We start from the raw sequence: 144,179 nt of genomic DNA, 5'->3' as shown, positions 1-144,179 counted from the left end.
CAAATCTGCGGAAGCCATTGGAAGGTCCACGTCCCTTTCCAGTTTCCACAGCTGCATTGTTACTATTTTTGGGTGAAATGCGTGCACTCTGAATGTGACATGTTAGGAACAGGAAAGCTCGAAGAAGAAAAAGCCTATTCATTTCTCACATAACTTTCCACATGCTGACGGGATGTGGTAGCTCGTTTGGTAAGAGCTTTGGGGGCCAATTGTCATGTTTCCGGGTTCGACGCCAGGCGGAGGGGAACTGCCCATCCTGTCATCAAATGCGGTACTGGGTGTTGGGCCTTGTCCCCAGCCCAGGTAAAGCCCTCCCGGGTGAAGTGGACCGCTGTCTAACCGGGTCCAGGGGAATGACCCACGTAAGTGGGGAACCCCTGGATTATCAAAAAAAAAAAAAAAAAAAAAAAAAAAAAAACTTTCCACATGCTGATCCCCTTGCTCTTCATCTTTTAGAGAATTTGTTTTCTTTAAAACCCAAGGACCTACCTACAGCTGAAAAGGAGCATCACACATTTCTTTTTTACATTCGTTGTGATCCAAGTGGGTTGTATTCAAAAGCTATATTTACGTGAAAATCCAGAAAGACTGCAAACTCTATACATGATGCTTACTAAGATTACTAACGGTATGGAGTGTAAGATAACCTAGAGTACATTGTCTTTTTTTCTGCTTAGGCCTATGGAGCTTAAGCTTCAAGCTTTGTTTTCATAACCGATTGACGTTGTACATATCATGTATGATGTAGGTCTTTCATGTAATCAACCGGTTTTATGGATTACTCCAGGCGATCACAAAGTTGGGTAGAGAAGCGATTAGACATATATTTGGCGAGGAAATTGGAGGCTTACACAGGCCATTAGAGCTTCTTCTCATATCATAGTATCTCAGCTAGATTTGATTACTAGCCAGAAATTTGTGAGGATTACAAAGAAAACGGAAAGTATGGATATGGTGATAGATGTAAATATGAATATTTTTAATATTATATATAAATAATTAATTTGAAGTAAAATAAAGGTATTGAGATGTTCCATCAATTTTCATATTAATATTGTCACCACAATCCAGCAACTTTAAGTTTAATTTTAAATTACAAACTCATTAATTTGATAAATAATTTTATTTATCTCAAATATAATTTATTAAATGTATAGTTAATAAGAACATAAATGTATAGTTTCTCATCAAAGTTGAGATTTTTCTTTTTCGAAAATTATGCAAAGGCCTTACGGATGGCGCAAACCTCAAAAATAATCATTTACAATAGTTGTTAGATACAAATTCAACTGAGAATAACATAACAACTCAATCATGGTGGTATCATAGAAGCAAAAAAACAAAACAAAAATTACTTACATATAAACTAACCAACAACTTAAATTAAGAAAATAATATATCTCATACATACCTCTAGCAAATATGAACCTAAAACACAAAACACAAAATTATATAAAAAATAATAGCCTAAATTACAAATAAAATATATCCCATCTGTAGGGCGGGTCGACCCTAGTTTACTATATTTAGATATCAAAATAAATATAGCATTTAAATGTAATGTAATTGTTATTTTTTAGAAGATACAAATTAAAATATTATTGAAATTCAACTAAATCTAAATAAATATACATTGAGATAGTTAAATCAAACTAAATATAATTGTTTTTATAGTTTTAATTTTTAAACAAAAAACTTAAAATCTAAAAATTAATTAAATTGAATATATATTAAAATAAAACTATTATTTAAAAAGTTATCGTAACTGCACGATGCGCATGAAGCCTCCTAGTACCACATATTATTCTAGTATTCAAGTTAAAACATGTTTAATTATGAAATTTTTGACAAATAAAAGAAAAGATAAATCGTTTTTTGGAAATATATATATATATATATATAACTAAATCAACTTTTATATTATTCTACATCCATTTTGAATGAGTTAGTTCACTAAAAATGACAATAATGATAAAATATAGACAATAAAAGTCATTTTTATATAAAACAGCAGCATGGGAGCCTCTCGATTCATATCGCAAAGTTTTGGTGGAAATCATTGGACAAACTGTGTCTGCCGAAGAATCTTGGTGGTATGGGTTTTCGAATCTAGAGAGTTTCAACTAGGCTCTGTTGGTGAAACAAGGATAGAGAATCCTGAACCAGCCAGAAGGGTTGATGGCAAGTTTCCTGACAAGTCGGTACTACCTCAGTCAGATTTTCTAGACGCTGCTTTAGGTGATCGATCTTCCCACACCTGGTGCAGTATTCTTTTCGGTAGGGAATTGTTACAAAAGGGGTCGAATCGGTGCATAGGAAATGGAAAAAACACTAAGGTATGGAGTGACAAATAGTTAAACGATCCAGTGGAAGGATGGAGAGCTCCTTGGATTAAAAACTACTCTTTTAATGTTTGCCTTAGAGTCTCTGATCTAATAAATGGGCAGTCGAGAAGATGGAATCCTCAAATGCTACAGGAGGGGATGTAAAGCTGATTGATTCTAAAGAACCAACATGTAGTATCCAGAAAAGAATTTTATGTATGGAAACATAATAAAAGTGGTAGTTTGACATTTCGATCAACCTTCTGGCTTGCGTGAGATATGAAAACTAAATCTGTGCATCCAGAAGTGCTTGAGCTGCCCTCGGTTAATGGTTTCAAGGAGAAAATATGAAAAATTCCAATAGTGCCTAAAATTAAGATTTTCTTGTGGAAAGGCCTGAGTAGTGCTTTGCTAGTGGCGGATCAGATAATTGCAAGAGGATGAAAACAGATATTAGATGTCAAGTCTGTGGCTTAGATGGAGAATCTATTAATCACTAACTCTTTGAGTGTACGTTTGCTAGGCAGGTCTGGGACTTATCAGGGATCCCTCACCAGAGAAATGGATGCTCGAACTCTGTTTTTGCTAACATGAATCGGTTGCTTGAACTAAGAAGTGCAGGGGGCGATAGGCAGGATGCTTAAGAGCGTGGTCTTGGATGATTTGGGCAATCTTGAAGAGCAGAAATGATCTAATCTTTTCGGGAACTAGATGGTGGGCAGCGGATGTAACTAAGAAAGCTTTACAAAATTCTGAGGAAAGGTTTAAATCCTATCGACATACAGATCTCAAGGGAGAGAGACAATAGTGATGAGCACAGCAGAAACATATGGAGACCTCCACCATTGGATTGGTTGATGTGTAATGTAGCTTTTGTTGGAAATTCATACCGGTTTATAACAATTTATAAATCAACCTATGAATCCAGTTTGCCTAGAATCTCATGTCAATACTGAAACAAATCTAGATCTTAAGATTTTGAATATACCTGGTTATTCGGCAGCGGAATAAAGAACAAGAACAAACCGAGGTTATTTAGCATTCCAAACGTTGTGCCTCTACTTGTATTCATACGCACACAAACTGGATCGATACGGGATGCTAGTGTCGTCGTCGAGATCAGATCTCAAAGCTTTGACAAACGTTTTGTCTCTATTGCTATTAGGGTTTTACGTGAGATGTAATCATCTCAAAACCATCAGCGCACGTGTTTATATAATGAACACAAGTAATTAACCAAATTCATTAAAGGGCCAGGCCCATAAATGCATGTGACAATCACTTTGGTCAAATGATAATTAGTTAATTACTTATCATTATCATGTATATACATCTTTATGTATATCTTATTATATATATATTATTCCTAAAATTCAATATAAATCACTGATCCTGTTTGCTTAGATGTGTAACACTGTAAGATCATATAATATTAGCAATGGATTCTTAATCCATAGATCATAAGCGGTTTCTAGCAAAACATTATAACAACCAAATATTATATGATTGTCAACCTCGACACTACGGCTTTAACAAGTGTAAGTACAAATGATTTTAGGACATTCCCAACAATCTCCCACTTGTACTAGAATCATCTATTCTCATAATCCTTATGTCTCTATATTCCGATCTCAGAATAAGGCAAGAACTAGTGTCATCCTTATAAAGCTAGATCACGTTTATCAAACTCTGATTTATACTGATAAAACAAACGACTGACATTCACCTCGTTTGAGCACGCCCATGCATTTCTCAGTATCAAAGCTTCAATAGGCCCAAAGATATATATTTCCCGTTATATGGGAGGGACAAATCCCATCTTGTTTCATCCATGTTCCATCCATGTTCCTTACAAACTTCATAGAACACCTAATCAATGCATTTATAATCACCAGTAACGGCTGACGTTTGACAAGGTCAAAGTGAACTAATCCACAAGTTTAGAATCATGACGAACTCAGGTCTAAGGACTATACTCTATAGTCGTAATGAGATACTCTTATGACACTCATATAACAATCTTGTAGAGTTCTCATAGCGGGTCAGTCTGATCATGTGTTCTCTAACACATATCCATGTGATTGACTTCAATACCACATATTGAATGACTCCATGAAACTTAGTCATCAGTCACCTCACATACTAGCCATTCACGGTTATTAATGTTCCATGTTAACAACCTTGACTAGGGACCTCAATTTTATTCCATTTTCACTAATAGGGTTTCATGATCAAGTCACATACTTGATGACCTATATGAATGATATAAATTATTTTGGGACTTTTATTTAATTATCCAATAATCAAATAAATCTGAAACAATTTCATTAGTTTAAATACATAACTAAATGTATGTCAATATAAACATCATATCATAAACATAAAGCTTCCCACTAAAATCAAGATCACATCTTAAGATACTTAATACCCATGGCTGCAGTATGACTCTCATACCTAGGCCATGGAAGAGGCTTGGTCAATGGATCAAAAACATTTGCATCCATTGAAACTCTGCTATAGTGATTTTTCTTGGAACTCTTCCAACTCACCGCTCCTCCATTAAGACAAAAGATGAAACCAGATTGTGATCGGAAATCATCTTTGTCCGTCTAAAAGCCGGCATCGCTGTAACCACTTACAAATGCTCATCAATTCCTCCAAACACCAAAAAACTTAACTTTAGTATTTCTTAAATACTTGAGGATAGTCTTGAGTGCTGTCCAGTGACTTTCACCTGGATCACATTGGTATCAACTCGTCATGCTCAAAGCACATGCAACATCTGGACGAGTACAGAGCATAGCATACATGATAGATCCTATAGCAGAAGCATATGGGATTCTATTCATTCGCTCTCGCTCATCGTGTGTCAAAGGACACTGAGTCTTGCAAAGATTTATTCCATGGGACATTGGCAAAAAGCCTTTCTTGGAATCATGCATCTTGAATCTATGTAAGACCTTATCGATATAAGGCGTCTTGACATAATCCAATAGTCTTATTCAATTTATCTCTATAGATTCTCATTCCAAGAATATATACAGCCTTTTCAATATATTTCATTGAGAAACAACCTCAATAAGAAGTATGTCTTCTGCATACAACACCAAGAAAAACTGCGCTCCCACTAGTTTTCTTGTAAACGCAAGGTTCTTCTTTATTTCTAATGAAATCAAACTCTTTGATTTCCTCATTAAAACAAAGATTCCAACTATGAGATGCTTGCTTCAAGCAATATATCGGAGTCAGGACCCATCATAGCTTTCTCAAAGGACGTAGGTTCATCACTCTCTATTATCAATAGATCATGATGATCCGTCACCCAAACCTCATATCTATCAGGTTCATGACGTGTCCTTTCGGACCTACGCACTTCAGATTCCATAGGTGTAGATTCTACGACTCTTCTTAAATCTAATTGATCATCTTTCTGGGATAATGAAACATTATCATGTGTTTCTCGAACTTCTTCGAGTTGTACTTTACTCCCACTGTTCTTCTTAGAAAGAATTTCTCTCTCAAGAAAAACACCACTACGAGCAACAAACACTTTGTTCTCAGTGGGGTTGTAAAAGTAATAACCTTTGGTTTCTTTGGGATAACCAACGAAGAAGCATTTATCAGATTCTGGTCCAAACTTATCTGTAAACATACGTTTGACATAAGCATTAGAATCCCAAGTTTTAAGAAAGACAAATTTGGAACCTTTCCAATCCACATCTCATATGGTTCCTTCTCAACTAATTTTTGATGGACATCTATTCAGCGTAAAGACAAACGTTTCTAGAGCGTATCCCCAAAATGATGGTGGAAGATCTGCATGACTCATCATAGACCGAAACATATCTAATAAAGTTCGATTCCTCCTTTCGGACACAACATTCCACTGTGGTGTTCCTGGAGGAGTGAGTTGTGAAACAAATCCACATTCTCTCAGATGATCACTAAACGCTTGACTCAAATGTTCTCCACGTTGATCAGATCTAAGAGTTTTTATTTTCTTGTCAAGTTGATTTTGTACTTTATTCTGAAATTCTTTGAACTTTTCAAAAGATTCAGACTTATGTTTCATTAGATAAACATAACCATATCTACTGAAGTCGTCAGTAAATGTAATGAAGTACTTGTAGTTTCCTCTAGCATGTATACTCATTGGTCCACATACATCAGTATGTATAAGTTCCAACAAGTCTTTGGCTCTTTCACTGTGTCCAGTAAAAGGAGCCTTAGCCATTTTACCCAATAAACAAGATTCACATTTTCCATATGATTCATAATCAGATGAGCTCAAAAGTTCATCACTTTGAAGTTTTTGAATGTGTTTCTCATTTATGTGGCCCAAACGACAATGCCAAAGAAAAATTTGATTCGTGTCGTTAAACTTGAATCTTTTGGTATTATAGACAGACATGCTTTGGTCTAGAATATAAAGTCCATTCTCTAATGGACGGCTACCATATCATTACGATCAAAAGAACAACACTTGTTTTTGATCGAAAATTGAAATCCTTCCAAATCCAAACAAGGAATGGATAATATTCCTACTTATAGCAGGTACATAGTAGCAATTCTTAAGTTCTAAAACCAAACCTGAAGGTAAGGACAAGTGAAATGTTCCCACGGCAAATGCAGCAACTCTTGCTCCATTTCCACGCGTAGGTCCAGTTGACCTTTCTCCAAAATTCTACTGTTGCTCAGGCCATTCATATTCATACAAATATGAGCACCACAGCCGGTATCCAATACCCATGAAGTAGAACCAGAAGTAGTAACATTTACTTCTATAACATAAATACCCCTAGACGATGTTTCAAAAGTCTTTTTCTTTTTCAGATCTTTCAAGTAGGGTTTAAACTCGTGTTTGAGAACAATTCTCGAGTTTCGATACCAATGGAAGAAATTTGATCCATTCAATTTGTCCTTATTAAGGACATATCGCAATGAAAATGGGTTGTGAGGAGTTAGCATTTCTGGAATAGAAGAATATAAAATATTTATATGATCATGAATTAGAGAAATCTCAACAATTAAGAAAACTCATATTATATTCAAAACATTTTCCTCATATTGAATATAATAATCCGAAATCCATATTTCACTAAAGTCCGAGTGAGCTTTGGCTCATCGCCCGAATATCTAGCTATTTAGGTAAGCAACACTTTGCTAATTATATCAAATATAATTCTTGGTTATGAGACGACATTTTATGTTTTATCCAACCTATGTCTCTAAGCCCAAAAGCCAAAACCGTTTTGATAGCTTAATCAAGTGAACCAATCTTATATTCATATGGTAACCACTACCATCTACCTCACTCATGTAATTGCAGACACCTTGCTTTGGCAAGTCCATCTTACAACGAAACGAGTCTTGATAGTTAATAAGATTGGGTAGACATCAAAAATACTTGAAATTAATTGAGGAACAAATTTTAATTCAATTTAATTTATATTTAAAATTTTATATCTTATATAAAATATAAATATAACTAATACATATCTAATATGTATTTAATCGAATTATAAATAATTTTATTAACTTTAATCTACTTAAAATTACTAATTATCATTTAAATAATCTTAACCTTATTATTAGAATCTAATCAAATTTGATTTCTAATTCAATAAAAGATTAAAGCGATGAACCAAAACAATCTTATAAACCAACTAAACAATTCGTTGGTTTAATTGGTATTTACACATCTCATGTGTATTATGTTAATTTAAAACCAGGCATTCAAGCATTACAATAATACAAGTGCCCCTATAAATTAATTATATGTACACATGTACCATACGTATACAACACGCATGGTCATCACATAATTTCATGACATATATTTTATTAGTCTTAAAATTTAGCAACTATTGTTACAATAATACATGCTTGATTTTAGATTAGTCATGCATGTACTCTACATGCAAATAAGGTATGAAAAGTGTGATTTAGATGATATATATTAATCGCATACCTAACGGGATGATCATATCAGCCGTCTAATATCTCTATTAACGTATATTCTAGACTTTCCAAAAGTCAATAATCTTTAACATATAATTCAGTATGTCGTGATCGTAATATACAATATCAACTTAAGATAATTGACCTTTCCAAAAGACATGTGTATCCAATATACGCAAATCTTTGTTTTGGAAATTGATGAACATGTCCATCAACTTACGATTATCACAGACTCGGTTGATTAACAATTAAAACATGATCAAACAAAATTATTTATCTATATCAATATATAAATTAAATAAGATTCAATTTCAGTATTAAACAAGTAGGCTCTGATACCGCTATTGGAAATTTATACCGGTTTATAATAATTTATAAATCAACCTATGAATTCAGTTTGTCTAGAATCTCATGTCAATACTGAAACAAATCTAGATCTTAAGATTTCGAATATACCTGGTTATTCGGCAGCAGAATAAAGAACAAGAACAAACCGAGGTTATTTAACACTTCAAACGCCGTGCCTCTACTGGTATCCACACACACACAAACTGGATCGATACGGGATGATAGTGCCGTCGTCGAGATCAGATCTCAAAGCTTTGACAAACATTTTGTCTTTATTGCTATTAGGGTTTTACGTGAGATGTAATCATCTCAAAACCATCACCGCACATGTTATATAATTGAACAAGTAATTAACCTAATTCATTAAAGGGCCAGGCCCATACATGCACGTGACAATCACTTTGGTCAAATGATAATTACTTGTCATTATCATGTATATACATCTTTATGTATATCTTATAATATATATCATATATATATATATATATTATTCCTAAAATTGAATATATATCACTGATCCAGTTTGCTTAGGTGTGTGACCATGTAAGATCATATAATATTAGCAATGGATTCACAATCCATATATCATAAGCGGTTTCTAGCAAAACATTATAACCACCTAATATTATACGATTGTCAACCTCGACACTACGACTTTAACAAGAGTAAGTACAAATGATTTTAGGACATTCCCAACAGTTTTTGTGTGGGACAAAGGAAGGAAGCTTCTTGGAGTTGCTTGGGTAGTGCAAAATCACAAGGGGGTGGTGAACTGTCACAGTAGGAGAGCTTTCTCAGAAGTGCTTAACAAGGAGGATGCTAAAGTTGACTACAATCTTATGGGCAGTGGAGATTATGGTTAGCATGGGTTGAATAAAGTGATGCTGGCAGGGGAGTTCAGAGAATTGTTTGATGCTATTTCTAGACCACAAGCGTGGCCGGCCTTTGGATTTCTAATAAATGAATTTGAGAAAAGACTTAGAGGTTTGGAGAAATATAAGCTGATGTGGTGAATAGAGAAGAAAATTGAGGGGTATCTTTCATTTCTGAAAGTGTTTACAAAGTAAGGGAAGGTGCAATTGTATGTTGCAAAAGTTCACCCAACCTGGCCATTTGAACTCTTTGTGAATGAAAGCCGGTACCTTTAACGATTGCGTTTTTTGGAGAGTTTTTTTTTTTTTGCTAATTCTCAAGGTGTTGAGTTATGTCTCTTAGTATACTCTTCTTGTAGAGTAGATTATCCTTGATATACGGGGTTAGTGTTCTAAGGCCTTTTGGGCAAGAAGTTGTAACCAGAAACCTTATTCATAAGGACAACAAAGTTTCTTATTTCAGGACATTACCTTTCTCTCTCTAGCGACAGACTCTCTCGACAAAAACAAAAACAAAACAGCTTGAATCCTTGCTCCGACGGTCGGCAAGCTTCAGCCACCGCCGGAGGCGCTCCCCATCTCCCTTATTTTCTCTTAGCTCCTTCCTCTCTCTTTCTGGGCCTCCGATATGTTGAAGCCTCTGGTGGTTCTTCTAGCCGTCGTCTGTCTAAACCGCTGCAGAGGTCCCTTGATACGGCGGCGAGCTTTCTATCTGGAGATGAGACGAGGTTGTCACAGCGGTGGTGTAGTAAGGGGTCGGCTTTTAAGTGTTTGGTTCCCAGATCTATTTTTTCTTTCGTCAGATCTGGTTTTTGGTTGCAGCCGACGGCGGTGAAGCATGGCTCTGCTTTAGATCGAGGGTTGTTCGTCGATTGGTTATCCTCGTTTCTCTTCTGGGTTCGAGGTGTTTTGGAGGCAGATCTGAAGAGGGTAGCGGTGGTTGTTGTTGTAGGTTCTTGTCTCGAGGCGTCTTGGAACGAGAGCTATCTCCGTCCTCGTTAAAGGTAACGCTGGAGATACCGTTACTCGGTGGCACGTGCAGTTCTCAGTCTCTACTGTGTGGTGGCGATTGTGCTCTGATTTCCGCGTGTGGAGGTTCGTGAAGCTTCTGGACCGCGTAGTCGTCTATGGCTATGGCATGTTGTTTCTTTTATGGCCTTCTTACCTTCTATTGTTACCCTACCCGAGTTTCGTATGTCATCACTCTCTTCCGAAAGCGACGACTTTGTGTCGTGATGTAAGTTAAATTTACATGAACCCTAAGATCTTTAAACATCTAGGTTAATCACATAATAGAATCATATGAATGTTTATAGAGTTATCTGGATTCATTTTGCCTAAGAGATCTTCCTGAATGGATTGAATCCTGAATGGAAAATGAACAGCTCAATCTCTTCTTAGGAACTCTTAGGTTTCTCTCGCCTCGCCTATAACGTTAGTTGTTGCTTTTAGGATATCTTTATGATGGTCTAAAGATATGTATTTATAGGTGGAGAGAGGACATAATTCCTCTTTAAGGTTTCCTTTAGATTAATCTCAACCGTCCATCAAGCTAGAGATAAATTAGGAATTACTCCTTTATTTTCAATTTCATTGGTCACCAAATATATTAAGGAAATATTCCTTACAGTCTCCCACTTGGTCGTTAGTGAGATCCACTAATATTTTCTTTATGGAATCATAAGGCCGGCATAATATGCTATAACTTTATTTTTTTCATTTGGTCATCATAAGTGTCTTGACTAATCTAGTAATCAATGAGAGTCATGGCGGTCTCACATCATTCTGCAACATGATCCCTTCCATGTACTACCGCATTGACCACCTTCATAGTTAGACCATAAACATAAGTAGGAGTATCGTAATGGTCCCTTTAATGTCTTTAACGAGAGACTCATTCTGTTATCATAAATCCAACCAACAATAATGTGTGTGCACATTGGAAATATAATATATAAAAGATGTAAAAGTCATAAAAGAGCTCACATAATTGTCATACATAGGCTAATCGTAAACAAACAACATTAGGCACTATCCTCAAGACCCATACTTTCAGCATGCTTCAAGAAAGTCTTTGGAGGTAAAGCTTTTGTAAATATGTCTGCAACCATAAGTTCAGTGCCTATATGTTCAATGACAAACTTTTTTCTTTTGACATCTTGCTTCAGTGATAGATATTTGAGGTCCATATGCTTGGCTCCCTTAGATATCCTATCATGCTTAGCGAAGAATATTGCAGCTTGATTGTCACAGTAAAGAGTGAGAGTCTTGTCAACAAAACTCAAAGCCTCAAACTCTGACACAAAATTCCGCAACCATGTTCCTTGAATAGAAGCCTCATAACATGCAACATACTCAGCTTCCATAGTGGATGTGTATATCAACTCTGACTTCTGGCTTTTCCATGAGATGGCACCTCCACCAAGGAGATACACATAGCCGAGAGTACAGTGTCTAGAGTCTTTGCATCCACCAAAATCTAAGTCCAAAAATCCAACCATCTGTGGATGTGTTGATTTTCGATATGTCAACATGTAGTTTCTTGTTCCCTTTAAGTATCTCAAAACTTTCTTTGCAGCTTGCCAATGAGAGAGTCATGGGTTACTCTGAAATCTACCCAGCATGCCAACTGCGTGGCTAATATCAGGTCTGGTACAAACCTATGCATACATCAAACTTCCCACAAGAGATGCATAAGAGTATTTTTACATTTCATTACGTTCCATTTCATTCTGCGGGCATTGCTTAAGATTAAGCGTGTCACCTTTATGCATAGGAACAATGCTAGAAGAACATGTCATCATGCCGAATCTCTCAAGAACTTTATCAATATATGCTTTCTGAGACAATCCCAAAATTCCTAGTGATCTGTCACGGAATATCTCAATTCCTATCACATAGGATGCCTCACCCATATCTTTCATTTCAAAGTTCTCAGAGAGATAACTCTTAGTCTCATGTAATAAACCAAGATCACTGCTGGCTAATAATATGTCATCAACATACAGAACCAAAAATATGAACTTACTCCCACTGATCTTGAGGTATATACATGGATCCACAATGTTTTCTTTGAAACCGAATTTCGTAATGGTTTCATCAAACTTTAAGTACCATTGCCTCAAAGATTGTTTCAGTCCATATATTGATTTCTTCAATTTGCAGACCATATCTTCCTGACCTTCGATTATGAAGCCTTCAGGTTGACGCATATAGACTTCTTCTTCTAAGTCTCCATTAAGGAATGCGTTTTTCACATCCATTTGATTTAACTCGAGATCATATTCAGCTACATATGCCATTATAATTCTGAGAGAGTCTTTTCTAGACACAGGTGAAAAAGTCTCACCATAATCAATGCCTTCTTTCTGATTATACCCTTTGGCTACAAGTCTGGATCTACGTCGTTTAACATTGCCATGACAATCGAGCTTGGATTTATAGATCCATTTGCACCCAATTGCTTTGTGTCCTTCAGGCAATGGAACAACATCCCAAACTTCATTCTTAACCATTGAGTCTATTTCATCTTTACTGGCCTCGATCCATTGATCAGAATTAACATCTTTCATGGCTTGTGAATAAGAAACCGGATCTTTTAAATCTCATTCTCCAGATTCTATTTGATAAAGCACATAGTCATCAGAGATAGCTGATCTTCTCTCACGAGTTGATCTTCTTAATGCTGGTTTCTCGTGTGCTTCATGTTCATTATTGGCGATATTTTCATTAAGGCGTGGTGGATCATTCAACTGGTTTTCCTCGTTGTGCAACGGTTCTACAACAGTACTACAAGAAAAATGGGTTTTGATAGCAGTAGAGGATAGCGTTTTTTGTCTTTCTGCTATGGTTGACATACCCGTTAGTTTTAAATAGCGTTTGTATATTTGGAAATGCTATGATAGAATAGTATAATTGGAAACGTTATGATAGCTTATGTTTAATAGCAAAATAATTAAAAACGTTATATTTGGTTTTTTGAATCCCTAATTTGACCTAATGATTTTCACCTTTCTATCTGATTGTCTCTCAACTTCAGTAATGAATACTTGTACAGCATCCACAGATTGAGACTTTGCATGCAATAGATAGAGATAACAATAACGTGAATAATCATCGATAAAAGTAATGAAGTACTTTTCACCTCCAAAAGTTGGAACGTCAAAAGGTCCACAAATATCTGTATGTATGATTTCAAGAAGCTGTGTACTTCTTGTGGCTCCTGTTTTAGTGTGTTTACTTTGCTTACCCTTAATGCAATCTACACACTCTTTACCGTTGGTAAAATCAAGATTCGGTACGACTCCATCTTTTACCAATCTTTTGATTCTTTCACTAGAAATGTGTCCTAGTCTTTTATGCCACAAGAAATATGAATCATTCGCACATGCTTTAGTTTTACGTTTATCTTGCAGGGTGAGATGTGTTTCATAATTTTGATCAGACAAATTTAATTTGTAAAGACCATTAACTAATATTCCAGAACCAATTTTATTAGAGTTCAGAAATAAATTGAAACAACCATCTCCATGAGAAGACTTAAAACCAGCCAAATCAAGTTTGCTTACTGAAACTAAATTACGGGAAATAGATGGAACATAAAGAGTCTGAAATAAATCCAAACAAAATCCACTATCTAAAATGAGACGATAAGTACCAATAGCTTCAACTGGCGCTTTGTCTCGATTCCCCATAAGTATATAGTTTTCACTTGGATTTATGGTCTGGGTTGTAAGGAATCCCTGCAAGGAATTAGTTACATGTACATTAGCACCACTATCAGTCCACCAAGTATCAGAAGAAACATGAGCAAAGTTAGATTCGAAAAAGCTTACTGAACCCTTAGGATTACCTTTCTTTTCAAACCAATCTTTTTTTTTAGGGCAATCTTTCTGACTTTTTGCAAAAGTTGCATCGGTCATCTTTTCTTGTCTTCTTCTCATTGACTTGATTAAAATCATTCATCCTGGGTGGTGCTCTTTTATGACTTGGTTGATGTCTTTTCCCAGCTTTAGGTCCAGCTCCTTGGACATAGTGGGCAACCTTAAAACCTTCACGGCCAAGCCTTGATTCCTCTTGGACCAGTTTGTTAGCGAATTCAATCGACGTCCGCTTTTCAACAATGGCGTTGTAATTGATTTGGAATGGTCCATACTGAGGAGGTAAAGAGTTTAGGATAAACTGGACAAGAAATGAATCATCCACACTCATTCCTAAACCCTTTAGCTTAGCCGCAAGATTGGTCATTTCAATGCAATGTTCATGCATAGACCTTGTGCCATGGTTGTAAGATCTGCCATAAGTTTCCTAGCAAGGGATTTATCTGCAGTCTTAAACCGTTCTTCTATAGCCGCTAGATAAGCCTTAGCTTTTTCTGCAACTGGAAGGGAAGTTTTGATGTTGCTAGCTATTGTCATCCTTAAGAACATGATGCTCAATCTGTTAGCTTTCTCCCACGCTTTATGGAAAGCCTTTTCTTCCTCAGTACTATCATTAGTGAGTTGGCTAGGCTCTTCTTCACGAAGTGCCAAGTCCAAATCTAGTACACCTAATTTGAACTCAACTTTCTCTTTCCATTCGGAAAAGTTGGTTCCTATGAGGATGGGGACAGAAGAGACCATAGATGACAAACTAGCGGAAGAAGTTGCTGCATATTAGAGATAGAACAAGTATTAATTAGGCTTCATAACTTAATCAACACGAAAAATTGAATGTATATGACAAGAAATTATAATGTTCCTGTGGGAATCACATAATCTCATATAAGGTCACAAGTTCATGGAACTTTATTGAATGATGTACCGAATTATTCAAACTAAGTTATCTGTGGATATCCTTAGCTTTCACAATAACAATTATTCCATTATTGAGTGATGTATTGAATTACTCAAACCAAATCATCTGTGGATGTCTTTAGTTTACACAATACATACGCTCTTAAGTAATTAATCAATTCTCATGATTATAGTCTACCTGTGGGTAACTAAATAATTCATAAGAAGATCAAAAACTTGGCTTAAATAATCACTACAAGAAAACATAAGTTTAACGAGGGCGGTTTTCCTCGTGAGTTCGTCGTAAAAGAGGCTTTACGAGGAATTAGCGAGGAAACACGTTTTGTCGTTACTCGTTCGACGTAACACATATTTCCACGCCAATTCGTCGTAACTTAGCGAGGAAAATATTTCGTCGAAAAACGAAGTACATCATTTCGTCATAAAGACCACGTAAATATTCCACGTAAGGAGGTCGCTATATTTCCTCGTAAATACCTCGAAACGTGTTCCTCGTAAACTACACGTAAATATCTCGAAAGTGTTTCCTCGTAAAGTACACGTAACTACCACGAAAGTATTTCCTCGTAAATTACTCGTTTATCTTTCCTCGTCATTTCCTCGTAAACGTTTCCTCGTAAAATACTCGTTTACTTTTTCTCGTCATTTCCTCGTAAAGTTTCCACGTAAATAGGTCGTAAATTAGCTACAAATTTACTTCGTTTTTTTTATTTTACAGAATTTAAAAATATAATTAAAAAAATAATTAAAATTATTTAATTTATTAATAAAATTATAATTTAAAATAAAAATCAATACGAAAATATTTTATATATAAATAAGTTTTGAATTTATAATACAACAACCGGAAAAAAAGAACTAAGGGTCGTTCATCGCCTGGTAGAATTCCTCACTCCTCCTCGCAACATCCGCCTCATTATGTGTGTCGGATGACTCGCCTGGAATTGGATGTTGTTGTCGCAAGTTCCTCAACATGGACTCCCATTCCGGATTTGTGGCCGCTATAACGTCCAAGAAGCCCTCGACTCCACCCATACGAGTTTTTGTCGAGGCCAACTCGTTACGCAGCTCAGTGACTTCATCATCCCGTCGCTGACCATAAGACGATGTCGCTCTCGGAACATCATTGACGGAACCAATCCCCAACGTCCGTCCCTTTTTTTATTTTAGGGATAACCTTAAAAACAAAAAATAAATATTGTTAGTAAAAATTTAAAGTTAAATTAAATGAATAATAAAAAATTAAATTTTAGAAAATTTACCTTCTCGTAAATCTTATCCACTTCAAGTGTGGATAAAGTGACGGGTAATCCGTCGGTCGACTGCTGGGTCAGCTGGGTCTGGCGGTCTTCAACCCGAGCAACCACGTCGTTGTAGATTTGCTCGGACTTGCCATCTTCAAATACGCCCGCCTTGTTCTTGTGGGTCCTCTCGTAAAGTTTCATAAGAGACGGGAGATGTCCCGTCTCTTTGGCCTAAAAAATATTTAAGAAGATTATAATGAAAATATATATATTAAAAAATTTATTTAATAAAATATTTAATTACCATTTTCTTACGGACACCGGCGTGGGTTTTTGGCCCGTAGTGTGAAGCATCGGCCCGTTCCCGTGCTCATCGACCGTGTTACGGGAGTTAGAGCAAGACTGGGCAATTCTAATGGAATCAGGAAGACGCCAATAACGGATGAGGCCATCCCACACATCTGTGGTGAGCTCATCGGGTTTGCCACGCTCATACCCCTTCACGATCCAGTCACCCTTCCAGTTGGAGACCGTGTCCAACAAGCGAACTTTCGCCTTCGCGTAAACCGCTTTCCTCACCCTCTCAGTGACCCCCAAGGCCCAATGATATTTTTGCTGTGGAAAAAATTAAATAAATAATTAGTTTTCTTAAAAGAATTATATATAAATCATGAAAAAATTAAAATATATATAATTAATTAATAGAAACTTACATCATAAATTTTGAACCGCGTCTTTCTGATGTAGTAAGGCGTCTTACTCCAGTTCGGATGTGGCATGGAGAAGTAACCTTTGTTTGTGTCGGTTACGTCCGATGCAAGACATCCGTCAACCCCAAACCTGGAAAAAAATAAATTTAAAATATAAATTATTTTTTAATGTTATAAAATAATTTTAAACGAATTAAAAAAAAAATAATGTAACATACCACAAAGTTTCGTCTGGTCGGTCGGGGTCATGACTGGTAAACCTTTTTTGTCTGGCAGACGGAGAATGTCCTCGACAGTGTACTGCGAGTAAGGAGCACTCGGAGGCACCATCAAATCGGGATGAACATCGGCGGGCATCGGAGGAGCCATCGGAGGAGTCACAGGAGGAGGCATCGTCGGAGGAGCCATCGGAGGGGGCACATGAGGAACCGATGGTGCACTAGAAGAAGGCGACCGAGAGACTCTCTGAGAAGGCTGAGTCTCGGGGACAGTCTCCGGACCCGAAAAACCGGGAGCTGAAGAAGAACCAGGAGCTGAAGAAGACGACGGGTCTAAACGACTACCAGGCTCACCGAACATCTGTCTGTAGTGGGTAGTAAGTCTGTTCTTTCGAATCGTCTGGAAAAAAATTTAATTTTGAAAATTAACATCAACAGTATAATTCCCTACATTATCCACCTAATCAACACTAATTAACATAAAACCCGTAAACCTATCTAAATTCCCTATACTAACCACCTAATCTATCCTAAACTAATCAAATTAGAGAGGAATTAGAGAGACTTACCATTGCTACGAAATAGAAAGGAAGTGGAAAGGAAGTGGAGAGGAAAGAAAGAGTGAGCGCTCGGGAGTATATATAAGATTACTTATCCTCGTTATTTCCTCGTAAAGTTACGAGGAATTACAAAGGCTCGTGTTTAGCTTTACGATGAATTACAAAGGCCCGTTTTTATTGTACAAGAAAGTAGTGATGAATTACAAAGGCCCGAGTTTAGGTTTACGAATTTTTTACGACGATTAAGCTTACGTGGAATTTACGAGTCAACATTTTACGAGGAATTAGCGAGCCCCGCTTTTCTATAAATACCCGCAACTTTCCTTCTCAAACCACACACAAACTCACAAATCACACACAAACTCACAAATCACACCCTATCTCAAATCACACAACTCAGCAAAATGCTTTTCAAATTAGAAATATTTGAAAAACAAAGGAAGAGGAGAAAGATATTGGAACACATGTGGGCTAGACTTACGTAAGTCTCACCACATGTAATTCCGGTATCTTTCTTCTCTTCTCTTTTTTTCTAGTTTTTATTCTACGAGGAATTAGCAAGGCTAGCTTTTTTTTTTTGGTTACGAGGTATTTACGACGATTTGCGCTTACGTGGAATTAACGAGCCATGCGTTCTTTATTTTTATATTTTGTCATTATTTCCTCGTTGGCTTACGAGTGCTTTACGACGATTTCTTCTTACGTGGAATTAACGAGCCCCGCGTTCTTTATTTTTATATTTCGTCGTAATATCCACGTTTATTTACGAGGAAAAAACGAGTATTATGTTTAAATCCCTAAAATCCGAAACCCAAAATCCAATCTTCCTTATCTTCTACTTCATATATTCCAAACCCCAAACCCATCTACCCTTTAAACTCAATATATTCTTTCACCTCAATCTATTCTTTCCATTCCAAACCCCATTCCTTAACTTATTATCTCAATATCTTATTTATAAAACAAACTCCCACATTACCTTACACAAAATCAAATACATCAATCCGATACATCGACATTCTCGTCATCACTAGAAACATAATCATTTTCATTAAACTCGTCATCAACAGCTTCCTCTGTGGCATCGTCGGTAAGATCTTCGTACTCGTGATTATGCGGATCAATGAGAAGGATGCCATCAATTTCTTGTTCAGGTTCCTCGACTTCATTTATCTGTTCTTCTTGCAAAGGTGGTTCTTCTCCACTGATGATTCGTCCACGAGGTGTAACTTTGATCACGGCTAACCAATTTATACCCGAATCTCTCATCCGAGGGTATGGAAGGAAGCTAACTTGGTCTGCTTGTGAAGCTAAGATGAAAGGCTCGAATTTGTTGTACCTTTGTCCACCGTTGACAGCAACTACACCGAATTTATTAAACCGAACACCTCTGTTGACGACGGGGTCAAACCATTCACATTTGAAGAGGACGCATTTCAGCTTCAATATCCCTGGGAATTCGACTTCAATAATCTCCGTCAAGATCTCGTAGAAATCTGTTTCCCCTTTCACACATATTCCATAGTTACTGGTCGCCCGTTGTCTACCATACTCATATGTGTGAAAAAATATAGCCTCGTGTGAAATAAATCTGTGATGTGGTGACCTTTACAAGTGGAGATTGAATTACTTTGTGTAACCACTTAGGATAATCTGCATCGTCGTCATAATCAACCTGCAAAAATAAAGAGAACGTTGAAATACAGATCAAGTATGAAAAAAGAGTTTGAGTTAATTAATACCTGATTCCTCAACCACTTAATAAAGTGTTGATCTTTCCTTTTGTCGACGTCACTTGTGGATATACCAGGAAATGTTTCTTCGACTTGAGAAATAAATAGGCGGTAAAATCACATTTTATATGAATGAATCTCTCGCAATTATATAATTTATACTTATATATGTTTAGAAGTGTCCTTGTTACCTTTCAAAATAACGCATCAATGGATCTTCGCAATTGAGTAGAATATAGGTGTGTGCACTATGAGCGTCTTGTTCACTCGACCACCAAACCTCTTTTGACTTCCCTCCGAGTCGCCCAATCTGGCTAAAGAGATCTGGAACACCAGCAACTGCATATGTTGGCGCAACACCACCATCATCATATCTTCTTGGAGCTCTTCTCCGGGTACATACTTTTGACGCAAAGTAGTACGATGTGAAGTGAGAAACTTCTTCCGTCAAACTTCCAGCAATTATAGAACCTTCAACTTTGGCGAGGTTCCTTGGTTTTCCCTTCAAATATTTCATGGCTCGCTCATACTGATACATCCATCCGTAATGTACAGGTCCACGAAGCAACGCCTCATATGGGAGGTGGACAGCTAGATGCTCCATGACGTCAAAAAATCCGAGAGGAAATATCTTCTCCAAGTTGCACAATAAGATGAGAATGTTCTCCTGAAGCTGTTCCACAACTTCTTCTTTAAGAGTATGTGTGCTTAGATCCCTGAAAAATGCTTCAATGCCTTTTATATTCCAAAAACAATTAAACACATTGTTAGTCATATATTATTTTGCAAACTAAACCGTTATAAAATTATTGCTCTATAAAACACTACCTGCAAGTGCTTCATATACGTTTGTTGGAAGTAGCTCTGCAAATGCAAAGGGCAATAGTCGTTTCATAAAGACATGACAATCATGACTCTTCATCCTAGAGAACTTTTGACCCTTTTCAACACATCTAGAGAGATTTGAAACATACCCATCGGGGAACTTCACTTCTGACGCCACCCAGTTGAACAACACCGACTTTTTTTCCGAAGAAAATCTGAATATCGGAACTGGAACTTGTCCATTGCTTTTTATATGTAACTCGCTTCTTGAGCAAATATCCGGAAAGTCCAACCTTGATTTTATGTTGTCTTTTGTCTTCCCTGGGACATTCAATATTGTATTCATGATATTCTCAAAGAAATTCTTCTCTATATGCATCACATCAAAGTTGTGGCGCAGAAGAAGATCCTTCCAATATGGCAACTCCCAAAATATACTCTTCTTGTGCCAGTTCTGATGAACACAGTAAGAATCAGGCATATTACAAGGGACATGCCAATTACCACCCCAACGAACGGTTTCGTTAGCTCCGTAGTAGTCGATTTGCGCTTCAATTTGTTCTCCAGTTAGATATGGAGGAGGGGTGTCTCTCACAACCCTTTTGTGCCAAAACAAATTCTTGTTTCTTCGGTACGGATGGCCAATGGGAATAAATCGACGGTGACAATCAAACCAACTTGTCTTCCTACCATTCTTCAGTTGAAATGCATCTGTCGTTCCATTACAATATGGACAAGCTAATCTCTCATATGTAGTCCATCCAGACAACATCCCATAGGCAGAAAAGTCACTTATGGTCCACAAAAGCATCGCTCGCATCGTAAAATTCGTCTTCGTTGAACAGTCATACGTCTTCACCCCTGTTGACCACAAATCCTTTAACTCTTTTATCAGTGGTTGTAGGAAAACATCCAGGGACCTTTTTGGATGGTTCGGACCAGGTATTAATATGGTCAAGAATAGCAACTCCCGTTGCATGCACATCTCCGGTGGCAGGTTGTATGGCGTAAGAAAGACTGGCCACAATGAATATTGTCTCCCTGACATTCCGAGCGGACTAAATCCATCTGTGCATAATCCGAGATACACATTTCGGCTATTGCTAGCGAAATCCAGATGTACTTTGTTAAAATATTTCCAGGCTCTTGCATCTAATGGATGAGTCATCTCACCATCCGTCTGAGTATGCTCGGCATGCCATCTCATCTTTCCAGATGTCTGCTCTGATTGGTACAATCTCTTCAATCTGTCTGTAATTGGTACGTACCACATCCTTTGGTACGGTACCCTATTACGTCTCCGTCCTTGCGGCTTGAATCGTGGCTTCTTGCAGAATCGACATTCTTCTAACTTCTCATCATCTCCCCAGTAGATCATGCAGTTGTCGATGCAAACATCTATCATCTCCCAAGGTAACCCAAGACTATAAACCAGTTTCTGAATCTCATAATAAGAATCAGCAGACACATTGTCTTCTGGCAAATACTCTTTAAACAAGACTACCCATTCGTTCATGCAACTTTTAGATAGATTGTGATCAGTTTTAATATTCATCATTCTAGCAGCCAACGACAAATTAGAGAGACCTTCTCTACAACCACTGTAAAGTGGTTGATTTGCCGCGTTTAACATTTCATAAAACTTTTTTGCATCTATATTAGGTTCTTCGTCTTCATCATGAGCTACGAATGCATCATCTACCATATCAAGAGCCCTATCATAATCTACCATCTCCTCCTGATGGTAACTATGTTCATTATGCGAATGATGATCAACCGGTTCTTCCTGAAACTTGCTATCACTACTACTAGCTTCATTCTGATCATAATTATAACCTTCTCCATGTTGAAACCAGATATAGTAATTTGGCGTGAAACCTCTATTTATTAAATGCTTCCAAACATTTTCACGGTTTGCCAATTTCGAATTGTTGCATTTCCGACAAGGACAGAACATCTTACCACTTTATTGGGCGAGCGGTGTTGAATCTGCTTGATGCATAAATGTCTCCAGCCCCACAAGGTATTCTTTCGTCACTCTCCCGTTAGCATCTCTATGCATATACCTCCACTTCCGCAACTCGAAAATATTCCCGGAGCCATCCTTTTTTTTTCTTTCACGTTTTTTTGGTTGGTATGTTTAAAATGATGTTCAAACGTCCCTATTTATAGAAAATTATCGAATCTGGTAGTTGTAATTTTCCTACGAATTTACGACGAAAATTAGTTAGGTGGCCGAAAAAAACGTGTGACAAACAAAGTTGGTAGATTCAAAATTTCGTCGCTAAGTAGACGTAAATTATTTCCTCGTAGAGACCACGCTAAGTTTACGTGGAATGTACGAGGAAATATGATTTCCTCGTAAAAGCCACGTCACTTTACATCGACTTTACGACGAGACTGTTTCGTCGTTACTTTACGAGGAAATAACGCTGATTTTATTTTTCCGCGTAATTTCCTCGTAAAGTCGACGTAAATTAACGAGGAAAAATATTTCTCGTTAATTTTCCTCGTTAAGCTTGTGTTTTCTTGTAGTGAATGATTTTTAGTTGCAACTATTAAGGTAAAGTCACTGTGGTGATATCTAAACCATAATAAGCACTTTATGTGAAATAATGTTTTGTACTAATTGTGTTTTATATGTATATAAATTATTTCTATACGGATTATGAATAGAAAAGTTTATAACTTTAAGTGCAAAATCGTTTTTGTACGAATTCTGTGCAAAACGATTCTGCAGTATATACAAAACACACGTTGTACTAATTATGCACAGACCAATTATTATTATCAATTTTGTACAAAAACTTCACGAATCATTATTTACAGGATAGGTCTTTGGAAACCCTAATTTACATAATCCCGAAATTTGCACGGAAAAGGGTTTGCGAAAAAAAAAACCCCTAATTCGCAGAACACCGTTTTTGCACGGATTTTGTACTGCGAAAATTTTAATTCGGGTATGCACAAACTATGCATGATTCTTTTAAAAAGATAATTATAATCCCTAGATGCACAAACTATGCACGATTCTCTTAAACAGAAAAATAATTATTTCAGATGCACAGAGTTCGCACAATTTTATCAAACAGACCTAATATATTTCTCAGATCGCACTAACTTTGCACACATACGAAAATTAAACCTTTAATCAGATCTAGAAATCACAATACTCAGATCTATCAGTTTCAGTTATCTAGCTCATAGATCTATTATTCTTAATGGATTAAACAGATGTTCATAACCATGCTCTGATACCACATGTAAGTTAAATTTACATGAACCCTAAGATCTTTAAACATCTAGGTTAATCACATAATAGAATCATATGAATGTTTATAGAGTTACCTGGATTCATTTTGCCTGAGAGATCTTTCTGAATGGATTGAATCCTGAATGAAAAATGAACAGCTCAATCTCTTCTTAAGAACTCTTAGGTTTCTCTCGCCTCGCCTATAACGTTAGTTGTTGCTTTTAGGATATCTTTATGATGGTCTAAAGATATGTATTTTTAGGTGGAGAGATGACCTAATTCCTCTTTAGGGTTTCCTTTAGATTAATCTCAACTGTCCATCAAGCTAGAGATAAATTAGGAATTACTCCTTTATTTTCAATTTCATTGGTCACCAAATATATTAAGGAATAGCAATATTCTAATAGAAAACGGATATAAGACAATATAACGAGGAAAGGAAATATTCCTTACAAGTGAGTCAAGGTTCTTGTTTTTCATCATTCGGAGCTTCTCCGTTAAGCCAACGGAGCCGCGTTTCACTGTCACACTTTGGACCCCTCTTCGGTTTTTGGAGGTGGGCATTTCGCGTCGGATATCGGGTGGTTGGGTTGTCTCCGTCTCTTGTGTGCTCGTCGATGGCTCCTTATGTTAGGGTAACATATCCCAGCGCTGGCATTTTTCCCTGATGAATGGTGGTGGTGTTGCTCTTTTCCTTTTTTGTGCAGGTTTTGAACCATCTTTAACATCGAAACAACTGAAATCTCAAATCTGTCTTTTGTAGGTATGATTTATGTGTCATATGCGCTTAAGAGACTGCAATTGCTTCAGTTTTGAGAAGAGTGGGATGTGTGAGCTCCTTCCTGGATTAACCTGGTGCGGTAGTGATGATGGAAGGCTCCAGAGTTGCGCCCACAACTTGGCTGTGCGGCCGATGAGTCAAAGCTGCTAATCTATGGCTGTACCAATTTTTTGCTCGGTTTCAAGCTGAATGTAATTGCAATGATGTTCATTCGGGAAGTTAATATGAATTTTCATTTAAACAAAAAAAAAATAAAAAAAACCTTATTCGTAATGAATTTAGACTGAAAAAATATAAAACGTCAGCACGGGACCAAAGGCCTATAAATAATTTTTATAAAGGTAACAGTTGTTGTTTCGAACATGGAAAATATTAAACTGCCCCAAGAGTATGAGAAAAGGCAGGAGCTGTAGTTTGGTTTGATGAGGTGAAAATTCAAAATTCCCGTGTGCATTACCCACTTACAGCGCTTTCTCCCTCTCACGTTCAATCCAACGGTTCTCCTCGAATCTCCCTTCGCAATCGTCGCTCTCCACTAACGAAAAGAAAAAATATATTTGAAACAAGACTGTGTTGTCCCTCTCAGATCTGAAACAAGACTCCGTCCCTTGAAGCTTTTCGTCTCCAATCTGAGAAGAAAGAAGAGAGAAAATGGCGGCAGCATCATCCTCGGCGAGGGAAGAGTTCGTATACCTAGCGAAGCTCGCGGAGCAAGCGGAGCGATATGAAGAGATGGTTGAATTCATGGAAAAAGTCGTCGAAGGCGTGGAGAAAGACGAACTCAGCGTGGAGGAACGAAACCTCCTCTCCGTGGCTTACAAAAACGTAATCGGCGCTCGTCGAGCCTCGTGGCGCATCATCTCCTCCATCGAACAGAAGGAAGAGAGCCGGGGGAACGATGACCACGTCACCACGATCCGTGACTACAGAAGCAAGATCGAGTCTGAGCTCTCCAAAATCTGCGACGGCATCCTTAAGCTGCTCGATACAAGACTCATTCCGGCTTCTGCAAACGGAGATTCCAAGGTTTTCTACCTTAAGATGAAGGGAGATTACCATAGGTACTTGGCTGAGTTTAAGACCGCTCAGGAGAGGAAAGACGCCGCCGAGCATACCCTCACCGCTTACAAAGCCGCTCAGGTATCTGAAACTGGAATCCATAATTATGTTTCTAGGTCAAGTCTTGAATCTGTTTTTCTTTGTAGGACATTGCTAACTCTGAATTGCCTCCAACACACCCCATCCGTCTGGGTCTGGCTTTGAACTTCTCTGTCTTTTACTACGAGATTCTCAACTCTCCAGACCGTGCTTGCAGTCTCGCTAAGCAGGTGATAAATGTCTATTTTCTCATTCACTATTCTGTTGTTGGGTTCCTCCTATGTGTGATTAACGAGGAGGAGTTTGACAGGCATTTGATGAAGCAATCGCTGAGTTGGATACTCTAGGCGAGGAGTCATACAAGGACAGTACTTTGATCATGCAGCTTCTCCGTGACAACCTTACTCTATGGACTTCTGACATGCAGGTAACAATTGTTGGAACTGCTGAAAATGGGTATGTTTTTGTGTTTTTTCTGAAAATTATTTCAAAAGAAAGTTGCTGGAATTGTTCATTCACATTGTTCATATCTTCTGAAACTAAATGGTAACAACTAATCTGAAAGTTTAAACCTATCTTTGTTCCAACTTTTATGTGTTTAAATCAAATCTGGCAACTGCTTAAAATGGGGGTATGATAAGTAGCTTTTCGTTTTCTGCTTTGTTTCCGTAACAACTCTCAAAAGATAATCAAACTTGAAACTGATGAAAATGGTTTTCGATGTTTAACATTACTGGCTTATGATTGGATTGCATTGTTTCTAATATATTATTCTCAAATGATAATCAAAGATCCTAAATTTCTAAATACCGTCACCCACATCGTTCATAGGTTCTGAATTGTTAACTTTTCATTTTGATACCCTTATCTTCTTTTTTTTGTCCTGACCTGATCGCGTGTTAATTTCAATAATTATGGAGCTTTCGATCCACATAGTTCGTCGTTTTTGGAAATCACATGGTTACGTTTTTCCATGATGATAATGATATCCTCATGTTCTTCCTGTCCTGATATGATTATGTTGTGTTGGTTTTAATGATATTAACTAGGACGAAGGTACAGAGGAGATCAAAGAAGCGGCAGCAACAAAGCCTGCTGAAGAAGAGAAGGAGACTTGAGCCTGTTATTCAGTATTCCAAACTCATCCAACTATTATTATGTTTTTTCGCTTGTGTGTGTTTTTCTAATCTCTTCCCTTTGCCATCCCCGAAGCTTCTAAGGCCGTCTATTCTTGTCCTTTGTTTGCTCTCTTCCTAATCGTGGATGCTGCTGGGTTTATTATCTTGTTTCTTTTTCTTCTTGTTGATTGAATGTTGTCGGGCTTTGTGCCTTGTACTGCTACTGAACTCAGATTGCATTCTTATTAATGCCATATATCAGGTGATGTTTTTTTCGTACACATATTTTTAGTTTTGTTCCCAGTTTGCTTAGGTTTACACAGCTTAGAGATGGGCGTTTGACGATGCTAGAAATGTAGAAAGGTAGGCTGTCATAGTGCTTGTCATTCATTAAGAGAAATACCGACCTACCATTCTGCTAATTAGAAGTGAGTGTTGGCGTTGTATATATTGTATCAAACTGGATTTGCTTAGTTTATTTCGATCTCCATGTTCCCAAGGTTTAATCAAAAGGCCACTTCTAGTACTTTTTTATCATCAGAAGTTCAGAATGATTTACGATGAATCAAACTATGAACTCTCAAATGTAAACAATTCATTCACCAAAGCAAAGTACAAATCGTTATGAACTCTCAAATTACAAACTCAAATCAAAGGAATACTTGAATCTCAAGATCTCATCACGATCTTGACCTCAGACTCATCACGTCTAAGGTTTTACAACAATCAAAAAGCATAAAGACTTCTAACCGCCACTCCTTATTTAATCTTCTGCCCTCATACTTCACTCATTTTCCTATTGCAAACCTTCTGAATCATTCTCAGTCTTTACTTCTTCTTCTTATGACTCTGCCACAACCACGTCCGCTAACCCCTTTGACTTCTTACTGAAATATTACCGTTGATACTTATCAGAGGGATCCGCTTTGATTTTATTGTAAGCAATGACATGATCACCAGAAAGAGCTGTCTTATCTTGAAACTTACCGTCCAAAGAACAGAACCATTACTGATTCCTATTAGAGCATTTTTTAGTACTGGTCCAGTTTCAAATTAGATTATTTTACTTTCCGGTTTACTGATTGTAAACCACATTCCTCTTTGTGACCCCTACCCCCGAATTGTATCATTTCTCAAGATGAATAACAAAGATTTTTCTATGGATGGAACAAACTCCCTTTGATCTCGTTGTTCATCTTGTAGTTCCAAACATGTTTGTTAGTTGAGCTCAAGCTCATCAGAGAAGAAGCTCAAAATGGAAATATCTTTCTGTTATTTTCATTAATGATTCAACGTTTACATTATATAGTATTGAAACCCGGTTTATACATGTACCGAATACAATCTATATTGAACCAACATTAAACCAAACTGAATCAACGCTCATATATTAATATTCCCCCTCAAGATGGCGAGTATATTGAATGGAGAGACATCTTGCCAATGAATGCGTTGAACTGAGTAGGAAAGATAGGTTTGGTGAAAACATCAACTAGTTGACTAGCAGTTCCAACGTGAAGCGTCTTGATCAAACCACTGCAAATCCTGTCACGGACTTGATGACAATCCAGTTCAACATGTTTTGTTCTCTCATGAAAAACCGGATTGTTAGCAATGTGAATGGCAGCTGTTGAATCACAGAAGAAAGCAATGGGCTTATCTTGAGGTGCCTGCAACTCACGGCAAAGGTTAGCAATCCAGACAACCTCCTTAACCGCAACAGACATTGCTCTATACTCAGACTCTGCTGAAGAATGAGAAGCCACATCTTGCTTCTTTGATTTCCAAGCGATAAGAGTTGTACCAAGAAACATACAAAAGCCAGAAGTGGACCTTCGTGTATCAAGGCAAGAACCCCAGTCAGCATCAGTATAAGTCTTCAGTTTCAAATCAGATTCTGCAGAGTAGAACAAACCAAGACCGATAGTCCCTTTAAGGTAATGTAAAACTCTGTAGGCAGCCTTGAGATGAAGACTCTGTGGTGCTGAAGAAAATTGACACAATTTGTTTACTGCAAAGGTGATGTCCGGACGTGTAATAGTAAGATACATTAGTCGTCCAACCATTCTGCGATACACAGTAGGATCATCCAAGATTGGTTGATCTTTATCAGAGAAAAGCTTGACATTTGGATCCATTGGAATAGAAGGCGGCTTGCAAGCCATCAAACCAATTTCTTCTAATAACTCCAGGATGTACTTGCGCTGACAAATAGAAATCCCTTTACTAGATCTGGCAATCTCCAAACCAAGAAAAAACTTCAAAGAACCAAGATCCCTTAGTTTAAACACTTTGCGGAGATTGGCTTTGAGTTGTTCCACTTCATTATCATCATTGCTCGCAATGACAATGTCATCAACATACACCAAAACGGCCACATATTTCCCACCAAAATTCTTGATGAATAATGTGTGATCAGTCTGTGACTTAGCAAAACCCATAGAGATAAGAGTAGAGCTAAACTTGAGAAACCATTGCCTAGAAGCTTGCTTGAGTCCATATAAGGATTTTTGTAACTTACAAACCGCATTTGGAGGCAATATTTCCCCCTGTTTTGGTGTATATCCTGGAGGAAGCTTCATGTAAATTTCTTCATGCAAATTTCCATTGAGAAACGCATTCGAGATATCAAGTTGTGTGAGACTCCAGTTCTTAGCAGCGGAGACAGCCAAGAGTGTCTTCACCGTAGTCATCTTCGCAACGGATGAGAATGTATCAACAAAGTCTACTCCCTCTTGTTGTGTATACCCTTTGGCAACTAATCTCGCTTTATAACGTTCCAAACTACCATCAGCATTCATCTTCACCTTATATACCCACTTGCAGCCAATAGCATGTTTTCCAGGCGGTAAAGAAACAATCTTCCAAGTGTCTGTACTTTCGAGTGCTATTAGCTCTTCATTCATCGCCTTGATCCATTCATCAAACCTCTTAGATTGCGTGAATGAAGCAGACTCAATGTGTTTATATAAAGCAAAAATATAGTTTTCATACCCTTCAGAGAGCTTGGCAAATGAGATATAAGAAGCAAGATGATAAGGAACATCAGTAGCAGTAAGATGACAATAATACTCACTAAGATGTTCAGGTGGTTTGCTGACTCGCTTTGATTTGTAACTTGAAGGAAGAATAGAATCCCCTGTTGCTTGTAACACCTCTTTAGGTAAACCAGACGATGCTGTTAGATGAGACTTCTCAGGAACCATATTCATCCAATCAGTATTTAAGAAATCTTCTGAGTAAACCGGGTTCTCCTCAGCATAGGGAAATATATCTTCATGAAAAGTTACATTCCTGGATATATGAACTTTGTTACTCTCAAGATCAAGTAACTTATAGCCCTTGTAACCAGAGGGATAACCAAGAAATACACTGGGTCTTGAGCGTGGCTGAAACTTATGTCGTCCTTTAGATGAAGTAGACATATATGCTAAACAACCAAACACCCTGAGATCAGAGTAAACAGCTTTCTTTGACGTCAATAACTCGAAAGGTGTTTTGTTCTTGAGACGAGGAGTAGGAAGACGGTTGATCAGAAAGACCGCAGTCAAAACACAATCTCCCCAATGATCCAAAGGAACTTGTGACTGAAACATCAATGACCGAGCTACATTCAGTATGTGTTGATGTTTCCTCTCCACAACTGAGTTCTGCTCTGGTGTTTCTGGACAAGAGTGATAAGCGACAATACCCTTCTTCTTGAATAAAGCCGTGAAACGAAGCTCTGGAGCATTATCTGAACGAACTCCTTTCACTACAGCTTTATATTGAGTTTCAACCATTTGTAAGAACTCTGGAAAAACCGTGATAACCTCATCCTTGCTTCTGAGTAAATACAACCATGTAACTCTGGTGTGATCGTCAACGATGGTGAGGAAATATTTGTAGCCTTCAGGAGTCGGTACAGAGAAAGGTCCCCACACATCTATGTGTAACATTTCAAACGGATGATCACAGATATTGTTATGAGAAATATACGGAAGATGTTTCTGCTTTGCTAGATGGCAAACTGAACAATGATGTATTTTATTTCTCTCCTTTAATCCAAGTACATCATTCAGACAATCAGTTTTAGACAAGGCAGGATGTCCTAGTCTATTGTGCCATAAAGCAGTATCAGCAACAACATTGGAGCAGAAAATTAAATTCCTAGTATCTTCTGTGTTTGATGAATCAGGAAGTGATGTAGTATCCAACACATAGAGGTTTGCAATCTCTTCACCCAGACCAATCATCAGCCCCCTGGTAGGATCCTGTATCATGCAAGAAGATCCATCAAACATAATGCGATAACCCAAGTCCTTTGTGACCTGACTCACACTGATCAAACTGAGACGAAACTCAGGTATGTAGAGCACGTTATTAAGAACGAGATGACGACTGAGTCTAACACTGCCAACTCCCTCAATATTAACACCCATTCCAGTAGGAAGAGTTACAGAGACATTTTGAGTCACAGATAAAGTCTCAAAACGACTCTTGTCACAGGTAACATGATGCGTAGCACCACTGTCTACAATCCATGAAGAAGAACCCAAAACACTACTGGTTGCCTGCAATATGGCTACAAATCTAAGAGTAGATGAGGAATAGGCCATACCAGGCAAAGCAGTAATGGTGGCACCAGATGAGGAAGCAGTAGACTGAATGTTGGAAGGTTGCAGCTTGGAGTTGAAATACGCAATAACACCCTGAATTTGATCCTTTGTCAAACTGTTGACCATATGAGAGATGTTGTTTCCGTTGATCTCGGAGTCCTCGAGAGAAAGTTGAGCGACCACTGGCTTCGTGTAGCTTGTAGGCTTTGCTGAAGTAGTAGTCTTCTCTGACTTATTCTTATGTTTATGCTTGAAATCAATCGGATAGCCGTGTATCTTGTAGCAAGTATCAGTGGTATGTCCAGTGTAACCACAATGAGTACATATCGGCTTTTGTTGTTTCTGATGATGATAGTTTGACTGAGTCGCATAAACCACAGCAGGAACTTGTGAAGTAGATGATACCTGGAATGCAGAAGCATTCTGAAGAGAACTGAGATTCCTCTGGTTGAAATCCTGATCCAGAAGATTATATATCTCAGACAAATGAGGTACATTTTTCTTCATGATAATCTGACTCCTGATGATGGCATAAGACTCGTTCAAGCCTGCTAATAACTTAACAATTTTAGATTGTCCAGCCTTTTTGTTCATAGCTTTGCAACAGTCACAGTTGTGACAAGAATCAACGCAATTAGCACTATCCAGCTCATCCCATAAGGTCTTCAGAGTTGTGTAGTAGGTAGCTAGATCCATAGAGCCCTGCTGCAACGACCAAATTTGTTGAGATAGCTGATATGAACGCGGAAGATTTGTTATGTGGAATCTGGTGGCGAGATCCTTCCAGATTTCCGAAGCATCATTGAATCTGAGAATACTTTTGTAAATCTGTTTCGAAACAGTATTTAGTATCCAAGATTTCACCATAGAGTTGCAACGAGACCAGATCCTGAAGCTAGAATGAGAATCACTTGGCCTAGCTAATGATCCATCGATAAACGCTGATTTGTTCTTCGCATCTAACGTAATGTTCATAGCTATACACCAATTATCGTAATTCGTACCATCAAGCACCTCAGAGATGATCGAAAGACCTGGATTGTCGCCGTTGGTTAGGTGAAAGGGAGAATGGATGCTATCGTACGATTCGGATGGAGCGATCGGGGTATTTGGCGGCGAAGCTTCGGGATCTGCAGATCTCCGCGCCGATGCCGTTGCTCGACCAGAACGACGACCAACTCTCCTTGCGATCACCATTGGTGAGCGAGAAAAAGGAACGTGAGCAGAATCGAGTGAGGTTTGAGCCTCACTGCTCTGATACATGTTAGTTGAGCTCAAGCTCATCAGAGAAGAAGCTCAAAATGGAAATATCTTTATGTTATTTTCATTAATGATTCAACGTTTACATTATATAGTATTGAAACCCGGTTTATACATGTACCGAATACAATCTATATTGAACCAACATTAAACCAAACTGAATCAACGCTCATATATTAATAATGTTGAATAAAGCGAATGTGTCATAGACAAGTTTAATTAGTGCAAACTTTTGTGTATGTATGAGTTTTTATTGGCATACATTTCGTGGTTCAAAATGGTCGACAGACTCAAACAGATATCAATATTTATTAACTTTTTCGTTTATTGTTGGTACACATCAATATTTGGTCAACCAACTTCTCGCTTTGTTAAGTAACTTTTGGCTCACATTCAATGCATTATGATCATTTGAAAATTATATCCGTGAAAAAAATAAATGTAAATCCTGTCAACTTAGAAAAATAGACTATATCCTCAACGTGACCATGACTCTTTCTCTACCTTTCCGACCTGTTTTAGATGTCTGCGTGGTCGAGCCAAGACCCAATAGGTACCTGAGTCATTTCTAATATCCTCAAGGCGCACATCTTCTTCGTTACACACAACTTTAACCTAGGCCTATAGGGTCATATTAAAATAAATAAAAGAGAATCTAATTCTTTCATCGGATAGATCATCTATTAAGGTACGACGGATCCGGATATCAGAAAAATTTAAAGTATCAGGATTCGGATCTGATTTACCTGGATATCCGCGAGTATCCGGATCCAGATTCGATCATAAAAAAATTAATATATATATATATATATATATATATATATATTCAAATACTATTTTTTAAAAAATAATTTATAAATTAAATATTTAAACAAATTTATAAAAATATAAGATTACAAAATTTAAAAAATAATATTATAAGACTATTTTATGCATAAATATTAATATATCAACTATAATTATTAATTAATAGAATTTAAAATTTAATATATTTAAAAATCTGGATCTAACATTTTGCTATCTAGATCTGGATCCGGACACCATAGATATCATATTTTTGGAGCGGATCCGGACTGGATCTTGGATATGATATGGATCCCCGATAATAAGTTTCAGCAATTATCCAATTTCTTTTTGGATTTATGGTATTAGACTTCAACCTAGGCCTATATCATATTAAAATAAATAAAATAAGAATTCTTCCATCCGGTAGATCCTCTTCTTTAGCAATTATTCAATTTCTTTTGGATTTGTGGTATTAGACTCATTAGTCTAAATAATATCACGAGAACCTGAAAACTACGTCTTCGGTTTAACCAAAGTGGATTTTGGAGATTTCTTCCCACTATCATGCGCTAATTTTTACTTATTTGTTGGAACTTTCTGTATGCTTATATCTTTTTGTTTACTTGTGAGTTTGACAAAAACGAACATTGTGAGCATTTATTTTATATTCTATCAGTTTCATTTTAATTGTTTTTTTATATTTGTGCATACAAATTAAGAATTAATTTTGTATATATTTTTTTAAAAAAGCATCAATACCAATACAGCTAACCATATTTCAATCAATAGAAAAATAAATTAAAATATAAAATCAATAAATTTTGCATTGAAATTATAAAACAACATTTATTTTGAAACGAAAAATTTACTTAATGATGACAATTAAACTGAAACGGATAGAGTATATGTCAACCAAGATTACATGTTGAAAGGTTAAAATGTACCGAGTGATCCTTAATCAAAAGATTCATGATAAATGTGACAAAAATTAGGGGAAAAGTGTACACTGTGTCACCTTTTTGGGTCATTAAAGCTGATGACTTAAGTGCAAGTCAATCAATTCTTGAGTTCCTTTCGCGATGACCTTGTCTAATGGATTGTCATGTACTTCTGTTTAATGTTATCTCGGTTAGAATCCTACTCTTGTGATTGATTATACATTCAGTTCGGATTATTAAGTGCTAGTTCGATATAAACGTTTGCGAATTTTGTGTGATGTATTTTTATTTTGGTGCAAGTGATGTAGCAATTTCTGAGTGAAGAACAAGAGATATCACATACCATAGAAGTGTACAACACATGGATTGCTAACTTGGAGCCTAGTTAAAAATAACAATTAAGGCATTAAAAGGAAAAGTGTTAATCATCAAAGTGACGATCTTGAGAGACAAAAAGAATTAAGGCAAAAGTTAATAAAACTTAAAAAAAAATATAAAGTTAATATATATATTTATCAATTTTTGTTTAAGTTTCTTTAAGCTACCTTTAAAGTAACCTAAATGAAATTTTGGAAAAACTCTTACTATTTGTTCATCACATCACATAATTCTCTATAGTTCTTACTTCTTACATTTTAATTTTGAATTCAAAATAAACTGGCAAGAAATTTATTTTTATAAATTTTATTTAGGGAAAATTGCTCACAACTTGATTTCAAACACAAAAGTTAACCCAAATTTGAATCAAATGCAAAAGTAACCTAAAAGGCTATTGAAATTACAACCAACCCCTTGTGAACAAACAAAAAAACCAATTTTTTTTTTACGTTTCTAACCCTCGTAAGTCGTCTGGACTAGTTTTACTTAGAAATAATTTAAAAATTTTGTAAAAAATATTTTGATAAGTGAAAAATTAAAATCATGTAATTAACATATGTTTTAAGAGATATAAATTAAGATATAACAAAAGTTAATTGTTTTCAACATAGATGAGTGAAAGTAGTGAGTCATGATATTCTTTGGTTTAGGTTTTGCCAACATATGTTGTAGTATTGTATGTGTTCTTAGGGTTAGATTTTGGAATGCATAAATATTTTTTTGAAAACTTTAAAATTTGCCTAAGTGTTTTTATTTCTGTGTATAGTAAACACTAGTTAAGTATAACTACGGGTTTATAACGTGGTTAGTTAGTTAATTTAGTCAATTTAGTTTACGGATTAAATTTAGGGTCTGGGACGACTTACTAGTAAGTCGTCTGATGTACAGTATTCAACAGACGACTTACTAGCAAGTCGTCCAAACCGGACCAAACCTTTAATTTTACAATGTACTTTTAAACCTAACCAGATTATTTACCGGCCATATATAAGGCGTTTTTTTTTCACTGTTTATCGAAAATCAGAAAACCCTAAAGCCATTTCTCTCAAAGGCGTTTTCGAAGGCGATTTTCGTCGATTCTCTCGAATCCATCGTTCTCATCGTTCTCACCGCCGGTTATCTCTCCGCCGTTATCACCGTCGTTCTCACCACCGTTCTCACAGCCGCTTCCTCTATTTAAGATCCGAGAGGAAACCCAAGCGCGCATTCTCTCAGAGGCGTCTCGTTGAACTCCGCCGCCGGTAAGTTATATCTCTTACTGTCGAGTGATTGATTGAGGAAAATATGAACATAAAACTGGAAGTCTTGGAAGTCTTATAACTAAGTCGTCTGGAAAGTCTTCCAGCTGGAAGACTTTCCAGACGACTTAATTATAAGTCTTTCAGCTGGAAAACTTGCTAGACGACTTAATTATAAGTCTTTGATTGTTTGAGATGGTTGTCTTTGATTGTTTTGCAGGAAAATAAAATGGAGATGCCAGAACTCCCCGGTAGGATATATACATTAGGAGAAGAGCCCCCCGCAGTGCATAGCATTTCGTATCATACTTGTTGGACGTTGCATGCTGCTTTAAAGAAAGCTCTTCATGATGACGAATATGAAGAGCTGAAGGAGTCGAAGTTGGGAGTTTTCATCAAGTTCCAAGAGCTGGGATTTGATTGGGCTTTAAGGCTGGTTCACTACATGCTCGGTTTCCAGCTGGACATAAAGAAGAAGTATGAGCTGTGGAGTCTCGTTGGTCCAGAACCTGTGAGGTTTTCACTGTTAGAGTTTGAAAACCTCACTGGTCTAAACTGAGAGTACATCGAGGACCTTGAGAGACCTCACTCTGTTGTTACAAAGGAGTTGACTTCTTTTTGGGAGATGCTGGGAGTTCATGTTGAAGCTGGACCATCTACTCAGGAGATAATAGCAGCACTTGAGAGATGCGAAGGGTGGTCTCGGGATGATCGCAAGCGGCTCGCGTACCTTGCCATCTTCATTGGATACATTGAAGGGAGAAAGTATTCAACCCCTACACGGGTTAGTCTGGCAAGGCTAGTGATGGAGCTAGAACGGTTTGAGAATTATCAATGGGGGAGAGTCGCGTTTAAGGTGCTGATGGACTCTGTGAAGAGCAGAGATATTTCGGGTTGTTACACTATTAATGGGTTTGCGCACGCTCTCCAGGTCTGGGTGTACACAGCTCTTCCAGAATTGGGTGCTACTTTTGGTAATCCTCTCCCAAACAATCCGTCTCCACCGATACTGGCTTACAAGGGTCGCAAAGGACGCAGACAGTTTAAAGAGGCTATCCTCAGTAAGGTATTTACTTCAATCTGGACGACTTCGTAGAAAACTTATAATTAAGTCGTCTGATAAGTCTTCCAATTAGACGACTTAGTAGAAGACTTATAATTAAGTCGTCTGGAAAGTCTTCCAGCTGGAAAGTCTTCCAGCTGGAAAGTCTTCCAGCTGGAAAGTCTTCCAGCTGGATGACTTAGTAGAAGCCTTATAATTAAGTCGTCTGGGAAGACTATCCAGACTACTTAATTATAAGTCTTCTACTAAGTTTTCCAGCTGGAAGACTTTCCAGACGACTTAATTATAAGTCGTCTACTAAGTCGTCCAGCTGGTAGACTTTCCAGACGACTTAATTATAAGTCGTCTGTGAAGTCTTTTCTTTTCATCTTTCTTAATCTGTCAAATATCTAAGTTCATATTTTCTATTTACTGCAGACTAGGGTGATCAACTATGTTCAAAAGGACACTGGTGAAATATTTCCAAAATGGGATTTTGATGTTGAGGACACGCTCGCGGAGAACATAATTAAACTCATGTTTGTGAAGAAACCGTGGAAGTGGACCATGGATTGCTGGGAAGTCACCGGTACTTGGGTCAATACAAAGCCGGCGGTTGTGAGTCCAGCGAAGAAAAAGGTAGTGAAGGAAGACAGTCCAAGACCTCGGAAGAAAGCTCGTAAAGAGGCACCTGCTGAAGCTAGTGAAGAGGCAGCTGCAGAGGCTAGTGAAGAGGCAGCTGCAGAGGCTAGTGAAGAGGTGACTACGACTGTTGGTTGGTTGACCAAAGAGGATATTAAAACCATGTTCAAGGACATAGTTGATGCCATGAAGGAAGGGTTTGGGACGTGCCGTAAGGAGATCAAGTATCTATCGGAAAGGGTGGAAGCTGTGGAGAAGAAGGTTGGTATCACCACAAAACGGAAAGGGACATCATCTCAAAACACTACCTCTCCACCTAAACCGACGCTCGAACCCGGGGTTAGTAACGAATCCTCTCCCAACAAGAGATTGACTAGACAAAGTCTTAAGAATAAGAATTGAAAAGTTGCATTTGCTTTGTTTCTTGTATGTCAGAACATGTGTGCTTTGTTTATAGTGTATGGATTTTATATATGTATTTTGTTTCATGTTTGAAGACACTCATTGGTTATTATTGTTTGAAATGGATCTTTGGTTATTATTGTATAAACTCATCTTGTATATTGCAGAGTGAAAGTGTCAATGGGATGAACGCGGGAAGGAAGAGCTTGGCGGAGGATAAAGGTCCAGATGTTCCCGCAGATGTGCCCGCAGATGCTAGTTCCTCGGAAGATAAAGCTCCAGAACCGAGCCTTGTTCTATTGGACCAAAATCAATCCACTGTTTCAGATTTACAGAAGGAGGATGCTTGATATCTAGAAAAGAGGGATGCTGCTTTGGCACTTTGCCGTGCAAAGAGTGATCGAACAAGGAAATTTGCTGCCTCACAGAAATCTCCTTATACGGCAAACAGACGGCCAGAGTGAACATTTCAAACAGAAAGCTTTATCCAGGCTATAATCCTTTTGCACCAATTGACAAGACGAAGTTGAAGGAGCTCGCTGATTGGTTGAAATCTTGTCCGTAAGTGTTTGCTTTTCCCATAATAGCTTGCTTTTCACATAATAGCTTGCTTTTCCCATAAAACCTGATTGCTTTTCAACATTTTGTGTTTGCAGTAATTATAGAACAGCTCTCGATAAAAAACCACGTAAAAGTAGAACTTGGTGGTATCAAATCCTCCGAACCTCCCTAGAGTGGCTGGAGGACTGTGTAAGTCTTCTGCTATGACGTAGACGACTTACTTGTAAGTCATCTGGTAAGTCTTCTACGTAGATGACTTATCAGACGACTTAATTCGTCTACGACTTACTTGTAAGTCTTCTACGTATACGACTTACCAGACGACTTACTTGTAAGTCATCTGGTAAGTCGTCTACGTAGAAGACTTACCACTAAGTCGTCTGATATCTTCTGACTTGTACTCTATTTTATATGCAGCATATTGATGCTTGGATTAATGTGCTGAGGAAGAGGTACGACGCTAACCCACAACATTTCAGGAGCGAGAGAATGTGCTTCTTTGCTCAGCAATGGAGATTCAACTTCAAAGATTTTAAGGACTCGAAGCCCGATCACAACGGTTTAGGAAGAAGACTCCCTGGTGGGGCGTGGAATTATTATGCAGGCACTATACCATCATTTTGCCAATCGAACAAGGTTTGGGGGACGGATATTGATGATATCTATGCGCCAGTAAACTTCGCCGACAGTCATTGGATTGCTATGTGGATATCGATCCCTAAGAGGCACATAGTCGTCTTTGACAACATTTGTTCCAGTATCTCCCCAGAAGAACTCGATGTGGTAATGGAGCCTTTTCTCTACATGGTCCCTTATCTGCTTGTTGAGTGCGCTTCCTCAGACGAACTACGTGCCCAATACAGCCTGGAGCCATTCACATATGAGAGACCGACCAATATACCTCCGGCCCGAGCTGGTGATTGTGGCGTGTACACTCTAAAGTACATTGAATGTCATGCTCTTGGGATAGAGTTTAGTAAAAAAGACTTTGCTAAGCCCAACGGGAAGAGTATGAGGGATAAGATGGTGGTGGATATATTTCAAGAGCTTCCTGACGCGCATGAGTTCGAAAACAAGGACATGGATGACATCCTGGGTACGTATGACGGGTGATAAACAGACCACTTTAGATTATTTTGTATGATAGATTAGGCTGATGTGTGTATTTGAACACTGGACGACTAACTTGAAGGTCTTCTGGAAGAAAAAACCATGGATGACTAACTGGACAACCTTCTGGACGACTTAATTGAAGGTCTTCTGGAAGACTAATCACTGGACGACTAACTTGAAGTTCTTCTGGAAGAAAAAACCCTGGATGACTAACTGAACGACCTTCTGGATGACTTAATTGAAGGTCTTCTGGAAGACTAAACACTGGACAACTAACTTGAAAGTCTTCTGGAAGAAAAAACCCTGGATGACTAGCTGGACGACCTTCTGGACGACTTAATTGAAGGTCTTCTGGAAGACTAATCACTGGACGACTAACTTGAAGGTCTTCTGGAAGAAAAAATCCTGGACGACTAACTGGACGACCTTCTGGACGACTTAATTGAAGGTCTTCTGGAAGACTAATCACTGGACGACTAACTTGAAGGTCTTCTGGAAGAAAAAACCCTGGACGACTAACTGGACGACCTTCTGGACGACTTAATGGAAAGTCTTGTCCAGGTTATAATCTTCTTGAGCCATTGCAAGAAGTTCAGCATGTGTCGAACCTTCCCCCAAAAAAATGATTCTCGCTCCTTTGACATTATCAACAACAAAATCCCAACGGCAATCATTCAACAACAATTCTCCATACACTGAATGTAACTGACGCATCATCTACAAAAATTCAAACTAAAACACATTAGTAAACATAGAGAAAATGAAAGTTTACTAAACATTGACGCAGACGACATACCAGTAAGTCCTCTGGAAGACTTACCAGTAAGTCGTCCAAACAGGTCATTTTTGCAATTGAATTTTAAACAAGTAAGTCGTCCAGCTTTGTTTGTTAAAAAAAAAAAACCTAGACGACTTACATGGGTTAGTTTTGCATTTGACCGAATTGTATCAGATATTTGACTTTTCCTAGACGACTTACCAGTAAGTCGTCTCACGGAAAACAAAAATTTCAATATTTTATTAAAGCTAGACGACTTATTTGTAAGTCTTCTCAGGTTAGTTTGCAATTCGAAAAAGAAACTTATATATTTAACTTTACCCAGACGACTTACTTGAAAGTCGTCCAGGCAGACGACGTACAAGAAAGTCGTCCGAGATAAGCAAGGTTTGACCATAATCTAGGAAATAAATCTGGACGACTTTGCTTATCCTGGACGACTTTCAAGTAAGTCGTCTTACTTGACGACTTCCGCGTAAGTCGTCTGGGAAAAGTTAAATATTTAAGTTTTATTTTCCAATTGCAAAAGTAACCTGAGACGATTTACAGATAAGTCGTCCAGATTTAATAAAATATTGAAAATTTTGTTTTCCCGGAGACGACTTACTGGTAAGTCGTCCAGGAAAAGTCAAATATCTGACACAATTCGGTAAAATGCAAACTAACCCATTTATCCTATACGACTTATCAGCAAGTCGTCTAGGGTATTCTCTAGATTTTTTTTTAACAAACAAAGATGACGACTTAAAAGTAAGTCGTCCGTTTGACCAGAAGACTTACCCGTAAGTCTTCTACAGCCAGACTACTTACGGGTAAGTCTTCTACACAAACAGATATGGAAAAAAATTCAATTTCATACCTTAAACTAGTGAGATGACTTCCTTAGCACACAGAGTCTTCTCCAACCATCCAGAATCTCAAACGAAAGTAACCCACCAAGAATAGTATGCTTGAATGGCTCTATAAACCATAAAAAAAATTTTGAATCAAAAGCTTGAGTTTTTTGGATGAATATGGAGGCAAAGTGAAAGAGATGTTGTTTTTAGTTCATAACAAGTGAGAAAGAGAGAGTGTAAATCGATTTTATGTGCATTAAGAGCTTCAAATTGGTTGTTCATGGTGGTTGGGGTATTGATGATAATGACAATCTTGTAATTATTTGAAGATGATGAGGGTGAGAGAGTAAAAATGTCATTTTCGAAAAAAAAATAAAAAAAATTGATGGCATTTTCGTGAATATCATGAACTTGTGGGGTGAATAAGACAAAAGAAAAATCCAAAAAAACATGGGTTAGTTTTAGGTTTGACTTTGAGTTTTGAGTCAAATCTTGCAAAAAAAACCTTTTTATTTATTAATTATTTTAATCCCATTTTGAATTCCACAGATTTTCATGTAAAATAAAAAAATAATCAAATATTCTTAAAATGACAAACAATTCAGAATTCACCAATATTATAATCGATAAAATAATAAACTAACTTCAACTAATCTGATTTTGTATTGGGCATTGATCTTCTCATAATTTTGTATCTCATCATCTTCAGTATTTTGTAAAACCAGAATGCGCTCACGAGTTGTAATCCCAACGCCATTGCCTACAAAAATAAGAAAAAAATAATCAAATATTATTATGTTTCAACTGAAATTTTTGATATATGATGAGATTAATCAGCATAATGCGGATAGTTTCTTAACAAGATCTATATTTCAAGAAGAAATAGTGGCGTTCAAATTTGTTTCATATATTTATAAAAAAACTATCATAGGGAGAAATTTACGAAACAATAAAAAGTCAAAACCCAAAAGAAAATAAAAAATGCATCATAGAGCATAGGAATTAATTTACCTTGATGAGGATGGGGTTATCAGCAGCCATCGTGACGTAAACGAGGTAAGGTCCACCCACCATTCTCGCGAGTGAGAAGATTGTTGCGAAACACACCTACATACCATTTATTACTAGTTAGTTGACTTTCCTCATATACACATCTCACGAAGAACTATATAAATTCGTTTATTAAAGCTAACAAGATTTGACAAATTAACAATGTTTTTTTTTTGTTAAAATAACAAGATTTGACAAATTAACTATGTTTACGTGTTAGTTTTAGTTTTTGATAACTATATTTCTAAAACGATGTTTTAGTTTGATCAACCTTATAATAGATCAATAGAAACATGGAACGTCTAACATGGAACCTACAAAAGAATTCAAAGACGTTTCTAATTCATCTAAAACGATAGTTAAAAGCAATTTTTACCACATAGGAAATCATGAAAATAGTAATTCTAATTCATCAGTTTTAATGCTAATACTCACATCGGCGGCAAGATTGAGATCGGTGTCTCTGTAACCAATCTCTTTAAGAATCTCCCTGAGGTGAAGGAATGGACTTGAGATCTCTGTAATCCAAATTGCTGCAACCATCTCGGATGCGCACTTAATTCCACCATAAATTCACAACAAGAAAAATACAAAAAGTTCAGTTTATTTCTTTAAAACGCAACTTTGGACCTAGGAATTAAAATAAATATATACTACCTTTCGGTAGCAAAATCCAGCTACAAAACCAAGAATGCAGACAGAATGATGAACGGCATTATCAATGCTAAGGACTTGATCAAAGTGACTACAAATGAAATCGTAGATCATGTAAGACAAAGAAAATGCCATCGTTTCCATCTGCTGGAGAGATGACGTGGAAGCTATGGGATAAACTGGACAAGACCAATCTTGAATCGTAAGAGTTGCTAAAACGACCGCGACTGTGGCGTGAAGGGTCGAGACAATACGAGTGCTGAAGTCGAAGGAGTAGTTTGAGAAGATTCGTCGCACGAGGATGAAAATCAAACCCCATGAGATAACTCCAATCACTGTTATGTTTATCACTCTTATGTATTCTTCCTCCATTGATCTCTTTTCTTCTAATTTCCTTTTTTTTTGTTTCCCAGACAAGAAGTGTGTGTTGTAAGAACTTTTTATTGTCTTGTTGTTTGGTTTGAACTTTTGGGTTATTAATAGACCGATGTTATAGTTTGGTGTATGTTAGTTGGACTATCAATAAAGTGGGTCCAATATATCTATCCTTTTCTTGCTTCTTCTAGTAAAATTAATTGTTCCGATAAGATTCAACCCAAAGAGTTAGGAAGCTAATCCGTTTGCTCCCAACCAGCTGAATTATTGGTTAAAATTTATTCATGCGCGTCTTCACCATGATAGCACTTAACTGTTCTCGAGAAATGTACCAAAAACTTGACAACTAAGACAGATTCCACGTTTTATTGGTATACACATATTTAACTGTTTTCACTTGAGATAATTACATTTGCAAGGAAATTAATGTTTAATTGCTAGTATATAAAGCTAGATCATGAAAACCAAAAAACATTGAAAAATCTATAAAATAACACAGTTGAGTCTCACGAGAGTTTGACATCTTCTTTAGCTTTTAGCAATATTATAAGGAATGTGAAAAAATATTACAGTTCAGTTTCGTGTGCGGGAGAGACTGGATGCATGTGGTAGTGGTTTAAAACGTGTTATCAAGTGATATACACGTCTAGGCATGAGTTAGAAACAAATGTGCTTGTAAAATATTTATAACAGGTTTGTCTAGCATATACATTTGCATTTAATAAAAAAATATCAATATTAACACATTATATAGTTCAAAAATTTTAAAATCAAATTACTATAATAAATATATATGATGTTCTTTCTTTTCAGGCTGCTTGTTCCAACTCACAAGTGTGTGTAAATCTTTGCTCTGTCTTATAAAGAGACTATGGAGTAGAGGTTATCCCTGAGGGAGGGAACAAGATGAAGCCGTTTCCTATCATATGCTGGGAAATTGCAGTTGATCAAATCTATACTGATGAGCATAGTAGACTTTTGGGCCACTGTTTTCAGACTCCCGAGCAAGTGTCTAAAAGATATTGAGCAGATTTGTTTGGCGTTTCTCTGGACTGGTCTGGAGTTAAAGGCCACAGGTGCAAAGGTGGCATGGAAAGATATCTTTAAGCCTCATAGTGAAGGAGGATTAGCAGTTAGAGCGCTAAAGGAGGTGAATCTGGTTTACGGGTTAAAATTTATTGGAGGATGTTAACTGGTAAGTCACTTTGGGGCAAATGGATAAAAGCTAACATGCTTAAGAAGAAAAGCTTCTGGGAGATCAGTGTGAAAACTCAACTAGGTTCATGGATGTGGAAAAAGATGTTGAAGCTTCGAGATGTTGCGAAAACATTTCATATGAAGGCTATGGGGAATGGGCGTCACACCTCCTTTTGGTTTGATAGGTGGTCTGAATTGGGTGCACTGTCGGATCAATTAGGAGGAGGTATAATAGACATGTGTATAAGGAGAGATGTTACGGTGGAGGACGCAATTCTTAACCCGTGAAGAAGAAGAAGGCATCGCTCAGACCGGCTAAATGATATTGGAAGGGCTATGGGTGCTATTGAAGAAAAGCAGAGAAATCCTGGGGATGATATTGATATGTGGAGGAGAAACAAAGGCTTTAAACCTAAGTTCTCGACTCAGGAAACATGGCTGATGTTGAGAGAGACTAAGGCGCAGTGCTAATGGGAAAAGGGTGTTTGGTTTTCGCCGGCAACTCCAAAATATGCCTTTATGGCTTGGATTGCAATGCTGGACAGAATGTCAACCATGGATCGGGTTTATCGTCGGAGTCATGGTGTGGACACAACATGTGTTCTATGCAAAAATGATTCAGATACAGAAGATCATCTATTTTTTGAATGTGCATTCTCGTCACAGATTTGGAAATATCTTATGAAAGGGATGCTGTCGTCACAAATTTGGAAATATCTTATGAAAGGGATGCTGCGAAACACATATTCCAACAATTGGAACACAATAGTATCGATGCTCACAAATTCAACTTGGGACAGGAAGATGAGTTTCTGTGTCAGATATGCTTTCCAAGCAACAATTTATGCGGTGTGGAGGGAGCAAAATAGAGAAGGCATGGGGAACAGCCTATACCGGTGCTAGCCATGAAGAAGTTTATTAAAAAAGGAATTAGAAATAAGCTCAGTTTGGTGAGATCAAAAGAAAGTAAAAGAGTAGTAGATATCTTACAATTTTGGTTTAGCACAAAAGTGTAAATAGAAAATATATCACGGTTTTAATAGTAAAAAATGAATAAAAGTTTTAAATTTACGAAGAACTTGATGTAAAAAAGCTTTTTTGATGAATATTATATTCATTAAAAAAAGCTATGTCAATGGCAAGAACAGAACAACCGTCAAAAGATTCGCAGGAGAAGAACACACAGGGAAAGATCAGATTGAAGCTGGCAAGGTCAAAGACGTGGAGACTTCTGGAGACCTCCTCCTTACAAGCCACATATTTTACTAACCTTATCGTATTTGTTGCTTGTGGTTTATAGTTTAGCTAAACAAACTTGTACCAAACTAAAACATACCCTTTTTTGGCAACCTAAACCATACCCTTTATGATGGGTCTTTTAATGAAAACATGTCGACAAAAAAATTAAATATGAATTAATATCAATATTTTTTTAAAAATTTATTATATTATTATAATAGAATATAAAATCATTAAATTAGTATAAATAATAATTATGTTCATTTTAGTTCTAATTAATATGAGTTTTAATTTTATGGAGAATATTATATTTAAAATAGTTATTTTGTTATATATATATGTATATGAGTGTATATATATAGTGATTAATTTTTTTCTAGAATATTTTGGTTTAACACTTTTATAAATATAAATTATAATAGTGGTTAGTTAATCAATTAAAAATGACAAATATATTCATATATTTGTAATTATAATATTTAAATCATAATTTTTTATTTATTATATGTATCTCTTACAAAAATTTATAGAAAAAAACTTTTGTTTACTCATCTACAATTCCCCAAACCCTAAACGTTAAAAAGAATCAGATTTTATTCAACGCTTTGAAGTGAATGAAACGTTACACATCATTTTTGGGGGAATAATCTCATATTCTCTTAATAAGCTAAAAATAATTTCGTATATTCTTAATAATTCTCACATATTCTCCTCTGTTCTCGTACTCTTCATATGGATGGTTAATGTTTAAAGCGTCCCTCTCTACATGACCAATCAAAATCTTTCTCTCTCCAACTCTCTCTCTCTCTCTCTCTCTCTCTCTCTCTCTCTCCTCGTTGGTTTCCGTCGAATTCAAATCAAATCCCTCAAATCAGCTCACTTTCCTCGCTTGGATGCTGAATCATTGAGCAATTGATCCCCAAACCAGCTCAAATCAACTTCAGGTAAGGCATTCATACATAAATGGAAGTTTGATTAGAGGTCGCTGCTGAAGTGTATCTGATGTCTCATCATAGTGTATCTGATGTCTCATCATGGGTATTGTATCTGATATCTATCGCACAACGTGAAACTAAGTGTCAAACAGAACATGGACGAGGTTGGAAAATAATTCAAAACAGTTGCACAAATTTATGTAGAGGCTGAGTTTGAACATAAGTATCAAGAATTCAGTGAGAGGTATCCAACGTGTGCTAAGTATCTTGATAAAAATGTAGCTGTTACAAATTGGGCGAAATGTTATTTTCCCGGTGCAATGTACAACATAGACACCTCTAACTATGCGGAGTTTATGAATGGGATTTTTGATAAGGCACAAAGGTACTCTTTATTGCCTATGATTGATACAGTTATTGACAAAATGGCCGAGTGGTTCAACAGACATAGGAAGGATGCTGCTGCGTAGAGCTGGAAAAAAAAACACCGAATCCGAAGAACCAAACCGAACCCGTTCCGAAAAATTAGTACTGAACCTGAACCAAAATTGATTAAATATCCGAACGAGTTCAAAATTTTGGTATCTAGATAACTGAAACTGAACCCGACCCCAACCGAAGTATTTTAGGTACCCTAATGTATCCGAAATAGAATTATATACCTAAATTTATTATTATTTTTAGACTTAATGTATGTTAAAAACATCCAAAATATATAATATACTTTTAAGTTGTCTAAAATACTTGAACATATATACAAATAATCAAAAGTAAATGTTTAAAATAGCTAAAATGTACTCAAAACACCAAAAATACTTAAAATATCTATTGATTTTCTATCCAAATATTCAAACCAAACCAATTTATTTGTTAAGTTTAGGTATTTTGATATATGTTATTCAAATTTACATGTAATATATTATTTTAGTTATAGATTTTGAGAAATTTAAAGTATATTATAATGAATTTTAAAAAATTTTAAAATCATTTAAATGTGTCATCCGAACCCGAACCGGAATTTAGAAATACCCGAATAGGGCTGAAATCTTTGATCTTGAAAACTCGAAACCCTAATAGACCCGAACAAAACTCGAATGGGTACCCGAACACCCACTCCAACTGCTGCGGGACCGTCTGCTCAAAAATTGGTTTCTTTTGTGGAGAGTAAAATGCATAAAAGATGTCCAACAGGCGAAAAACTAATGGTGACTGCATTGAACTCTTTTTGAGCTTGAATACAATATCATTGGAGATGACGGAAAGACTTATTTGGTGGATTTGCAATGTAGAACGTTCAGCTGCAGGTAATTGGATATTGATAGATACCCATGTGTCCATGCAATAGCCGCTGCCATTAAGTGTTTGAAGCATGAGATAGACCATACAAGTTGAGTGTTATGTATGGTTTAATCTCGCCTTATTACTTGATTAAAGTGTAGGCTTTGGCGTATCGAAGGACTATATATCCAGTCTTACATATGTTCGAATGGATGGTTCCAAAAGAAATCGAGGAGTTTATAAATGCCTTACCTCCAGCCTACAAGAAAAGAAAGAGAAGAGCTCAAGAAAAGAGGTATCCATCGGTACGAGAACATCAGAACAAGAATAAGTATGTACCGAACAGGAAAAGAGGTATCCATACGGCGAGTTGGTATTCATCTAATTACAATAAAACTAAGAAAATTGCAAAAAATAGAAAACTAAAATTTTGAAGGTTTTTGTAAAAACACAAACTTGGTGAAACTTCGACGACAAAAATATTTTATAAAATTTTTCCCACCCAGCTTTTCGAACCCCCCCCCCCCCCCACCATTTTTCTAAATTTTCCCTCTCTTCAAAATCGATGAAGACATGTATTCATTTTTTGGATTTTCCTTCTCTTGTTTCTCCCTCAGAACTCATGATGCATCCATACGAAGAGATGAAGCTCATGAAGAAGATAAAGAAATACTACAACAAGCTTGGGTTTGTGGCGGAGCCCAGGGATTCAGACAAGCTGCCCTTGTGGGGGGGGGGGGGGGAAGCATCATCAACGGAGGAAACAAGAGATACTTTTCCCTGGAGGAAATACTTCACTTCCAACAATTTTAAGGTAGTTTATGGATACTTTTGGGTATATGGATATGAAAAGTTAATACTTTCTTATTTTGATACTTTAGGAGTTTCTAATTTTATCTGCAGAATGATGGCCTCCACTTCTGTCAACCCTGGGCTTTCGGTGTGTTGCGGTCAAAATCGATCATGGAAAATCAACGTCTAAAAACTTCCGAGAAATAACTTTCGGAAAATAAATAACTTGTGTAAAACAAACGAAATAATTGCGAAAGTCTACGAAGCAATCAGCAGAGAGAATGAGAACGGAGGGAAGAGCCATCTAGCCAATACGCTAGCCAACACGCCAGACAACACGCCAGAAAACGATTTGGACCGCTTGCCAGCTTGCCAACTCGCCATACGGCGAGTTGGAATGTTAGACGTCTAGCCAACTCGCCATACAGCGAGTTGGACTGTTAGCCGGCTAGCCAACTCGCCATACGACGAGTTGGACCACTAGCCAGCCAGCCAACTTGCCATACGTCGAGTTGGACCGTTAGATGTCTAGCCAACTCGCCATACGGCGAGTTGGACCGGTAGCCGGCTAGCCAACTCCCCATACGGCAAGTTGGACCATTAGCTGGCTATCCAACATGCCGTATGGCGAGTTGGACAGTTAGCCGGCTAGCCAATTCACCATACGGAGATCCAACTCGGAAAGTCCCCTAGAAACCTTTCTAAAAAGAAAATAAGAATACAGAAAACTAAAACTTTGTATTTTTAAAAGATTATTACACGACAAGCTCCTCACAAGGGATCATTCAACCCATCGAACGGACAATTCCCGAGCATCGGAACAACCAAACCAGCAACGTCGGACCCGCCATCGGGGAAGTTGGACAAACCTCATCCAACTTGCCCAATTGCGAGTTGGATCGACGAATCCAACTCGCCATTGGGCGAGTTGGATCGACCAAATCCGACTCGCCATTGGGCGAGTTGGAAGATCCATTTCCAACTCGGCCAATGGCGAGTTGGATCAGTCTTTACCAATTCGCCATTAGGCGAGTTGGTTCAGTCCAATGCTATGTATTCTCGTCTCCGAAACTCCCCCCTTCGGGTCTCGGTCAAACTGTCTATTGTTTCGTCTCGATCGGAGTAACCATTGAAACTTTACAGTAAAATGATGAAGACTTATTTTCTCGTATAACTTCGGATCAACCGTATAAAACGATAACTGTTTACTAAACACCAAGGTTATCTCAGCTATACGATTGATCTCCACTATTTCATAAAACCGGCGTCGTACTGAAGGCTATTCTTCCAAACGAAATCGTTAAAACGTTTTTGTCGAAAAACAGCCCAAATGGTCTAAAACACAGCAAAAGCCCACTTATGATTCTAAACTAAAAATCGGCCCAAAGTGACTATGACGGTTTATTGAATATTCACGATAAATGATAAATGTCAAGTTGGAAGATAAATGTAAAGTTTCAAGGGATAATCATAAAGATCGAGAAAAATGGAATATTTTCTCGAGGAGATAAATTCGAATCAAGGGCAGAAAAGGATACTGCCGACCTTAGAGGCATATATATAAGGGGAGCCAAGGAAGGAAGCACAAGGGACGATTCTTTTAGACTATGAGAACTCTCTGCAATTAGGAATTTTAGGCATTATACTCGACATGCTTAGTTCTTATGTCTTGCACTCAATTACCAGATGAACTCGCACAGGCAGTTTGATCTCTTATTCAAACTCTTTACCCCGAAAGGGGTACGTAGGCAGCCTTTCATATGGTCCAGTCCAAAATCGATCAAAACCTTTTTTGTATCTTTTTCGTTTTTTGTTATCGAGCTGCGACTCAACTAGGTTTAAGATTTCTGGTGGCTAGAACTAGGGAACTCGCTGACAGTTCTTGCGGCGGAAGCTTTTACAATTTGTTGTGACTTTGCTACGCTCTTACGCGGTGTCGAAATAATATCTACTTTTTCTATAAATTTGTTTTGTTATCTTTTCGTATTTTCCGCATTTATTTGGTCACTTGTCGTCGGCTCTCGCAGAGAATCCGGACCTCTGGAAATTTAGGGTCTTTCTAACTTTCTTTTTTTACAGAAAATCGATAGTGTGAATTTCGGTTCCCACACAGTGTCGAGCAAGAGTTTGAAAAGTTAATGAAGCGTGTGGAAGATATGGCTTCAGAGATTGCTCAGTTTAAGGCTAAGCTTACTGATAAACCATGGATTTAACCCACAGTTTATAAGTGTTTTAACTACTATTTATTATATTCTAGAGTCTATTTAGTATATTTATAGGATCAAGAGTGATTTTGAAGAAAGTGATGATTTTGGAGCATTTTTGGAGATATTTGGAGAAAGCATCTGTGCTGACCATCGAGCATGACCATCGGTCGATATTGAAGAAGAATAATCGATCGATGTTCACACATCTTGACATCGATCGACAGCAAAGCGCACAGAAAGCCCGTTTGGACCCAGCCGACTTAGAGCCCATGTCTTCACATGTTTACAAGATTACCCCTGACGATTTTTAACCTAATTATATAAGATTTGCCAATATGTTAGAGGCAAAGTGTGCTTTCTTGTTTTACTATTTTCACAGCTAAAGGTTTTCTAGGATTTTTAGTAGATTTGAGAGAAGATCCAAAGAGATTTGTGATTGGAACTCCATTAATATCTATCTATTTATCTATGCAGTTTTTATACCCTATTGCTGTTATGAATTGCTTAGCCATGTCTGAGTAGTTCTCTTTGTTAGATTTAGGGTTTAATTATGTTATGAGGGATTAGCCCCAACTATAGATTTCTAAGTTGTGATATTCATCTTTGGGATTGTCATTAATGTCCGCTTCTAGATTAACTACATAGAACTTTCCCTAGGAGTTGTAGACATAAGCGATAGCTTGCATCTCACCCTTAATCCATCCTATTTGGGCTAAGATTGCTAGAGTAAGGCGAGAGCTGATCTAGGAAGCTTAGTGAGCGCATTCAACTCGCACGTTAAAGCTTGGCTAAACGCGTCGATCGATATTCCAATCGAATAAACGATCGACGGTTCAACAAGTGTATCGATCGATATTTCTATAGAATCATCGATCGACACTGGTCAATAGACAAACCTGAACACAAAGTTTGAGACTAATGCTTTGTTTATATGTGTTGAGCTCTACAATATCATCCATACAACTTATTAGGCATCTGTAGGATTATAATCCTGATTACCTGAATAAAAACCCTAAGTCTAGCTACTTTCATCTAAGTACCAAGACTCCCAATCAATCAATCGAGAAACTGCCTTGCTCACAAACCTGTCTTTTACATTTAATCATAATCAACCTAGCTTAGTCAATTTAATTAGATTTATCAGGTTCCGTTCACTCAGGAGCCTACAGAGTCCTTCAGAAGCTCCTGGATCAGATTCAAGTCTTACCAAAGGGACTGTCCACACCATGGATTCAATGAGGTGCATCTTCTCAGCACTTTCTCAAGAGGCATCGCAGTGCAGTATAAGATGGCTCTTGATGCATCCAGCCATGGGAACTTCAACACCAGGAATCCAGAGGAGGCTGTGAGAGTTATTGAGAACTTAACATCCAGCAATAGCACCAAGAACAATGACTTTGAGAGGAAGAGATATGCTGCCATCCTTGGGAATGACCAGATGGATGAGGTCAGAGAAAAGCTGGACAGTGTTCACAAGCTTCTCAGGAAGCAGACTTGCTTAGTTGAGGATGCAGAAGCTGTGGACGCAGAGGGTAAAGCAGAGGTAGAAGAAGATGTGAACTTCATTGGAGGAACTGGATTCCAAGGTTCTGAAAACCAGATTGGGAACAGAAACTTCTATGGCAATGGGCAGAAGAGTAATTTCAACCAGAGTTCGTAGTACCAGAAACCCTACAGCAACAACAGAAGTTATGAAAACTCATCTTACCAGAAGCCACCACCACCTACTCAGGAGAGCAAGATTGAAGCAATGCTTGATAGGGTTCTTGAGGGATAGCAGAGTATGACAGTGGACTTCAATGGGAAGATTGATTCTGTCTACAACAACCTGAACACAAAGTTTGAGACTTTGAGCACTCATGTGAAGAAGCTGGAGATGCAGGTTGTTCAGACAGGGGAAGCTATTAAAAGGCAAGAAGCCTTAACAAGAGGGGTAGGAGATGATGTGATGAAGCACCACATCAATGCCATCATAGATGATGATTTCTGGCAAGTGGTGAAGCAGGAGAAGCTGCAAGAAGGAGATTTCGAAGTAGAGAGTTTGATGAGTTTCGGCGGATCACATTGGTGTCGATCGATGCGAGATCCCGAACATCGATCAACAGACGTCAACCAAAACCGATCGACAGCCACTCCAGAGCATCGATCGATGACACCTACGGAGTCGACCACATCTTGCAATGCCGTGAGGATCATGACTCACAAGGAGTTTGCAGCAAGACACCCACATCCGCCCAGCCCTATTTATGTCAAAATCGATCGACAAACTGGTCCCGCCATCAATCAACAAAGAGACACCGCCATCGATCGACAACCTCTAGCACCCATCGATCGACGCACACCTCTCACATACCGAGTGCAAACGCCAAAGATAGACGTCACCCGTCTCAATGCACTCGGGCCACAACCCAAACCTTCAGCTAACCCACTAGAGTCCACTAGCACACATTCAAATGATGCAGCAGAGCCTATGGAAGTTGATAAGGCTCCTCTGGGGAGAACCTTGAGGAAGAGAACAGGAAAAGTTGCTAAGTATCTGAAAAGGGCAGCTAAGGAGAAGGAGATGGGAAGTTTCCAAAAGAGAGTGTTCAGGATTCCATTAGAAAAACCATTCGAGGAGGCCTATTTTACCCACAGATTGTGGATGTTCTTCAGAGAGACCAGAGAAACTGAAGAGGACATTAGGAGAATGTTCTGTGAGGCCAGAGAAAAGATGAAGAATAAGAGTGAGCATGGGAAGTTTGCAGTAACATGCACGGTGAAGGGTATTGAGTTCCCACATGCACTGTGCGACACAGGAGCATCAGTCAGCATCCTACCTAGGGTTATGGCAGACCATCTGGGTCTGAAAGTGGAGCCTTCCAAGGAATCATCACTGTTGTGGATTGTTCTCAGAGAAGCTCAGGAGGAATTGTAAGAGACCTAGAGGTGCAGATTGTTAATTCCCTAGTTCCAGTTGATTTCCATGTCTTGGATATCATGCTAAATTGGAATTCTTCTCTGTTGCTTGGGAGAGCTTTATTGTCAACAGTAGGAGAAGTGTGCAACATGCAAACCAACCAGATGTGCCTGGCGCTCATAGACCCACATGTCTACTACGATCATATTCCAGTCTTGAAGCCACAGACGTCCTCCAGAAGAATTGATGATCCAGGACTCATCGCAGCATGCCACTGTGGAGCAGAGTACGAGACAGAGTACTTTGCGTCAATCGAAACTCACACCGCAACATCGATCGACAGTGCCAACCAAAAATCGATCAACATTCCCAAGGAAGAATCGATCGACATTAGTCCAAGCGATTGGGAGAACGACTACTAAAATCCCACAATGGCAGTACACACAGCTATACCCTCTAGAGATACCCTGCATATAGAGGAATATGATGAAGATTACGAGGAGGAACGAGCTATAGAGTACATAGCCATTCTTTATGAGGAAGATAGACTTGTCCACTATTCCTCTTGGAAAAGGAATGCGACGTCGATTGACAGAAGCTTCCCAACATCGATCGACACTCATCTTCATCAAACATGCCACAAACGAGCATCGACAGACATTGCCTACTACCATCGATCATCACTTGAGTCGACCGTGCACGCGAGGGAGATTACTTATTTGGCAGTTGGGCAGATGATTGCTATCACGAGAGCTATGCAGTAGCAACTGCAATTCATGAGCCAGGAGCAGAAAATCTCTTCATACAACAACACAACAGTCCAACACACCAGTAGAGGGTTACAAAAGAGTTTTATGACACAACTGGTGGAGTAGATGATTGTTTCAAGCAGCAGTATCGACAGCATACTCGACCGTCGATCGACATTGATGCCCCATCATCGATCGACAGACGTCCAGAGTTTGGAAAAAGAACCTATGACCGTGATGGCAATAGGAGATTCCACTGGAAGGAGAAAGATGAGTATGGAGTCTACAGAGATGATCAGGGACATGCCAGAGATGTAGATGAACGCATCATCAGAGCATCCAAGGATGGTATCAGAAGTCTTCTGGAAAGAGCCTCAATGGATGAGCACATCTACCTATGTCTTCTAGAGCATGCTAGGTCATTCACACAGACCAAGCTAGTACTAGAGATCTACACCAAGGATGAGATCAATGAGATGTTTTATGGAGTCTGTGGAGCCCAAGAAAAGAATGAAGGTGACTTCCAGAGGAAGCTTGATGGTGTCTACTACCAACTGAATGATAGCATCTGTTGGTTGACTACATGCATGGAGGAGATGAGGCAAGACATAGCCATTATACAAGCACAACGTGCGGCAGAAGCAACCACACCAGCATCGATCCACAGAAACCTCTCAACATCGATCGACGACGACCACACACATTCAAATCCGACGAAGTCTCAACCAGATCCCTACACCAGAGCAGAGATTGATCAGTTGGTAGAAGAGATATACAGAACTCTGGAATCAACAGAAGAGAGGCTTGATAGGAGATGTGATGACATCTATTTCCCAATGGACCTCACCATCAATTCTTTGACTTCTCAGATAAAAGCAATACAGAGGGAGATATTAGAGATTCAGGGATACATCGCCCGTCGACCAAAGGCGTCAACATCGATCGATAGATGCAACAACATATCGACCGACAGTCGCAGACAAACATCGATCGACGAAGCTACTACCCGAGGGAGGCTAGTACCAAAGGTGAAAACAGACATGTCTGATACACACAACCATGGAGAGGAGATCTCAGCTGACACATATGCCACATTTATGAGATATTAGTTTAACCTTGAGAGTCCTGGAGACAAATTGCAGAAGATAGAGAATACAACTGGATCAATGAAGGACAAATGGCGCAAAGGAGATGAAGCAATGCGAGACTTCACTGGTACATGGTTCAACAAGCACATAGAAGAGATGGAAACTTGTTTCCCAGCAAGTTCTAGCTTTCCACATTACTAGCCAAATCACCTACAAAGTCAAGCTAAATGACTATAACAAAGTGCTGAGTGGAAGGCAACCAATTATTAGGTAATATCTAATTGGTTTTTATTATTTTAGTACTTATGTTAGTTTTTAAAATTATTGCAGGTCATAAAAAGAAAAAAAATAAAAAGATCCGAGCAGACGATTGACGTGAGTATTGCCCGACGAAACACTACCGACATCGATCGACAGAACATCACCTGCCGCGACCGATGTCAACACAACTACATCAATCGACATCTAATCCGGTATGGTATATCGTTTTAACTTGTTACATTGAGTCCTTATGCTTTAGTTATTCACATAACTCCGACTGAATTTAAACTGGGACAGTGTAGTTTAAGTATGGGGGGATGCTTACTGATATTAGTTTATTCATGGGTCTTATTAAAATGTTTTCAAAAAAGTTTTTATTGAGTCAAGAAGGGGATAATGAACTTGTTTGATTTTTGAAAATTATCTAACCACACCATTCTAGATCTACTAGTAGCAGATAGCACTAAAGATACCAAAGTGGATCAACCTGTCAACTATGTTATACTTGCTGAGAATGTTTGAAGGAGCCAAAGCCGACCTCCAACCTAATTGAGCTCAACTCTGCTTGTCTTGGGGCTTGGTATACATGGGATCAGATTCTTCAAACAAGCCTGGAAGGTAAAGCTTTGTGTAGAAATATCACCCTCTCTCTTTCAATTTCGAAATTAGGTTTTTATATTTAATATATATATATATATATATATATAAATATATATATATATATATACTTATATTTATAATATAGTTAGAAAGAGAAAAAAATTAGGAAGGAATTCGAACAGGACTTGGTGACTACAACCATTAAGGCTTACTTCATAAGAATTCTATAGGTAAAGGATTAGAACATGACTTGGTGGCTACAACCATTAAGGCTTGATTCACAAATAATCCTTGGATATAGGTCAAAAAGAAGTGAACAAGATTTGGTGGTTAAAACCATTAACGCTTGATTCATGGAAGCATGCCCAACCTTGGTCAATGATCTTGCAATAAAGCAGACTTTGACTAGTGGAGAAATTAATAGAGAGTGAGAGGATAGAAACTATTGTTTACTTGCAGATCCAGATACTTGTTTGAGCATCCTTGGATCATGTGATCGATACCCCCAAGGTAAAGCCTACACTTTTATTTTATGCAAGAATTGAGGTTGGTAGAGGGGATTGTCAGACATGATTAGCTAAGTTGTTGACTGGATTAACTAGGTTGATAGACAAGGATATGGTATAGTGTGCTTCTGAGATTAGAACTTTCTAAGGTGTTGATTCTAAGTTTTAAAATCTGTGAGTCCCAATTGTTTTCAAACCTCTTTCAGAGAGACTGTCTGTATGTTTTGCTTGAGGATAAGCAAAAGGGTAAGTCTGGGAGTGTTGATAGACCATGGATTTGACCCACTTTCACCAATGGTTTATAAGTGTTTTAACTACTATTTATTATATTCTAGAGTGTATTTAGTATATTTACAGGATCAGAAGTGATTTGAAAGAAAATAATGATTTTGAAGCATTTCAGAGATATTTGGAGAAAGCATCCGAGCTGACCATCGAGCACGACTATCGGTCGATATTGAAGAAGAATAATCGATCGATGTTCACATCTTGACATCGATCGACAGCAAAGCGCGCAGAACTTGGACCCAGCCGACTTAGAGCCCAAGTCTTCACCAATTTACAAGAGTACCCCTGACGAGTTTTAACCTAATTATATAAGCTTTGCCAATATGTTAGAGGCAAAGTGTGCTTTCTTGTTTTACTATTTTCACAACTAAATGTTTTCTAGGATTTTTAGTAGATTGGAGAGAAAATCCAAATAGATTTGTGATTGGAACTCCATTTGTTGAGGAAAAATATTCAGGTATTGAATTCCTCCAGACCCCAGGCAGGACACCGGCCTCTGGGTCCCCGCTAAGAGGTACCCCGGTTCCCCGCTACGAAGTACTCCGGGTTCGGTCCCTGGGACCTCCCCCTTCCCCAGGGAAAAGGAAAACTTCCGATAAGGAGAATCTTCCATATTTCCGAATATGGAAGAGTTTAACCTACTCTAACCGACTAAGGCCCGCCTTAAGAAGACTATATAAAGGGAACCTAAACCCTAAAGCAATGGATCGACACTTCAAGACTTAGTGATTAGAGTTAGACGGCTAGAACTAGGGTTTATACACCAATCATTGTAGTTCCGGCTTCTTTACTCAATAAAACATCTCTTCAAGTCTATTTCTCTAAAACTCATACGAAATCAATACAAATACTAAGCCTTGTCCATCGTTCTGTGGTACTCACAAAAATCCTACACAAAAATCCCCTAACACCATTGATATCTATCTATTTATCTATGCAGTTTTTATACCTTATTGCTGTTATGAATTGCTTAGCCATGTCTGAGTAGTTCTCTTTGTTAGATTTAGGGTTTAAATAGGTTATGAGTGATTAGCCCCAACTATAGATTTCTAAGTTGTGATATTCATCTTTAGGATTGTCATTAATGTTTGCTTCTAGATTATGTACCTAGAACTTGCCCTAGGAGTTGTAGACATAAGCGATAGCTTGCATCTCACCCTGAATCCATCCTAATTGAGGTATGATTGCTAGAGTAAGGTGAGAGCTGATCTAGGAAGCTTAGTGAGCACATTCAACTAACACGTTAAAGCTTGACCAAACGCGTCGATCGATATTCCAATCGAATAATCGGTTGACGGTTCAACAAGTGTATCGATCAATATTCCTATAGAATCATCGATCGACACTGGTCCATAGACAAACCTAGAAAGCGAGAGCCTAATGGTTTGTTTATAAGTGTTGAGCTCTACAATATCATGCATACAACTTATTAGGCATCTGTAGGATTATAATCCTGATTACCTGAATAAAAACCCTAAGTCTAGCTACTTTCATCTAAGTACCAAAACCCCCAATCAATCAATCGAACAACTGCCTTGCTCACAAAACTATCTTTTACCCACTAATCCAACAAGGTTTCTGATCTTGTTGGATTCTTCATCCTAGACCAAATGGGCGTAACCTTTCCTTGACTCTACCAACGCTTTCTTCGGACACTGCCCTCATGAACCTAGATCATTTATTTTTTTCCTGTTAACTCCACTTGCTTAACTTCTTTGAAAACATTGATTCTATAGAAATTCTACCAATACTACTCATTATTCAACTTCTGCATCTGAGATGGTCCTAAGAATAATTTGTACTTATTCTCGATCATATGTTCAGTTCTTATTGCTGATACTATTGAAATCTCAAATTGCTAACAACTTTCCTTCTTCTCTTTGTGATACCTTAACGTTTGTCTAATCCATGTTAACACTACATCCAACCAGTTCATTCCAAGAATCTTTTTGAATCATTTATCTGGTAACACGACCAAGTCATTAAATCTGTCCGCACGCTCCACCATCATTGAAATATCTTGATAAATTACATGCGACTTGAAAATTGCATAGATTCCGACTGGAAGCTACCAACTGATCCACCACGCTTAGGAATTCCCATCGAACGGAGAGATATATGTATGCTTTACGGTTGGGGTAAAAATCGGTCACGACGGAATCAATGTCTGAAAGTCTCCGAAAAATATTTCCCGCAATAAAAACACTTCTCGGAAAAGTAATTTTCGTAAAGAAACCCTTGCGGAAATATATTGGGGTCAAAAACGGTTACGACGAAGTTAATGTCCAAATCTCCGTAAAAATCAGCGTGAACATTTTTTACGAAAGTTATTCTTCGTAAAAAAAAATCTTCACAAAGAGCCTTGCGGTAGAATCTTGTTCTAATCTCAATCGAACCACTAAATACCGATTGTCCGGAGGCAACGGACTCGTATCCAAATCGGCCACGTATCCAAATCGGCCACGGACAAGCTCAAGTATGGCCATCGGAACACGCTCAAGCCAAGCTCGGTCCCTACGTAGCGACCGTACTTTCCCAAAACATCGATACGACACGAATCCATGCATTCTCGTCTACTCTTTAATGCTATCTACCGTAGGCCATGGCTAAACCATTCTTTGTTTCTCATCACTCGAAGTCATCAGTCAAACTTTATGATAAAAACCGCGGGAAGTTTGTTTTTATCGAAGAAACCGTAATAAACATTTCGAGTCAAAGACGGCCCAAAGAGACCTAAAACGCAACTCGAAGCCCACTTACGATTTCTTAACCGAAAACCCATAAGCCTTATGACGGTTTATGCTTGGTTCGTAAGGCAAGATAAATGTCAAGTTTCCACGGATAAATGTGAAGTTTCCGAAGATAATCACGAAGATCGGGAAAATTGGAATATCTCCATTTTTGAGCTATAACGGCTTAAAGGCAGAAGGGGAAAGGCGCAAACCGACCTAGGAGGAGTATATAAGGAGTCCTAGGCGAGAGGCACAAAGGACAATTCTTTCAGACTGAGGACTCTGGGCACTTAGAAACTTTGAGGCATTATTCTCGACATGCTCTGTTTCTATGAATGACACCCAATTACCAGACGAACGCGCACAAGCAGTTCGATCTCTTGGTTCACTCTTGAACTACGTTCGGCTTGATCCTCGAAAGGGGTACGTAGGCAGCCTTTCATAAGGTTCAGTCCAAAATCAATCAAAACCATTTTTCTTATCTTTTCTGTCTTCTGTTATCGAGCTGCGACTCAACTAGGTTTAAGGTTTTAGGTTGCTAAAACTAGGTAATTCTCTGACAGCTCTTGCGGCCGAAACTTTTATAATCTCTTGTAATGATCGCAACGCTCTTACGCGGATTCAAATTAAGATCTACCTTTTCTATAAATTCGTTTTTTTATCTTTTCATATTTTCCGCATTTATTTGGTCACTTGTCGTTGGTTCTCGCAGAGAATTCGGGACCTGAAGGAAAGTTAGGGTTTCCTGACTTTCCTCCAATTACGGAAATCGACGGTGTGAATTTCGGTTCCCACATTTACGAGCAAATCTGATCTCTTCCTAGAACCCATTCTTATGTAACAAAAGTTGGCGATTTCCTGCCGCATGAAGAATGCGACATCTGTAGTCGAACAATGTTTGACTTTCACCACCACACCAATAACAAGCGGATTGATTCCATCCTTACATTTATCTTCTATACCCATGGTACCACATTCTACTTAGATAACTAACCACATATGCGTCCTTGTTGGACTTTCATCGATCCATTCAGCTTCCAGCAAATGTGCTACACCATTACACGAACATCCAACATTTCATAGTTTCATGAGAAACCAACTTCCTTCAGCATCGTTTCCACTCCTTCACTAAAGTTGACATGTCTCGATCCAATACCCGCAACTTTAAGCATATACTTCCAGCTGACTGAACCAACTCAATACCTTCATCGCATACCCTCTGAGAAACCCGATAGTCGACAGTTCTTTTTGGTCCTTAACAAGACTTAAGTTAGTGTTCACTAACTTCCTGCAAACTCTTTAACACAATTTTGCTTAGCCATTTACTAAACAGTTCAATCATAAGAACATACCAAGAAATACCTTAGCAGCATCATACCAAACATCCTTCGCGCGAGACATAGACCATCAGTTTCTTTCCACCATTACCCACAAATCCCATTTTCGGAAAACAGCCAGCCAGGACAGAACTGGCTGGCCAACTCCGCTCTGATACCAAATTGAAACACCCCAACCCGAAAATCTTTGAAAACACGTGAAAATTTCAAAGTAAAAGATCAAGTCAAATTATATCGGATGATAATGATAAATACTGCAACTTTTAAAATGAAATCATGTAGTTTACAATAAAATTATCTTTTGCAAAAATTTCCGACATTACCCAACTTTCCAAAACCTTCCCGATGGTCTTTATAACCTCGCACGCCGGTCCACACAATCAACCTTACATGCATCTCAAAAGGAGGCATGAGTATACAAAATTACTCAGTGAGGATGCTCAAAACCGCCCACATGAAACTCAATAATCAAGGAATCAAATTCAACGTTCAATTCTAATAACCTAGCAATCTCATTCTATCAACCTAGCGATATGTTTCCATCATTCCTTACTTAGCCATTTTCGGATTACTTATCCACTTTTATTCATTCAAACTAACCACCTAGCATCTTGTTATATCATTCCTTTACTTTACTTTAGCATTTCCTAACATTCCGACCAGAAGGTACATCAACCTGCGGCCGAAGCCAAACTTGCGGCCGTAGCCAAACCTGCGGCCGTAGCCAAACCTGCGGCCATAGCCGTACCTACGAGTCTATGACCTGTCGGTTCATTAGGGCCCGTAGACAACATGTGTCCGTAGCCAACTTGCGGCCAAAGCCAACCTACGACCCGAAGGTCCATAACAGCCCGTAGCCAACCTGCGGCCAAAGCCAACCTACGACCCGAGGGTCCATAACGGCCGAAGCCAAAACATACTTTCCTTATTTAATTTCATTGCTTAATCATGTGTTTTCCTTATTTAAGTTCAATTTTCTATTCACGTTCTTTCCTTAATTAATTCATCCTTAGCCCATTTCTATTACGTTTTCACTTAACATACCAATTATATTCAAGATCAATTCTACGTTCATTCACATAAACATATTAATTTAAACATATCATCATCACAAAAATCTAACATGCAATTATCCTAAGAAAGAAAGAACGTTCTTCGATCCTTGAGAACCATTTTGAAGAACGAAGAACAAACCTTCCATAAATAATTTCTCTAACAAATAATCTTCATCCTAACAAACCAACTATGGCCAAAATACAAATTACTAAATTGCCACGAATCACACCCTCAGCTTAGCTGAATCTAAAGGATTCGAAGACTCTGAACTACCTAGTGTTTTCAAGCTCTGAACTCCTTAGCTCCTCCTTGCTGAATCCCTCTTCTCAGACTTCTCTATTTACCAACTCATTTCTGTTCTCTAACTTCTCTCGAATCTTCCTTCTGAAATGTGTGAAAAAATGAGAGCTCAAGGGTTCCTTATATAGGATTTCCTAAGCTTTCTCACCAAGCTGGGCACTTAATGCCAGTTTCCTTATTTGGCTTCGTCAAGGATCACCATCAATGGCTTGACTTGATATCTTTGATTATTTCCTTTGCTGACTCCCGCAGATCCGACCTTCATACTTGGAACCCGCATTACTCAACAGCCGAAGGTTCTTTATTTGGTCTTGCGGTCTTGATCTCTCCGTATGTATGCTCTCAACCCATTATGAATATTTTCCATGAGCTAACTGAAGATCCGACACTTGGCTAAAAATACATTTATTCTTCCAATCTTCACAAATACAAATGTCTCCACACTTCGAAAAATACGCTCCTTGTAGAATAAAACCTCTCGCGTTCTATTTTCTTCAAAATTAAAAATACTCCGGGAGCGGGTCGTTACACAACCCACTGATTTTTCATTTTTGTTTTATAAAATAAAAAATAATGAAAAACATGAATACGAGTTAAGGACCAGTATCAACTGACGGTTGGCCAGCGTTGATCGACGCTCTTTGTAGAAAGCAGGTATGTTCGGGTTTCCTTGTTCAATATTTACAGTTTTTCTTTGTATCTTTTGCCATTCTCAGGCTGGATAACATTGGGGACAACATTGTTTAAGTATGGAGAGGTATATACTGACATTGTGTTCTGTTTAGGGTGTCAGTATGTTGTTTTATTGAGTCAAAACAGAGTCAGTTGGGGATGATAAACTATTTTCCTGGAACAAACCGCCTAACCACTCTCTAGCACCATACATTCTCTGAGTTAAGGACTGAAGGGTGTACAGAATGGAAACGCGTAAGTGGATTGATCTGCCAGTAAGATCCACACTCGCTGAGAATGCCTGAAGGAACCAAAGCTGACCTCCAACCAAATCTACTCAAATCGCCCGTCTTGGGACTTGGTATACATTGGATCGGATTCATCTTTTAGGTCTAAAAGGTAAAAAAATATGTGTGTTTTTGGTTCCCCTCTCTTTCCCCTTCAAAATAAAAACAAAAAAAGAAAGAAAAATGTACAGAAAAGAAAGGGATAAAGGTCAAAAATAAATGAACATGACAGTGGCTTAAACATCTAGAGCTTGATTCATGGAAGCTTATCCAAAAATCTCAGTCAATTGAAAAAAAAATTGATACCATTCAAACAAGGGAGACACTGACTGAGGGGAGTGAGAAGAGATAGAGAAAATGGACTAGAGAAGACTACATATGTGTGTCAGAAACCTGGATGGGTAAGAGTCCATTTGTGCACGTGATTGATATTCCCAAGGTAAAACCTACATTTTTATTTAAGAAATGAGTTAAGCAGATAGGTGTGCCAGATGGTGTATGGTGAGTTGTGGGCTGGATAGTATGGTTTCTAAGCTAAGGTTAAGTACATGGAAGTACCTCTAAATTGATGTATCTTGCAATACTGCAAAGGTGATGGTGGTTCAAGAAAAGGTGAGTGAGTTCTTACATTTTCAAACCTTTTTAACAGGTTCATTCTATGTTAGGGATAAATCTGGGATAGCTGATATATCATAGTTTTTACCGGTTTTTAGACATGATATAAGCCTTAATTAGAGTCTATTCTATGTATTTTTAGTCTTTTTAGAATCTTTTCATGTTTAGGTGCGTTTTGGACAACTTTGGAGATTTTGGAGCTTTTTGAGATTGTAGAACTGCGTAGATGCATCAGAAGTTTAGCTATGGAAGGAGGACTTCCAACTAGGGGATTTCCCATTATTTGAACACAAGATATAAAATTGAGTTAGCTTTCCAATGCCGCCAATTTGAGGTTGATCTGACGGTTGAACCAAAAGTTATTCTTGTTTTAGTGAAGAGTGGTATGTCTGTTGCACGAGTAGGAAGGTTTTGAGAATTTAAGAGATCTAAAAAACGTCGAGTGACATCACCAGAGTATTGAACGACTCTCCTCCTGATCAGTGCCCAAAGAGTTTTTATCAGCTTCAAAAATTGCATTTTGGTCCCAAAGTTTTTCTTATTTACAAAGAAGTCTCTGGCATGTTTTTGACTTATATTATGTATTGTTAAGCCATTGTTTACAGCTAAGCTTTGTTTTAGATTGGAGAGAAGAGAAGAACTTCTTCAGAATTTTCATGGAAATCCTGTTGATTATTATTTTTGCAATCTATTCAGAATATGTATTGTTCTTGCTTGATATGTCTGAGTAGATTCTGTTAGAGTTAAGGATTTCGTGAGCTTAATATCAAACTGATATTCATTCATTGTTAGGGTTACTCATAGAATTCTACACCAAGCTTGTTTATCATACCCGAGCGCAGACATCTTAAATCTTGCCGAAGCAAGTGGAGGTCCAATAGAGTTTGTAGGTAGCACAGAAAGTTTGGTGCACTGGGGGATGTGGGACGGCGGCGCAGTGTGTTTTGTTTGCTTGGAGATAGTTAGAAGCGGGAATGTAGTGTCGATAGCAGTGAAGTTGCAACAGCCGGTTGGAGAAGAGGCAACAGAGCAGAGATGAGGAGACAGATCTGGAGTCCGGTCTGACGGAGGTATGATGCGGCAGCTAGGAAAAAAACCTTGTCGTTCGGAGTTAATACATACCAGATGAGGAGAGAAATGAAACAGAGATGGCGGAGGAGCTGAGACGCAGGGGAGTTGAACATTTCCGGTGAGAGGAGAGGCGGCGATGGTGAGACAAGCAAAAAAAAGCAGCACCGTCTAAAGGTTTGGGAAGGAGACGTTCTTGGTAAGCAGTTTCTATTTGAGTGTTCTTCGCCGACCAAAAATGAAGAAAATGAACAGTAACTAAGCTCAGAGATCTGAAATCGATGTTGGTGCAAGAGGTCACCAAAACGTCTGATATCATTCAAATTAACCTAAAGAGTGAATTACTCTCTCAAATAAGAGGTTTAGATGTAGTACTTAGGGATCAAATCCACAGAGACTCTAGGATTACACAGTAGATTTATAGTCTTCGAAATAAAGGTAGATTAATAGGTTTTAAGCTGTAAATGAAGTGGCGAACAATGTAGTTGTTCGATTGGTTTGATTTGAGGTTGTTAACAGTTAGAAAAATAGGTAGATTCAGGTATTATCTCAGGTATGATAAGTAAGCCACTTATTTGGGTTATTAGAGGTTTATAGATATTAATTGTTCTCGAACTCAACCTTAGGTAAAATCAATTGGATTATCTATATCTAGATCTCGGATTTCAACTTTCGTATATCAATCACGAGAAAGTGTCGATCGATAATTTTTAAAAAATATCGATCGATACACCTTTCAAAATATCGATTGACATAACGATTGTCGCGTCGATAGATGCTTTTTCTAGAAAGCTTTGCGAGTGGGTTTGATCAGTGTTCTCTAACTTACTAGACAACCTTTCATGTGTATCTAGTCAGTTAGATCATACTAGTTTAGTTTCAGGTATTGGGTCAAGCTATTACTTGTCTCAATTAATCCTAAGATCGAAGTTAAAGGGAGATCAATCCTAAACTTAATATTAAGAACAACTAGATGAAGAACTATATTTTAAACACCCAAACAACAGCTCATGTTAGCGGTACATAAGTAAACCTTATGAGAAACCTAAATCTAATAGTGAGAAAACTCAGACATATTCATAAGAGACATGGTTATGATAGTCTGAATAATACTTAAATAAATGAATAGCAAGAGAAACCATAAACAAAGTAAAGAAAGCAAGGGAGTTCAAGATCTTCTCTGTTATGCAGTTCAGATCTCTCTCTCCAATCCTAAGGTTTCTCGTCAATGGTAGAATGGTTGCTTCTCTCCAAACTAGGTCTAAAAGGTCTCTAGGCAAGTCTGTCTCTAAAATGATACAAAACCCTAATAATATAGCCTAACAGGCTGCCAGAGACTTAAAATGTAATTATTGGAACTTTTGTGAAACTTGCAATCTTCTTAATTTGTCATTAACTCGCGGGTGGCTTCACTGTCGATCGATGGTAATAACCTACCATCGATCGATTATTCTTGGTGATCGTCGATCGATATTCTGACTCAATAATCGACTTCTTCTTTGTTTCAAGCAAAGCTCTCAAGAAGTCTCCAAATTGCCCCAAATACATCATTTTCCTCAAGTAAGTACCTGAACCTGTAATTACTCTAAAAATGGTCCAAATGCATATAAAAGACTCTAAAAACATATATAAACCATGGCTAAAAATGGATAAAATCCATGGCCTATCAACGTCATAGAAGCGGTAGCAACTGAAGGAGGTGAACTTGAGCTAGTTTTCTCGACTATTTTTGGAGATGAAAAGATACGATCTAGCAAGAGAGAGAGAGAGAGGGGAAGCTTAAAGTGACGAGGACAGTGAAGCTAGAAGAAGTTGAATGTGAGCAAGAGGTGGAGCGGATTACCTGACGACATAAGAGAGCAGTAGGTGGCGCAGGGTGGCGCAGATGACCTGCTCCGGTGATTAAAGGCACCGCCGACGTTTAGAGGAACATGAAGCAAAAGAACCTTGATTATCGGGACCGTAAGCGATTTAGGGCGAACTCTTGCGTACGTGTTTTAGAATTTGTTTATAAACGAAGAAAATATGTCCACTCATCTATACTATTAAAATAGAAATCATGACTTCTTTCATGTGTGATATTTTAAATGGACCATCCCCTAGAAAGTTGCTTACATTATATTTTTTTGTATTTTCATAGTAAAATCCTAACAACATATTTAATTCACTTTTCATTCCATCAAATAATTATTAGATATGCATAATTTCGAAAATATACTATTCCATCAATATATAATTATATTTGCATATAACCATTTATAATATACTTAATAATAATAACATTTAATTATTCTAGAGTTAATAGCTGTATATGTCTAATTAATAATAGTAATAATAATAACATTTATTACGAAAATACGATACTATTAGAATTTTACCATGCAAATAATAAAATTGAATCAAATATTAAAAATCATAAAACTATTGTATTTTCATGATAAATGTATTAATATTAATTATATTATACATTATACATGTATCAATATTTATATAGATATTGTGTTAACAAACATGTATTGATAAATATATAATATTTTAAAATAAGATACTACAGATTCAACAATATGATGGTTTTAAAATAAATTGCATTTAATATATATACTGTAGTGATGAATTTTTCATGCGTGATTTTTTAATTTAAACCATTCTTTAAAATTTTATCAAATTTTACATGAATTAGTTATAATATTTATAATATTTTGTCTTTTTATTTGAAAAAACATAATTATTTTTGAAGAAATTTTTAACAAAATCTTATAAAATTATTTTCAGAATCAATTTTAAATTTTATTTCCAAAATGTACTTAATTTTAATTTTAGTTATCATATACTATAATCAGAAATTAAAATTCATTTTAGTTTTGTTTTATATACGAAATTTTAAAATTGTATATAATATTTTAATTATATATTTAAATGATAATAACAATTTAAACTAGTTAATTTTCAAAAATACATTTTACAAAACTTTTTGTTAGAATGATTCATTTCAATTTCAAATTAAAAAAAAAAAATTTATCCAACTAAGTGTATTTGTTTTTTTATCAGCAACTTAATGTATTTGTTAAATATGATATTTACTACAAAATTATTGTGAAGTACATCATATTATAGTTTCTCTTTTAAAAAATATCTTTTTTAACAGTATCTCAAAAAAAATTTCTCTACTATATATGCCAAATTTAATTTGCTTCCATATTAATTTTAAATTTTAAATAAAAAATATGTAAAGTAGTATCGTTACATAATAATTGTTAAAAAATAATATTTGTTAGAAAAATACAAAATTTATAGTAATAATATATAAGCCACGTAAACATAGCTATTTTAGAATTATATAATATATATCACTAAATTACATTAAGTTATTGGTAAATTTTGTTATATAAACTAAAATATGTTAGTATAGAAAAAAAGGGTACGGTTGTTAAAAAAAAGGTAAGTGGATGACCCTTTTCCCCGGAAAGAGAATGTGAAAATTCCGTACTGATGCATGATTCCCGCACAGTTGTGCAGGTCAAGATCTAGTAATTAATTAAGAAACCATATGGTATCTCACAAGCATATACGCGAGTATAGTGTATATATATATTATACGATATAACATCCATGTTTGGAGGAAATATATACACACGTGCATAATGCATATATATATATGACTTTGTCCACTACTCTACTCCATCTATCCATCTCAGTTTGCTTCTCATTTCTCAGCCATTTCTTTCTTCTGTTCCTTTTTGTAACACTAAATTTTTTCTTTTGTAACACAACCATTTCTTTCTTCTTTCACCTAAATATCATCTATTTAACTAACAACAGTAAAGAAAAAAGATGCTTTCAGCAAAAGGTTAGTCTGGGGACGTATTTATGAACATGGACCGTACAAAACATCGTAGAAATATACATTTGTATATATGTAAATTCTAATACTCACGTCTGGTTGTATTGTAAGAATGTGTTTACTTGCGCGCTTTAGTAATGCTTCCTACTTAAATCATATCGTTATTTTGTTTTCCTTACTTTCTAACCTTAAGATTCAATCGAATTCCAACTTACTTTCTAACCTTAAGATTCAATCGAATTCCAACTACAGAGTACTCTGGCAACATTAATACAATAAGATTTTCAGTTTCCCTTGAGCATATATATATATCAAGTTAATGCTTCCAGCTTAGTGTATGTTATTTAATTGACTATAACAAATATTCTATCCATTTTGACATTTTTTTGTTCAGGATTCTTTTAATTATTAAAAGAGCATAGAAATATCTTTAGAATTAAGGATAGTTGATTCCTCGTTGGATTAATGTTTTCGGTAGTGAATTCTTATAATTCATGGTTATTGTTGTGAAACAATAGATTTAGAGCTGAATGTTTCTGTGTTTTATTAATCATAAAATGTTCCCTTTATATAGGGGATTACAAGATAAATAAAAGGGAAGATTACAAATCATAAACATAAAGGAAAAGGGAAATCATAATCATACAAGGAAAATGAAATTGAGTTTCCTTTTCTCTTAAACCATGTAGCCGTCTCTCTCTCCCTAAGTCTCGAGGCCGCCGCCTCTCTCTCTAGGGTTGGGCCGTCTCTCTCTCTAAGTGTATGGGCCGGTTATGGACCATGCCGGTTATGGACATCCATCAATTGATTTATAACACTCCCCCTTGGATACCATAACCATACATGGATTGTAATACGCTTAATGTTGCCTCATTAAAACCTTATCAGGAAAACCCAGTGGGACAAAACCATGATGAAGGAAAAATAGTACAACACGTACTACTCCCCCTAATGTGAACCTCAGTGGAGGTCTTTCAGCCTACGCATCCCAATCTGATGCGTGAGCTTCCTGAACGTGCAGGTCGGAAGTGCCTTAGTGAATAAATCGGCCGAGTTATCACTGGACCGTACTTGGATCACTTTGACCTCTCCGGTCTTTTGCAAATCGTGGGTAAAGAAGAACTTAGGCAAAATATGCTTTGTCCTGTCCCCTTTGATATAACCATCTTTGAGCTGAGCAATGCAAGCCGAATTGTCCTCGAAGATAACAGTCGGCTCTTTGCTCTCGACCATCCCACAATCTGATCTGATATGTTGGGTCATCGACCTCAACCAAACGACCTCGCGGCTGGCCTCATGAATGGCTAGTATTTCCGAATGATTGGATGATGTGGCCGCGATGGTTTGTTTCATTGAACGCCATGATATGGTCGTACCTCCATGTGTAAAGACATATCCTGTTTGTGATCGTGCTTGATGTGGATCTGATAGATAACCAACATCAGCAAAGACAACTAAACCATCTTTGTTATGGGTTAGTATAATATAGACCCAAGTCTTTCGTTCCTTGCAGGTAACGAAGAACGTGTTTGATCCCGTTCCCGTGCCTTAGGGTCGGACAGGAGCTGAACCTGGACAGTAGATTCACGGCAAAGGCTATATCAGGCCGTGTATGAGTTGCCAAGTACATCAAAGCTCCAATGGCACTGAGATAAGGCATTTCGGGACCAAGTACATCCTCATCGTTCATATTGGGACGGAATGGGTCAGTGTCCAGGCCGAGTGATCTCACGACCATGGAACTGGTCAGAGGATGGCAATCGGCCATGTTAAACCTCTTGAGTACCTTTTCTGTATAAGCCATTTGATGCACAAGGATACCATCATTTATGTACTCAAGCTGTAATCCCAAACAGAATTTCGTTTTCCCGAGATCTTTCATCTCAAATTATTTCTTTAGGTATTCAACCATTTGGGAAATATCTCCAGAGGTTCCAAGGATGTTCAGATCATCAACATACACTGCTATGATCACGAACCCTTGATTTTTGAATTTCTTAATGAAAATACATGGACTGAGAGGGTCATTTCTATATCCCTCTTTCACTAGGTACTCACTGAGTCTATTGTACCACATTCGTCCGGATTGTTTCAGTCCATAAAGAGATTTTTCCAACTTAATACAATGTTGTTCCCGAGAACTCTCTTTGTTTTTCAATCAATACCCTCTGGGACTTTTATATATATTTCATTATCCAGTGGACCATATAGGTATGCGGTTACAACATCCATTAACCGTAAATCTAGACCCTCTCTACCGTAAATCTAGACCCTCTCTCACGGCCAGACTCATTAGGAATCTGAAGGTCGTAGCATCCAACACAGGGGAGTATGTCTCCTCATAGTCTATTCCAGGTCTCTGTGAGAATCCTTGCGCAACAAGTCGTGCTTTGTATCCCCTGTTCGAAAACTCGTTAGGCGCTACGCGTGCGGCACATCCGGGCCTAGCGATTTATTGAAAAAGCGGAAAAAAATCGGAGAGTACGCGGGGAGGAATTTTCTGTATTTTATACGTATAATACTTTATTTATATGTATAATACAAGATAATACATTTTATGTAACGAGTTTTCTAAAGTTCTAGAGATATAGTTTAGTCTAGTGGTTTTTGTGTTAGTTAAGTTTGCAAGTCACGTGTTCGAACAGCAAAAAACCTGTTTTATTTTTATTTTTAATGTTTTCTTTTAATGTGTGGCAAAATAGTAATTAAGTCTTCTTCTTCCTTTACCCATCGTTCTTGTTTTCTGCATATTCCACCATAGCTAACATAATAAATCTATCACCAATCACTTAAATTCTGTTGTTTTCTACTTGTTTGTTCAGTATATTTGTAGATCTCTCATCTCATATTCGATTTCAAGCATTAAAAACCAAATTTTTTTTTTTTTTGATAAATCCGATTTTTCATCCGATTTTGACGAATTCGCCACGGTGAGTTGCCGAGGAGCGAGTACTCGTCCGATTAAACGGTAACTCGGGCGAGTTTTAGAACAGGGTTTGTATCTCACAACTTCGCCTTTCTCATTTCTCTTTCTCACAAAAACCCATTTGTATCCCACTGGTTTAATATCATGAGGTGTTCGGATTATTGGACCAAACACACCTCTTTTTCTCAGTGATTCTAACTCCACGTTTATGGCTTCTTTCCATTTAAGCCAATCTGGTCGTTGCATGCATTCATATATAGACGTGGGTTCATAATCCTCGTCATCCATAAGTTCAAGTGCTACTTCATAAGCAAATATATTATCCATGTCAACATGTTTTATGTTCCACTGTTTCCCAGACGAGACATAGTTTATTGAGATCTCATTATTATCTGCACCATCAGTACCATGAAGCAAGGCGTCCCAAGCAACATTATTTGGCACATCAGGGCCGGCCACATCAGTGGCATCAGTACCGGCCATGTCTAAAGCCATAGGGTCGGACGCGGCCACATCACGGGCTGGATCGGCCGCGGCCATGTCTGGTGTCTGAACAACCTCGGTTTCATTTTCTGCACCTTTCTTTGTTTTCCGAGGGTTCTTATATTTGGAATCTATTGGTCTACCACGTTTTACACGTTGTCTACACTCTGTAGCAACTTGATTGCGTCCCTCGTGAACATCAATTCTTATTGGTGCATTAGCAGCTGGTATATATGACTTTGTCACTCTTTTCGGGTCAGCAAAGGAATCTGGCAATTGATTAGCTAGCTTTTGTAAATGAATGATCTTTCGAAACTCTAGATCACATTCTTGAGTTCGAGGATCTTGCCAAGATATGGATGTTTGATTCCATGAAATTTCTTTTACCATTTTACTGCTATCTCCTCCTAATGTTGGAAGTTCGGATTCATTAAAATGACAATCCGAGTATCTGACCTTAAACAAATCACCCGTAGTTGGCTCAAGATACTTTAAAATCGTGGGGGAATCAAATCCAACATATATCTCCATGGTCCCATCTTTGTTCTCTGTGGTGGAGCTATTGGAACATAAATGGCACAGCCGAATGTCCTAAGATGGGATACGTCTGGCTCATGACCCGTAAGTAATTGTAATGGGGAATACTTATGTTCACTTGATGGCCTGATGCGTATGAGCTCGGCCGCGTGAAGGACCGCATGTCCCCACGCTGAGACCGGAAGTCTCGACCTCATGAGTAATGGTCGAGCTATGAGCTGTATGCGTTTTATAAATGATTCGACCAAGCCGTTCTGTGTATGTACATGTGCCACAGACTGTTCTACACTTACCCCCATGGACATACATTAATCATTAAACGTTTGGGAAGTGAACTCACCAGCATTATCAAGACGTATAGTCTTTAAAGGAAAATCTGGAAAATGAGCTCGAAATCGAATTATCTGAGCAAGCAACCTAGCAAATGCCAAGTTTCTGGTCGACAGGAGACAGACATGCGACCATCTAGTGGACGCATCTATGAAGACCATGAAATATCGAAATGTCCCACAAGGTGGGTGAATTGGTCCACAAATGTCTCCTTGAATTCTTTCCAGAAAGTTTATTATTTCCTTAGTGACTTTAACTGGTGATCGCCTAGAAATGAGTTTCCCTTGGGAACAAGCAACACACGATAGGTGCTTAGGGATAATTCATTTCTCTTTAAGGGAATGGCCGTTTGAGTTCAGGATCAGTTTACGCATCATGGTCGAACCGGGATGGCCAAGCCGGTCGTGCCATAGAGTGAAATTGTCGATTGCCTCTTTATTAAAAGTGGCATTGGTCTCGATCATACTGACTTTAGTATGGTAAAGACCAGTAGATAGTGCGGGTATGGATTCTAAGACTTTCTTATTGCCATGGACGATTTCAAAGATTTGAAGAGATTCTTTGTTTCCTTCGCCCTTGGTTTCAATATGAAATTCATTCATACAAATGTCTTTAAAGCTTAGTAAACTTCTCTTAGATTTGGGTGAATACAAGGCATCTGATATCTCAAGATGTGTACCCATAGGCAACAGGATATTGGCCTGGCCGTGCCCCTCTATGAGACTAGCAATACCCGCAATGGTGGAGATGGAGGCATTTTTCAGAGTTAGGTTTATGAAGTATCTCTTGTCTTTTAAGATCGTGTGGCTTGATCCACTGTCCACAACGAGTACATCCTTGTTCTCGTTCATTTCTAAACAAGATTCAAAAGAATGCTACTTAGATACTTCATTTATAAAGTCATTTCATTTCTTATTAAGTTTTCAAGCTCATAGAAATGACAACATAGAAACACCAAAACATAGAATTTTTAGATTACAAATGTTGAAATCAATCTTCAGTCTTTAAGACAATCTGAAGTTTCATAATCCATAAGATCGTCCTTCTCATGATCGAAGTCTTTTTCATTGTCTTGATAGATCATGTGGGCTTCAGGATTCTTTCCTTTCAAACTCTGTTGATAGAGATCAACTAGATGCTTGGGAGTCCTACAAGTCTTAGCCCAATGATTGCCCATACCACATCTATGGCGCACTGATTTACTTGAGTTGGTCGAGTGTTGAGGTTTGAACGAAGATCCATGGCCGCGACCATGGCCTCTTCCAAATGAGCCACGATCACGTCCATTCTGATTCCCTCGTCCGCGGCTAAAGGAACTTCCGCCACGGCCATGTCCATTTCTACTTCCTCGACCACGGCCATGATAGCCGTTTCTTTGGACATGGTGGGACTCTTTATTGTCCTCAGAGGTGTGCGCTTCAGGTGGTGCTGCTGAGCCAACAAGTCTCATCTCACTGTTTCTCATTAATAATTCATTATTCTGCTCAGCAAGCAAGAGACAAGAAATAAGATCAGCATAGGTCTTAAAACTTTTCTCACGATACTGTTGTTGTAACAGCACATTGCTTGTGTGGAAAGTGGAAAAAGTTTTCTCAAGCATATCCTCATCCGTAATACTTTCACTACACAGTTTTAATTTTGAAACGATCTTAAACATGGCCGAGTTGTACTCGTCCACGGACTTATAGTCTTGGATTCTTAGATCTCTCCAATCAGACCGAGCCTTAGGTAAGATCACCGTTCTCTGGTGATCATATCTCGATTTCAATTCGTTCCAAAGATCTAGTGGATTCTCAATGGTTAGATATTGATCCTTGAGACTCTCAACTAGATGATGACGAATGATCATGATGGCTCTGTAATAATCCTTGTCATTAGGATTACTGTTCTCGGTGATACATTCACCGAGACCCTTGGATTTCAAGATGATCTTAGCATCAAGCACCCACTGAAGGTATTTGTCTCCAGATAGATTAAGGGCAGCGAAATCATGGTTGTTGATTTTCGACATCTGAAATCATAGATTAATATTTTAGATCTTTCCTAATAGTTTTTAAGTTTAAACGATTAGGGTTTTAGGTTCAAACAATCAAGTAAGCCTAATGGCCAAGGTTTATACCTTACGGCCAAGAAGAAGCCACACGGCCAAGGTAGACAACAAGCCGCACAGTTACTAGTTTTAATTCAGGGTTAATGCATATAGTTTGTTATGTAATTGCAATCCTAACGTGGTTTCTATCAGTTTATACGAGATGAAAACAAAACAAGAAACCTTTCGGCCAAGAAATAGAACAAGCCCCACGGCTATTTGGTTTGATTCAATACCATCCTATCATGAAATTTTAAGTTCAAATTGCAATCAATCAGTTGTGGTCAGGTTTAGATATGAATGCAGCAAGGCCACACGGCCACACGGCCACGGGATATGATCTAGAACAATTGACCTAGAAGGTATCAAGGCCACACGGCCACAATCCAAATTCGATTTCAAAATAATTTAGACTAGGTTATTTAGGGTTTCAGTTTAAACAAGACAAATTCAGATTCAAGTTTAAACAATCCTAATCAATAGTTCTAGGTGATCAAACAATGTTCAAATTCCAAACAATACCAAACGATTTTTTTTCAGATTAGGGTTTTGGGAATTTGATTTGATCTTAGATCAAAGGAGTTTAATTTTGAGATTCAAAACCTTCAAGGTTCTGATTTTAATTGATCAATGGATCAAATCTCGATTTTAGGGTTTGGGGATCGAACTTATATAGCTTCGATTTACTCATAGGGAATTGATCTATTATCCTATGGCTTTCATGTTTTAGAGATTAGGGTTTTAGGGTTTCAATCTTTTCAAAACAGCCAAATTCGATTTCATGTTTTTAGAATTCGAATTACCTTTAGGTTTTGAATATTGTAGAACCGGACCACCAAGAGAACCTCGATCTGGACGATCGGACGCGAGCTGGAACGAGCTGGAACGTGAGCTGGAATGAGCTGGAACGGTCGCGTGCTGGGCTGATGCTGAGAACGCGCATCAACTGCTACCGGGGACGTTCGACGGCTTCTTTTGGGAACGCGTGTCTACAAGCTGGAGCAGAGATCGTCGGGATCGCGAGCGGAGTCTGAGACGGACGCAAGACGCGATCTAGTTTAGGGTTCGACAGGTTCGTCGGATTAGGGTTAGGGTTTTTGGGGTTTTGTCGATTTGGTTTTAGGCTCAGGGTGATTAAGAGTTTTGTGCTGATAAAGTGTTGTGAAACAATAGATTTAGAGCTGAATGTTTTTGTGTTTTTTTAATCATAAAGTGTTCCCTTTATATAGGGGATTACAAGATAGATAAAAGAAAAGATTACAAATCATAACCATAAAGAAAAAGGGAAATCCTAATCATAGAAGGAAAAAGAAATTGAGTTTCCTTTTCTCCTAAACCATGTAGCCGTCTCTCTCTCTCTCTAAGTCTCGCGGCCGCCGCCTCTCTCTCTAGGGTTGGACCGTCTCTCTCTCTAAGTATATGGGCCGGTTATGGACCGGACCGGTTATGGACATCCATCAATTGATTTATAACAGTTATAGAGATTAATGCTTCTTTGTTTTTGCAGAAAGCTTAGTCAGAGCCCCTTTAAGACAAGTAATACCCTTTAAGACAAGTAATATGGTTACCATTGGGAAGAGGCTGAAAGAAAGCCAGATTCAAGAATGGAAAGGGTAATTAATTAATAATGGCAATTTTTTATTTTTCGTTTTCTGTTTTGTTTAAGTTGAAATATCTTATATATTAAAAGAGAAACATTGTAATAAATGCATTCACACTAAAATAGACACGTGGTAGCCTTACAATGATTTGATAATAAGTATGCTAATGCGTTCACACTATATTCATAAATGTGTTCACACTATGTACTTTGCGCATTTTTAAAACTCACATACATGGTTCCAATAAAACTCTGAATTTTTCGGTTCGAATAAAAATAGATAATGAATCAAGCCAAACTATATATATATTATTTTTATTGTTTATGGATAAAATTAAGCAAAATATTCAAAAATTTTGATTCGATTCGTTATCCATTTTGATTTGAACCAAAAAATCTGGATATCCGTAACTCTACGAAACAAATCAAATACTAAAATACAATATCCAAAAAAGAAGCAAATCAAAAATACCAATATTTTAAGGAACATATATCTAATTCGATCTGTTATATGCATATGTAAAGAATTATATATATATGTTATATATATTATACTTTATATCAGTTTTACATTATTTTTATGAATTAATTTTATTATATTAGGTACTAGAATTTTAAAAGTTAAATAATGTTTTATTTTTGTAAAAAAATGTTATTACTAAAATTTTCAATTATTTAAAAAATTTTATTTAATTTACGGATCAAATCGGATATTCTTTAAAATTCTAAAACATTTGGATATCCGAGTCACCGAATATCGAGGTGGCTAAAGATAGAATCGACACGAATGCTTCCAAATACCTAGATATTCGATCTATGTCCACCCCTATTTACCGATACAATTTTATTTTCTTTATATGAAAAAATGACTAATGTCAAGGCCTATTTTATTTTAAATTATTTTTAATTTTATCTTTCATGTATTATTTTGAACAAAAATGTCATTTAATATTAATTAACAATATCTTTATATATTTTTCAACTATTTTTATATACTTTTTACATACACATACATGTGCACCTTGATGTGAGCACCTTGTAACTATGTATTCACCACAACTGAAGTATCTAATTTTTTTTGAAAGTTAAAATATTTTTTCTTCATGCTTCTTTCACTACCGACCAAATTGTAGTGAAATGATTTGTCTTAATAATTTTCTTCTCTTTTTCTTAAAATATTATCGGTTTAGAAACTATAATATAAAACTATTGGTTCGACATGACGACTATCTAAAATTCATAACATGAAAATAAACAAATAATATTAATTTTTGGTTTTTACCGGAAAAAAAAACCAAAAAATCAAACATTTTAACCGAATAAACTAAAATTAATATTAATTTCAAATAATAGTTATATTTTAGAAGATTAAAAACCAAAAAAAAAAACTTAAAACCGAACTAATATCCAGAATAAACAGATTTAATGTCTTTTTATTAAAAATAACTAAACTAATAATCACATCCCGTGCAAATCGCGGATTATTACCTAGTTGAATTATTGTTCCGCAAACGCGTCTCTGCTTTCAGATATTATATGGACTATAAGTTTATGAAGAAGAAGGTCAACCAGTTTAAGCAACAAGTTGATGCGGGCACACATGATCATAGTTATAAGTATGTGCTCAAGGGTTTCTCTAGAATACTTGATGATCAGGTAACACCAGGAGATCTGAGATTTCTCATCATCTACACCTTTGATTTTTTTTATATGCTCCTTTCTCTTTTGTGACCACAAACCTAAATGCTTTGTTCAACAAAATGTCGCAAAATATTGTTATTTGATATATATGTGTCATTCACTTGAACATCCCATAAAGAAACTACTCTTGCTTTAAATTTTTAACTAGATTTTGATCCGCGCATCCGCGCGGATGTATTTTTTCAGATATATATTATTGTTTGCTTTTCATGTCACTATTTAGGGTTGGACAAAAACCCTGAATCAGAAGAGCCGAACCGATTCTGATCCGAAAAAATAGTACCAAATTTGAACCAAAATTAATTAAATATCTGAATTATTCAAAATTTTGGAATTTAAAGAACTGAAACCTAATCAGAGTCGAAGTATTTTGGGTATCCGAATGTATCTGAATACTTATATATATTAATTATTTTTTTATTTAATGTATACAAAAAACATCCATAATATTTATGATACTTTTAAGTTGATTTAAGTACTTAAAAATATATACAAATAGTTAAAAGTAAATATCTAAATTAGTAAAGTATACTCAAAACACCAAAAATACTTACAATAATTATTGATTTTCTATCCAAATATTGAAACAAACCAATTTATATATTAAGTTTAAGTACTTTGACATATGTTATTTTTATATGTAATATATTATTTTGGTTATAGATTTTGAGAAATTTAGAGTATATAATGAACTTTAAAATTTTAAAAATAATTTAAATGAGTTATCTGAATCCGAACCGAATCCGCAAAGATCCGAACCGAACCCGAACCAAAATTTAGAAATATTTGAATGGGGCTGCAATCTTTGACTCCGAAAACCCGAAATCCAAACATACCCGAACCGAACTCGAACGGGTACACGAACGCTTACCCCTAGTCGCTATTATATATTATATATATCATATAATTAATCTTATTTTATATGTACCTTCCTATAAGTAATCATATAATTAATAGTATTTTATACGTACCATCATATGAATAATCACATTATTGTTGTGAATAAAGAGAAAGAGGGAATTGGTTAATCTTATTATTCCATAGGTCACGATACAATATATAGGGATTTAGGGTTTCAGAATCCTCTAGAACATGAGCTTATGGGCCTAATGGACATCCACATAATAGTTCATAACACTCCCCTTTGGATGTACATTAAAAAATATTTCCTAAAGCGCATAAGATGCTACCTCATTAAAAACCTTACCAGGAAAATCCAGTGCGAAAAACCGTGGTGAAGAGAAAAATAGTGCAGCCGCATTTACTCCCCCTGATGAGAACATAACTTAAGATATCTGATAGGACACAATCCAATGTGATGAATTAATTCATTCTTATTTGGGTTGGACCGGTTTACTTCTCTTGGCAGATTTGACACTCCTCTCTAAAACTTGAATATCTTGGTGACCGTAGGACAAAATGACTTCAAACCACTTGGAAATCGAAACTAACATCCATGTCCAACTTTTTAGGCACCAATGTGGCTCTGTTAAGATGGAAATATGGAGCAGTATGTTGAATATCATACGATATTAGGTATTCAGAGACAGCTTGTATATGTCCCACGAAAACAACCATATCTCGAGTTCTATCATGGAGAATGACTTGATTCAAATTGGAGATGAAAATAGGATCAAAGATCTTTCTCTTGACACCAATTTAATATTTTAATTTCATCTAGAAAGTCTCCTTTGATTCAAAAAAATTCGACCTTCGTTTTTGTCTAGCAAATGAAACGTGTCCATACCTTGATTCTTGTTCAAGTATGATTGATCTTTGATCATTATCTGCTTCTTTTAGTCTCAAAATACATTGGAAGATTGATAGATCTTCATCACTTAAGTGTTAACATTTCTCTTTAGGTATCTATCATTTATGTGTTCTTTGTTGCCTTGTTAAAACCTTGACATGGAAAAACAACGAGACAAAAACCATGATAAGGAAAAAGAGTGAAACTACGAACATCATCATATTTCTCCCCCTGGAAGCATCATCTATAAGCATATCCTTAGTAATAAACTCGTTTGATTGTCAGATAATCTCTTAGACCATTGGACTTCTTATCCATAGCATTTTTTTGACACAAAAGATCATATCTTGGTCTATTTGGACTCCTTGTCTAAATTTCCTTTTATAGAAAATCTTGTAAACCTTCACATTATGCATATTTATACATATGAGTTATTATTTTGCTTCTTGTGAAAGTTACAATTATGACTATCCCTCTTGTCATACGAAATCACATCTTTCAATCATGAAAGAGATCAGTAAATTTCCAATATCATGGTACTTCATGACCAATACCTTTTCTTTCTTTTGTATGCTCAATATACTCGCACGGTAATGTTCTCAAGAACTAACACTTACTGCTTCTAGCAGTCCAAATCCTTATGGGGTTTACTGTTTCTTGCAGTTTATATTCTTTTGGATCATTGATATAATTGTCATTTTCAGTGGCTTTCAATCCTTGCCAGATTACAGAAACTAGAAAGTTGATGTTTCCACCACATGATGATGTGTTTCTTATAACTATTTCGGGTCTTTGTGAGAACTCTTGTGCAACTACTCTTTTGCATCTCACAACCTTTCATCATCTCATTCATTCTTTTACATAAAGACCCATTTATGTGCCACTGGTTTTGCACTATTAGGTGTACGGACCGATACTCTTCTCTTTGCAAGAGATTTAATCCTTCATCTATTGCTTATTTCCATTTTGGCTTATCATTTTCTTTGTGTACACTTTTCAATAGATGGTTCATGATCCTCATTCTCATCAACTGCTACATTGCATGCATAAGTATTCACGACGTCGATTTGATATCGGTTCATATTGTTCTAGACATGACATAGCTATTTGGGTTTTATTTATTCTCAGGTACCTGAATTCCTTCTTGTCATGTTTTCTATCTCTTTTCGAGATCCTTAATATTTCATTCCTTGATTCTGCCATTCTCATTCATGCTCCTTTTATTTTCTGAGGATTATTTTATTTGGAACCGATAGGTCTTTCACGCTTCAAGCGCTCTTTAGACTCATTAGCAGTTTGATACTGTCCTTCTGGGACATCCATTTTAATTGGAGCATTTACAGCTGGTACTTGTGACTTAATCACTTTCTTAGGGTCAGTAAATGAGCTTGGCAACTCATATGCTAATCTTTGTAATAGAATTATTTCCATACATTCATTTTGGACTACTATTTACGCTCTTTAGTCTGAGGATTAATGATAATTCATTCAACTCATTCATTCTCCAGCTGTTTATTTTCTCTCTTTAATGTTGGATAGACTAACTATGAATCCTTAAATAAAATTTATAAAATCTTCACATCAATGAAGATCATATCCAACATATTAGTAACATCTTTTGAGGTCCCATATTTTAGCGGTGTGATGGAGCAGCTACAAATTATCCAAATTCTCTAGATGGGGATCTTTGTTTCTTGACCCAAAACAAATTTGATGGGGAGAGTTTTTAATTACTCTTTGGCATTATGCGAATCAATGCTGCTGCATCTTAAATATGAACATTAGCTACAAAATGTTCATCAAGTATCTCCACATGCATAAAATAATTATCAAAAGCTTGTGAATTCTCAAGTATTACCAATAAGTCTCGCAAACATCAGGTTGCGAATCTGTGACAAGGATATATACAACCTTTTGCTCATGAAACATGGCTAATACTCAACATTAAACAAACAAAAAATAAGTTCTAATATAAAGATTACATTGATACCAATGATATAAAATAAATCATGTGTTTGTTAAGAATTGATTAATATATACGATCTTATGATTCGTTTTTCAATACTAAAAGGGTTTTAAATTGACAGTTATAAAAATCTTTGAAACATTAAATTAACTATCATCAAATCAAACAAACTATACGGTTGTTCACGTTCTTATGAACGACAAATACAATTCATCCCATATATTTCATAAGACATGTTATAAGAAGACGATATGGATACGTTGTTTACAAAATATTAAATAGTACTTATCTTAATTGGTAAAAGCAATAAAAGAGATGGGGTAGCCACTCGTAAGACGAAATTAAAAACATGGATGTAGATCCAAAACATCGACACTTAAAAGTTTTATGGTTTTGCTCTAATATGTAAGATCATATGTATAAAACAATTTAAAATAGCACTTATCTCAATTAATAGTGAAGACGAGGAGATCGGAGCTTCTTCGACAGATAGCCATATCGGTTAGATGATTAAGGTCCTGGAGTTTGCTCAGCGGCTGGGGTTTTTTTAGGTAGCTAAGGTTAGAGCGTGCTGAGAGAACTGGTTAATCTTATTATTCCATAGGTCACGATACAATATATAGAGATACAACATTAGAGTTTCAGAATGCTTTAGAACATGGGCTTATGGGTATAATGGACATCCACATAATAATTCATAACAATTATTATATTTTTAAAATTTAATGTGAAATATAAAAACCATAATTTAAGTTGGTGTTTGAAATTGGGCTTTGTATTATATTTTTCTTATATATATTGAAAACATTTTTGTATAATAGTTATTGGAAAATATTTTAGTAAAATAAAGTTTTGAGTATATGTGTATTTTTGAATGAATTTTGATATAAATCAATTTAAAATTATTATGATTTGAAATATATATATCAAGTAATATAAGCTCATTATTTGTAATATAATGTAATGGACTATTAATTTTTTCTTAATAACATAAGTCCGTTACATTTTTTCTTAATGTACTATTATTCATGTTTTCAAACAACATTATATATTTTTTATTCTACTATTTATGTTTCCAAACAAAATCTAAAGGTACTTCTATTGTATTGTATTTTTTATGAGTTGTCTGCATCCGATAACTCATAAATCTAGAAATTTTTGACACTGAAAACCCGAAAAAAATCTAGAAATATCTGAATGAGGCTGAAATCTTTGACTCTGAAAACCCGAAACCCAAACAGATCTGAACCGAACCCGAATGGATACCCGAACACCTACCCCTAGTCACTATTATATATTATATATGTACCATCACTTTAATAAGATAGATTGACGTATGAGTGTAGCTTGTTTGTTTTTCTATTCTTACTAGATTGAAAAGGTTGTCTTGTTTCTTCTGCAACAACAAGCTGCTCGGACAGAGATTATCATCTCTTGGAGAACAGCGCAATGCAGTTTCTCAAGAGGAAGAAAGTTTTAACATATGTGACCTTGAACAAGGATATAGACAAGTTGGACAAGATCTTTTGAGGCTCTTGTGTTTCCTTGAGATGAACGCCATTGGTATTCGTAAGATCCTGAAAAAAATCGATAAGCATTTTGGCTACAAATTCACAGACTACTATGTTAAAACTCGTTCAAATCACCCTTATTCTCAGCTGCAACAAGTCTTGAAGCAAGTGGTAACTTTCATTCTTGTTTCTTACTCTATATAGCATATGCGTGATTAATATACTGAAATCTCTGGCTCCTTCTCTTGTATATTAATTGCTTATTGCATATTTACACACACAAAAAAACTCTAGATATATTAGATGTACGTAGGGTATTGGAGCTGTTGCTGGGTCTGTTTCTTACAATCTTGCGGAACTTCAAGACCACCAAGAGATTTATATTTCAATATATGATCGATCTGTATCACCTAATCCTGTATTCCATAACTCTCTTCTCCTTTTTCAATATGCATTCTGCAGGTAACAACACGTTATACTTGTTCTAACAAACTAGTGCATGTATTTCAGGATTCTATGGTTGACTCTATTAATGCAGCTGTTAAAAGGCTATCAAACTCTACAAGCTTTTTGGATTTTTTGGGGAAACATGCGTTTATCATATTAGAAGACTCACCTTCCCTCGAGGATCCTGTTCCTGAGGAGAAGTTTCATTTTGTGTCCCTTCTCCTGAACTTGGTAAACGCATTCCTGTATATGGTCAACACCTACATCGTCGTCCCTACGGCAGATAGTTACTCCATCAGCCTTGGTGCTGCTGCAACTGTTTGAGGTGTAGTTATTGGTTCCATGGCGGTTGCTCAATTGTTTTCATCAGTTTATTTCAGTGCATGGTCAAACAGATCTTTTCTTAAGCCGCTAATGTTTAGCAGCATCGTTCTTCTCGCTGGGAACATACTTTACGCCTTAGCCTCTGATATGACATCTATTGTGGTTCTTCTGCTCGGCCGTCTATTATGTGGGTAAGTTTCAATCAATCATAAAGAGAATGAGGTATTTCACTGGTAACAACTCTGGACGTTGCTTGTTTTGTCTTTTGGCATTGTTTAGTGTAAATAACTGAACAACTTGTGTATTATTGATGCGGAACATGGGTTTATATACAAACCTAACATACGAGTCTAGATCCTTAACTATAGGATCTTATGTTTATCTATACAAATCTCATGTATATCTCTAATATATATCATCATTATCCAATACTCCCCCTCAGTTTGGGAAGATGGAAATTTCGAACCTCCATCAGATACAACAGCTTCTCAAATTGGACTCGACCAAGCGCCTTGGTTAGAAGATCGGCTATCTGCTCATTTGTTCTGTCATGTACCGTAGACAGCAAGCCAGATTTTATCGAATCTCTAACTTGATGACAATCACACTCCACATGTTTCGTTCTTTCATGAAAAACTGGATTAGTTGCAATGTAAATAGCTTATTTGCTATCACAGTATAGCCGAACTGGATCCTTCAGAGGTGCCCCCAGATCATGCAAGAGACGTCTCAACCACTTGATCTCTCTTGACGCCTCTGCCATCGACATATACTCTGCCTCAGCGGAGGAGTGCGACACGACATCTTGTTTCTGTGTTCTCCAGGAGATGGCTGAGTCTCCCACCATTGCTACATAAGCGCTCAAAGATCGTCTGTACGCAGAACACGATGACCAATCTGCATCACAATACACCGATAGCCTCAACTCTGGATTTGAACTGAGAAGAATGCCCTGACCAACCGTTCCTTTTAGATACCGTACCACTCAGAGAGCTGAATCCCAATGAGCCTCTCTTGGCGTCTGCATAAACTGAGCCAAGATATGAACAGAATACGAAATGTCTGGCCGTGTGATTGACAAATATATTAACTTCCCCACTAGTCTTCTGTACTGGCCATCCTGCTGAATAAACGGACTCTTGTCCCTACCAAGCTTGTGTTGTTGTTCCATTGGTGTTCCACAAGGCTTAGCACCAAGCAATCCCGCTTCAGCTATCAAGTCCAATGTATACTTCCTTTGCGTGATCATAAAACCCTCAGCTCCTCTTCCAACTTCAATTCCCAAGAAATACTTAAGTTTGCCAAGGTCCTTCATATGAAAACACCTTACAAGATATTCTTTAAACTTCACTAAGATCTCCATGTCATTGCCACACACCAACAGATCATTTACGTAAATTAGAACTCGAATCTCAACATTCCCTTTCGTATACATGAACAATGAGTAATCTTCATACGAGTGTTTAAACCCATATTTCGTCAAAGCTTCAGTCAACTTCTCATACCAACATCTTGGAGCTTGCTTCAAGCCGTAGACAGCCTTGTGTAGTCTACATACCTTCTTGGGATCAGAATGGGTAAAGCCTTGTGGAAGTTTCATGTATACCTCTTCCTTTAGTTCTCCATGCAGGAATGCATTTTGTACATCCATTTGATGTATGATCCAGCCCTTGCCTGCTACCACGCGTAGTAAACTTCGAATGGTTGTCATCTTGGCCACTGGAGCAAATGTTTCCGTAAAGTTCACTCCTTGTACTTGTCTGTTTCCGAGTACAACCAGCCTCGATTTATGTCTCTTGATCGTACCATCTGCGCCATATTTGTACTTATATAACCACATATTGCCTATGGCTTCCTTCCCCGGTGGTAGATCGACTATGCTGAACGTTTTGTTGAGTTCAAATGCATCCATTTCATCCTTCATCGAATCCCGCCAGACTTTGAGTTTGACTGCTTCTTTATAGCTCTTTGGTACAACTCCTTTGGTAATGGCCGCAAGAAACGCTTTGTGTGCTTCTGAAAAATTTTCATCAGTCACGAAGTTCACTAAAGGATATGGTGTTGAATGCGTACCTGAGACCATTATCGAAGATTCTGGATCTGAGCTAGTGAGATCGTGATGGGGGTCGTTAATGCACACACCATTGTAACTGATGTAATCTTTCAGTTTAACTGACGGTGTCTTCTCTCTCAAGCCTCGTCCCAACTCTGGTTCTTTTGGTTCTTCACTTCTGATCACCGGTTGATTACTACTGATGCTATCACTAGGTATGTCTGAACCATTAGTCTTGTTGACCTCTGCAACCTCATAATCATTTGTCTTATTGATCTCTGCACCCTCTGCAACCTCTGATACGATAGGTCTATCACCTTCTGCCTGAATAGCTTCTGCTTCTGTAACAGACACACTTTGTTTATCTTTGCTCACTTGAACCACATCAATAGGATCACTCCCCCTGTCTTCAGTATCCGAGACAGAGTCGATGATCCAATCATCATCAGGCCCCCCAATCAAGTTGTTTTCATCTACCTGAGTCGACACTGCTTCTCTATAAGGAAACACATCCTCCTTGAACACTACATCCCTAGAGATAAGGAACTCATTTGTCTTAACATCATACACTCGCCATCCCTTCTTGCAAAATGGATAGCCCACAAAGATACATTTTCTGCTCCTAGGACCAAACTTATCTCTGGTTCTGTCCTTCCTATGCATAGAGCACAATGAACCAAACACCCTTAACGAGTTATATAGTGGTTTCTTTCCGAACAAAACTTCATACGGCGACTTTCCTTGAAGAATATTTGATGGTGTCATATTAATAACATGAGTTGCCGAAGAGATTGCCTCACCCCAAAACTTCACCGGTAGCTGAGCTTGAAACAACATTGCTCTCGCTACGTTCAATATATGCCAGTGCTTCCTTTCTACTCTACCGTTCTGTTGTGGCGTATAGACACACGTTGTTTGATGTATGATCCCATTGTCCGCAAAGAATGTACTCAAACTCATGAATTCCAAACCATTGTCACTACGCACCATCTGGACATTCTTGCCAAATTGTTTCTCTGTATACTTACAGAACCTCTCTACCACCTTTCGGACTTCTGATTTTACGACTAGTAGATAGGTCCAAACAGCCCTAGAGTAGTCATCCACTATTGTTAAAAAATATACTGCACCAGATGATGAAGGCACACGATAAGGACCCCATACGTCTACATGTATCAACTCAAAACACTTTGTAGTTTTATTGCAACTTTCAAAAAACACATCTCTAGTTTGTTTAGCTCGAAAACAAATGTCACAAAGACTGGAGCAAACATTATCCTTAACACCAAAAACCATAGGAAAAACTGAAAAAGCCGGGTGTCCAAGTCATTGATGCCACAACAACTGATCAACCTTGCACTGAGTCTTGTTGCCTTTCGCCATTGTAACATCTCTGAAATAGTACACCCCATCACGCTCCTCACCCGCTTCAATCAAAGTCTTCGAACAACGGTCCTGCAACAAACATATAGCATCTGTGAATAACGCGAAACAATTCATATGCTTCAACAACTTAGACACCGATATCAACGTGCAGTCGAGTTTTGGTACATAAAGCACGTCCTTGAGTGATATAGTTTCACTCAGCACAGGATCACCCATGCTTGTCGATGTTGTGGTTCCTCCATCCGCAAAACCCACAAGACAAGGCGACATGTCTCGCATGTTTATAAGTTGCGAAAGTTCCCCAGTCATGTGATGTGACGCACATGTGTCTATAATAACATCACCAAGCATGTTACCTGAAAGCTTATCAATAGATATTTCAAGTATTTTTGGTGTTTTGAGTATATTTTCGCTATTTTAAACATTTAATTTTTACTATTTGTATATATGTTCAAGTATTTTATATATTTTGGATGTTTTTAATATATATTAAATCTAAAAATAATTAATATATTTAGGTATATAAATCTATTTCGGATACATTAGGGTAGCCGACATACTTCGGTTCGGGTCGGGTTCAGTTTCGGTTCTCTAGATACCAAAATTTTGAACCCGTTTGAATATTTAATCAATTTCGGTTCAGGTTCGGAACTTTTTTTTGGATCGGGTTCGATTCGGTTCTTCAGATTCTGTGTTTTGCCCAGCTCTAATTCTGACCATCCATTAATTCCCCCTGCAATCATCAGATATGATTGGTTTACATACCTCAAACGCTGCCGTAAATTCCGTAGGGTTCTCTCTCCTTTTGATTCTGGGAAACCAGTACCCACTTATTTTTCTTTTTGACATAACCAGTACCCACTTGGTTTTGGTGAGACATGAAAAACATATAACATCTATATTAATAAAGTTGCTCAGAAAGGCTCCTCATGCATCACATCACCTCTCCTATCTCCTTTCTTCGCCATGTGTCGAGCAGACGCAACCCCTTCTTTTCCCTTTTGTTTCGATTTCTCGGTACTTCTCTTTTTTTTTTGTGTTTCGAAACGCGACTTCTCTGGGCTTTGTGTTTCGTTATTGGGCCATGCTTTCGTATATGCGGCCCGTTTTGCGTTTAGGGTTGCATGTTTACCCCTCATTGAGCCTATCTACGCTGTCCCCTTTCCATCGTCTCAGACTTCGTCTCCTCTCTGTAACATCTTGCTTTTAATTAAAATCGATCTTTAATTCAGTCATCAAGCGTCACCCCACCTCTCTTCTCACTCCATCTCATTTATTCTCATTGATGACCCGCGTTTGTAACAGATCGAAGGTGGCGCTATAAATAAGTGAGATTGTCCCGACAAGGTTATATCGATGCTAACGTATAATATCGTGGACGGTACTATATACCAGGCTCCACATCTTTGTAGTGTCTTTGCAGCTCGAGTTGTATGTTTCTTCAGTTTCATGTGATATAAATATTTTCTTCTACTAAGAGTTAATTTCAAAGTTTTTTCTTGACTAGCTATGTCCATAAGACTGGACTGAGAAATATATGGTTTTTATATGATCTACATGCAGATGCAAATGTAAAAATACTTTTCAATTAACTTAGGAAGCTAATAGCTGAACATGTTTAATTTATCAAGTACTTTAGTACCTGTTTGTAACACCCTGATTTACATAATAATAAAAATAATGCGATAAATAATAATATCTGAAATCTCTATTTATAAATATTTGAAAGTCAAACGTCCACGCTGGAAATCCAGTAAATAAAATGAACATCTGAAATATAAATAACTATATAAAGTCAAAGGTCCAAAATGTATAAATAAGCGGAAACGTCTGAAGCCCAAAGATCCAAAAGCCCAATAACACCCAAAGCACCAAACCGATGTGATCACTCCTGGTCGTCAGTCTCTCCTGAAAATGGGGAAGGAAGGAGGGGTGAGCAACATGGGAGTTGTCCAGCAAGGTATGAGATGCTAAACCGCAAACCACTGACTCAGTTCATATCACTACAACTATGTAGGCCTAGCTCTAACACGAAACAATCACGGTGTCTATTACACCACACAGAACAATCAATATATGTCTAGTGCACTAGACATGCTACAACCAATGCGATGATAGTACATGGATACTCTCTGCACTCAGCAATCATATACGTATATAACTCAACAGGCGTCACTAGCACAGTAGTCCACACTGCACCCCGCAAATCTCTAAGGCGTCGTATGTACAAACGTCTCTGTACCCCCCCCCCCCAAATCTCCACAAACATGGCAGCCAGTACACACGTCTTTGCACCCCGCAAATCTCCTCAAACATAAGCAGCCAGTACAGACGTCTCTGCACCCCGAAAATCTCCACACATGGACTCGCATATATATATATATATACACATATATAACAATTCTTAACATCAATCACTTCAATCAATCGTTGAATCCTATATTTTCCTATTTTCGGTTTAACAATAAATAATAATAATAAACAAGCAAGACTCTCAAACAGACTCGATTCACATAGACAGATCATGTTTCGAAACTAGACTTTCCATAACGGTAGTACTAAACTAGTTCAGGATTTAAACGGAGAAGCCCTCACCTAGCAATGAAGAGAACTCGTATCTATGAACTCCAGCTGGTCAAATAGACTCCAAATCTAAAACCAGGGTGAAAAATCGAGTCAGAACGCCATTCGAACGGTTTAAAACGGGTATGGTCGAAGTCTGCGGAAAAGTCAACTCGCTGGTCAAAGGTCAACCCGGTCAACCATTGACCTAACCGACCGGTTAAACCTAACCGATTTCAAATTCAATTTAAACCGGTCAATGAGTTGATTCACTAAGTCACCGGCGAGTCAGGGCGGTTCGGCGGCGTTCCGGCGGCGATGAGGCGCTAGTCCAGCGGTAATCCGGCAGCGGTTTGGCGGTGGTCCGGCGGGGAAGGGCGTCGGCGAAAGCAGCGGCAACGATTTCCAGCGGCGGCGCGTGTAACTCACGCACGCGAAGAGACGAAACTTTAGGAGGCTCTAGCGGCTTCGTTCGGACTCCGATTGCAGCATGGTTGGTGGCTACGGCTTCGTCTCAACGAGAGGAACACGATGGTGGCTTTCTATGCACGAGATTCTTAACGGTTAGAGAGATATGGTGGATTTACTGAACGGACGAAAATAAAGCTTAAATTGCATGGCGGTTCCGGCGGTTAACTTGGGCTGCGAACGATGATGACAAGCTTAGCAATGCCCCCACGTGTGGGGCTCCGGCGAAGACTCCTGGTGGCTCAGCTCCCATAAACATTTTCCATTTCTCTATTCTACTCTTGAACTCTCTCTTTTATTCTTTTCTTCTTTTTCTAACTTCTGATTTTTGTTGATGCAGGTGGAGAAAAAAAATGCTAGGAGGGGTATTTATAGACAAACATCTTGGGCCTCGGGTATTGCTTGGGCCTTAGCCGGCTAACGAGTTCCGAGACCAGAATCAGGTCGTTACAATTCTCCCCCACTTATAAGGAATTCATCTCCGAATTCAAGTCATAAGCTGACATGTCCAATGTCATCGTAACAAAACCTCGAATACAAATCCTCAGTCGGCCTCATAGGTCTCCTCCTGAATTTTATCTCTCTCCCAACGAACTCAGACAAACACGGTCGACCTTCCCTGAATTACTTTCACTTGATGATCCAAAATCTCCAATATATGATAGACTATAGATTTGACCCATTTTCATCCATAGTTTATAGGTGTTTTACTAATAATTATTATATTATAGAGTCTATTTATTATATTTATAAGACCAGGAGTGTTTTGGAGATAATTGATGATTTTAGAGCATTTTGGAGATATTTGGAGCAAGCACTCGAGATGACCATCGAGCTCGACAATCGGTCGATATTGGAGAGTAAGAATCGATCGATACGCATGTCTTGGTATCGATCGACAGTGAAGCGCGCAGAAAGCCTGTTTGTTCACAACCGACTTGAAGCCCAAAACTTCACCATTTTACAAGATTACCCCTGACGAGTTTTACCCTAATTATATAAGTTTTGCTGCCATGTTAGAGGCAAATGGTGCTTTCATTGTTTTACTATTTTCACAGCAAAGGTTTTTAGGATTTTGATAGATTGGAAAGAAGATCCAAAGTTATAATTTGTGATAAGAACTCCATTAATATCTATTTACTATTCTAATGAAGTTTTTAGACTTAACAGCTGTTATGAATTGCTTAGCCATGTATGAGTAGTTCCATTGTTAGATTTTAGGGTTTAAATAGGTTAGGAGGGATTAGCCCCAACTATAGATTGCTGAGTTGTGATAATCATCTTTAGGATTGTTTATTAATGCCTGCGTCTAAATTAGCTACCTAGAACCTGCCCTTGGATTGATTGATAAAAGCGAGAACTTTATTCTCATCCTGAAAACATTCTAATAGAACTATGTTTCTTGCTATGAGCAAGGCGAGAGCTGATCTAGTGAGCTTAGTAAGCCTTCATTCAACCAGCGCATAAAGCTTGACTAGAGCTCGTTGATCTATATCACACTTGAATAATCGATCGACGGTGCAAAAGGTGTATCGATCGATATCCCTATAGGATTATCAATCGACACTTTCTATTGATCAAAATAACGACATTTGAGATCATTAGATCTAGTTAATAGACAAGTCTATACATGCGAGAGCTGATTGACTTGTTGATCAAGTAGTTGAGCTTTACATTATCATGCATGCAACTCATTAGGCATCTGTAGGATTATAATTCCAATTTTCTTGAATAAAAACTCTAAATCTAGTTATTTCTTTTTTAAGCACCAAAACCTCAAACCTGCTATTGAACAAATACTTATTCAATATAAAAACTGCAATTTACATTTAAAAACTCTAATAACATTCTTGCTTAACAAATCATATTAGATTCCTTAGGTTCCCTAGCTCCCTGTGAATTCGGTCCCTAAGTACTACAACTCGATCTCTTATTTGAGAGAGTATAAATCATTCCTTAGGGTAATTTGAGTGGTATCAAATTTGGCGCCGTTGCCGGGGAGCTTTGATCGCCTATTTTGTCTAATTTTTGTTAAGTTTCTGACATAAATTTTTTTTCTTGGATTTTCAGATACATGCCCATCAGTACCAGAAGCAACAAGGAAACTCAACTGATATTCTCACCAGATCCTGCAAGTTTGGAACGCTCTATCCGCAAGAAAGCGCGCTCCTTATCGACTGACAACAACACTTCTGTGTCGCTCGATTCTGCTCAACTACCGTCGACCCAGACACCAGTCCCGTCGACCGATACTCGCTCACCACTGTCGACCGACGGTAATCCGGCAGCGGTTTGGTAGTGTCCCGGCGGTGGAGGACGGCGGCGAAAGCGGCGGCGACGATTCGCGGCGGCGGCGCGTGTAACTCACGAGCGCGAAGAGGCGAAACTTCCGGAGGCTCTAGCAGCTTCGTCCAGACTCTGATTGCGGCGTGGTCAGTGGCTACGGCTTTGTCTCAACGAGAGGAACACGCTGGTGGCTTTGTATGCGCGAGATTCTCAACGGTTAGAGAGATATGGCGGATTTACTGAATGGATGAAAACAAAGCTTAAATTGCATGGTGGTTCCGGCGGTTAACTTGGGCTGCGAACGATGATGACGAGCTTAGCAATGCCCCCGCGTGTGGTGGCTCCGGCGAAGACTCCTGGTGGCTCAGCTCCCACAAACATTTTCCATTTCTCTATTCTACTCTTGAACTCTCTCTCTTATTCTTTTCTTCTTTTTCTAACTTCTGATTTTTGTTGATGCAGGTGGAGAAAAAAAATGCTGGGAGTGGTATTTATAGACAAACATCTTGGGCCTCGAGTATTTCTTGGGCCTTACCCGGCTAACGAGTTTCGAGACCGGAATCGGGTTGTTACACTGTTGTTCTTTGCTGTGACTAACTTCATCGATCTTATGATATGATCTACGGTTTTCAGTTGATACTAAAAACTAGAACGAGTCTTCTGAGACAAAACCCCCAACGGTACACTACACAATCTTTCACACCACTACTCTTTCGGTAAGTATCTCCAATAAAAATTAATTTTTATCCTCAGTTGGGTTTTGTGGGTTTGCTCTGTGACGAGGAATTTAATTTGATTTTCTTAGATTCATCAAAGATGTCTTCGTAGAAAACAGGAAGCAACACACCTTATATAAGAAAATATGGAATTGAACAGTATCTATGTCGAAGAAGTCAAGAGTTCTTTGAGCAACGCGTTTCTTCAGGCCGATCTTGCTTTAGCAGAGGACCGCAATAGAAGCTCTTTCCTCAGGTTTTTCTTCCAGTGCCTTGGCTCTTGCTGCCCTTATTTTTGGAAGGTATGTTTGTTAGCTTCGACCAAACCCATTTTCTGAATCACTAAGATTCGATTTTAAGTGTAGGTTTGTTTGCTTATGATTGTTGTTCTGTTTCTGAACCACACTTAATGGTTGCAAATGCAGGAGATGGCAGAGCCGTTCTCTGTAGGAATTGTGAAGCCATAGACATGTCTCAAGACCACAAACCAATCTTCTTACCGTAAATAAGAAAGTCGAAGGAAGTGGCTGCTTCGACGATGCCAGTTACTTAAATGGCATAGCGATTGGAACATGAACCTACCATGAGGGTCACGATCTCCACTCATAGCAGAGCCAGGAGATCAAAAAAGATACATTTAACAGAGGAAGACAAGTTTCTGATAAAGGGATGCAATGAGATTTGGGACCTTTTCACAATTCAAAAGGTTTTTGTAACGTTAGGTGTGAATTACGTCATCACCATGACCCGATAAAGCTTGCTTTGAGGTCTTTAAAACTAAATAAGTTTGATAACCTAACAATGGTTGTTTGATTCTTGTCGGCTGATGACATGGCGATGGTCGCTCCTCTGGTGGAGGATCAACGGTGTTGTAGCTTCTCAGAGATTGAGGGCCTTATATGACGGTTGAATGAAAAGATAATGACATTCCCTTTTGTGTTCTTGGCTGAGATTTTTCATGCTGTTGTATATTTGGTGTCTGTATGTAACTTCGAGTGTCTTCGTGCTCTAGTTTTGTGTAAGCGGTTATGTGTTCGTGCATGGATTGAAATTTTTTATATGTACGTGCTCCGTTTAATTTATATAACTACATGGATTCCAGTTTATGAAAACAAACTAGATATGTATGCTTGGTCGCTAACTACATACATATCCAATTTGTATTTGTCGGTCGCTCTTTTGTCCACTTCCTAAAGCAAGCAAATAGTTTCGTAATATGAACATTAACAATATACATTATTAACCACTTAAGGTGAATTAGAAACCAACACTTGTCCAACATGAAAATGGTTTTACATATTTGTTCACTTTTTAGAAGATCATAACTACGCTAGAAATTCTACAAATTAAAATTTGATAAATTAATAAACATTATAAATTAATAAATTTTATCGATTTAAAGTTGAGTCAATTCAAAATATTACACAAATCGATAAAATAATATATAAGATAATATCTTGTTAGATTCCATGTAAATATATAGTCTCGCTAAAATCATAATTTAATAATTTCTATATATAAAGTTTTTTATAAGTAAAAATAATATATTGTATTCAAAAAACAGAAGAAAAAACAAATAAGATGGTAGCATATGCTTTAGTCAGCAATTATATCCCAAACGAAAGCATTTACAACTATCACGAAAACTCTTCAGACACAAACCCTGCCGTCCGCTTCAAAAACCTTAGGCTATGATATTTTACAGCGAAACCACTCAGGATGATGAATCAAGTTAATGAATCAATGTTTGGATAATGACAATTTAGAGGGTCATTACTTTGAGAGGTTAAAACAGTAACTTTTTCCACCATAAATCTACAAATGACTAAACCATCTTTGTTAATCTGTATATGTGAACTATGACAGCGGTACATATTTTTATGGTATATTAATGTTGTGCGGAGGAAATTTTGAAAAGGTAAATAATTTTTGAATAAGCTACCCTAGAAAAATAGTCAATTCAAGTCCTATCAATATTGGAGCATGATTAAGAATTCAGTTACCGGATTCCGGATCTCTTTGAAAACAAATTATTTTACCAATACGACCACAATGAAAGCCCAACAAATTGCCACATCTTTAACATTGAAAAATATGCGAAAATTGTTAATACTTTAAGAGGATGAAATAATTTATTATCTTTATTCAAACAAACAAGACATTCACAAAAACACACACAATCATTTACATTTTTTCTCCTATAACATCAACTTTACTTTATATTTACATTTCAAGTGAATTTACTATGTTACGACTATCAGCTTTCTATTATATTTTTATTGAATCAATCAATCACAATAACTTTTGTTATTCCATAATAACCTAAGCAACTTTAAAACAAAATAATACACTATGATCGCTAACCACTACATCAGAAAAAATCTCATTTTTTTTTAACATATATCCATCTTCATATTTTTGAACATTTTTTATTTATTAAAAGCATAAAATAAATTGTAAATTTATTTAAAAATAAAAAAAAAATGAATCCGGTGCATAGCGCCAAAAGACCACCGTAGATAAAAAAAAACGAAAATTAATATGAATTATGGGAATGCCTAATATATTAATGGGCCGACAAAATTTTATTATTTTAAGAGACAATTCGACCCCAAGAGGGCAAAAGCAGGTAGGAGATCATTATTACCGAATGCCCTTTACGACCGTGAATTGCGTAAAATATTGTCGTGGCGGCTGCATCTATAAAAACCAACTAAAGGTGGAAGAATAAAAACGGACGGATAGAGATGGAGAATCACACGAAAGAGGAGTTGCAAGACCCAACCATGCAAGTTTCATCTCTTAATTGCATCGATCTCGCCAACGATGATCTTCACCGTTCTGTTGTTTCCCTCAAACAGGTCCCCCTCTCCTTTTTATTGAATTAATCACAAAATTCGATAATTTAGATTTAAAAATATATATATTCAAATTAATGGTGGAAATTGTTGTTTCAGGCATGTTTGGATTGTGGATTTTTCTATGTGATCAATCACGGTATAAACGAGGAGTTCATGGATGATGTTTTCGATCAGAGCAAGAAGTTTTTTGCTCTTCCTTTGGAGGAGAAGATGAAAGTTCTGAGAAACGGAAAGCACAGAGGCTATACACCAGTGCTTGATGAAATCCTAGATCCTGAGAATCAAGTTAATGGTTCGTGCATGTGTTATCAGTTTAAAATCAAAAGGTGTTTTTTTATTGATTGATTGATTGATCAATCTCTTTGAGTTTTTTTTAGGAGATCATAAAGAGGGTTATTACATTGGAATTGAAGTTCCTAAAGATGATCCTGATTATGATAAACCATTCTATGGCCCCAACCCTTGGCCTGATTCTGGTTAGTGTTTTTCTCCTTTGTTTTGTCTTTGTTAATTGCACTTTATTTGAATAAACTTTCGTTGATTCTTTGCTTAGATGTATTGCCTCGGTGGCGAGAAACCATGGAAAAATATCACCAAGAAGCATTGTAAGTCCTCGTCTGTGGTTTAGAATTTCTGATTCGACAGGATTAGTTGTGTTATGTTTCATCTCTGTTCTTGACAATCACCAAAAGTTTCGTTTTGTATATCAGGAGGGTTTCTAAGGATATTGGAAGATTACTGGCGTTGGCACTTGATTTGGATGCAAATTACTTTGATACCTGGGAGATGCTTGGAAAGCCTATTGCAACTATGCGATTACTGCATTATGAAGGTCATTTATTTTATTATGAACATTATAGCGGATTGTGTTTTCTTAAGCTTCGTATGTCACTAACCTTTTTGCTCCTTTTGTTATCTTTAGGGGTTTCTGATCCATCGAAAGGAATATATGCTTGTGGAGCACATACTGATTACGGAATGATGACTCTATTAGCCACTGATGGTGTAATGGGCCTCCAGGTACTAAAAGCATCACAGTTTTTTTTTCCTATCCTTATACCTTTTGATACGACTGGGTTTAGTTACGAGAAATTGCGAAAACTTGATGACAGATATGCAAAGATAAGAACGCCAAGCCTCAGAAGTGGGAATATGTACCTGCGATTAAAGGGTAACTAAGAACTCTGTTTATAGTCTTCATTGGGTCCATCATCCATTACCCATGTCATGAATGAATGATATATTATTAGCTTAAGACTGTTTGGCTAATTACATGTTTTCCTGTCTGAGCGTGCGATCAGTATTTGTCAGTTTGGTGGATATCTTTATTTTCTTTGTCTACAGCGCATATATAGTGAATCTTGGCGATATGCTGGAACGTTGGAGCAATGGCTTTTTCAAGTAATACTTCTAATCAACTATTGATTGTGATTTGTGAGTCGTATTTTCTAGTTGGTGCTTTTCTCACATTCATTTCGACTCTACAGATCCACGTTACATCGGGTTCTTGGGAATGGTCAGGAACGATATTCTGTAAGGCTCTTACTAATCCACCTGTGTCTGATCACTACAATCTTTGTGGACGTGATGGCTATAGGGCCTTATGCTTCAATGCATGCTTATGACATGTTCAGAACCAGGTCTAGCGTATAACATCGACGTTGCATCCTATGTTTTCTGAATGCAGATTCCGTTTTTCGTGGAACCAAATCATGAATGTCTGGTGGAGTGTCTCCCAACTTGCAAGTCCGAAAGCAACGTTCCCAAGTAAGACTTTATCTTTGTGTTACTGAGACGTTTGAGTGGTAAACAAATGTTTATAAATGATTTTGATGCTTGTATAGATATCCAGCGATCAAATGTTCGACATATCTCACCCAACGTTACAAGGAAACACATGCAGAGTTAAGCATTTACAATCAAGAAATATGAATACTCTTTTCGATCAACATTACAAGGGAGAGTACTGAGAGTAAATTGGTAGTATGTAATATAAGCTCAAAGCGAACCGTAATAAATGTTGTAAGATAAGTAAATTTTTTTTTACGGGCACACCATCTCACATTACATTTGCTTATGTCTTGTTTCAACCTATTCATCGGTATAAAAAGGGAATAATAATTTACAGTCCATGACTTGTTTCAACCGAATATCTATAGAGAAAATCGGTTAATTTTTACATCAATAGTAATTTTCCGTGAGAGGGGACAAGTGGATTTGAACCTTGTTTAGAGGCTAGAGCTATAAATCATAAAATCCTCAACTACTGTGCTAAGTCAGTGTACCATAAACCTTGGTTAGAGGCTAGAGCTATAAATCATAAAATCCTCAACTACTGGTGCTAAGTCAGTGTACCATAAACATTTTTAGATATTATATTTAAAATAATAAATATTTTTTAAAAAATTACATTTTATGAGAGTGGATAGGTTGATTCTAACCTGTTTTTTTTTGACAAAAACCCGGGTTAGAATCATTCATGCGACTTTCAACCACTGTGCTAAGTCCAACAAATTAATTATATCCGCAACACTTACATACATTTTTAAGCTAATTATATCATGTTGATTTATTTAATTTTGGGTTTTTCGTAGTAGAACCCCTCAGCTAAAAATGAATCATAAAACAACTTCTCAGCTAAAAGTTCGAAGAAGGAAATCCTCAATTTTAATTGCGTTAACATTCGTTACCCTATGTCTCGATATTTTAGACAGAAGGTGATACACGTTAAAGAAATAAATCTGAGTGTTTACAATGTTAAAAACTTATTTGAATGGTTTTCTTCCTATTCAAAAATAATTAAGGGGTTTTGTCACTAAAAATAATTAAAATTTTAAAAACTTTTATTATCATTCATGCATTGTTTAATTAAAACTCTTATAATCAATTTATAAACCTTTAAAACTAGTTTATAAATCATTATATATTACTTTATAACACTAATTTATAAATCTTTAATTAGTTATGTTCGACACAAAAACTTAAAATAACTTAGAAATATTAAATTTTGAGTAGTGTTGAGGATAATTAATTGATGAAATCATTCTCCCTGTTTAAAGTAGGAAACCAGTCTTCTGTTCTTCTTGTGTTTCGGTCCTCGAGTCATACTTTCCTTCTAATACTAAAAAGTTTTGACAAAAAGACAGCGTAACCACAGAAAAATCATGGCTACAGAGGTAGAAATTGTGGCTCTAAAGAAAATAGCCACGATTTTTGGTTGGAAAAATATGTGGCTATAGGTTTGTGGCTAAAAAACTATGGTTTTTTTTTTTTTATCAGCAATAAACCAGACTCGTATAGACTCTGTAAACCAAACTGGTAGTTCTGCATCCATATGGACTACAAACGAGGGTTGCCTTCTTGCATTACGTGCTACACTATCCGTCCTTGAATTATGCGTCCTTGGTATATGAATGAGCTCTGAGGTGTGGAAACTTCCTTTCAGGATCTTTATATCTTCCAGATAACTTGCAAATGCGGGTCATTCCTCGGGTTCAGAAACCATCTTCACCAACTGAGAACAATCCGTCGCAAAAGTGACAGTAAACTGTCTTAAGTTCCTCATACATTCTATTGCCCAAATGAGCCCCTCTATCTCCGAATGAAGTGGTGATTGACTCACTCTAGTGTTCCTTGCGCCCATTAAACTATCAAAACTTTCCAGAGTGCTGCACCATCCTTATCCTGAAAATCTATCATTTTCTTTCCAAGATCCATCCGTAAAAAACTATGGTTTTAGCCACACTTTTTCTTTTAGCGCCGCTATTTCTAAATCTCGGCTAAAACTTGATTATTTCGATTTAGCCAGGATTTTTTCTATGACAACACCATGGCTATGTCAAAACGTTTTTACTAGTGTTCTTCTGCCTCGGTAAAATTTATTTTTCTTCTTTTCCTTTATTTCCGAACCAATGCGTCGTAATTCTACCATATTGATCTATAAAACAATATCTTTGATCTATTTTTCATGTTTTATTGTTTTACTTCCTGTTTATGTAGTATCACAAATAACTATGTATTATTTTACCCTAACAAGTAGCATGAACTATAAAAGCTTATAAAATCAGTGTTAAGCTTTATTTATCATTTGTAAAAGAATTAAAATATTTATAACCTTTATAAATCAGTTATAAGATTGATAAAGTAGTATGTAAGGGTTTAGAAATTGGTTTAAAGCCGTATAAATTGATGATAAGAGTTTTAAATATTGCATAAGTGATAATAAATGTTTTGATTTTTAGTGATAAAATCCCTCAACTATTTTTGAATCGAAAGATAACCCTTTAATTAAGTTTTCAACATTATAAACCATTAACTTTAATTCTGTTAGTGTCTTTTACCCTCAATCACATTATTTTAGACGAAAGGTAACAAACGTTAACATAATTAAAGTTGAGTGTTTTTTTTGTCGAATATTTAGTTCATGAGTTATTTTACGATCCATCTTTAGTAGAAGGATTTTATTACTAACTAGGGGTATTCCGGCGCTACGCGCCGGATTCGGATGTTGTTTTTTCTTTTGAATTCATTTAGTTTTATTTTCATTTGTTAGTTGTTAGTCCAATCAGGCATAGAATTATTAGTTCTTGACAATTAAGAATTGAGAGTGTCTGGACCTAATAATGGATTTTGTGAGTGCATGTTAGGAGATCTCAGGCCTGGAGTCTTTGGCTTTCGAAGGCATGTGAATGCATTTTTGATTCCTCCTGAGTGAAAATGTTAAAAGTTTTAGGTAACGTGGGCGATGCATTTTTTTGGTTTACGGTTCTTATTTATAAGGGATTTCTTTTTTCTTTTTCGAGGTTTGTATGTATAGGAAATTTGTTTTTTCTTTTTTGAAGTTTATTGGTTTATCCTAAACGGAAAGGTTATGGTAGGAGGGTTAGTACATGAGGGAGTAATGAATTTCAAAAGTATAGCAAACAACAAATTAACTTTTTAAAATATTCATGATAGAAGAAATATTCAAAAAAAAAACAATGATATATTTTTAATCTATGAGCAATGTAGTTTCTCAACTCTTATGAAGTAGTAACAATTCTTGCATGGATGATTTGTGTTTTGGAGGTCACAGCTTCTTGGGAGTTTGAGTCTGGCCATGTTCTTTAGATATAAGTCCTCCAGCGGAATAGGATAGACACTGAGTGTTTTTTTAATTTTTCTCTAGCAACGATCAAATGTAGATAGTGTGTGTTCCCAATCTAGGGTATCCATGATATTTTTTCCTTCTTTGTTTTTTTCCTGTGCAGAGAAGTAATAAATCACAAAGATACGTACCCTTGTTGTATTTTCCATTTGCAGAATTGTGCAGGTGATTGAGTGCTTCGACTGATCTTTGATGGAAGAAAAACTGATTTATCCCCTCAACATAGTGTGCTTCAGGGTTGTTGTTTTCTAACAATAACTCCATCAAGTGTTTGTGATGGGAGACCATCCTCGGTGGTTCCGATGCAAAATATTTGAGGCTTCGGTTGTGGAAATAAGATGCGGGCTCCGTGTCAGAAGTGTCTTCATTTGAGGTTTCCACGGTTTGGTTAACATCCGGCTCAGATTCCATATAATTAAAGATGTCGTTTGAATCTTGATGAGATGAGGGGTGAGGGAGATTTAGAAGGTTATCCATTTTTCTAACTTTATTTGTGTGTACGAAGATCTGCATCTAGGAATTTTTATAGAGCAACGGGGTTTAAAAATCATGATACGGTGTTATTAGCATTTAGTTTTTAAGATTTTGTTTACATATTTGTCGTTGATTGCTCGGTGGAGTCTTAAGGATCAAACGGAGTCTACATCCGATCGTTGAGATGGAAGGTTTAAGGATCAAATGGTTTCTGAATATTTGTCGCTGATGGCAATGTCAATGCTTTAGGGTGGAGTCTTAAGGATCAAATAGGTTCTGAATATTTCGGATCACGGGCGTGCAACAGGAGCTTCTCAGCTTTGCATGCTGAGATGGAAGGTTTACTTTGGGCAGCCTCATGTATGAGAGACATGAGGATAACCTCGATACGATTCGAGACGTACTTAGACGGACTACAAATCCGGTGGATTGGCCAACATTCACGACAGAGATCGAGGTGTTCCAGAGATTACATGAGGATTTCGATGATGTGAGTATGTCTCATGTTCCTCAAAGTAGGAATGGTCAGACGGACGCATTAGCAAAAGAAGCAAGGACCAGAGGCTACATATAGACCCGGCCAGACAAAGCTGCTCTTTGGAGAATCGGCTTGTCTGATCACCACTTGATCTAGCGTAGATGGACAGCTGAAAAAAAAATTATCGTTGGATTGCTGTAACTTAGGGAACTTTGGTTTTGTTATTTAATTTGATTTGATATAAATCTTGACTGATTTGTTTTTTATAATTGTGTATGTTGGTTTGAATTATGGTATGGCAATTTAGTAGTAGTACAATGTTATATTTTGGGACGTTCGCGGCGTTTGGTTTAACTGAAAAAACGAGAACAGAATATGTCGTTTGTGCGTCGGTTTATTGTTTTGTGTATAAGTTTGACTGAATTTATTTTATGAAGGCGACAGTGGTTACAAAATTTACAATTCAATTATTAAATGTTTTCCAAGCGTAAGTGGCGTACAGAGTTGAGTACTTGTTTTGGTTGGATTTGTTGGAGCTTGTGGTGCAAGTTATTGTAATAAAAGGATGTGGGGTAATAGGAAAATTCATGTAACATTTATGTCGTGATACTGGTTTAAAGCAGGGGAAGATGTACTGTTTTTTGTTAGAGCAAGTAAACAATTTTTTTTTTTTTTTATAAAACGAAACAGGCTACAAAGCAATCTTCCTCACAATCACCTAAGTTGAATTCTATTTCTAGCTTCTTTTTTATCACCGTAATGCAATTTGCAATGACTCTTTGCTTCCATATGCTTTCTTACAGCTTCTAAGCTGCTGAATGCATGGCACAGCTCGCTGCAGTAGAGACACATGAAGTCTCTCTTGACCTGAATCATAATCCATGGTATAAGAGGAAATAAAAGTTAAGAAAATTCAAAGCTTTACAACAATGCTTAACTGACGAATCTGAACCTTAAGACCGAGGTAAGTGAGAAGCCCTTCTGGATCTTTTAGATACTCAACATTCGGAACAAAGAAACCATGGTGCTTGTTTGATCAAAAAAAAAAAAGAAACCATGGTGCTTATGCATGTCTGCATCATCTTCTCCACCAGCTCCTGACTCATTCACATTCAACTTAGACAAAGAATTTGAGGCCTCTTCTTCGTCCGCATCAGCCAGTTCCTCATCTGAATCTGTCTCCACCTACTCATTATCACTCTCCTCGTTATCCTTGTTCTTGAAAAGGCGAGGAAGTGGCGTGACTATCGCTACATCCTCATCTCCGTTGCTTGCTGTCCCTTGTGAAACGCGCAAAACGTGTCTCCAAGACTTGCAATGCTGTTCATGAGCCTTGGAACTCCTGTAACTTTTACCGCAGACTCTGCAGGTGTAAAGCATAGGCTTTTCATCTGATTTTCCTTTCTCCATAGCAAGAGCAGATTGTCTAGCCTCAAACAACTCTTCTGTAACCCCAGGAGCTCCAGCTACCTAGACGTATTCAAAACCTCAACAATTCAGATGCCACAAATCAAGAACAATGATAAAGTAAAACCATCTCGATGGAAAAATGATAAAGTTTTGATTTTTTTCTCAGAAAATTTAATCTTATCTAAGCAAAACCGTTAGAGTAGAATTTTCCGACGAACAAATAAAAAAAACGACAAAATATTGACCTTGCGCTTGAGATTGTAGCTGTGCCAATCGGAGCTGTAATGAAGCTTTCGTTCTCGAACTACATGTTACACGCGTTACATGTTAAGCCCGGCATCTCAAGCCCTCTCGATTGATTCCAATGGCAAAAAAAGAGAAATGAACAGATCAATCGATTCCAAATATAGTCGTAGAACATACTTAAAACATACGAACCCGGCTGAATCTTCTAAACATCGTTTGAGTTGAACTGTAGATCGAATCATCACTCTAACCTTCTGTGTGCTCTCATTGTGAAGGCCGCCGCTCAAGAGAAAGACGGAGGAAGGAACCCTAATCCCATGTGGGTTTGTAACGTGTCTGTAAAATTTTGGGCTTAAATTAATAAAAGCCCGGTTAAAATTAAGGGACGTAGAAACCCGGCAGAAAGAAAAAATCGAGAGTATCTTAATGTGTCGACACGTGTCGCGAAATGTCCCACTCTCCATGATGACGTGGCGCAAAGAGGAGAGAATATAGTCTACTTTATTATTATAGATAGATATCCCTTCAATTTATTATGAAACAAAAAAGTAAGGTAGTAAAACTTTCATTTTCGAACCTAGAGTGGATCATTTTTAAATTATACTACATTCAGTTAGTACACCAAACCTTAGTTAAGGACTGTATTCTCTATAATTTCTTTTCATAGCTAATAAATTTTTAATATGTTAGTTATAATATAAAAGATGTTGGCCATGAACCCAATCTTATAACTTTTTCATCTTCGACAACAAAACAAACTTTATTGATAAAAAAAGATTTCAAATAATAAATTAGCTATAAACAACAAATCATAACACACAGTCAATAACCTGGTCTGGCACAATGGTTGAGCATACATTGAACTAATTATGGAGCATGAGTTTGAATCCTTCCCAATTAAGTTTTACCTTAATTAATTTCATAACAAATGTAATTTCGTTCGCTATAAATACATCGTGGAGAACATATTAACAAAGTCAAATGAAGCACAGTGGTTACACTTAGGATTAGTTATTTTTCTAACCCATTTTCGAAACCCTTCAACCACAAATAAAAAAACAAATGTTTTTATAATCTAATCTATTAATTTAGGATCCTATTTTTATCATTAACTTTTGGACTTTTTCAAAAATGTTACAATGATTTATATGCTACTTAATAAAATGCACCGAAGTACTTAAACTAAACTGACGTCGTAGTATACAACTAAGCCAACTTCCTATAAACGTATCTTCGGTTATCTACTAATAGAAGGAGTGAAGAACAATACAAAATTAAATTATTCTTATACTGATTAAGACACGGGTATGCTTATAGTATGCCTTCAAATAATAATTTCTTTTCATAGCTAATAAATTTTTAATATGTTAGTTATAATATAAAAGATGTTGGCCATGAACCCAATCTTATAACTTTTTCATCTTCGACAACAAAACAAACTTTATTGATAAAAAAAGATTTTATCATTCAAATAATAAATTAGCTATAAACAACAAATCATAACACACAGTCAATAACCTGGTCTGGCACAATGGTTGAGCATACATTGAACTAATTATGGAGCATGAGTTTGAATCCTTCCCAATTAAGTTTTACCTTAATTAATTTCATAATAAATGTAATTTCGTTCGCTATAAATACATCGCGGAGAACATATTAACAAAGTCAAATGAAGCACAGTGGTTACACTTAGGATTAGTTATTTTTCTAACCCATGTTCGAAACCCTTCAACCACAAATAAAAAAACAAATGTTTTTCTAATCTAATCTATTAATTTAGGATCTTATTTTTATCATTAACTTTTGGACTTTTTCAAAAATGTTACAATGATTTATATGCTACTTAATAAAATGCACCGAAGTACTTAAACTAAACTGACGTCGTAGTATACAACTAAGCCAACTTCCTATAAACGTATCTTCGGTTATCTACTAATAGAAGGAGTGAAGAACAATACAAAATTAAATTATTCTTATACTGATTAAGACACGGGTATGCTTATAGTATGCCTTCAAATAATAATGGACAAATAATGTGTTTATTTGATTGGCCTAATCCATCAAATATATATATATATATATATTTATATATTTATATATTTATTTCTCTTATGTTATTCCAATAATTCAATCAAAAGCCTTCAAAAAATATTATTTTTGGACAAATAATAATGTGTTTATTTGATGGGCCTAATCCATAAATGAAAATATTATTTATCGAAGAAAGCAATGAATTTTAAAAGGCTATCACTTGATTAGATGTACCAAATGTGTTTAATATTTTTTTCACAAAAATGTAACCTATATAAATCCCTACAAAATTGTGATATATTTAATAATATCTACATAACTTAAAAAAAAACAGTTATAAATCCTAATGCTTAATATGAAATTTCTAAAGCACAATTAAGCATGTATATTTTCCAATAATACACTTTGATACCTACAATGTTAAACAATGTAATGAACTCGAAATTAATAAATTAGATTAAACAAATTATATTAACTTATCCTAAACATGCCATGTCAGCGACTCCTTCTATCCTAATATTTGACTTTCATTTGTACAAATTAGATGCACTGAGCTAATGTTATTTTTGTGAATTTCTATACGATCTATTCCATGTTGATATAGACTGATCCTATGTAACTAATTATGGCTCATTAATTATTCGCTTTTTACTAGAATTTTTTCCTAGATTTAGAGATTTATGTCAAAGTTCCACACCTTTTCGACTTTCGATTTCTATTAACATTCGCCGATACGTGACAGTAAGTTGTTTAGTTTTAGATTAGGATGATGTTAATACGATGACCTGTTAGATCCAGTTGTTGATTTGTGTTGATGTGATGGAAAACATCTAGATTTGTTAGGATGTTAAAGGATAAATCGGTTGTGTGATGTGAATGATTGTGATGATAAGTTGTATGATGTAAATGAATGAGATGAGGGCATGTGTGAAAAAGAATGCTAGGAATGATGTGTTGTGTGAAGTTGTGACATCGAGAATGGGTGTGGTGAAGATTATGGACGAGGATGTGGATTGCGGTGGCGGTAAGGAATGCCGAATATGGGCATAAGTGACTGTTGTTACCGGAGACTAGACAGTGAAAAATAAGCTAAAGGGCTGCAACCGGGTAATCACGTAAGAGCTGCGAGATTGTAGCCTGGTTTGGGCGCGCCGCAGGAATGCTGTGGTGGAAGATGGACAACCACGGGCGAGCACTAGGTTCTAGAGGTCTAGGTTAATTTTTGTGTGTTGCATCCTAGTTGATATTATCTTATGACAATGTTTATTGTTTGTTTGTTCTGAAATGAGTTTGAAGGTTCCTGGAACCTACACTCACTGAGTAATCCCATTACTCCCCCTCCTTTATACAGGACGTTCGAGGAAGTGAAAGAGTAGAAGTTACGGATGGTGCCACACAATTGGGTTTTCATTTTCTTTTAAAGTTTAAGATATCTAAGATTATGGTTTTATCTTATTCGATTTTTAATTTGGTTTACGTTGCTTGAAAGACTATTGGTTGAAATAAAGGAAGTATTGAACTTAAAGAAAATTTTGTTAAATTAAAAGTAACATCATCGGAGACGGGTGTTCCTTGATGTGAAAGATAGAATGAATCTTGACCTTATCTTTCTCTCTACTTGAATCGATTCTTGATCATGAAGACAAAAATGAATATAGAGGATTTGTTAACCCGGTGTTCACCGCACCCCTCCGTTAATGAGGAAGGGCCGCTATATCTCACCATATCTTGGATTGAACCAGCAGTACACTAAACTGCTCACAAGCAAGCTCCATTACACTTGGACGATACAGTCTCTTACAATCTCTCTCTCTCTCGGCTGATGACCTAATTAACAAGATGATTATCCTAATCAGCTCAAGAGTAAAGCTAATGACCTTACAAACCGGTCATATACACACGTGGGAAACACACACTTAGCCTGAGAGATAAAGACACGTGTATCAGCCAACTCTTAGTGTATTACAAACCTTCTGACTCATTTAGAGTCTCTTCAACACTTAGCTAATACTCAGGTAATCACTTCGCTTAGAGTCTTCGTACTCGTACACCATCATGATGCTTGATCTAGTGACTATAATACTTCAATGCTCCACCTTAGGCTTAGATCAACCTCTACAACCTCCTTGCATTCAAAAATCAAACACCATAATGCTTTACCGAATCCTCCTACATCCTTTACCAGATGCCCTTAGGTCACTCTTTATTCTTTACCAATCCGAAGCATCTTCAATGCTTCTCTCAAATTATAAACTGGCAATACCTCTGTGAAAATGTCGCAGGATTGTAAGCTGTAGGTATCTTTAATACTTTAACTTTTCCTTTTCTGATTAAGTCTCTTCCAAAATGATACTCATAGCCATGTGCTTCATCCTCTCGTGAAAAACCGCATTCTTAGACAAAGCGATGGTGCTTTGGGAGTCACAATATATCTCCACCGAGTCTTGAACAAAACCTAGTTCTTTAGCAAAACCTTTCAGCCAAATCCCTTCTCGAATGGATTCAGACAATGATATGTACTCGGCCTCTGTTGTTGAAAGCGCTACCACCTTCTGAAGCTGAGACCTCCAACTGATAGTGTTGCCTCCTGCAGTAAATACTATGCCATTTACTGACTTTATGTGATCCATGTCTCCACCATAATCCTAATCAAAATACCCTTTAACTACAAACTCCCCACTATTCTTGAAAGATAACCATTTATCCAGCGTTCCTTGAAGATATCTGAGAACCCATTTAACCGCTTTCCAGCGTTTCTTCAGTAGCTTGCTCATAAAACGAATAACCAATCCAGTTGGATAAGCCAAGTCAGGCCTAGTTCACATCATGGAGTACGTTATATTTCCAACTGAAATTTGATAAGGAACATCTTTCATCTCTTCAAACTCTTACTGAAACTCCTTGCCTGTAGCTGACTTCAAACTGAAATGAGCACCCATCGATGTAGCCATAGACTTGGCTTGATCCATATAAAAATTCGAGACAGCCCTCCTTAGATATCCTTCTTGAGAGATCCACAAACAACCCTTCTGTCTATTCCTCTCAATCTCCATTCCCAGTACTTTCTTAGCATTGCCTATGTTTTTCATCGTAAACTCGCTCTTGAGAAACTCCTTGAGCTTCTGAACGTCACTTTTACTCCGTAATGCAATCCGTTCATCATCCACATAAAGCATCAGATATACCCATGAGTCTTGCTCCACCTCTTTATAGTAGACACAATGATCATACTCGCTTCTACTATACTAGGTCTTGATCATAAAATCATCGAATCTTATGTTCCACTGACGTGGTGATTGTTTTAAACCATAGAGCGACCATTTTAGCAAATAGACCTTCTCAGGATACTTCTTATCATCGAATTCTTCAGGCTGCTCCATTACAATATACTCCTCCAAATGACCATGCAGAAAGGCTGTTTTACGTCTATATGTTGCAGCTCCATATCATAGTGAACCACCACAGACAAGATGTATCTTATAGATATGTGTTTGACCACTGGTACAAAGATTATTTTTGTAGTCTATCCCATCCTTTTGCGAGTAACCCTTGGTAACTAACCTCACTTTGTATCTAGGAGGTTCAACGCCTTGTATCCCGTGTTTTCTCTTGAATATCCAACGACATCCAATAGCCTTCTGACTCTTGGGTCTGTCAATTAGATCCCATGTCTCTTATTCTTCTTCAATGACATCATTTCTTCATTCGCTGCTTCAGTCCACTTGTCACTGTCTTCATCTTCCATTGCTTCTTGATAAGAAGATGTTTCTTTACCTCCATCTTCTACTATAAGACACAATAGTTAGGCAAATTCATCTTCTTTATCAGACATCTCCACTCGTAGTCAACTAGTCTAGCTGACAGTCTTGTACTTCTCCTTTCTCTGTCTGGCTAGTTGGTATCATCCCACATCTGTAGTCGACTCACCTTGGACTTCAACATTTTCATTGTTATCCTCACTAGCTCAACATTGTCCTAAATTTACTGGTTCTTCTTCTTCACGAGGACTTGGCATTTCAACAGCTAGAAACCTTGATGGTAAAAGTTGACCGTCTAATATTGAGCTGTCTTCACTTTCATGTTTTAAGGTCATGAACACAACCTCTTCTCTAAAATTCACATTTCGACTTGTGATGCATTTCTGATCTTCCAGAATCCATATCTTGTTTCCTTTAATTCCTTCAGGATAGTCAGTAAAGATTCCTTTCTTAGCCCTTGGATTTAGGTTCCCATCACTTGTATACACATAAGACAACATTCAAATATTTTTATATCAATGCATGCCTGAAGATCCAGGTTAAGATCCATTAGTACTATTAGGCCTGGACATTCGGTTTTTGGTTCGGTTAATTTGGGTTTCGGGTTTTGGGTTTTTCGGTTTTGGACTTCAGGTAACCAAACAGGAGCCGCCCAAAAATCGGTTCGGATCGGTTCAGTTTCTGTTCACATCAGATAATTACATCAGGAACCGGTAACTACACAAAAATTATCGGGTCTGATTCGGTTCTGGTTACTTTTGTACTCAATTTACCCAAAAGTAACAAATCTACCCAAATAAAAAGTATCTGAATAACCCAGAAAATACTTGAAATACATAATTTTTTTTAGAACATTAAAGTTTATAAAATATTGTTTAATTTTAAAACTACAACTAATGAAATATGAATATTTTAGTATTTAGTTCAAATGTAACAAAATATTTTTTGGATATATAACATCACTTAAATATTTTAGTTTTTTTAAATCTAAATATAAGTAATATTTTTAAATATGTATTTTATTTTTGGGTACCCAAAAGTACCCATTCAGTTATCAATTCGGTTCCGGTTCGGTCCGGCTACCCGTAATATTTTAAGATAGGAACCGTTTGGGTTATTATATTATCTAGTTTGGTTTCTGATCGGATAATTTCGGTTCGGTACGGTTTGGTTTTTCAGTTCCGGTTAATTTTTCCCAGGCCTAAGTACTATCCTAAGGGGTCGACATTTCTGACGTTTTAAAAAATAATCGGTTTTAAAGAAAAAGTGTTGCGAAAATTTATAGCATCCAAAAAGTTGTGAAATGTTTACAAAACCACCCACTATATATGTACTTCTATTATGGTTCTGATCGGATCTTCACTTGCAGGATATCGTCGCCAGCCGGTGAAGACCATGGTGACAGTCATAAGCTATGTGGACTAGGGCGGTCATTTCCGGGAGATGGCCGGACTCGGTGCACCATAATGGGGAGGGTGGTACCTGCATGGGGCACCCATTGATGAGGACCAAGCGCAAGACCCCACAGTGTGATTCAGTGGAGGACTCGATGCGTGAGAATCTTCAGTTCCTTCCCGCGTCATCTGAGTCTGAGCCAGAGGTGATGCCGGCCAAGCGAGGACGGGGCCGTCCAAGGAAGGAGAAGCCGAAGCCCGGTATGGAGTGGGTTCCAGTGCCGCCTCTTGGGGAGCCACCTAATAAGAAACGGGGAAGTCCACGGAAGTCATCGGTCCCATATGAAGACACCTCCGACGGGAGCCCGGAGACGTGTAGGTGTGATGTCTTAGTTCTGAAGGTTCAAAAGCCACACACGGTGGTAGATTACCTGGAAGAGTTCCTGGATACAGCCAAAAGGTGCAAACCAAAGCCTGCGGAAGAGTGGTGGCGGCTGTTTAAGGCGGGGCTCTGAAAGGACATTCAAGACAAGCTAGATGGTGCCCTGGCCCCTTTGTAATTCGCGCTGGTAAAGAGGATAGCGGGGCAAGCGATAGCCACGGAGGAGTGGTTCGGGAATATGGACGATAATGCTAAATGCTCCCTATGTTGATCCGGAGGAGGACCCAGAGCCAGAAGATGACACCCGGAGCCTGCAGCTGGTGGTGCCGGCGTGGTTGGTCCGGAATCCGAGGCCGATCTTGTCTTGCCACATCATTGTTGCTAGCTGAGGCCTTATGATCATTTCGTATGAGTAGGAAACGTGCTTTTCTATTTGTTTCATTTATTGATTGTTGGCTTTGGTGTTTTTTCATTTCTGTAGGCATTCTATAATTGTACAGATGCCTTGAGCTTTCTAAACTATTGTTATCCTACTCCATTTCATTTATTATATTCATTCGTTGGTTTTAAATGATCCCGAGCAAAGTTGTTCTTGCCTTGTATGCGTCCCTTGATTAATGTGTGATTGTGTGAATCCATTTTCGGCCGTTAAGTTTGAAGTCTGGGTCTTGGAATTCGGGGAAGAATTCCGATTAACAGGGGGAGAATTGTAACGGCCCGAAACCTAGCCCAAAATTTTTTATAAGGGAATGAGCTTCTCTAGGGTCCATTTGGGAAAAAAGACCCAAGGTTCCCTGCAGTTTCTTATAAATAGAGCTGTTCCCCTTCTCTTTTGTCTCATTTACAAATCTGAAGCGGAGCTCTGTAGACAATTCCCGGACACCAAAACCCTAGCCGTCAAGTCTCTCTCTCTCTCTTCGCGCTGCTTCTCTCTCTCTCTCTCTCCTCGCCGTGTACTTTCTCTCTCCTTGCCTAGTAGCCGCGGGTTGTGGTGGTGGCCGCGTGTGTGGTGGTGGCCGCTTGGTGTGTTGGTGGCCAGATCTAGGCTAAGGTGAGGTGGTTCAAAACCAATATGTTCTCATGATCTCTATACTCCTCTACGTTGGATTTAGGTTTTATTAGACCCTGTTTGAAGTTAGGTTGCTAGATCATGATGATTGCTAGGGTGTTAGATGAATGGATCATGTTGCATAAGAACCTTCACACTGTTTTAAAGGACTTAATGGACTGCCTTGTGGTGATGTTGATGAATGATTATAAATGAATGCTTGTGTGATTGGTTGCTATGATCTATATGATGATTGTTCAGTGAAATCTGGGTTGCTAGAAAGAACTGCACACCTAGGGTAATAGCAAATATTAGAATTGGTATTATATGTGATTGATAAATGGATGTAAATGAGAGGTACAATTAGTATCAAATGTTATGAATGAGAATGTGAAGAGTATTGATTATGACACCGAGAATGGGTGGCGTCTAGTGAATTAGAAGGAGCCTAAGCGTAAGTGGACAGAAGCCTAACATGAGGTACCACTATAGGAAATGGGAGTATTAATAGCATCAGATTATACCGTTTATGACAATTATGCTATTGTATACCAATACTTATTTTTTTAATAGCGTCTATCTGTTTAAAACGCTATATTTGTTATCGCGGGAAAACAAAAAAATTAGGCGCATTAATTTTCTAAGTGAGGCTCCAACACTAAGAAAAAATAAATATTTTGCCACCAGAACAGTTTTCAGATTCACCGAAATGGCTTTGTATTGTTTTTCGGTTAAAAAAAAGGCTTTGTATTGTTTCTCAGAATCATAAACTGAAGTCTCTTTCTCCAATCTCTCTCGCGAAATCATCGTCTCTTCATCTCCATCTCTCCTCCGTCGTGTTTGCCGGTCAGTTTTTTCATGGCTGCCACCGGACAAACCTCCAATCTTCGTCGTTCACTTTATCTTTTTAAGTTTGTCATGATTTGGGATTTTTAGGTTTGGGTTTCGATTTGCCTTGACTATCTGTTTCTAGGTCCACACATGTCTCACCGAACTTTATACCGTCGAATCCTCCTCTCCCTCACCGCCGTCACTCCTCACTTCCTTGCCTCACCTTCAGATCTGCCGTCACCTCCGTTGGTTACAGAGAAGCAGCAGTTCCTGGAGCGTTTCGACTTCACCAATTCATCCTCTCGGGGGCAATCGAGTTTTGACGAGTTTTGTCCGATTTGGTGAAGACTTGGAGTTGGGAAAAGTAGTTTTTTGAGAAGCAGTGTTGGGAGTGGTCATGAACTTGTAACGGGTCCACACAAAAACAAGAAGAAAGAAGGATACGTAATTCATCGAGAACATCTCATGTTTGTAAGTTTCAGATATAATTCTCCAAGAACAGCTTGCTAGTTTCTAAGTCTGGCCGGAAGACAATGATCATGGTTTTTTTCTCTCATCTTCCATATCTCAATTTGATAATTTAATACTTTTCCAAGTCTTAGAAACACCAAAGTCTCTGTCTTTGCTATGTTCTTGGCTAAAGTTTATCTTTTTGCCCTGTTTTTGGCTAAAGTTGGCTTTTCCATGTGCTTGTTTCACCTCTATGCTCTATATAATTTGAAGTCTTTGAGAAGCAAAGGTATGCCTTCTCCTTTACTCAGAAATTTGATGGTTTCTCCATGCTTTAAACTGTGCCTTAATATCTTCTATTATTACAGAGATGTAGATTACAGGGAGAACCGCTGATATGATGAACGAAGTGATTATGCTGGTGGTTTGAAAGCTGGGAGTAGGAGTGAATTCATGGAAAGGGATGAGAGAAATAAGTTTCTGGGTTACAATAAGGTTCTGCAAGAGCAGGTTTGAAACTTTGATATTCTTGTTATTTAAGTACATGGTTCTCTTTTGATTAAGTTACTGTCATACTTTTTCAATGTCTAGGAAAAGGCATTATGTGGAACAGTATACTAACAATGAATATGTTCAAGATGGTAAACTAATATGTACTTGTACGTCTTTGTTTACACTAGTTTTAGGAAAATCAGTTGTAACAAACGCAATGAACAAGTCCTCATCGAAGGAAGACACTTGGAAATACATTTTTTTTTTAAAGGGCGAGGGTCATGCTTTATGTAATCACGACCATTTGTTGAATTTTTTAAAGGGTCAAGATTCATTCTGCTTCTTCCTCTCTCTCTCGTCTCTTTTTCTCAGATTCTTCATCCAATTTTGGAAGAGTTACAGACTCACAAATCTCATCTTCATCCCTCTCGTATCTCCAATTTTTTGAAGTCATCGTCACTACCCCAAACCTCCTCCATCGCCTCTGTCTCTCAATATTCTTTTCCACTCAACACTACAGATCCATGTCTATCATAGTCACAACCACCATCACCATAACCTCCAACGCCCCCATCTCTATCTCCTCGTTCTCTGCCTCCGTCAGTGAAGCTGTCTCAACCACAATCACCATAACCTCAGCCGCTGCCGCCATCATCTTCATCTCCACCTCCTCGTTTTCTACTCCGTCATCGAACTCTGTCTCAACCACTCTTTTTATCTATCCTCTTATCAAAGCTTCTTCTTTTCCAGATGCATATTGATGGTCTTAGTTAACAACAACCGTATCTCAGATTTGTTTTATGTTCCTTTTTTTTGCTTTGAGATTTTTGAATGATTAGTCTTGTTTGACAAGATTGGAACTTAATTAAATGGGGATTTGACTTCATGGACAGGGAAGAGGAAGTGGAATTGATAATGGGGCTGGTGGTTGTTCTTGTTCCCGTAGTGCACAACATTGATAGGTATGTCTGATGCAGTTCATATTCAATAACCATTGTTCTCTTTCTCTCTGTTTTGAATTTGATTTTTGATTTGTTTGTTCTTGTTACAGGAAGAAGCCGGATATGAAGAAGCTGTGATGGTGGAGATGGAGCAGAGCAAGAAGAAGAAGAAAAGAAAGATGGAGGAGGAGGTGCGACAAAACAAGACGATGGAAAGAAGGAAGCGGCGTAGATTAGGTTCACTTTTGGTTGGTTTATTTGGTTTGGTTTAGATAGTTTTAGTTTAATAAATAAGGTTTGTGTGTAAACCAATGTTCATAAATAAACAAATATTAATTGTAAACCATTATTTGTGTACATTGATCTTAATAAATAAATAAAATTTAATTTTTAATTATGAATTAATTTTCGATTTAATTTTGAATTATTTAATTATGAATTATGTTTTTGTTAATTATTTAAGGTGTAGTTTTTTTTTTAATTTGGTATCACGTTATTATAAATATTAACAATTTCATATAAACTAATGCTATCGTTGTATAGTTAACTATAGCATAAGAAAAAACCGCTATTAAAAGTGTCAAATCTATTATAACGGGCACTTTCAGAGCGGCTAAAGAAGCGCTATTATACCAAACTCATAGAGTTTTTCGTCCGCTATTACTACCCATATTTCCTGTAGTGTACCCAAGGGAAGTAATGAGAAAGACTGTAAATTCGATGACCGCGAAATGCGGGATAGAAAATGTGATGGCGCCTAAGATCGAGTCGGAAACAATTATGGCTATTATAACTGGGGTGGCAGACAGAGCCGGAAGGGGCCAACGAGCTGCAACTTAGATAGATATCTAGGAGCTGTGAGACAGTGGTTCACGTAAGATCTCCCAGGATGGGCCGACACGAGGTGGGATGTCTGTGAAGTGAGCCGTAGGTCCATACGTATATGTTACTTGGAGTTGAGTTGTCGAGTCAGTCAGGTCGGTTGAGTTTATGAATAGAAATGGTTGAGTTCTTGCAATGAATGATCGTCAGGTTGATAGAAATGTAGCAATAATGAATATTAGGAAATTATAAGTGGCATTGTTTGATTGTAGTAGCTAGCCAGCCCTCTTTTCCGCATCGAGTAGTGTAGAGTGACATGCGGGAAGGCTGGTCTACAGTCACTTCACTGAGTAATCTCAATTGCTCATCCCCTCCGCTTTCATTTTCCATGTACGCATGATTATAAGTAGAAGTATGTGGATATGGGTGGGTTGGTATTTCACAGAAGGATTGCATCCGTCGAATTTTGGGACCAGTAATAAGACACGTCGGGTTGTCCAAAATGAATAGACACGTGTCCATAACATCCGTTCAGCAACTCCGGTCGGACGCTGGGGGAGAGTGGCTTTACAGTTATAATCTAAACATAACTCTTAAAATCACGTGCATTTTTTTACTTATACTGCAAAATATAAAGAGAAAATTACTCCGAAAGACACATTCTTAGTTTCCAATTACACAATAAGGCACTTTCTACTTTTGACACACATTTTCTAGATGTAATGCCATAATTGACCCTGAGCTTGCCTAACTAAATAGAGAAGAATCGTTTGAATAAAACAGTTGTGTTTTGGCATGTTTTTTAATCATTATAATTCTTATCTATAAATGAATGGCCAAAAAAAATTGAATATTTCTTTTATTTTACTATCTTTATCTACAAACGATATTCATTCATCGCTTTCTTTCTACTTTAATTTTTTTTTGTTCTTATTTTCTTTTTGCTCTGATTCAATATTCATTCATCGTCCTCTTCGCAACATCGCCTTCGCTGTCGAAACATCACCATCATGTCACCACCATCGATGTCTCAACATCACTATGAAAGAGACTCAGTCTCGTGGAAATGGTGGAGGTCGTGGTGGAGGTTACAGTGGATGTCGCGGAGGAGGCGGCGATGTTTATGGTAAAGGCGGTGGTGGTGGAGGTCGTGGTGGAGGTGATGGTGGATATGGAGAAAGCGGAGGTGGAAAACGTGAAGGTGAATATAGTTGTGGATGTCTACCACCACCGCCTTTACCATAAGTTGTATGTCCATTCGTTTTCTGGCCATAAGTTGTATGTCCTCTATCCACAAGTTGTATGTCCATTCGTTCTTTGACCATAAGTTGTATGTCCTCTATCCACAAGTTGTATGTCCATTCGTTCTCTGACCATAGGTTGTATGTCCAACGTGAAGGTTTCTTAACTTCTTTTAATGTTTATTTCATCACATACACCCATCCTATGTCCAAAAGTTGTATGTACATTCGTTCTCTGGCCATAGGTTGCTTATGTGCATCACATACACTCAGTTAATGCACAATAGAAGACTTACATGTCTAAATGTCTACTAAACTTGTGGCTAAGACTCACATGTCTATTATTTTTTTTGTCCACATTTTTCATATAATTTTTTCGTGTCCACGTTTCTTGCGTCCACATTTTTTCTGTCCATAAATCTTCTATTGATTGTGCTCGATGACTTTCAGATTTACTTAACTTTTCTACTATATTTATGTACATAGAACATGTAAAAAGATAATTAAACGGATTTTAGTTTCCTTGTCCATAATTCTTGTTTCTACAACTCATTTGTAATTTACGTGTTCACAACTTATGAATCCATTCTTTTTTTTATCCACAATATAAATGTCCATATTTCATTTGTCCACAAATGCTTAATCCAAAAATCTGACGTTGATATGTGTTACATATTCAAATTGTTAAAATATATGTTAATAGATGTTAAAATGTAGAAGATAAAAAGCTAGAATTTGTTATGTCAAATTTATTTGTTTATATACTTTAATATTTGAAAAATAATTAAATAAAGAAATGAGAGGTGAACTTATAAAAATAATAAAAATATATTAAGAAAAATATAAAAAATTATAACTCATCGGTCAAACCATAAATTAAGTTACATTCATTTAGTCACTTAAACCAAAATTCTTAGCTCACCAGGGATAAAATAGTTCACAAATACTCTAGATAACACAAAAAGTGCTCTCCAAGTGTAATGTGTCTTTAAATGCAAAACAAAAGACAAATGTGTCTTATAAGGTAACTCGCTCAGATATAAAAGTTGAATTTTAATTTAATAATATACCAGGTGTATAGTAAGTTCCGTACAATCCAATATCGAAATGTATTTTCATGTGTTCAAAGAAAAAATAACATGCATATGTTTTGTATGTTCTCTTTTCCCTATAACTCAATCAATTTTTATTAGAGAAATTAGGTCTAATAACAAAAAAAACATAAATTTACTAACTACCTAAAACTATTCCTTCCCTCGTCCATTTTTCTCTCTCTCTCTATCTTCTTTCTGTCAATCTAATTTCAATTTTTTTTTTTGTTATTTGGCAAATAAAAACCTTTTTTTACTAACGATATAAAAAGAAACAAAAAAAAAAAACCGTTTTTACTAAGAGATTAAATTCATGTCGTGTCTAATATTGTTCCATTTTCATTTCCCCAATGTTTGTAACACTCATACTTGCACATACTGGCCTGACTGGTTTAAACGCATTGGTTACGGTTGCGGATCCGAGAGTTTGCGGATGCAGGTGGTTGCAGTTTCAAGTGTTATTAAGCGTTTTGTATGACTGATACAACATTTGAAAATTGTTACGTTTGCGGGATATTTTGTCACTGGTTGATTATAAGATATTGCACCGGTTTAATAATAAATTACCCATATTAACATATTATAACATTAAAAAAATATAATAAACATACTATTATAATAAAATATAATAATTATCAATATAATATGATTAATAAAAATATTATGTTTATTTATAAAAAAATTAAATTAGTTGAAAGTCATAATTTTAATAAAATTTGTTTTGAAGATTTATATTAAAAATTTTTTAAAATTTTTATTTTGTTTTATATATGTGTATATTTTTATATATATGTGTATATAAATGTTTAAAATTATAATAAATAATTAGTTTAATTTTTTTATAAAGCAAATTATGATATTGTTTCTGAATTTTAATTAATGTATAAAATATGTATATATTTTTATTTATAATATTCCCATTTTTAAATTCGAATTTTAAAATTTTAAAATATTTTTGAAAATAATTTTATATTTATTTTTCCACCCGCAACCGTCCGCAAACGTAAACGATTGCTGGAACCAGCATTTGATTTTAAGATGTTCGGAGCGCTTTGTAGCGGTTCCACTACAAGAAAACATATTTTTTACTAGGGCAGTATTCGTTGTAAATTCGTCGTAAACGGGGTGTTACGACGAATTATTGTCGAAAGACGTTTCGTTGTTAAACGTCCGTCGTAACGGAGGTTTCGTCGTAAACGACTCGTTACATTTACGACGAAATATATTCCTCGTAAAGCGCAGGGAAATGATTCGTCGTAAACGCCACGTAAGACTTCGTCGTAAAGCCAACGTAATTGTTTCGATGTAAAGCACACGTAAATACTTTCGTTGTAAATCACTCGTAAACATTTCGATGTAAAATCCTCGTAAATATTTCGATGTTAATCACTCGTAAACATTCGATGTAAACTCCATGTAATGTTTACGAGGAGTTTACATCGTTTCTTATTATATTATTATTAATTAGTATATAATAGATTTTAATTTATATTTAATATTCAGAATTTAAAATAATTTAAATTTTAAAACAAAATATGAAATTGGAAAACATATTTTTAAAAAGTCATACAATAATATTTAAATTCATAATACAAACAGAAAAAAAAAAACTACATATTGTCGAAGTAGTTGGTGGGGTTGCTCGGCTGTTGACGGGTTGGATCGGACTCTTGGGGATCTCGTGGTGGCATTCCAAGAGCGGCTCGTCTCTCACTCAACATTCTCTGCATAACCGGGTTTCCCACGGCCATCACGTCTAGCAAATCCTCAAGAGAGTCTAAACGAACCTGCTGGCTATCCATTTGAGCCTTCTGGCTATCCATTTGAGCCTTCATCTGAGCAGTCTCTTCATCCCGTCTCGAAGTGTATGACGAAGTTGCCCTTGCAACTTCGTTAACAGAGCCTATACCGACTATCCGTCCCTTCTTTTTAGGAGCCACCTATAAAATCAAAACATATATTAATATAGTTAATTATGTTAAAATATTTAAAATAATGTAAACTAAAATTTTAAGTTACCTCTTCGAAGATTCTGTCGACCTCTTGGGTGGACAATGTGACTGGTAATCCATCGGGAGACTCCTGGGTTAGTTGCGTCTCCCGTTCTTCAATCCGACCAGCCACTGTTCGGAAGAGTTTCTCAGATGCAGGATCCACAAAAACTCCGTCGGATGTGGCGTGAGTCATCTTGAATAGGTCAGACAGAGAAGGTAAGACTCCCGTCTTCTCGAACTACAAAAAAAAATTAAATTAAATATTATAAATTATATTAATTGAATATTTTAAAATATATATTTAAAACAAAACTTACAGCTTCTAGACGGACTCCTGCATGAGGTTTTTGTCCGGTTCTGTGAAGCATGGGCAAATGACCATCTTTATCCTTCGTCCTTCGAGAAGCCGAGCACGAATTGGCCTTTCTGATCGAAGAGGGGTGCTCCCAATAGGCGATGAGGCCATCCCACACATCCGTCGTGAGCTCAGTGGGCTTTCCCTCATACCCGTAGATCTCCCACTTGTCCTTCCAATCAGAGACTGTGTTGCAGAGGCGTATCTTTGCCTTTGCAACGAATTCCGCCTTCACCCTCTCGGTGATTCCCAAAGACCAATGCCACTTTTGCTGAAACATAAAAATTTTGAAAAAATTACAATTAATAATAAATATTAAAAATATATATATATATTTAAAAGTGAAAATTTAATTAAATTTAAAAATCTTACCGCAAAACATTTAAACCACGTGATCTTAACGTGATTTGGTGTCTTGCTCCAGTTCGGGTATGCCCCGTCGTAGTAACCCTTAATCGTCGCCGAAACGCTCCGGCTAACACGGTTGTTAGCCCCAAACCTGAAAAAAAACAATTTAACCGTTACAAAATAAAAATTAATTAAATTTTAAAGTAATAAAAATTAATAACTTACCAATAAGTTCCTCGGGGTCTATCGGGGTCTAGAACATCCAAACCCTCCCGTCCAGGCTGGGCAAGCAAATCCTCCACCGTATATCTCGCGAAGGGAGCATATGAAGGCACACGCAAATCCGGATGAACTGCACCTTCTGGGACAGGCTCAGGTGCAGCCGCTGGAGGAGGAGGTGGAGGCATCTGCGGTGGAAGAGGAGGACTCGAAAAAACTCTCTGAGAAGTCTGAGAGTCTGGAACTGCATCGGAAGACGATGGACCGGAAGAAGATGTACCGGAACCATCGCCAAACAACTGGGCATAAGTAGGTGCTGCTGGTTTCCTTCTAGGAGCCATCTAAAAAAATTTAAATAAATTTAATCAATTATGACGACATAATTAAAAAATTATTCCGTTACCTAACTAATCACCTAAACTATAGGATTCCGTCATCTAACTAATCACCTAAACTAATTATCTAAATAATCACCTAAACTAATTACCTAACTAATTAATAACCTAAACTAACTTAAAAAAAAAAAAAAGGAGGGAACAGAATGTACCTTAGAGAGAGGAGAGGAGTTTAGGAGGAATGGACGAGGCAGCCTCGTCTCGGCGTCCCAATATATAAAAAATGTTTCGTCGTAAACGCGACGTAACATTACGACGAAGTTACCAGGCCCGCGTTTTTTCATTTACGACGAAGTTACCAGGCCCGCGTTTTTCGATTTACGACGAAATTACGTCGAAACATCGGTTTACGACGAATTTACAAGGCCCACGTTTACGACGAAGTTACCAGGCCCGCGTTTTTCCATTTACGACGAAATTACGTGGAAACATCGGTTTACGACGATTTTACAACGCTTAACCCTAAACACCGAGAATGAAATCCCTAAACCCCAAAGTCTCTTCTTCTCTACTACTTTGTGCTCTTTCTCCAACTTAAACTCTAAAACCCTAAAACTCCAAATAATTTTTTAAAATTAACACAAATACATATTATATAAAACAACATTTGTTACACATACATTAGGATGGTAAAAAACAATATTTCTTTAAACATACGTTACAATAGAGAAATACAACATCAGAGACATATATTACATCACTCTAAATCGTTTTCGTTCTCATCAATATTACATCACTCTAAATCGTTTTCGTTCTCATCACTATCATTACAATCATCATCGTCGCTTCTCTCGAACTCGTCTTCACGTGCTTCATCTGTCGCATCTTCGGGAATATCTTCATATTGAAAGTTTTGCGGGTCGATCAAAAGGATTTCATCAGTTGGTTGTTCTGGTACCTCAACTTCATTGATAGCGTCTTCTTCTTGCAAGGGCGGTTCTTCTCCAGCGACAATGCGTCCACGAGGTGTAATTTTGATAGCAGCTAACCAGTTTATCCCGGAAGTTCGAAGCCGAGGATAAGGAAGGAAGCTTACTTGCTCGGCTTGTGAAGCTAAAATGAAAGGCTCAAATTTGTTGTATCTTCTCCCAAAATTGACATCCACAACACCAAATTTGTTATACCGAATCCCTCGGTTCACAACAGGATCGAACCATTCACATTTGAAGAGGACGCATTTTAGCTTCAATAACCCCGGAAATTCCACTTCAATAATCTCCTGCAAGATCCCGTAAAAGTCCGTTTCACCTTTCACACATATTCCGTAGTTACTCGTTGCCCGATGTCTCCCATACTCGTATGTGTGAAAGGTAAATCCTCGTGTGAAATACATAGGTGATGTGGTGACCTTTGCAACTGGACCTTGAACCAATTCGTGAAACCATACGGGATAATAAGGATCGTCATAATCAACCTGCCAAAAGCAGTTATTCTTAATTAATATTGAAGTATCAAAACACTTACTTAATTAATCAATGTATGAGATATATTACGTACCTGTGATTTTAACCACTTGACAAAGTGCTTATCTTTACGTGTGTCCACATCAGTTGCAGATATTCCTGGTATTGCTTCTTCAACTTGAGATACAAACATGCTGCAAATTAAACAAATAATCAAGTCATACATAATTAACTGCAATTCATATAATTAACATTCACAAAAATATTTACCTTTCAAAGTAACGGGTCACTGCATCCTCGCAGTTGAGCAGAATATAAGTGTGGGCACTATGTTTATCCTCTTCACATGACCACCATACTTCTTTCGTTTTACCACCAAACCGTGCAATTTCGCAGAAAATGTCAGGAACACCATCAATTGGATATGATGTCGGTACTCCACCATCATCATATCTTCTAGGAACTCTTTTCCTCGTACGAACAGTTGGAGCAAAGTAGTATGATGTGAAGTTAGATGTTTCGGCTGTCAAACTTCCCGCAACTATTGAACCTTCCACCTTTGCAAGATTTCTTGCTTTCCCCTTCAAATGTTTCATCTGTCGCTCATACGGATACATCCATCCGTTGTGAACAGGTCCACGAAGCAATGCTTCATACGGTAGGTGGACAACTAGATGCTCCATGACGTCAAAAAATGAAGGAGGAAATATCTTCTCCAGGTTGCACAATATGATCGGAATGTTATGATGAAGTTGTTCGATGACTTCTTCCTTGAACGTACGTGTGCTGAGATCTCTGAAAAAAGCGCCGATGGCTGTATATTGCAAAAGTAATCAAATTAATAACATTTCATAACATATGTATATATATTAACGTTTTATAATTACCTGCAAGTGCTTCATGGACATTTGCTGGAAGGAGCTCGGCAAAAGCAAATGGAAGTAGTCGTTGCATAAACACATGACAATCATGACTCTTCATTCCGGAGAACTTTTGACCTCGTTCAACACATCTTGACAGATTTGAAACATAACCATCAGGAAACTTAACTTCTGATGCAACCCAGTCAAACAAGGTTGTTTTGGCTTCTGATGACAACCGGAAGATGGGAACAGGAACGTTTCCATTGCTCTTGATATGTAACTCACTTCTTGAGCAAATATCAGGTAAGTCCATCCTTGACTTTTTGTTATCTTTTGTCTTCCCAGGGACGTTAAGTAATGTATTCATGATGTTCTCAAAAAAGTTCTTCTCAATATGCATGACATCCAGATTGTGGCGTAAGAGAAGATCCTTCCAATAGGGTAGCTCCCAAAATATACTCTTCTTATGCCAATTGTGAGACACACCATATCCATCAGGCATATTTCCAGGAACATGCCAATTTCCTCCAACTTTAACTGTTTCCTGAGCTCCGTAATAATCAATGTCTGCTTCGATCTGCTGGCCGGTGAGATATGGAGGAGGACCGTCTCTGACAATTTTTTTGTGCCGAAACAATGTCTTATTTCTTCTGTACGGATGGGCAAGTGGAAGAAAGCGACGATGACAGTCAAACCAACAACTCTTCCTACCATTCTTCAGTTGAAAAGCATCTGTCGATCCAAGACAATATGGACAAGATAATCTTCCATGTGTTGTCCAGCCAGACAACATCCCATAAGCAGGGAAATCACTTATCGTCCACAGCAGAACTGCTCGCATCGTAAAATTGTTTTTCAAGGAACAATCGTACGTCCTCACCCCTTCTGACCACAATTGCTTTAGCTCTTCTATCAACGGTTGAAGAAAAACATCAAGAGACCGTTTTGGATGCTTCGGCCCAGGGATTAATATGGTCAAAAATAGAAATTCTTGTTCCATGCACATATCCGGCGGTAAATTGTACGGCGTAAGAATGACTGGCCACAAAGAATATTGTCTACCAGACATTCCAAATGGACTAAATCCATCGGTGCATAACCCAAGATAGACATTCCGAATATTTGTAGCAAAATCTGCGTGTACCTTGTTGAAATGTTTCCACGCTCTTGCGTCTGATGGATGTGCAACCTCACCATCTCTCTGGACATGTTCCGCATGCCACCTCATCGATGCAGCAGTCCTCTCAGATTGATATAATCTTTTCAATCTGTCTGTAATTGGTAGGTACCACATCCTTTGGTACGGTACCCTATTCCTCCCACGGCCTTGCGGTTTGAATCGTGGTTTTTTGCAGAATCGACACTCTTCTAACTTGTCATCTTCTTTCCAGTAGATCATGCAGTTGTCGATGCAAACATCAATCATCTCCGAAGGCAACCCAAGACTATAAACCAATTTCTGAATCTCATAATAAGATTCAGCAGACACGTTGTCTTCTGGCAAATACTCTTTAAACAACTCCGCCCATGCATCCATGCAATTCTCAGGTAAATTATGATCCGTTTTAATATTCATCATCCTAGCTGCTAGAGACAATTTAGAGAGACCTTCTCTACAACCAGTGTAGATTGGTTGATTTGCAGCATCTAGCATTTCATAAAACCTTTTTGCATCCAAATTAGGTTCTTCTACATTTCCAGTTCCATCAGCTATTGTTGTAGTTGTTTCTAAAAATGCATCACTAATCATATCTTGAACCCTATCATGATCTACCATCTGCTCATGATCTTGATGATAATTATATTCATTATGCAAATGATTCGGTTCTTCACTATGATGACCATCCTCAAAATTATTATTACTACTACTAGCTTCATTTCCCCCATAACCCTCTCCATGTTGATACCAAATGTAGTACTGTGGTGTAAATCCTCTGTTTACTAAATGCTTCCATACAGTTTCACTACGTGCAAATTTTGAATTCTTGCATTTCCGACAGGGGCAGAACATCTTACCGCTTTCCTGTGTGATCGGTGTACAGCCCGCCTGGTGCATGAATGTCTCTAGCCCGCTCAGAAATGCGTTCGTCACCCTCCCGTCGGAATCTTTGTGCAAATACATCCAACTCCGTAACTCGTAAATACTACCGCCACCGGCCATTTTTTTTCTTAGATTTTTTTTGAAATCTTTTTTTTTCTGATTTTTTTTTTGGATTTTTTTTCTCCCGTTTGTGTGTTGTGAGGAAGAGAGTTGTGGGAAATGACATATATATAGAGAAATTTTTGAGTTGGGTAGTTGAAATATAACAACGATTTTACAAGGAATATTTTACATGGATTTTACATGGTTTTAACATATTATTTACAACGACTTTACGACGAAATTAGGTAAGTTAAAGCACATTGAATACACGTTTTCACCTAAATATAACGGTAACATGCTTCGTTGTAATGTCGATGTAATGATTACGACGTATTTCTCATTCCACGTACATTCGTCGTAAACTTACATGGAGTTTACGATGAAATCAGTTCGTCGTAAATTTACATGGCGTTTACGACGAAAGTTAGATTCCTCGTAATTTCGTTGTAAAGACCATGTAAATTTACGACGAAATATTTTCGTCGTAAATGTTCGTTGTTATGTGCACGTTTTCTTGTAGTGTTCGTATGATTATTTCGAAACGTTGTCAACCGCTACCAACCGCAAAAACTGCATTTGCGGGTAGTAACGGAAAAACCTGTCAGGCCTTAATACAAAAATCTCAAAACGCTAAATTTTATCGGATGTCGCCCAAGACGCAAAACTAAGCTCTAGTCTTCATTACGTTACCATTAATTATAATGAATGAAACAATCAGGAACACATGATAAATTCTTTTTTAAAAATAAAAAATCAATAACCATCAGATCTAATTATCTACAATACTCTCTTGTTCTCTCTTCTTGAATCCACCAAACCGAAAAAAGAAACCACCTCTCGTCTCCTTCTTTCTTTTCTCATCATCCACTTTATATGCTACTGATCGGCTTTTCGTCATACATAAACTCCCTTTTTCTCGGCCGCTGCCTCCGGCCATTAACAAGTAGCATCGGCGATCCACAAGAGGAGAAGGGCAAGAAGAGACAGATGATGAGGAGGAGAGAGAAGTAGTTGAGGAAGAGTATATGATGTGACGGGCTTTTCGTAAACGTAAATAAGAATTAGTAGAAGATGAAGTTGCTTTGATGAACATAGAGAGCCTCTCGTTGAGACAGAGAGAGCATACACCAGGTGATTGCCTGTGCTTTGGGTGCTTCTTACACAACATTGTGTTTTTCGTCTTCTCTTGTGGCTTGGACATTCGTCTTATCCCGAGCAAACTCGTGCTCAAGCTCGCCATTTTTTCATCTACTTGGGTTGGTAGATGAAATATTAAGTGTTTATATAAATTAAATTGGAGAAAATGATTTGGTCTGAGGTTCAACGATGGTTCGTTGGAGGTTTCTAGGGATTTTCCGGGAAATTTTGAAGATGGGCCTTTTGTAGATTTTTGTTGACAGGTCGCGTGGGTCGGGGTAAAGGAGAATCGACGGTTGAGATGAGTGGAGAAGATCGTGTGACGGCTGAGATGGGGTTTAACAGGTCTGTTGAATTGACTAGAAAATTCCAATTCTGGTGGGCGCGCGCAGAAAGTCCGAAACATTGCTATTCTTTTTTTTTTTTTTTTTTTCTTTTTACTGGGCCACAACGGGCCGGCCCAGTTGGCCCATCAGCCTCATCGCAGGAGGCACAGGTCGAACCCGAGATGCCTGGGAGATTGACGTGGTACGCAGACCACCTGTCCTCAAAGCTCCCGGCGGTATTCATTTACGCACTTAATAAATATATTACAATTAATTTTAATTCTTCTGGTTTATACAACTATAGTTATTTTATTTTGACGTACACTTAAAAAAGCAATAATATTCTTTTGGTTCTTTTGGTTAGAGATTTCAACCATAACAACATATTGTATACATCCAAAGACATATATCATTTTTTCATATTTGTCTAAAATAAATTGTTTCCTAACCTGTGCATTCACCACTAAAATAATTGCCAATAAAAATTTACTAAGTTAAATTGGATTAATGAAAAAAAAAAATCAGAAAATATGATCTATACTCGTGGAACTGCTCCTAAAGAGAGAAAGTTCCCACTTGCTGCTGCTAAACAAACTTGGATACATACTTAGTTGATTCATTTCACAATTAAAATATAATTTAATTTATATAATATAGGTTTAAAGTTTTGTTGACGGCGTTAACAACATCAATTTTTTTTTTGGTTTTCAGCAATTAATACTATTTTTAATTTTTTTTGCATAGACGGAATATAAATTTTGACAAATTTTTATTAGTTATCATTTTAGTGGTGAACCCACTGGGTGAAAGAAGAAAAACTCCTTTTATACTTTTCGTTTTCCATGAGACCCATTTTCAATGTTTGAGGCACTTTATACTTACCTATTTTTTATTGACAGAACTCTATCTTTTCGTGTTGTTCTCCTTATTAAAAAGACACTAAATGAACGAACTAAAAATTTCTTTTTAGTATTGCTCACACATATGTTCCCTTCTTCTCCTTATCTCTTCATTCAAATTTTGTCACCACCACCAAAAACTATTTCACTATAAATTTTTTTTCGTAGCAGCCACCGTTTAGATGAGTGCGTCGTGGTTTGCTGAGTGCGTCTTGGTTAGATGCATCGTGGATTTCACTGTAAATTTGTGTTCGTATCTGCAGCCACCGTTTCAACCGAACTGGAGCCATGATTTAGGGTTTGAACACTCGCCATCGAGATAGAGCCGATGGTTGTCTCAATGGAACATAATGTAACTAAAGAAGTGAGAAAATAAGACATCATTTGGCTCGCCTAAAAGGTGATAGATTCAACCTTTGGGCGCCACAAATGAATTAGTGAACAAGGAGCTTTGACTCAAGGTTTTAACTCGGTGGTGACTCAGTGAGTCCGTAGGAAAAAGAATTAGTGGTTAAATTGTTGACTATGACAGAATCAGAGATATAAGAGGAGACAGTGTTGGATTCACGGGAAGTGCAAAATACAGATTCTTCTTTCTTATTCATCTATGCAACAAGATGCTTAAGGGATTTGAATAAAGAAGAAGAAAAACAATAAGAAAAGGGGGGGGGGGGGGGGGGGGGGGGGGGGGGGGGGGAGGGGGGGGGGGGGGGGGGGGGAGGAGGAACAGAAGCTTGGCTGACGTGGCAAAGGCGATTTTTGGCGACCAAAAGTGAGACTAGGGTTTTTGGATTTTTTCTCATGCAACTGACGGTCGGACTTAACCGATTTTCCGCCTCTGGTGGGCACGGTGAACGGGAGAAGGGAAGAAGGGCCCTTGGGTAGCGGTGGCTCAATCGAGCTCCACTTTGGCTGAACATGTGTTGACTTACGGGGAGGAGGAGGGAAAATAATTTTTGGAAGTTCCGGATGGTGTAATCCAGAACACGGTGCCTTTATGGGATGATCTCGTTGAGGAAAATTTCATGGACACTGCTCCACATGTTGCGAAAATTCATGCTATTGTGAATAAAATTTGGCCTTTGGGAAACCAGGCTATACGGATCGAGGTGTTTGAAGTGGATAAGACGACATTCAAATTCAGGATCAAAGATGCAAATACGCGAGCACGTACTCTGCGTCGAGGAATGTGTAATATTGCCAATATTCCGATGATAGTATCCAAGTGGTCTCCTGAGGAGGAAGAGGAGGAGGAAGCCGAGATCACAATGATACCTATGTGGGTTACTCTTAAGAACGTACCTAGGAGAATGTTTTCCTGCAAAGGACTGGGGTTCATCGCTAGTGCTGTGGGGAAACCTAAGAGGCTACATCAGATACAATTCTTTGTAAGAGTTTCGAGGAGGCAAAGATCTTTGTTAAAGCAGACATGACAAAAGAACTACCAACAACTCGCCATTTTAAAACAAAACTGGGTGTAACGGCTGATGTCCAGTTTGAGTATCCCTGGTTGCAATCAAGATGCACTCTATGCTCTCATTGGGGCCATACAGGTACAACCTGTGGAGGAAAGGTAAATAACATTCATATACTTCAGAGGAAGCAGGGGGAGAAAGAAGGAGAAAAAGAAGTGGAGAAGGGTCCTCTTGAGGCGGTTGATGTAGATTCGGAATCATCGTCAAACCAACAAGAGGCTCTGAATTCTATAATACCAATTAATGGAACAGCCGATTTGGCTGTGATACCAGAAGCAAATGGGGAAAGAAGCACTGGGAGTGATGTGAGGAAGGAAACAGAGGTGAGTGGGGAGGATCAAGATCAACCACTAAATGATGGTATCTATCAGCAAAGTGAGGAAAGTGTTGAAGTGGAGAAAGAGTGGTCTGATGTCTCACCAACAAAACAGGCGAGATCGAAGGAAAAAACAAATGGTGATTCCCAAATCATTAGTTCTCCCTCTCGGTTTGCCATCTTGGGGGAAGAACAGGACGAGAGTGAGAATGTATCGCAGGAAGTGGAGGAGAAGAGTGAGAAGGACCAGCTTGAGGTAGAGGTGGAGAATGAGGAAGGTGAGATTGTGGATGATCAAACGCTGGCAGTATCAGATGAAGCATCGGATAAAAGTAAGCGTACTGCACAACAGAAACAAGTGATAGTAGATGAAGTTAACAGTCAGAGGATATCTACTAGAAACACCAAAGTCCATGCCAAGAATGGTGCAGAAACTACGACTTAAAGTACTAGCAACTTAGCAAGTGCTGTGGGGAAAAAGTGTACTGGAAAAAAAATTAATTATGTCAGGTTTCTTTTGGAATATCCGTGGTTTCAACAAAAATAAGAAGCACCCGGTTGTACAGAAGTGGGTAAGGGAAAATAATTTAATGTTTGGAGGGTTGTTGGAAACAAGAGTCAAGGAGGAAAGGAGTGAGAGAATACTTTCCACAGTTTTCAGAGGTTGGAGTATGATCTCAAATTATGAGTTTAACACACTTGGGAGAATCTGGTTGATTTGGAGGCCAGACGTTAGAGTAACACCATTTTTCAAGAGTGGACAATAACTCACAGTTTCAATTTGTATGGAGGGTGTAGAGGAGTTCTTTTACTCAATCATCTATGCTTTCAATACTATGGAAGAGAGGAAGGAGTTATGGAAGGATCGAAAGCTCCATCAGGATTCACCGATCATTCGCAATAAGCCTTGGTTGATTGCGGGAGATTTTAACGACACTCTAGACATAGAGGATCACTCGCTACATGGGGTCACACCAATGGTGATGCAAGGAATGCGAGATTTTGGGGAAGTTGTTCAGTACTGCTCGCTGATGGTCTTAGGATCTCATGGACCACATTATACATGGAATAATAAACACTCTGATGGTATTATTTCGAAGAAAATCGATCGAGTTATGTTTAATGATCACTGGCTCGCTGATGGTCTTAGGATCTCATGGACCACATTATACATGGAATAATAAACGATCTGATGGCATTATTTCGAAGAAAATCGATCGAGTTATGTTTAATGATCACTGGCTAGCTGCTTATCCTCAATCGTAGGCGGTCTTTGAAAGTGGTGGATGCTCGGATCATATCCGATGCCGTATCCAACTTAAGTCTGAGATTACGCGGCCTGAAAGGCCATTCAAGTTTGTCAACGCCATTACAGAGTTGGAGGAGTTCCTACCATCTGTGGGTCAGTACTGGGATAATACTGAGCCAATCTTTTTGTCAACATCTTCTCTGTTTCGTTACTCAAAGAAGCTAAAGAGTTTAAAGCCAGTTATCTGGGAGCTAGGAAAGAAAATGATGGGGAATATTTCAGTAAAGTCCAAGGCTTCTTATGAAGACCTCTGTATCAAACAAGATGAAACGATGAGAAACCCAACACAACAGAACATGGAAACTGAAAGTGAACCATATAAGAGATGGGACTTTGTTTCATGACTTGAGGAGAAGGTTTTAAAACAAAAATCTAAGATGCACTGGCTGGATGTGGGAGATAAGAATAACAAAGCTTTTCACCGAGGAGCAACAGCAAGAGAAATTATAAACTCAATTAAAGAGATAGAGTGTGTGGATGGGGAGATAGTGAGATCACCTGAGCAAATTAAATGTGAAGCAGAGAGGCACATTCACAAATTTTTGCAGTATAAACCTCCAAACTTCACGGGAATGGATGTGATTGAGCTGTGATACCACTCAAATTACCCTAAGGAGTGAATTACTCTCTCAGATAAGAGGTTTAGTTACAGTACTTAGGGATCGAATCCACAAGGAGTTAGAGAACCTATTAAATCTAGTCGAATTATTAATTCTAAGTGTTTGTTGTTTTATGGTTTTAAAGTAAATAGCAATCCTAATTGAGCAAGTCTATTGCTCGACTAACAAGATGATTGGGGGTGTAACTTATTGGAAGATATTAGATGTATGGTTTCTATTCAGGTGTTGGAGATTATAATCCTATAGATGCCTAACAGTTGCATGCATGATATATTAGAGCTCAACTCCTTAATCACAATGATCAGCGATGGCAATGTTTCACTGGTTAACTAACTAGATCTTGGATCTCAACTGTCGTCTTTTGATCACAAGAAAGTGTCGATCGATGATCCTATAGGGATATCGATCGATACACCTTTCGCAATATCGATCGATTGCCAGAAGACAATATCGATCGATGCTTCTAGCTAAGCCCTAGGTGCATGTTGATAATGCTCACTAGTCTCCTAGATCAGCGGTTAGCATCTCTCTAGCAGTCCTAGCATGACAGATTAGATTCAGGACATAATGGTCAAGGATGCTTGACTCATGCTAATTCCTAGGTTCATGTTCTAGTTAGCAAGGCTAAAACAAGCATTAATGAACAATCAATCAATGAATATCACAACTTAGCAAATTTATAGTTGGGGCTAATCCCTCTAACCGATTTGAACCTTGAATCGAACAAGTGAACTACTCAGACATAGCTAAGCATTTCATGAAACAAAATATAGATAAAAGCTGCATAGAATAGAATGGATGAATCAATGGAGTTCCAATCACAAATCTCTCTATGATTTTTTCTCCTAAAACTCTCTGCTGAAAATAAGAATACAATGATGGCCAAAAGCTCTCTTGCCTCCTAACACTTAGGTAAGTATATAACTATTAGGTTAAAAACTCATCAGGGGTAATCTTGTAATTTGGTGAAGCCTTGGGTTTAAAGTCGGCTGGAACCAAGTCGCGCATCTCGCGTCTCGACATCGATCGATGGTACATGATGTACATCGATCGATCATAATGTTCAATCGTCGAGGCTTCTCTTCTGTATCGATCGACGACACTGGATGTGCGTCGAACGATTGCTTCTTCTTCGTATCGACCTCTAATAGTCAGCTCGGATGAAATCTCTTTTAAGCTTCTAAATGCTCCATAATCATCAGTTTACTCCAAGATACTCCTGAACCTGAAAACATACCTAATAGGATAGAATATATAATATATAGATAGTAAAATACTTATATACCATGGATGAAAATGGGTCAAATCCATGGTATATACACTCCCCCAGACTTACCATTTTGCTTGTCCTCAAGCAAAACAAACATGCAGTCTCTCTGAAAGAAGTTTGAAAACAGCAGGGACTTATAAATTTAAAACACATAAATCATCACCTCTACAATTTCGCAAACCACATCTAGAAAGTCCTAATCACAAAAGCACATTATGCATTATCCTAGCTTAGCAACCAAATTCAACTAGTCTACAACTCAACAAATCCTGTCTGACATTCCCCTCTACTAACCTCATTTCTTAGCATAAATATAAAAGTGAATGCTTTACCTTGGGAGTATCGATCACATGATGCAAGGATTTTCATACAAGTATCTGGAACTGCAAGTAAAAGTTAGTTACTAAATTTTCTCTCTCTAATTTCTCTCTTCAGTCAAAGTCTGCTTATATTGCAAGATCAGTGACCAAGATTGGAAAGGCTTCCATGAATCAAGACTTAATGGTGGTTGCCACCAAGCCCTGTTCACTTCTTTTTGACCTATATCCAAGAATTCTTTGTGAAGCGAACCTTGAAGATTGCCGCCTCCAAGTCCCGTTCGAATTCTTTTATTGGAATCTTTGTGAATCAAGCCTTAATGGTTTTAGCCACCAAGTCCTGTTCAGATTCCTCCTAACTAAATCATAAGTCCTAATTAAGTAATAAATTTCAGATTTTTTTTTTTTAAGATAAAAAACTAACTAACTACTCTAGGGTCGAAATAGAGAGAGGAAATGTGATAAATGAATCTACACAAGACGTTACCTTCCAGTCTTGTCTGAAGAATTCGATCCCATGTATACCAAGCCCCAAGATAAGCGATTATGTCAGGTTTAGTATTGGAGGTCAGCTTTGGTTCCTTCAAACAATCAAGGCAAGTGTGTATAGTTGACAGGTTGATCCACTTTAGCATCTTTAATACTATCTGCAATCAGTAAATCTAGAATGGTGCTAAAGAGTGGTTAGACATTCAAGTATAAATCAATAATAAGATCATAGTCCCTTTCACATAGCTAAGCATAATTTATTAAAAATCTTTTTATAAGAATCAGAATAAATTATATCAGTAAACCTTCCTCCAGACTTAAATTGCACTGTCCCAGTGTAACACAGTCGGAGTTATGGTGGAAACTAAATCATGAGTACTCAATGTAACAAGTTAGGAAGATAAACCTGACCGGAGTGGGAATCGATCGATGTGCATCGGTATGCATCGATCGTCGTATGTGATTGTAGGTCGATCGATGTCGACGTCTCTTCCACAGTCGATATGGTGATCATCCTACTTGGGTCTTGCAATAAATCTAATAGTGGGTTGCATCGATCGTCGTATGTGATTGTAGGTCGATCGATGTCGACATCTCGTCCATAGTCGATATGGTGATCAGCGCTTTGTTATAGTCATTTAGCTTGACTGTGGAGGTGTGTGGCTAGTTGGTGGAAAGACAGCTACTTGTTGGGAAACAAGCATCCACCTCATCTCTGCACATTCTGAACCAAGCTGCAATGAAACTTCTTGTGGCCTCATCATTTCTGGTCCATCTCTCATCCATCTTATGTATTGCATTTGAGATGTTATGTAGCCTTTCTTGGGTGTTTTCAATGCTGAACTGATGCCATCCTATCTTGTCGTAAGCGTATGCTGATAGCTCGTTCAGTTCCTCATGCATTGACTCCATTTTGTTTTGTAGCAGCTGCTCGGCGTCTGGTGTAGACGTGGTATTGATCGATGCAACCAAGGGTTTATCGGTCGATGCTGGTGCCTTACTGTCGATCGATGCTGATATCTGGTGTTAAGATGCGAATTGCCTCTGAATGGCTTTGAGTTCCTTCTGTAACCACTCTGCATGGCTATCCAGTCCACTGAGTCTGACGTCGAATGGAAAGTATATGTCATCACACCGCTTCTCAAACCGGTCCTCCATGGTGTCTATAGCTGTGTAAAGCTTTGATGTGATCTGATCAACTTCTGCTGCTGTGTAAGGGATGTTCTGTAGGTTTATTAACATCGAGTGATGCCCTGCGGAACCTATCGATCGATGTTGAACATTCTTCCTGAAAATCATGTTGATCATTAAGCGTGCCAATGTCCCTTTGGACATTCATCATCTGTGTAGACAAGGTGTCCAAGTATCGCATGATAGGTGAGGTGAAACGGTCGTGCATATCCTCGTATGTTTGTAACCTAACTTCCATGGCTGCGAACTTGCTGCCGATCGATGTGATGGTGCAGATATCGATCGATGTTGCTAGTTGTTGGTCCTTCTTGCGAATGGTGTCCAAATCTTGCTGTAGCAGATCAATTCTCGTGCTTAACCAGTCCACGTTGTTGTTGAGAGGGTTGTATACGTCGTTAATCTTTGTGTTGATGTATGCGATCTCCCATTCATCCTTCTTTTCGGCCAAACTTTCCGGTCCTGCAGGAATCTGGGATGTCTGTGGCTTGACGTCGATCGATGTTGCTTTGTTGGCGTCGATTGATGGTGATGTCGTAGCTTCTTTCTCAAGAATGTGCTGCATACTCTCAATCTTTGTCCTCATATGTGCCATACTTCTGAAAAGCTCATTGTAACCTATGTCCAAAGGTTGATAAGTGTCATCTACCAATGTCTTGAGTTCATCTCCTAGTTTGTCCTGAGCTCCACAAATACCAGTCACCATCTCATTAATCTCATCCTTGGTGTAGATCTCTGGTGCCAGTTTTGTAGGTGTTAAAGAAGTGGCATGTTCTGGAAGACATATGTGACTCTCCTCAAATAGGGATGTTCTCTCCAGAATTTTTCTGATGTTGTCCTTGGTAACACGGATCATCTCACTAGCTACACTCCTTGCATATCCAGACTCATCTCTGTAGACACCATATTTGTCCTTCTGTTCCCATCTGAACTTTTTGGCTCCATAGATGTCATAAGCGCGACGTCCACATTCGTAACGTCTGTCGATCGTTGGTGAAGGTGCCCTGTCGAACGATGTAAGAGCATCCTTGTCGATCGATGTTTGGCCTACTGGTTGGCACGATTGGTGTGAACCAATTTCTGTTGTGTCGGCCCTTGGATGTTCGTCTGGAACAAGTGGGATGTTGTCTGGAATGCTGCGTTGCTGCATAAACAAGTTGTCTGGTCCATTGGCCAACTGAAGAATATCTGCTATGTCCTCTCTGGATACTTGTAGAATTCTCCCATCCATAGCTCTTGTATGGTCATCTGGGTCCCTAAAAATACCAAATTCATCAGGAGTTAGAAAACCGTAACCAATACTCATATTCTTCTTAGTAAATAAAGAAAGTTTAGGTTTAGAATGAGAATCGATCGATGTTGATACTGGAGTATCGATCGATGGTAGACGTTTGTCTGCTGAATTAGGGTTTTTGGATCGAATGCTCTTCCTTGATGTTCCTTCTGATTTGTTTGTGGGAGCATTCATCTTTTCTGCTATGGTGTCGTGAGAAGTAATCTGGGGTGCAAAACTCCTTATATAGGTATTGGTAAACCTACTTGGAATTGGAATATTCCCTTTTTCCTTTTCAAAGGCGGCGGCTTTAATATCGATCGATGTACCTGGTGTGGTATCGATCGATGCATAAGATCATTTTGCTGGATGAGGGTGGGTATCGACCGATGCTGAGTAGACTCTGTCGATCATTGGTGGAGACGTGTTGTTGAACGAATGTCTTGAATATCTTTCATCCTGCATAGCAATCTCTATAGCTCTTTCCTTCCAGTAATCCTCATCATACTCCTCAGTAGGATCCTCATTGGATGAATGAATTACAGTCTCTACTGCAAAACTTTCATGGAATCCAGTGTCTGCCCAACTGCTTTTGGAATAGTCATCACGTCCTTTTTTGTTGGGTTGTTGAAAGGCAAAGTCTGGATAAAACTGATCTGGTAATGTGAAGTGGTCTACCGGATGCTTCTCGTAGAGCGACGTGGGATAGTGTTCATCGGTCGTCGGTGACTCATTGGAATCGATCGATGATGCAGTGTGAGTGTCTATCGATTCCAAGTACTCTGTTTCGTACTCTGCTCCACAATGGCATGCTGCAATGTAGCCGATATCATTTCCAAGCTCCACGAGGTTGACCTATTGTCTCACATCTCAAACTAGGTAATAGTGGACGTTTGGATTTATCAGTGTCATACACAATTTACTGGTGTTCATGTCACATACAGCTCCTACTGTAGCCAGGAATGCTCTTCCAAGCAGAACTGAAGAGTTCCAGATAAGCTTGATGTCCAGGACATGAAAATCGACTGGGACAAGGGCATTACCAATCTGTACCTCAAGGTCTCTTATGATGCCTCCTGAGCTTCTTTTTTAAAGGTCCACGAAGGTGAAAGATTCTGATGAAGGCTCTATTTTCAGACCCAGCTGGTCTGCCATAACCTTAGGTTGTATGCTGACTGATGCTCCTGTGTCACAAAGTGCATGGGGAAATTCAATACCCTTCACCACACATGGTATTGCGAACTTCCCAGGATCACTCTTCTTCTTCAATGTGATCCTTAGTTTCATCATTTCCCTGACATGATGAAATATTCTCTTAATGTCCTACTCAGTCTCCTTAGTCCCTCTGAAGAACATCCACAACCGGTGTGTGTAATAAACCTCATCAAAAGGTTTCTCCACTGGGATTCTGAGGACTCTCTTAGTGAAACCATCCATCTCCTTCTCATTAGCTTCCCTCTTAAGGTTCTTAAGAATCTTCTCCTTTCTTTCCTTAACCTTCTTCCTTCAGTTGCCTCATCAACTTTCATAGGCTCTGGTTTAGTGTATGAAGGGTTGGTTGTAGGTTCTGGTGGGTTTGCTAAAGGTTTAGGTGGTGGTCTGAGTGCGTTGATTCGGTCAGTATCAATAGATGGGAATCACACTTGGTAGGTGAGAGGTGCCCGTCGATCGATATCAGTCTCTCTATGTCAGTCGACTGCTGGCTCATGCCGTCGATCGATTTTGAAGTAGAAAGGGGAGGGTGGGTGAGGATGTTTTTCTGCGAATTCCTCATGAGTCATGATCAGAAGTGCACTACACTCCGCAGTCGATTTAGCAGATGACGTCGATCGATGGTTAGAGTAATCCGTCGATCGATCTTCGTCATGGTTTGTCGAGCGATGTGCATCCATTGACATCGGTCGACACCAAAGTGATCCGCCGAAACTCATGGAGCTTTCAACTTCGAAGTCTCCTTCTCCAAGCTTCTCATGCTTCACCACTTGCCAGAAATCATCATTTATGATGGTATTTACGTGGTGTTTTGCTTTCTCAACTCCTGCTTCTCTAGCCAAGGCTTCTTGCCTTTTTACAGTGTCTCCAGTCTGAACCACTTGCATTTCAAGCTTCCTCACCTGAGTCCCTAAGGTCTCAATTCTTGTGCTAAGACTGTTGTAGGCGGAATCTATCTTCCCATTGAAGCCAACAGTGAGTTGTTGCTGTCCTTCCAAAACTCTGTCAAGCATTGCTTCAATCTTGCTTTTCTGAGTCTGTGGTGGTGGATTCAAGTAAAATGAGTTTCCATAGCCTCTGCTGTTGTTGCTGAAAGGTTTCTGGAACTGTGAACTCTGGTTACTCCTCTGACCATTGCCATAGAAGTTTCTGTTTCCACCCTGGTTTCCAGACCTCTGAAATTCAGTACCTCCAATGTAGTTCACATCTTCTTCTCCTTCCATGACTACAGCTACTTCTCCTTCAGCTGAGCAGACTTGCTTCCTAAGAAGCTCATGAACCACATCTAACTTTGCTCTAACTTCATCCATCTACTCTTTCTCTAGGGATGCAACAGATTTCTTCCTCTCAAAGTCAGTGTTCTTGGTGCTGCTGCTATTTGCTAGATTTTCTATCAGTCTCAAAGCTTCCACCGGATTCCTGGTGTTGAAGTTTCCCTCGCTAGCTGTATCAAGAGCCATCTGATACCTCAAGGCGATACCTCTGAAGAAAGTGCTCAGCAGTTGCACTTCGTTGAATCTGTGGTGTGGACAGTCTCACTGGAAGAACTTGAATCTGATCCACGCATCTTTGAAAGACTCTCTAGTCTCCTGTGCGAATGTAGCAATTTTGCTCCTCAAGTCTTCAGCGCGTGCCTCATCGAAGAAGTTTCGCAAGAAAGCATTCTTGATGTCGGCCCAGGATGTTAGAGATCTTGTGGGTAGCTGCTTAAGCCAGTGCATCGCTTCTCCAGTCATAGAATACTTGAAGAGCTTGCACAATAGGTAGTCCTCGGGGACTCCATCCATACGAATAGCAGCGATAAGATCCTCGAACCTCTCTAGATGGTCCATAGGATGCTCGTGCCATAACCCAGAGTAGGGTATCTGCAACACGAGTATGTAGTAATGAGGCTTCAGCTCGAAATTCTGCTTCTGAATCTCTGGAAGTTGAATAGCTGATCTGTTGGCGTAATACTCATCTGGACGATTGTAGTCAACCAATGCCCTTGGTCGAGCAGCCTTGTCTACAGGTTGAGCAGCTCCTGTAGCATCAGTATCAGGGATTACATTCCCCTGAGCGTCTAGTTTCTGGCCTGTTGCATTACGCAGATGACCATCCTGGTCATACAGGTTTCCATTTTTGTCCTGTCTGAGAATAACAATCGCAACCATGTTTCGCGACTGATGATCGGTCGATGTACGCGGTGTAGTATCGATCGATGTCGAACGATGTAGATCGGTCGACGATGAAGGTCGGGTGTCGGTCGACGGTTGGGTGTGAGAATCGGTCGACGTGAAAGCTGCTGCGTCGAGCGATGTGGAACGTTGGTCTTTGCGGATCGTTTGTTCCAAGTGAGCAGGATCTTCTGAGAATAGCAGGTGTTTGTACTTGTTGCTTCTGGTACTGCTGGGCATGCACCTGAAAAGACAAGAAATTTTTTTTGTGTGAGAATGGGGGTAGAGAACATAATAAGAATTAATAACACTAAATCTAATGGCGATCAAAGCTCCCCAGCAACGGCGCCAAATTTGATACCACTCAAATTACCCTAAGGAGTGAATTACTCTCTCAAATAAGAGGTTCAGTTGCAGTACTTAGGGATCGAATCCACAAGGAGCTAGGGAACCTATTAAATCTAGTCGAATTATTAATTCTAAGTGTTTGTTGTTGCATGGTTTCTATTTAGGTGTTGGAGATTATAATCCTATAGATGCCTAACAGTTGCATGCATGATATATTAGAGCTCAACTCCTTAATCACAGTGATCACCGATGGCAATGTTTCACTGGTTAACTAACTAGATCTTGGATCTCAACTGTCGTCTTTTGATCACAAGAAAGTGTCGATCGATGATCCTATAGGGATATCGATCGATACACCTTTCGCAATATCGATCGATTGTCAGAAGACAATATCGATCGATGCTTCTAGCTAAGCCGTAGGCACAGGTTGATAATGCTCACTAGTCTCCTAGATCAGCGGTTAGCATCTCTCTAGCAGTCCTAGCATGACTGATTAGATTCAGGACAGGATGGTCAAGGATGCTTGACTCACGCTAATTCCTAGGTTCATGTTCTAGTTAGCAAGGCTAAAACAAGCATTAATGAACAATCAATCAATGAATATCACAACTTAGCAAATCTATAGTTGGGGCTAATCCCTCTAACCTATTTGAGCCCTGAATCTAACAAGTGAACTACTCAGATATAGCTAAGCAATTCATGACACAAAATATAGATAAAAACTGCATAGAATAGAATGGATGAATCAATGGAGTTCCAATCACAAATCTCTCTATGATTTTCTCTCCTAAGACTCTCTGCTGAAAATAAGAATACAATGGTGGCCAAAAGCTCTCTGGCAAGTATATAACTATTAGGTTAAAAACTCGTTAGGGGTAATCTTGTAATTTGGTGAAGCCTTGGGTTTAAAGTCGGCTGGAACCAAGTCGCGCATCTCGCGTCTCGACATCGATCGATGGTACAGGATGTACATCGATCGATCATAGTCTTCAATCGTCGAGGCTTCTCTTCTGTATCGATCGACGCGGCACTGGATGTGCGTCGAACGATTGCTTCTTCTTCGTATCGACCTCTAATGGTCAGCTCGGATGAAATCTCTTTTAAGCTTCTAAATGCTCCATAATCATCACTTTACTCCAAGATACTCCTGAACCTGAAAACATACCTAATAGGATAGAATATATAATATATAGATAGCAAAATACTTATATACCATGGATGAAAATGGGTCAAATCCATGGTATATCAAGCTGCAATCCCTCTTATCCTATCGATGCTCTGCGTTTGATAAGGAATGTATGGAAAAAGAGGTCACTGCTGAGGAGGTTACAAAGTGAGAAGTCACCTGGTCCTGATGGCTATTCAACATAGTTTTATAAGTCAGCATGGTCGATTATTGGTTCAGAATTTGTTATTGCTGTTTGTTCCTTCTTTGAAAAGGGTTTCTTACCTAAAGGAGTAAACACAACAATCTTGGCACTCATACCAAAGGTAACTGGTGCAAAGAAGATGAAAGAGTATCATCCTATCTCTTGCTGCAATGTACTATACAAAGTGATCTCGAAGATAATAGCTAACCGACTCAAGAAACTCCTTCCAGACTTCATCAGTTTGAATCAGTACACATTCGTTAAGGATCGGTTACTGATAGAGAATCTACTGTTGGCAACAGAACTGGTTAAGGACTATCATAAGGACTCAATTTCTCGTCGATGTGCCATAAATGTTGATATTTCAAAGGCTTTTGATTCGGTGCAATGGCCTTTTCTCTTTAGCCCTTTGACAGCATTGGGATTCCCGGAGAAGTTCATACACTGGATCTCTATTTGTGTAACAACAACATCTTTCCTGGTCCAAGTTAATGGAGACCTAGCTGGGTTTTTGAAGAGTGAAAGAGGGCTTCGGCAGGGGTGTGCCCTTTCACCATATCTGTCTGGAATCAGCATGCACGTACTATCGAAGCTGTTGGATTAGTCTGCAGCTGAACATAGGATGGGATATCATCCTAGGTGTAAAAATTTGAGCCTTACGCACTTGAGTTTCGCGGATGACATCCTTGTATTCTCAGATGGACATTCTCGATCCATCGAAAGCATTATGGAGGTCTTCAAGAAGTTTGGAATCTTCTCCGGATTGATGATGAGTGTAGAAAAGTCTACAAGTTATTGTACTGGAATCCAAGACAATACAAGACAAGCGATTCAGAATCATTTCAACATGGAGGTTGGTGTGCTCCCAGTTCGCTATTTAGGACTTCCCCTCCTAACAAAGAGAATGGGAAAGTTGGATTATCAACCACTTATCAAGAAAATAAAGCAGTGCATCAGTCTATGGACAAACCGGTTATTATCTATGGCTGAACGGTTGCAACTTATCAAGTCGGTACTGCTGAGTATTGCAAATTTTTGGATGTCAGCATTCTGTTTACCGGGGGAATGCTTGAAGGAGATTGATA

At 37.8% G+C, this 144,179-nt stretch overlaps 8 protein-coding genes, 2 long non-coding RNA genes, 1 other non-coding gene and 2 pseudogenes across 17 annotated transcripts in view; 10 read left to right on the top strand and 3 right to left on the bottom strand.

Annotated features, from left to right (window-relative positions):
• LOC106417806 overlaps positions 1 to 3,111 on the top strand; it is a 10,677-nt gene extending 7,566 nt beyond the window's left edge. Inside the window, exons 4-5 of the long non-coding RNA XR_001283448.3 lie at positions 1 to 628; positions 749 to 3,111. The exon at positions 1 to 628 is cut by the window's left edge and continues 80 nt beyond it. This is a non-coding gene — a long non-coding RNA (uncharacterized LOC106417806). The remainder of the gene's footprint in view (positions 629 to 748) is intronic.
• An 11,637-nt stretch (positions 3,112 to 14,748) lies between these two features.
• Positions 14,749 to 15,126, bottom strand: LOC106417404. Its single transcript, XM_013858215.1, has one exon. The coding sequence runs from the start codon at positions 15,124 to 15,126 to the stop codon at positions 14,749 to 14,751; it is 378 nt and encodes a 125-aa protein (XP_013713669.1).
• Positions 15,127 to 24,991: 9,865 nt separating this feature from the next.
• Positions 24,992 to 27,123, top strand: LOC106418440 (14-3-3-like protein GF14 phi). Its single transcript, XM_013859151.3, has 4 exons — positions 24,992 to 25,764; positions 25,830 to 25,952; positions 26,033 to 26,149; positions 26,772 to 27,123. The coding sequence occupies exons 1-4, from the start codon at positions 25,276 to 25,278 to the stop codon at positions 26,838 to 26,840; spliced, it is 798 nt and encodes a 265-aa protein (XP_013714605.1). The 5' UTR covers positions 24,992 to 25,275; the 3' UTR covers positions 26,841 to 27,123.
• An 8,424-nt stretch (positions 27,124 to 35,547) lies between these two features.
• Positions 35,548 to 37,183, top strand: LOC125587700. Its single transcript, XM_048758691.1, has one exon. The coding sequence runs from the start codon at positions 36,664 to 36,666 to the stop codon at positions 37,132 to 37,134; it is 471 nt and encodes a 156-aa protein (XP_048614648.1). The 5' UTR covers positions 35,548 to 36,663; the 3' UTR covers positions 37,135 to 37,183.
• A 434-nt stretch (positions 37,184 to 37,617) lies between these two features.
• Positions 37,618 to 38,124, top strand: LOC125587699 (neurofilament heavy polypeptide-like). The gene has a single exon (XM_048758689.1). It carries the CDS (start codon positions 37,618 to 37,620, stop codon positions 38,122 to 38,124), a length of 507 nt encoding a protein of 168 aa, XP_048614646.1.
• Positions 38,125 to 39,096: 972 nt separating this feature from the next.
• Positions 39,097 to 39,798, top strand: LOC125587698. Its single transcript, XM_048758688.1, has one exon. It carries the CDS (start codon positions 39,097 to 39,099, stop codon positions 39,796 to 39,798), a length of 702 nt encoding a protein of 233 aa, XP_048614645.1.
• A 2,106-nt stretch (positions 39,799 to 41,904) lies between these two features.
• Positions 41,905 to 43,847, bottom strand: LOC106417706 (TLC domain-containing protein 5). 2 transcript variants are annotated; one of them, XM_013858480.3, is made up of 5 exons: positions 43,307 to 43,847; positions 43,120 to 43,207; positions 42,898 to 43,017; positions 42,424 to 42,519; positions 41,905 to 42,172 (listed from the first exon to the last, which is right to left on the bottom strand). In XM_013858480.3, the coding sequence occupies exons 1-5, from the start codon at positions 43,486 to 43,488 to the stop codon at positions 42,062 to 42,064; spliced, it is 597 nt and encodes a 198-aa protein (XP_013713934.1). In that variant the 5' UTR covers positions 43,489 to 43,847; the 3' UTR covers positions 41,905 to 42,061. The 2 variants fall into 2 exon arrangements, with proteins under 2 accessions (XP_013713934.1, XP_013713933.1); XM_013858479.3 differs by having other exon boundaries at positions 43,120 to 43,634.
• Positions 43,848 to 44,452: 605 nt separating this feature from the next.
• Positions 44,453 to 44,976, top strand: LOC106417403 (uncharacterized mitochondrial protein AtMg00310-like). Its single transcript, XM_013858214.1, has 2 exons — positions 44,453 to 44,641; positions 44,692 to 44,976. The coding sequence occupies exons 1-2, from the start codon at positions 44,453 to 44,455 to the stop codon at positions 44,974 to 44,976; spliced, it is 474 nt and encodes a 157-aa protein (XP_013713668.1).
• A 31,434-nt stretch (positions 44,977 to 76,410) lies between these two features.
• Positions 76,411 to 85,297, top strand: LOC106404118 (annotated as a pseudogene).
• An 11,889-nt stretch (positions 85,298 to 97,186) lies between these two features.
• On the top strand, positions 97,187 to 99,564 carry LOC106406550 (2-oxoglutarate-Fe(II) type oxidoreductase hxnY). Of its 3 annotated transcripts, none has more exons than XR_001281570.3 (11): positions 97,187 to 97,434; positions 97,531 to 97,726; positions 97,812 to 97,910; positions 97,988 to 98,039; positions 98,145 to 98,266; positions 98,357 to 98,454; positions 98,547 to 98,605; positions 98,736 to 98,835; positions 98,922 to 98,967; positions 99,122 to 99,201; positions 99,279 to 99,564. XR_001281570.3 is itself a non-coding variant. In XM_013847243.3 (11 exons), the coding sequence occupies exons 1-11, from the start codon at positions 97,321 to 97,323 to the stop codon at positions 99,364 to 99,366; spliced, it is 1,011 nt and encodes a 336-aa protein (XP_013702697.1). In that variant the 5' UTR covers positions 97,187 to 97,320; the 3' UTR covers positions 99,367 to 99,564. The 3 variants fall into 3 exon arrangements, 1 of the variants encoding a protein (XP_013702697.1); XM_013847243.3 differs by having other exon boundaries at positions 98,779 to 98,835; XR_001281569.3 differs by having other exon boundaries at positions 98,922 to 99,201.
• A 1,048-nt stretch (positions 99,565 to 100,612) lies between these two features.
• On the bottom strand, positions 100,613 to 105,401 carry LOC106405166 (annotated as a pseudogene).
• Positions 105,402 to 114,281: 8,880 nt separating this feature from the next.
• On the top strand, positions 114,282 to 116,912 carry LOC106402816. 4 transcript variants are annotated; one of them, XR_007323996.1, is made up of 5 exons: positions 114,282 to 115,371; positions 115,451 to 115,592; positions 115,674 to 116,337; positions 116,468 to 116,536; positions 116,626 to 116,912. It is a non-coding gene; the product is annotated as an uncharacterized LOC106402816 (long non-coding RNA). The 4 variants fall into 4 exon arrangements; XR_007323997.1 differs by having other exon boundaries at positions 114,294 to 114,647; positions 114,775 to 115,371; positions 115,674 to 116,536; XR_007323994.1 differs by having other exon boundaries at positions 114,289 to 115,371; positions 115,674 to 116,536.
• Positions 116,913 to 140,735: 23,823 nt separating this feature from the next.
• LOC125588160 lies at positions 140,736 to 140,843 on the top strand. The gene has a single exon (XR_007324554.1). It is a non-coding gene; the product is annotated as a small nucleolar RNA R71 (small nucleolar RNA).
• Positions 140,844 to 144,179: the final 3,336 nt, after the last annotated feature.

Source organism: Brassica napus, chromosome C5 (assembly GCF_020379485.1).
Source record: "Brassica napus cultivar Da-Ae chromosome C5, Da-Ae, whole genome shotgun sequence".
Classification (NCBI taxonomy): Eukaryota; Viridiplantae; Streptophyta; class Magnoliopsida; order Brassicales; family Brassicaceae; genus Brassica; species Brassica napus.
The sequence above is the reverse complement of the archived record's forward strand: the minus strand, read 5'-3'. Positions and strand labels throughout refer to the sequence as shown.

What these genes read in the sequence shown, in the direction of transcription:
- LOC125587700 (XM_048758691.1), top strand. Translation starts at nt 36,664, where the DNA reads ATGCTGGGAGTTCATGTTGAAGCTGGACCATCTACTCAGGAGATAATA.
- LOC106417403 (XM_013858214.1), top strand. Translation starts at nt 44,453, where the DNA reads ATGAGCATAGTAGACTTTTGGGCCACTGTTTTCAGACTCCCGAGCAAG. An exon ending in CAGTTAGAGCGCTAAAGGAG is followed by an intron (nt 44,642 to 44,691) that starts GTGAATCTGGTT and finishes TTAACTGGTAAG; the next exon opens with TCACTTTGGGGCAAATGGAT.
- LOC125587699 (XM_048758689.1), top strand. Translation starts at nt 37,618, where the DNA reads ATGTTTGTGAAGAAACCGTGGAAGTGGACCATGGATTGCTGGGAAGTC.
- LOC125587698 (XM_048758688.1), top strand. Translation starts at nt 39,097, where the DNA reads ATGCAGCATATTGATGCTTGGATTAATGTGCTGAGGAAGAGGTACGAC.
- LOC106417706 (XM_013858479.3), bottom strand. Translation starts at nt 43,488, where the DNA reads ATGGAGGAAGAATACATAAGAGTGATAAACATAACAGTGATTGGAGTT. An exon ending in ATCTCAATCTTGCCGCCGAT is followed by an intron (nt 42,520 to 42,897) that starts GTGAGTATTAGC and finishes AATGGTATGTAG; the next exon opens with GTGTGTTTCGCAACAATCTT. An exon ending in ATAACCCCATCCTCATCAAG is followed by an intron (nt 42,173 to 42,423) that starts GTAAATTAATTC and finishes TTATTTTTGTAG; the next exon opens with GCAATGGCGTTGGGATTACA.
- LOC106418440 (XM_013859151.3), top strand. Translation starts at nt 25,276, where the DNA reads ATGGCGGCAGCATCATCCTCGGCGAGGGAAGAGTTCGTATACCTAGCG. An exon ending in CCGCTTACAAAGCCGCTCAG is followed by an intron (nt 25,765 to 25,829) that starts GTATCTGAAACT and finishes TTTTCTTTGTAG; the next exon opens with GACATTGCTAACTCTGAATT. An exon ending in TATGGACTTCTGACATGCAG is followed by an intron (nt 26,150 to 26,771) that starts GTAACAATTGTT and finishes GATATTAACTAG; the next exon opens with GACGAAGGTACAGAGGAGAT.
- LOC106417404 (XM_013858215.1), bottom strand. Translation starts at nt 15,126, where the DNA reads ATGGTCTCTTCTGTCCCCATCCTCATAGGAACCAACTTTTCCGAATGG.
- LOC106406550 (XM_013847243.3), top strand. Translation starts at nt 97,321, where the DNA reads ATGGAGAATCACACGAAAGAGGAGTTGCAAGACCCAACCATGCAAGTT. An exon ending in CTGTTGTTTCCCTCAAACAG is followed by an intron (nt 97,435 to 97,530) that starts GTCCCCCTCTCC and finishes TTGTTGTTTCAG; the next exon opens with GCATGTTTGGATTGTGGATT. An exon ending in TCCTGAGAATCAAGTTAATG is followed by an intron (nt 97,727 to 97,811) that starts GTTCGTGCATGT and finishes AGTTTTTTTTAG; the next exon opens with GAGATCATAAAGAGGGTTAT.